The 142,852-nt window shown below is 44.5% G+C and overlaps 3 protein-coding genes across 5 annotated transcripts; 2 read left to right on the top strand and 1 right to left on the bottom strand.

Annotated features, from left to right (window-relative positions):
• Positions 1-48,057: 48,057 nt before the first annotated feature.
• PLS3 (plastin 3) lies at positions 48,058-99,465 on the top strand. Of its 3 annotated transcripts, none has more exons than XM_066182063.1 (16): positions 48,058-48,127; positions 78,157-78,243; positions 85,177-85,340; positions 87,720-87,849; positions 88,295-88,427; positions 89,719-89,800; positions 90,476-90,641; positions 92,115-92,257; positions 93,624-93,719; positions 94,216-94,411; positions 95,057-95,135; positions 95,298-95,412; positions 95,531-95,664; positions 96,512-96,635; positions 97,207-97,331; positions 98,151-99,465. In XM_066182063.1, exons 2-16 carry the CDS (start codon positions 78,177-78,179, stop codon positions 98,281-98,283), a joined length of 1,887 nt encoding a protein of 628 aa, XP_066038160.1. In that variant the 5' UTR covers positions 48,058-48,127; positions 78,157-78,176; the 3' UTR covers positions 98,284-99,465. The 3 variants fall into 3 exon arrangements, with proteins under 3 accessions (XP_066038160.1, XP_066038162.1, XP_066038161.1); XM_066182065.1 differs by lacking the exon at positions 48,058-48,127 and adding an exon at positions 67,347-67,397; XM_066182064.1 differs by lacking the exon at positions 48,058-48,127 and adding an exon at positions 70,278-70,357.
• A 2,876-nt stretch (positions 99,466-102,341) lies between these two features.
• LOC136288982 (nyctalopin-like) lies at positions 102,342-103,628 on the bottom strand. Its single transcript, XM_066182446.1, has one exon. The coding sequence runs from the start codon at positions 103,626-103,628 to the stop codon at positions 102,342-102,344; it is 1,287 nt and encodes a 428-aa protein (XP_066038543.1).
• A 9,232-nt stretch (positions 103,629-112,860) lies between these two features.
• On the top strand, positions 112,861-116,625 carry AGTR2 (angiotensin II receptor type 2). Its single transcript, XM_066182445.1, has 2 exons — positions 112,861-113,241; positions 114,962-116,625. Exon 2 carries the CDS (start codon positions 115,035-115,037, stop codon positions 116,151-116,153), a length of 1,119 nt encoding a protein of 372 aa, XP_066038542.1. The 5' UTR covers positions 112,861-113,241; positions 114,962-115,034; the 3' UTR covers positions 116,154-116,625.
• The last annotated feature ends 26,227 nt before the right edge of the window (positions 116,626-142,852 follow it).

Below are 142,852 nucleotides of genomic sequence, written 5' to 3'. Positions count from 1 at the left end.
AGCTCAGGGTTTTTTCAGGACGAATGATTTTTAGAAAAGAGGCTGATTGCTGGCCAGTCATTTACCAGCAGTAATACAAGAAATTTTTAACTGATGTGGGATCTTAACCAGGAACTCCTGATTCCTAGGCTACAGTTTTAATCTCTGAACCGGTCTCTCATCATGATTTAACTCCTTGTATTGAGTTTCTAAAACTTGATACACTAAGTACGGAACAAACAATGAGATTTGTTGTGGTACAACTTCTTTTTATGAAACATCCAAGAAAGATGGGATTTCTTCTTTCTTTAATTGTACGCTTGACAGTAATTTTGGTAACAGTTTTCCTTTGTTCAATTTAATTTAAGGCGTTCAGCTCCTTTATTAATTATATATTTATTAGGATATTAGTTGCAGTGAACTTCAGGTTCTTTCCAGAAAAATGGCAGTCACTTCGAGAATTAAGCATAAGAAGAAATAATCTCTGTATCTTGCCAGATGGTAAGTTACTAGTCTTTGTTTCTTTGATGTAAAAAATGAGGAAAACTGTTAAAAAAGAATGGGTTCTTTGTTGTTGCTGTCACTTCCCATCAGTCAGGACGTGGTTTCCAGCTGATTGAGTTGAGCTCTGGAATGCAGGTGCTGCGGTGGTTCTCCAAAGCAGCTCTTAGAAGGGGGGTCAGTACTGAGACATTATTTCTGCAGCCTACTGGTGGTGACAAACCTCCAGTTTTACCAGCCTTTTCCCGCTGGTATCTTTGCTTCCAAAAGTGTCTGGGAGAGGTGAATGGCTTGAACAGTGTATATATTGCCAGGAAAGTAGTTGCAGGACAGGCCAGTTTTAATGGCAAGTGAGTCAATTAAAATCTGGGCAGGTGATAAAAATAAACCTTGCAACTTATGCAGCAACATCACCAGGGCAAGGTAAAGTGACCCCCCGGAGATCACTGTGCCAGCAGGAAACCCCAAATGAGCAAATTTCTTGAAAACATGCAAGGAAATAATTCTTTGGATACACCAGATGAAACACTGTAAAAGGAATTATTGTTTCCAAGAGTTAATTCTTTAAGGTTTTTTAAAGTTTTTTTGTTGTAGTTGTTGTTTTGGGTTTTGGTGGGTTTGTGGTTTTTTTTTTTTTTTTTTTTTTTTTTTTTTTTTTTTTTTTTGTGTGTGTGTGTGTGTGTGTGTGTGTGTGTGTGTGTGTGTGTGTGTGTTTAAATTATTTTTTGGTTGGTTTGTTTGTTTGTTTGGGTTTGTTTTTTTTTTTAATATTTCACACCAGATGGATGCTCATAAGGAAGGGAAACCACCGAGGATGAGAAGACAATTGATGAACAAAGGCACTCTGCAAACGCAACGTGCTCTTTCACACTCCAATCAGACCTGGAGACATCTCTCTGTCTGGGCAAGTGACAAGTGAAACCCAACCCAGGAGCAATTCTGTGGTTAATCCCCAGCCTGTGGTTAATCCCCAGCCCGGCTAGAGTAGCACATAACTAAATGAGGTGATTTGGTAGGATGGGAGCCCTACAAAACCAATTGCAAAACCCTGTGTATTAGCAAGCTCATTCCAGCAGGTTGTTAAGTGTTTCAGACAAACTCGTTTTTCTGTTCAAATGAAACAACAGCTTGTATTTGTTCTGAAGTCTGCTCATTAAGTATAAAATTAGAAATTCATAGAAGAAAGTCTTAGGAAAAAGCTGAGTCTGTAGGGGCCTCTGGAAGTCATGCTGTCCCTGCTCTGTTCAGAGCAGGGAAAGATGTGATTGCAAGGGGCTTCCTTTTGAGCTCGGAGAACACACAGACCCCAGTAAGATAGGGACCAAGGCTGTGCCCAGCACTGGCAGCCTGCCTTTGTCACAGCTCCTGAGGTGCAGCACCTGCTCCTGCAGGCCCTCACTGTGCCACACTCCCTCTGCATATTGCTTGTCTGTAATTCTTGCATTTACAAAAATAAATGCTATTTCACCCTTCAAAAGTTTTCCCCAAAGTGACAGAGGAAAACTTCAATAAAAATAGGAAGGTCACATTTTTCTATGCCTTCTGAAATAAAATGGCATCTGTATTATCTGAATTATTTACTATGAGCATGATGTTGTTTTCTTTACAGGTGCTTTCCCAACCTACTCAGGGCTATTTTTCTCATGCTGCAGAAGCTTGTGGCTGTAGCCACTCACAGATGGCACCCGCCAAGAGAGGAACCCCAGGAGCTGCACAGGGAATTGCTGAAAAACAAAAAATCCCAGAGTTACAAAGGATTTAAACTTCTCCTTGGGCCATGGATGCTGACAGCTCTGAATCTCTTGGGGCCTGGACATGACTGTCACTGTCCCTCCTGCTGTCTGCTGCAGCTTTTGCACTGAGAGAGCAGTGAGGTCTCAGAACTTGCCACTGCTGCCACACTCTGGGACACAAACAGGAGCAAATGCAAGTGACAGCACAGAACTGTCCTTCTCTCTGCCGACTGCTGCATCCTGAAAAGCCAGACCATTTATTTTGTGTTTCCTTGGCTCTGTCCAGGTGGAGATTGCTGACCCTGCAGTGGTTCCCTCTCTGCTCTCAGATGTTTTCAGTGCCATTTGTGATTGCTTCAAAGGGGGTCAACCCTGTGCCGCGTGCTCTGCATTCCCTATGTTCTCATTCCCAATGGTTTTCCTTTTGCAACTTCTGCAGTTCTGCAGCAGAACTCTGCAAGTGCCATTGGGGTTTATTCCCTTCCCTTCCCTTCCCTTCCCTTCCCTTCCCTTCCCTTCCCTTCCCTTCCCTTCCCTTCCCTTCCCTTCCCTTCCCTTCCCTTCCCTTCCCTTCCCTTCCCTTCCCTTCCCTTCCCTTCCCTTCCCTTCCCTTCCCTTCCCTTCCCTTCCCTTCCCTTCCCTTCCCTTCCCTTCCCTTCCCTTCCCTTCCCTTCCCTTCCCTTCCCTTCCCTTCCCTTCCCTCCCTCACTAAATCTATTAAGCCCTGGTCCCTTCCATGGACTTTTGTATCTGCAGCTGAGATGTTTCCACCAAGCAATCCTGCTGTAGCCTCAGCATTTGGCTGTTAGCAATCAGTGTGCATGCCTCCATCCCCGGACATGAAAGTACCAGGAAGGATTAAAAACCCCCCCAATATTATAACTTTGCTCAGGTTTTTCTTTTTTTTTTTTTTTTACTCATTGGCTCTTTCTTGTGTGAGCAGGTACATTACCTGGTCCAAGCTCTAAAGCATGAAGCACATCAGGAGACCCCTCAGCCGTGTCTGTCCTCCTGCAGCTCCAGACACAAGGTGCTGCAGGCTCCAGCCTGTTTATTTCTGTGGGACAGCCACCATCACTTCCTACCCACTAACTGAGGTGTGCCCCCATGTTCAACTCCCTTGGTTTAAGTGGAAGCTACTGTAGAATTATGCCTCCCAGCAACTGCTTATTACTCTCTTAATACCCAGCCACACTCAAAACCTGAGTCATGCCAGTTTATTTTCAGGGGTAACCACACTGCATGCACATACGTGATCAGTTTAGGGCTCTCTTGTTTATGCCTCCAGGACAAAGCCACTAAATGTACCATCATGCTCACCACTTTGGTGGGGCTTTTTCAAGCGTCCAGAGCACACATGACCTGCTAATTGAATGGATTTTCATCAGTGTAGAAAATAATAACCACCTCTCACAGAGGCCCATCTGCCCGCTGGATTTCCACCTTCCACACCAAGCCAGTCTAGTATTAGCAACACTTGGAACAAAGCCCTAAGAGTTATTTTAATGGTGAACACATACATCCCTTCCCATCTCTCGAGTCTTAAACATAACTCAGAAGTTATTTTCAAAGGAAAATATTTCAAACTTTTTTTTTAATGTGTTAGTGAGCAGAGGCAAGACCTAAATATTTGAACTTGAAAAAGGGAAAGCTATGAATGAAAAAGAAAAGGCATTTTACACTGAAGAACATGAACAATTTGCTTCATGGCTGTCACAGTACTGGGAATTAGTGTCTCTGGGTATCCACTTGCTACTGAAAAGCGTGTCTCTGAACCACAGCCCCCTGACAAGTCCCCAACAGTCTCTTTTTTGACTTCACTGAGCCTTGGAAAATGCTCTGGTTGAAGGATAAATAGTGGTAATTTTTAATATGCCTCCCCTAAATGGTAATAGTAGTGTGAGATGACACGAAATTTTTTTAAAGGAAATAGTTGAAGATCTTCTAGGAACACATTTTGTAAAGATATTTTGTTGTAAAACCCCACAGGAGCTGATTCAGTAAAACCATGCCAAGTCTGAAGCTTATAAAAACAACTGGAAAAATGCTATTCCATATGTATGTATGCATGCCTGTACTCACCTGTGCATACAAGTCCTGTTCATATAAAAGATGCTGTATGTAAAATTTTTATGTAGATGGTTCTTTGAGGTGATCAAAGATCATAAAATTCAGCAGATTTCTATATGACACTTGGGAACAGCTGCACCTTCCTAATTCCTCCACCTCTTGAGCTGATGCCTGGTGATTTAAAGGGCTCACTCCACCAAATGTGGCAGCTGGTCCTCTCTTGCAAACAGGGATAGTATTCCGGAATTGTCTCCAATTTTATTGTTGTTGTCCAAACCCTCATTTAAACAGTTGTCCTACAAAAATAAACTCTTATTTTACCATTTTTCAAAACTTGATTTATGATTGCAGTGTTGCAAATTGATTGCAAGGTCAACTTAATACATTGTAAGAATATTTATATAAACAGTGATGCAAGAATCACATTAATTTATTCCAGAAAATGAAAGTATTTTTACATAATATTAAATCATTTATCTTTCCAATGTCTCACTAAAATTCTTACTCTGTGTAAGATTGACAAACACATTATTTGATTTGAAATAATGTAGAAGAGACAAACCTTCCACCAATCTGATTCTTTATAAAGGCAGCGACACTCATCAGGAAAGCTGTCAATCTGAGCTCACATTGCTGTGAATTAACTGCAAAATGGGAAAAGCCTTGTGATACAGACAGGCAAATGACTCAAACATTTGTAAGCCAGCCCCACCGCAACCTGGAACAACTCTAAGTGCCCACATTCTAGCACTTGGCAAGTGAAGACTGGACCATATTTTTTATTTGTTTGTTTGTTTATTCAATTTTAGCTTGACATATCCTTACTTACTGCCTGTACTGAAGAGGGCACCAGGGCATTCCTGCAGGAGGCAGCTCCCGAACAGCACATTGGGGTGCTTCACTCCTTACAATTGGAAGAGCTGGCTGGGAAAACGCACAAAACTACAATGCAGTTCACAGGCTCTGTGGGGTCAGCAGTTATTTTCTTTGCAAATGATGTCCCTTCACTGCAGAAGTGCTGTTGTGCAAATCTCCTGACAAGCACTGAATTTGGGTAACTGCTTCTTTTTGGCCAGACAAGGTTTCCCTGTGTTTAATGGCCCTTAGGTTTTTATTCCTGTTTCTGTCCCCTTCAGTTGTTTTTTCCCTGTCTTGTTCCCTTCAGCCACCACCTTGGGCCTGCCCCTCTCTCTTTCCTACTTGCCAGACCAGTCTCCCGTAGGTCAGCAAGCCTTGCAGCACAGCTCTCCTGCACCCTGGGGAGAGCATCTCTGCAGCAAGAGGCTGAGCTTAGCTCTTTGTTCTAGGTCTTCCATCAGGGCAATGGGAGGGACTGAGGCAAAAGGCAGCCCTGACTAGAAAATGGTGCCCCTGTCAGTCTGTCCCTGTTAGAGAGGCTCTGCTCGGCAGTGCCCTCAGGCAGGGCTCAGCCAACACAAATCCCTAATGACACAGCCGTCAGCCTCCAAGGGGAACGCCGTGTCACCCACTGGCTGGGGACCAAGGTTCACTTCTGACTCTCTGTGCCTCCAAAATGCGGTATTATCTGTGAATATTCTTTACTTTAAGCCCCATGCAACTTATAGACATGTGCTGTGTTCTCCCTTGCTCACCCCTGCTCTAGAAGAGCCTCTGTGTATCTCCTTGTCCTCTGCCTGGAAGCTGATCCGGCCCTCTCCTCACCTTTGTGGCTCTGCTAATTCTGCCGGAGACAGCAGGGCTGAAACGGACAAGATATTTGAGACAGATTTATAGGGAGCCTCTGCTTTGTTTTCTGTTCCCCTCCTAACAATTCCTAACATTCCAGTTGCTTTTAAACCCAGAATAGCCACTTGGAGTAGGAAATGGAAAGGCACAGTTCTATTGGTTTCATGCAACAAGTTTCCAGGGAACATTTTCTGCTGAAGCCAGCCTTGCAGCCCACGTATTGGTGGGAGAGAGGACTCCTAGGGAGGCTGGCTGCAAGAGGATGTGCCCAAGGGTCTGCTTCCCCAGCTAAGATGACATTTGGTATTTTCTGAGCTTTTCATGGGACGTCTGGTTTGATGCTGAAAGCCATGTGTAATGAGCTTCACAGATGGGAGAGAAGACCAGTGTTCCCTCAAAATTTCTCTGTTTGTCCATTCGGGATGATTTCAGGGTCATATTGAAACATTAATTTTGAAGAATTAAAGACTTTAACTAGATATTGCTGAAGTAAGACAGATAGACTTCCCTTTTGATAAGCAGAAGCCGGATTTAAGGAACTGATAAATCATGAGGCCTGTCAATTTATGTTTGTGTATTCTGACTAATCAATAGGCTTCAAGAAGCACAATGAATTCATAAATCAAATACTCCTGGGAAAACAGGATTCAGTTGTCACGCAACACTAAAAGGTTAAAAAGTCAAAGCGAAGAAGACTCACTTACTTCATCATTTTGAGACCCTGCCCCATAAAAAAGACCACCGACCCATTTCAAAGAACAAACCACGCATGCTTAACAGCTTTTGGCTAATTACCATACGAAGCGGGGAATGGGATGTACTAAAGTCATGAATATACATTTGTGTTTTGGGTATTCAATACTTCTGTACATAAAAAAGATCCTGTGATCTTCTGTGAGCGCACGTGTGTTTGGGAGCTATCCCGCATGCTGCCCGGCGTCATAATTAAACATACACTTTCTAACTTTAAACTGTTAGTCTTTTGTCCATCATAGTTGGATATCGGCATTAGGGTGATATTCATATTTTTTAATAATTCAATATTACCAGTAGATGTGCATCAGGTTACTCCCCAGAATTTTGGGGCACTTGCACTGCCAGACTAGCAGATGGCAGGGTCCCAAAATGATGCCCTTGGAGGGGCAGCATGGCAGGAGGAGCCTCAAGAATAATAGGTGTGGTTTGGAGCAGACCCATCAGCCCGCTCCATCCAAGGAATCCCTCCCAGGGGCTGGCATTCTGTCCCACATCGAAGGGGGTTCCTAGTGCTGATGTTTGCCAGATTGGCTGCAAAGCAGAGTCAGGCAGGGCAGGAGCTCATGGCCCAGACTTGAAGGTGCAGGGGGAAGTGTCAGTGGAGCCTGATGTCAGCAGCAGGAATTGTTAGTTTTAAGGGGTCCTTGGAGGCATTCAGACAGCCACAAACCACAGGCATGTATTAAACAGAAACCTGAGACCCAAACAGCATCTCAGGCACTGGAGTTTGTTCTCTCTGGAACTGGGACGGGCTGAGCTACAGGGAGAGCCTTTCCAGGTAGCAACCTAATAGAAAAGAGCCACATGAGGCTGAGAAGAGACAAGAAAGCCCCCAGACTGAAAAGTGAGAAGTAGCCTAAACTGGACTCCAGGCAGCAAAGCAGCCTGGAGAGGGCAAACAGGCTGTGGCAGGTCAAATGGTACTTTATCAAGTATCTAAGTTCCAGGCATCTCATACAATTTCTGAACAGGCCAGAAGCCTACCTCAGCACAGTGCTGGGTGAGAAGGGGATGTAGGAAAGGGCTGCAAGCCCAAAGGATTTACCACCATTTCCCATAGGACCAGACCAACAAACAGCACTCCCCCAGAGAGCACCAGTCAATCCCAATCCCTCCAGCTCAGGTGTTGCCATGGGCAGGATGGCCCATTTTCAGGGCCATAAAGCCCTGTTCCAAAACTGCATTATCTTTGTCAGGAACCAGTGCCCTGCACTAGATTCAGAAGGTTTGTACCTTAAAAAGGGATATCCTCTTCTAGAGCTCAGCTAATGGGCCTTGATCTTCCATGTGCAAGACAGTTTTGTTTTTTTTCCCATTCCAAATTTTGTTTGATGATGCAAACATTATTCCCACTGCTCATCTGGATCAACTCTGGGCACTTTTATAGGCAACATAAGGTGCTAACATGTGGAGGCAAGAGAAACAGAAAAAAAACAGTTCTGGAGAACCTTCAAGACCCAAAGTTTAGGATTTAGTATTAAGCCATATTCTAAAGCAGTTCCTTCCTGGTTGTGTCAGGTCTACTGCCAGCTTTTATGATTACACTGGAAGTCCCAAAGTGTTTAAGGGTACAGTTAAAACCCCAGTTTTTGGAGGCAGGTCAGGAGGTGAAAAATCTCAACTTTCCTGTGTTGAAAAGTCAATTTGCAGTGCTGTGGCTGTGCCATAACGGCCGTGGCCTAAGAGTAACTTAAAAGCTTGGACGTCAGATGCCAAAACCCAAGAATCTCAGTGCCACTGCCAGCATTTGGAGACTTTTGTCCCTACATCCCCTGTTTCAGCAGCACTTTGTTGCACTGCAGAAATATCCTCAGCTTGCTGCAGACGCCCATAAGTCTGAGCAACCTGAGATTTGCCCTTTCCATAGATCATGACTAGAGAAGACACCAGGCTGAAACTATTAACCCTCCTCTTGCTGGGCTCCAGGAAGAAGGTGTCAGAGTATGGGCTCCCCACCTTATGCCATCAAATGATCAAATGGCACTGTCACTCTCCAGTTACCCATCCCTGGAGACTGAGGATGTCCCTTACCCTCGCCATGGATTGAAAAGGTGTAGGATTGAAGATGGAATGTGGTGATTGGTAGAAATCTCGAGGGGAACCCGTGATAGATTCCAAAGCAATGCCAGGTGCTGAGGAGAGAGGAAGGGAAGGAGAGAGAGAGGCTGCCTTATGTTGTCTGTGAGTTATTTGCAGTTGGTAATGTCTGCCTCAGCTGCTCCAGGAGGAGAACTTCTGTCATTCTTGCCTGGAGTGTTCATAAACCTCATGGAGCCTACTGTCTTACTGCCAGTGGCAGGAACTGCGTGTGTCTTATCCTCCCATTGACTGTCATTGGAGAAATAAGGGGCTGCCAGAGCCGAGGTGTTTGGCAAGCCACAGGCACAGGACCGGGGGCAGACAGCTTCTTCCCACACTTCTGCTGGGGAACATCCAGCATCCGCTGCTCTGAAGATCTTTTTTAGCTTCAGTTTTCCAGCCCAAAGGAGTTTGTGGCCATCTCTGCCTGTCCCTGAGGCAGTTTTACCCTCTGCTGCAATGACTTTCCCCTCCCCACTCCCCTTTGTCCTGCAGGAGGGTCTGCTGACAGAAGTCCCTTCTCAGCCTGCATTTTGCTGAGCATTTGCAGTGGCCTCATTCCTGAACTGTCTTTCATGACAGTTCTCCAAGCCCTGTTAAAAGCCCTTTTTCAAACCCACAGATTCCCAATCCTGACATCTTATTCTCAAATGAATAAGTTTCCTTACCCATGAGACATGAGACAGGCTATTGCTATAGATGGACAGCCTTAATTTGAATTTTTCAGGCCTTCATGCCACTCCCTACTCCCTTCAGGATCACACCATGGAGCACAGCTCTGCTGGGAGAGAACCACATAGTGTCACCAGTCAAGGCTGCAATATTTAATATCAGCCCCTTTTGCACCTCCCTAAATCAGCTTTGCCAAGGGGGAATCTGCAGGAGCTCATGGATTTCACAAGTCCTCTGGGCCTGCAGAGAGCATGCATCCTAAATGCAGATTTCCCCCCTTCCCTAGACCTGGCACAATGATTCATCTGTGCATTTGCTTAAAGGATTTCACTGTCGACCAATCCAAGGTTTCTTTGTTGACCACAGTTAATTTTGGTATGCAGAAAATGCCTGGGTAAGGACAGGCGTTTAAGCTGCATTTTCAGTGTCTGTGAGCTCCCTGCTGTATATTAACAACAGACTAAACAGCTCCCACCAGCTGAGGCTCAGTTTCCATCACTACAGTTTTGTAATTACAACACTTCTGTGATATGAAAAATAACTTGTGAAAAACCTCACCTGAGGCAGGACTGAGCTGAAACATCTTTAGAGGTCTGGTCTACAGATATGTGGGATCCTGTGGGTTTCTTAGCCTGCATGGACTTTGGCTGGGGAAGAAAATACGGTCTGACATGCAACCAGCCTTGGCTGTAGGATACATGGCATTGCTGAGGGTTTTCTCCCTGTAGGATAGATTGAGGCCAAATATCTTTATTTGCATATTAGTGGTGATGGAATTTGCTTGTGTGCGATGAACAGAGAGCACACTCCAAACAGCTAGAAACTGATTTACTGTTGTTTTTTTTTCATAAGCCTATAAATTGTCCAGAACTTGCTCTTTTTTTTTTTTCTGAGAAACTGCTGTCATTTGAAAAAAATGTGACTAATTCCACCTCAACACTAGAAAGACGCAAGGGAGGCAGATTCCTCAGGGATCTCAGTTCTTAGAGAAGAAAACAGGCTTTTAAGAGTTCACCAGCTCTACACCATGGGGAAAAAACATACGTTTGTTTCTTTTGCTGACAGTGATGAAAAGGGGAAGGATCACTGGGAATGTGCCCTGCTTGGATCTTGGCATCAAATAGCTGACAAGGGCTAGGGAAGGTGAAGAGACTGCAAGAGGAAGGGAAAAAGACACAAAATCCTGTTGGAGCTGCAGAGGTCTCTTTTTTTGCTCGAGCCACAAAGTTTGCCTCTGTTTTGTATCTGTGCTCCCTGATCACCTCCTCCCAGGCTAGGAAACCCCAGCAGCAGAAAGGAACTGGTGAGACAAAGGCACTTGGCTTCCCTGCATGGCCATGAAATGCTGGAGGGTGCATCTGAGTGTTAGCAAGCACCAAAGAAACCTTTGGTCCCAGGGTCTCCTCAGGCAGGGAGGGGAACCCCAGCCCTGCCCAGGCATTTGGATGATCCTGCTTGCTGCAGCTTGTGCCTGCAAGCCCTGCCAAGCAATCCCAGTGGGGAAAAAAAGGAGCATTTTGGGTTGTGTTTCTACAGCAATCTAGAAACACACCAACAGGCCCAGGTACAGATACACCTGGGCTGATTCTAGAGATGCCCTGGATTTTACAATGGATCCAACATTGCATTTAGAAACACTTTCATTCATCCTGTTTAGTGTGCTTGGTCATGGATCTATGATGCAAATGAACACTACAGCACTTCTGAAGGGAAAAGGGACTTCTGTGTGCTGCATACAAGATGTTCTGGTATTTACATCAGCCTCAGCAGTCTTCATTAAAATAGACACTTATTGCAGAAGGTTGGAAACAGGATGGTAACAGAATGCAGCCACAAACAGAATGAAAATGGAGCAGCAATTTTCACCTAGCCTTAATGCAAGGTTCTATCTTCTAATTAGAGCTCCCAATCACATATTCCTATGTATGCTTGTCTTTGTTTGAAAATAGGCTAGGTGGTATGGTATTTAGAAAAGTGCATTTTTACATTAATTTGAAATTACAAGCTGATTCCTTGTTGAGCTGCTCCCTTACTAGGGCCAGCCAGGTAAAAGTATTCAAAATGTCGTTAATTGTGCTCTAACTGATACACTGGTGGGATAGGGCAGAATTTCACCAGGCAGCTGCACAAAGCCTAGGAAGAGACAAGACAGAGTTTTTCCTCTTTCTCAGCTCTCCTGCTATGGTCTGTGTTAGAAGTGAGCTCTGCACAGGCTGTAGTGTGCACACAGACCACAACTCACCTCCTTTGACGAGATCCCTGCCTGCTCCTTTGCTCTTGATCCACCCTGGTGTATGCTGTGAGGACCTTCACCTCTTTAGCTCCTGTACAGCAGCTCCTCATTCCTGGGCAGGGGCAATCCCTGCTGCAGCACAGTGCTTGCACAGTCCTGACAAAGGCAGAATCAAGCTCACAGCATAAATGCCCACGACTTCAGCCCACCTGGACTTGTTAGGACCACGCTCCACCAGCATGACTGCTGCCACAGAGGGGTTTACTGTGCTGGAGCCATCACAGCCCAACCCCATCCTGGATCCATGTGCAGAAAACGCTTGCATAAAACTCCAGGTAAGCACTCACTCCATCTCATCAGGTGTCTTTATCTGGTTGCTGATTTATAGCTGGATAATTTCCTGCTCCTCTGGGCTACTGAGGATTTTGGCCACCTCAAGGCCAGGGGCAGATCCTCTCTTTTCTCAGCTGCGGGTGTCCTGCTCTGCTCAGCCACACACACTGGCAATTTCCAATTTTTCCACAGAAATCTGGAGGGAGATAGAACCAAGAAAGAGCCTGGAGCTGCTCTTTCTTTAAAACTCTTAAAAAAGAGTTCACAGTTATCCACAATTCCTGAAGAGGTTTCCATGAGACACAGGAAGTGGAAGGGCTGTGGGAGGTTATTTCATCCCAGACTACATGACTTGATAGCTCACAATAAACTGGCAACAAAACACTGCTTTTCCTTGAATGCCCTCATTTGGTTCTCTGGATAGCACCCATCACCTATGAATAAAATTCTTACAGAAAACAGCTTGAATGAGGAATGAGAATTCTGAATTTCTTCCCATTTTGATCAGAGACATTTTCAGCTGCTCAGGTGAACTCTCCCCTTGCTCCTGAGGAGAACCAGAAATATTTTCCTGAAAATGATGCGTTTCGTCAAGAAGCCCTGCTGGGAATAAAGGAAGTAAACATTTCTACAGGGGTTATTTACTGTAAAGAACTGTACTGGCAAGATAGAGGATATTTAGTATTTTTTCAGTTTCTTTTGTATACATTAAATCAAGTCCCACAATCATTAAACAATTTATGGGCTCCTTTCCATCAGTTTCTGCAGGTGCCATCATAACAGGTCTCTCTTCCAAGAGCTACTATTGTCTGCGTCCATCTGTCCTCTCCTTCCCAATAACTACTGGAAATTGTAAGCTGTAACTCTGGGCACAGTGAAAGAAAATCTTTAAAGGGTTTTCAAAGAACGATCAACAAATTATAGGAGTTAATGTGACCTGTTTGACAGGGTCAGATGGGCTGAGAGAGGCCCTGCTCAGTGGTGCTGCATCGTTTTGCAGCAGCAATGAATTTCATCATGCCCAAACTAGGATGGACACCTTCAGAAGCCCAAAAATGACTGATATTTCTGCCCACAGCCATGTAGGTTTTACCTTTTCCACAATCCAGACCCAAAAATGCATCACTGAGTGGTGACTGGACTTGGGCCAAGCTGCTGCACTGCCATAGTGCAGTGAGGGCTCCCCTGGAGCAGGGGAAGGATTGGGGGGGGTACCACTTGAAGTAGAAAGTGAGTGACACATCACATTTACAGCATCACAGCCACCTGTCCCTGTGCCTGCTGCTCCTCAGGGTCACTTGGTACCTGATGCTGATGGATGAGGAGCACATTCAGTTCCTGTGTCTCACAGCAGGTGAAGTGACACCTGACGGGAGCCTATCCTTCATCCTGCCAGCAGCAGATCTGCCAAGGACTATGCAATTACACAGATGAGCAGGTAAAAGGGCACCTGCAGAACGTTTTTTGGGCCAGAGACTTCAATTTCAGACTGGTTTTTGCTCTGCATTCCTTAAAGCCCTCCAAAAGCTGTGTTGACTCTCTGTTTTTCTACTAGTCTTTTTTTAAAAGACATTAAAATAGATCTGGCCATAAGCCCAGATGTACGGACAACGAGAACTTTGAATGTGTCAGGGTTTCAAGAATAGGTCTAATATTCATGTCATTTTAAACCATGTTTGAACAAAGATGTTTCTGAATATCAACTGGTCAGTGAAAGGTCTTTGGTTCAGTCTTGCTGAGTCAGATTAATCATCTTTATTAAGCTACAGAAATGCCTGATAAGTTTTTTCTCCCTCTTCCCCCGTTCCTCTCCCCGTCCTTTTTTTTTTAAAACTCAGCATTCCCAGAAATTGCTGGTTGCTTTTTAAAACAACTGACTAAGTAAAACCCACACAACACAACACTGAAAGACAGTTCCATGTGTTATTTTGCTCAATTTGCTAAAATCACATTAGCACTGTCAATGAATTCTACTCCCTGACTTAAAAAGTTACAGCACCTCAGCTTTTGTGTTGTTCACTTGAGTTTTCTCTGCAAGAGGGACTCCACCTCGAAACTGATTGTGCCCAGTGCTGCCCTTTGCTGGACTTTATGCTGCCTTAGCACTGGATAGTTTAACAAGTGTGTGTTAAATGTTATCATAAGAGCTGAATTGTAAAGTGGTGAAATCATCTGAAAGTGCAACAGGCCTTAGAGGCACAGCACAGCTCATGTTCATTAGAGCAAGCTCAGTCACAAATATCCTCTTGATATTTGCCAAGAAAATCTGTTCTTTTCCAGCAAACACAAAAAGCTGAAAGCAAAGGGTATTTTTCATCATTAACTCCTGTCCTTTTGTTGCATGTTCTCTGTTCCAACCAGGCAGTGCAGAGTGAAAACTCCACAGAAGAATTAAAGCAAATGGGTTGAAAATATAATTCAGGCTTTTAAAATAGAAATACCCATTAAGGGCAGAGACCTCTCTGCCTCTGCAGAAGTCCAGGGCATTGGAGACAGCAGGAGGGGTCCGCTGGGTGCTGCAGTGCTTGAGTGACCTGTTTCTCCCCAGACTTCCCCTATCACTCTTTTCCCAGAGCTACAGTCAGCAGTCAGCTTTGCTGCTCGGTCTCATCTGCTCAGGAGCACAATTCACTGTGCAGGCTGGGCAAAGAAAGTCCCTTGTGTGCAGCCAAATAATTTGCAATTTCTTTTCAAATAATTTTTCTATCTTCAGCTGCCACTGTGTGCTATATTGGCAAATGCAATGCATTCATTCATGTTATCCTGATAAACATGTCAGCAGATTTGGGAAAGCAAATTTGTTTCCTCTCTGCCAAAGCCAACCAATGCATGCCTGTGTTTTTCTTTCGACACAGAAGTGTGGTTTGCTGGGATTTACCAACAGTTTCTGAGCAGGATTTCAGTCCCCATTCAAATTCTGTCTATTTTTGGATCTAGAATTTAATGGTAACATTTGGTCAGCTTTGAATGCCTGATTTCAGCTAAGAAATTTCTTGTCTTGTCAATTAGAAGCTTCATTTCTTGTGACTACCCCACAAACCAAGATATTTTACATTATTCGTATATAATTTACTGTGTATCAAAGTCTTAAGTTCTACAATGTATCTCTAACAGGCTGCACTAAACTGCCTTATCTACAGATACAGGTAAGATATCTATGGATAAGATATCTATATCTTATCTACCAAAGCTAATTCAGAATAAAACCTGCAGCTCTCTGTATTGCACTGCTTGTAGACTGAGAACTCTTCTCCTGCCCTCCCCTGCCAGCACAAGCTGCCTCCCTGAGCCAGAACTGTCACCAGTGCTATGAGAGCAAGAAAAAGTCTCTCCCCAGATGTGTCCTGGGAATGGTCATCCAACAGCCCGGGTCCTCCTGCCATGCACCAGCTCAAATCAGACCAGAATCACACACTCCCAAAATAACACCCAGACAGACATCTTCTGCTTTGTTCTGTAATATGATGCACCCAAGGCACTAATTAGGCATTGTTCAGACACTAATTGTTTGGCAGCCCTGTTTGCCTTCAGACACCTTGTTACAGCAGTGGCTTGAGTTTATTTGTTTCATCTAATCCATGGGAAGCAGTTGGGTAGCAGGCAGGTCTGCCGGGAGGTGTTTCACTACCCCTGTAGCATCCAGGGCAGAAGATAACCCACCAACTGCAGGTCTTTGAATACAAGGCATTTCTCCTGGCTTGCCAAAGGCATTTGGGATCCATGGAGCTACAGCTTATGGCATGGGAAATGCTAGACAGGGCTGGGTCCCTTGCCATAGGAAGGTTGTGCTGTTCAGGTGGAGCTGCAGAGCCCACAGGCTGCAGTCAGAGCACAGACAGCCTTGAAAGAATCTACTGTGGCATGAACAATAAGGAAACTCTGCATGAGTGGAGATGCACAGTATTAGCTGCATCATTAGTGTGGAAATTTTGTTCAAAGCCAGTAAGTCTTCCTCTAAACAGGAAGACTGGAAAGGCTGAAATGCCAAATTCCTGCGGGAGAGAAACCGTAACCTTCCTAACTCTGCTGTTATCTCTGTGTGAACTGTACCATGCAAAGTTTTGTTTTCCCAACATGTGGATCGATGTGTTTAAGGTTTCAGGGGCCAGAGAAATTTGGGCTTTCTGCTCTGCCTTGCAACCAACACAGAATAGAGCAGGCTCACTGCAGTGCTCCAGACAGTGTGTTCTTGCTGAAGTCCATGTCTCAAGCAAGCTTACTAAGGATGGCCTCTCATTAAACCCAGGCAACCAATTACTTGGGATCCAACAGGGGCTTCTGGGCAAGACCAAATAAAGACCACTACTTAAATTCTAGACCAGAAGCTCCTCTAGGGAAGCAGCTCCATCTCTGCACAGCATCTTGAAGACTTTGACTGTGCCATGTGTGTCTCTATTAAATGCATGTGTTTAGATCCACTTTTAATTTTTCTGCTGCTGCAAACTACAGAATAAATGTTAGCTGACATGTGCTGCAGAAGCCAAACAGGAAAGGGTAAATTTCCTGTGGCAATTACTTCTAATCAGAGTTTTATGCCAGCATCCTCCAGAATAATCTGAAATAATATTTTGAGGGCCTTTAATGATCAGAAGTGAGTTGCTCAGGATATTTGCCTCAGGGAAATCAAAGTGTCTCATAGCAACAAGACCTACCACCACTAATGCCTGAAGCTTACTGACCCCCTGCTTCCCCAAGACCTGCATCTGCCATCCAGCAACATTCATCTGGTGGAGAATGGTAATCTGGGTCAGGCCTTGGAAGTAAATTGCTGGAACTGAATGGGTTTAAAGAATTCAGGATAATAAATAAAAAATCACAGAGGCTGTATGTTATGCTGGATCAAGGACAATTGAAGCTGATTTATATTATATACACTACCAACTTCCAAATAAATAATAATTCTTAGTGGATTTGTCACTTTCTTGGCTAAACAGTGAATTATTGGAGTAAATCCAAATATTGATCCAGAACATTATTTGCCTCTATTGAAAAAACAGAAAACTATTTTGTTGGGAGGCCATGAATGAATTATCCTGTTATTTTTCTTAAAAAGTCCTTTCCCCCAGTCTTGGCTGGCATTTCTTTTCAAAAAGGAAGCTAAACTGATTGTTCTAAACAATAGACTTGCTAAACATCATCTTAGTATAGGAGTTTGAGATTCAAATTTTGTTGCTGAACTTTTTGGTCAGTCCAGGATTACTATTCTTGAACAAAACTGTAACTTCCATGCTTTTGTTTTGCTTTTTTTTCCCACTTGTGAATATGAAATTCTTCCACTTATCTGCACAAGGAAAATACAAGCTTTTCCTTAGTTGGTAAAAATGTCTTTTCTGTGTGTAATGGTATTTTCCACTTCTGCCATCAGGAAAGACAGAATCATGAAATGGGTTATGTTGGAAGGGACCTTAAAGCTCCTCTAGCTGCAGTGCCCCTTCCATGGGTGGGGACAATTTCCACTAGACCAGGTTGCTCGAAATTCCATCCAGTCTGGCCTTGGACCTTCCAGGGATGGGGCAGCCACAGCTCCTCTGGTGAGCAGCAGGCCCTGCTGCACGGGCAGGAGCTGCAAGGACAGAACTCAGCTGGCACCTGGGCTCCCAGAGCAGTTTAACTAGTTAAGATTGTACAAACACAGCTCTGCTCTGGAACTAGATTTAGATGTTTCCAAAGCCAAGCCAGGCCTCCAGCACATATTCCTCATGAATTTTTTGTTTTTATACATATGAGATTTCTTAGAGAATAGTCTCATCAAAGAGTTGTTACGAAACCCCTGAGCCATAACACCCCAAAACTGCAGGAAATGCTGGAACTTTAAACAATAACTATTTTCATAAAAACAGGCTGTGTGTTGTGCTGTCCCTCTGTCATCGACTACACACCTCACCTACAAGGTCTCTTTACAGCCTCTGGGATATTTTGCTGTTTGACAACTACAGACAAAGATCTGCAAGCAAGGGCAAAAGCTGAGGGGCAAGTGCCTGTGATGCCTTAAGTTTTAGCTTTCATGTTTTTCAGATTCTGTGCTGCCTAGGGGTGTAGTTCTGAGCCTCATATTAAGTGCTGGTAAGCTCTCTTCACAGAGCAGGCAGACAAAACAAATCCTTTTCCTGCTGAAGACCAAGGACAACTTTCAGGCCCAAAACCACAAACAACGGTGGGCTGAAGGGAGGAGCAAGAAGGATGGGACCTCACAACCTGGAGCTGTAATTGGACAATTAAACCCCAATATGCAAGTAGATCAAAACTTACAAAAGTGTGAGACCTCATGCCTGGTGGTCCATTTTATGACCATTTTGACTCCACCTTGGGTGTAGCTTTGGTCAGGCTCTTTTCTTGCCCAAGGTGCACCCTAAAGGAAAATATCTGCTTTATTCTGTCTCTGTCCAGTCTCTGTTCCAGGTCAGCCATCCCAGCTGGGCTATCCCAGCCCCAACAGCACAGCTGGGTGCCTGTGCTTGCTAGGAGGACACCAGTTTCTACAGGACCATAACATGTAACATCAACAGCCTGAAAAGGAGCAGAGAATTGAGGGAGGAACTAGAAAAAGAAAGTCAATACTAGCCTGTTCTGCTTTATAATGAGGTGTGTGAGGATGTAAACGAGGAGCAGGTTTTATAACTGAGAGCCACAGGTAACAACCAGCACTTTGTAGCTCCTCCTTCTTTGTGCCATTGCTGCCTGCAATAAGGGATGGAGTGGGGTGCTCAGCTATGGACTGTTGTTGAGCTCTGGACTTCTCCCATCTGGACCCAGAGCCCCCTGCAAAGCTGGGGAGGCTGAGGAACTGCTGGTGAAAAGAGCTGACTGAAGAAGTCCGTCCTGTTCCTCACATGGAGAGCATGGTGGGTGGGTCAGAAATGCTCCTGCAGGTCTCTGTGTTGCCTTGGCTCCGATGCAAAGCACCTCTCCTGGCTTGCAAATGGCACTGGGAGAGGTTCATCTCTATATAGAAGATGAAAGAACTGTTTTCAAAGAGGAAATGTGCAAATTAGAGCTGTAACTGGATTAGGCTGGGAGTACAACTTGCACTTTGATTATTTATGTCCCATGTGCTTAGTCTTGATCATACTCATTACAGCAAGTACAGCCCAGGATTGTTTAAACTTGGAGTCAGGGCAGCTGAAAGCAGTCTCTGGGCTGTGGGGTCTTGTGGCTGCTATGAGCAGGTTGGAGGGAGGTGTCAGTGGCTGTGGCTTTAGGCTTGCTTCTGAATCACACATGCTATTTCAGGATGATCACAGAACAAAAAGACACAAAGAAGTCACAATTCTGTATTTTTTTGTTGTTATTTTTAATTCATTCTTGACTGATATGTTGTGCCGTCTCTTAGTGTCTCTACCTTGCTCTGACTGAAGATCCACAGAGACTCCCAAAGGTTTTCCCTGGCAAAAGACTGCTACTTTTGCCTGGACTGTTACACAGAAAACAGACAGATATTGCTCTGACCTGCAGGTGCATGACACGCCAGGCCCAGCCACAGACAGATACCTGTCCCTTCTTCCTCCAGAGCAGCTGCTGGGTGCATCTCTGCTGACAAGGATGATGGAAGAGCAGCTGATCTTGTTGGAGCCTGTCCCTAAGCACCAAGGGAAAATAACCAATGGGTTTGACCCGTCCTGACTGTGGTGGACTCCTGTTGGGGAGCTGAAGTGTTTCTGGGTGTATGCCCTTTATTTGTCCAGATGAAAATACTTGGACACGTCTGGAAGCTTCTTGAGGTACTGCAGGTTCGTGGAGTTACAGCAAGAAACTGTGTGTAGCTCCCAGGAAACACAAGTTAAAACTCATGATGGTGCTTTGCTTGGCTGCTGGTCTTGAACACACAGAGCTTGCTACTGAGCCCTTTCCTGGCTGCTTTGCCACCATAAGCACTTTGGTTTCTGTTTGTTCAGGAGCCTGTGGGGAGGTCAGTGAGCATTGCCCTGTGCTCACCACCTCCCAGGGTACACTCCTTGCCCACCACTTTAAATAAAGTGATATTTGGGTTGGGGAGATCATTTCATTTTGTGGGGAAGCAGTTTGCACAGTAAACAAAGAGAAGAGAGAATAGATTTAGACTTAAGTGATGACATGGAAACTATAGATTACTATTCTGCTGTCTCACTGCTTGAAATGAGAGACTTTGGGGTATTTTCACATAGCAGACTCAAATGTAGGCTCCCGAGTCTGTATTTGGATATTTACTCAAGTTCTGGGAGTACCAAACACCCAGAATGTCACAATGATGTAAGACAGGATGTTTCTTGGGTGAAGAAAGGACCAAGGTGCTCAGGCTTTTTTATGAACAGACTAACTATAGAAGAGAATTCTAACTTTTGGCTTGCTAATTTTTGTAGCCAGAGTCTGGAAGCAGCTTCCTTTCTGAGCTGACCTTGAAAAATGTGTTAGGAGTGTTTTCTGCTTTCCATATCAGGAAATGTTATTTGCATCTTAGATTGTCTTATTTTTTTAACCTTTTTAAAAAGAGCAGAAAAGAGCTTTTTCCTGTGGCAACAATCTGCAAACTCAGTTCTGAAATAAACTTCAGAACTTTATTTCCTATTTTAAAACTAAACCACAGTTTTTATATCTGAACCCTCTTTTTTCAAGGTGGAGGCACTGTCCAATCGGTTCTGTGTTAACTGTTACAATTTGGTTAATTTAAGTCTATGTAATGCATGACACTAATATGCTTTTTGTGCCCTGGCCATTGCACATACCAAGACTGAGAATGTTAAAATACTTCTGCATTTTTTCAGGACTGGTCCCTCTGTGCTCTGGGAAGGTATCTCAGGGATCAGTGGAAACAAGCTGGCAGAGAAGCCAATGCCTTTGGACTGGCACTTGGAGTTTGGAGCCTGAACTGCCACATCAGCAATGGCAAGTCCTAGAGGAAAAGCTGTAGCTGTGGACGAATAGCAGTGACAGGAGGGTGTTGCTGAGCCTGGAGCTCAGGGTGATATCTCTCAGGGATGGCCATGGCTGTGACACACAGTTGAACATACCCTGAGCCATATCCAGAGCAGCCTCAGTTAGAGCAGCCCAGGGGGTCCTGCTGAGCCTGCCTGGCACTGACCTGACAGTGCTGCTGTGGATATCCCTGTGTGGGGAGGAGGAATAAGCCCTCAAGAGCTCCCTGTGCCACATCCCAGCCCTGATGCTCCATAAGCTTCTGTGGGTGCTGTGCTAAAGTGGGACCATATACCCTGGCTACCTTCTCCTGGTCCCACAAATGCCACTGTGAGGCCTGAACTGGCTCCGAGGCCAACCAGACAGCAGAGTGCTGTCTTATATCCTTTGGAACACCATCATCCCTGTGCTGCTTCAGTAAAAACATAGTTTTAAGAAGCTGGATTCTATAAAGAAGAATTGTATTAGCAAGATCTGAGACAGTCACCAGTTCCTGACGAGTGCTCTATCTTTGCCAAGACAGAGCAGCTCCTGCAAAGAATGTCACCAGAAACTAATACATTTTAATAGAGAGATTTTTCAGATAATGTGTAGTGGAGAAGCAGTTCAGGGCTGTATGGCAAAAGCACACGGCATCTTTGACAGAGGTGCTGCATCATTTTACAAAGGGTCAAGGACTTTTTTCTCCTGCTTGTATAATTTTATCCCAGAACTGCTGTGTCACTATCACACAGGTTTTTGTAACCAGGCCCTGGAAACTCTGAATGTGAAGAAAAATTCAGCTGACAACCATCTTGAAAAGGCTGCTGGAATAAATACCCTCTCTGTCTAGTAGAGTAACACTACTAACCTCCCCATGGTGAACTGGCTCCTAAGAAGTCCTATACAGAAAAATCTGTCATCAATGCTGCAGAATTCAAACAAGCACAGATCTTCCTTGTTCTTTGAGGAATATGAAGAAAAGTCTCATCAATGTTAATAGTAATAAATTATTCAATACTTACTGCTATTTAAAGCCAAATAGATGGCATCACTCACATCTGAGAATTCTACACATGGCTATATTCCGAGCAAAAATAAAGGATATGGGATGACATTTGTCTGGGAAGACAGACATGGGGTTTACATTCTCATTGAGCATCTCCTGCATTCAGCCTGTCACTGCTGATTGTACTGCATTTTTTTTTGTAGAAGGCCAACAGCCACTCTTTCTGTTGCTATTAATGTGATGGAAAAATTACCTTCTTTCTATCTTAATGATTATTTAGCTTCATTACTAGCTATTTGCACCTTAATTTCAATGTTACCATTTTAGGTCAATTTTAAAAGTGCTTGTTGTTAAAAATGCATCCTCATGTAGGCAGGCTGTGATGGAGCCACCCTCCTCTGTCCTCCTGGATAAACAGACTGCTCAGCTCCATGCTCTCATGCTGAAGGTATGTTCCTACATTGCAAGCAATTTTGGTGGCTCTCCCCTGAACTTCTTCCAAGCACTGAGCATCCTGGAATATATTTACATCAGAATGGAAGGTGCTGAGTTTTGTTTGCCTGTTTTTCCCTCTTCCACTCCCTCAGCCAGCAGACCCAACTTCTGGTTCATATGCACAAGTACCAGTCCTGCATGGATCTCAGGTTCAAGTTACCACAAATTATTTGTGTGAGAAAATCCGTCTGTCAGTTGTATGCCTAGCAGGGAACCATTTTGTTTTCTAAGGAGTTTCCACAGAAAAGGGGAAGAGCCTTTTAAAGGAGGACCTGAGGCTGACAGTGAGGTTTCAAGCTGTGCCAGCACAAGGTTTGGGTTCGCATCAGTCTAGACAGCGGCCACCACATCTTGTGAAGGTGGCTGGGAAGTACCAGTGCCCTCAAACCAGAGCAACTCAGCAGCCAACAATGTCACTGGGTTTGGGTTGTATTCCCCCCCCCCCCCTTTTTTTTTTTGTCTCACTACCCAATAAAAAAATTTGGAACAATGAAAATTACCCAAGTCTAACAAATCACCTGCCGTGAGCACCATTTGTGAGCTCCTCTGTCATTTTCCTGCTTTACTAACAATCTGTTCTCAGCCATGTGTGTGATGGATGGTCAGGGATGGGGTGAGCTCAGTTGCTCCAGTCAGAGCCCACCTGAAGGCCATGAGCAAGGAGCAACTGCCCCAAGCTGAATGGGGCTGATGACTCAATGCCCTCTGTTATTACACTTCCGAATTTCAGGAATTAGAAATGCTGATGGAGTAGTTTGTTAGCCTCCTTGTACTGCTTTTTTTTGCATTGCTGATGCAAATGACCGGCAGATGTAGAGGGTAAACTTACAGACAGTTCTAGGTGTTTCCAACAGCCCATATTATTTTTGAGGGAAAATGAAACTGGACAAGAGGTCGATAAGTTTTCAGAAAAAGGGCTCCACGTTGGTAATAAAAAAACCCCAAACGTAGCTACTTGACAAAATATTTTAAGGCTTTCCATCTTATTAGTGAGAAGATGACTGCAGTGGCATCTGCAGGATTAGTTAATACTGACTTTCCATTACTTTTAAATGTAATTTCATTTTACTTTTAAGCAAAAATCCATGGAAATTACTTGCAGTGGTACTATGGTACTTTTCCTACAGCCTTTTCATAGTCGTCTCCATTCTTCAGGATCTTTCATTTTGGTTTTAGGATGAATTCCAGTATGATAACATTTCTTCCTTTGCACTGCTGAGGTTGCAGAGATGAAACTTCAGGAATTCAGCAGTCTAATTCCAACCCTTATCAGACTTGTTCGTGGAGTAAATGAGGAGATTTTTCTTCAGAGAAAGTCTTTGTAGGTGCAGGAAACTGAGCATGCAGCGATGGGCAGAGGTGTGAGTGAATGTAAATTCAAAGCTTACATTCATCCTGCTGCACAACAATGATTTTTTCCCCCCTTGCAGAAATCAATTGTGAATTTGAATCAATTATTGAATACAACCTGGATTTGTGAAAAAAACTTAGTGTCTTGCTGAATTTACAGCAGCAGAGCAGAATTAGGAAGGTTGCAAAATCTCAAGTGTAGGCAATGGAAACTTGTACCTCCTTCTCTCTCTGCCTAAAAGCCTTAAACTTTTTCCTAAGTGAGGAGAAAAGTGTACAAAGACTTCTGCAAGGTAAAAAAACTGTGTGATTCCAAAAATCTGGTAAGAATAGGAAGAGCTGGAACACATTCATGACAGTAAGCTAAACCAAGACAGAAAGTTTGTGTTGCAAAGAGGACTTCTTATAATGAACATTTTTTTTATTCAACAGCATGACACACTTTGTTCTGGGCCCATCACTCCTCCACCTTGCTGGCTTTTGGTTGCTTCCAGTGATACAGGTGGATCTAGCAGCCACCACAGGCTGTATTTTCTTTATCTCCTGGAGCACAACAACCTCCTTGATGGGAAATGCTCTTTAAAGTAGACTGTATTCCAGCAACCAAGACTTATGACATGTCCATAAAAGAAACATAAAAGAAACTGGATGATGTTGTGTTATATGCTGGAAATGTTTCCCTGGTGTAAACGGATGCTGCTTCACTGCTTCACGCAAAGTTGTTTTGTTTTTTTGTGTTTTTTTTTTTTTTTTTTTTTTTTTTTTTTAACAATAGACAAATACAGAATTGCTTGTACTTCTCTACTACTAAGAGCCTCCAGACCCAATGACATGGTTAAATTTTGCTGAACCAGCACTGAAATTCATCTTAAAAATAAAAAATGCCACACTAGATGGGTAAACTGCTAGAAAAATGTGACACTTTGAGAAAATCTAGATGATTTGGTTACAGGTAAGGACTGTTCAAACTTGTAGAAGGTCTTAGTTCTGCCTTCACAGAACGACTGTGAATATCATACAATGAATCTGGGATTTTCATTTGACTGAAATCTCTCCTACAGCATAAATTGATGGTGGATGAGCAATTGACCTGACCTAGTGCTGCAAAATGTTCACTCGAGATGATATGTTCAACTATGTGTCACCTTTTCTTGTTCCATTTGTGCAAACATTTGTGGGTGCAGTGCTTTGCCTGCAATAATATTCACAGTGGCTGCTGCTCTGACAAATCAGGGCACTTGGGAGACAGAAGGGATGATGGTTACACTGTGTCTTCCAGTAAAAATGGGGTCAGACTGCTCCATGCCTGCCTGCTCCCTTCCCTTACCCAGAGGCAGGTCAGCCCAACCACATAGCAGCTCACAAACAACTCACAATCTGAAGTATTCACAGCCTTTTCACTGAGCAGTTACTGACAGCAAATACATCAATTAAAAAGTACCTGTTCTTTAGAGGATGACACAGGAAAAGAAAAGCTGGCTTTATGTGGCCTGGTAAATTATTTGCATGAATCATTCAACCAGTCAAAGTGCATTTGCTAATAAAAGAGAACGGGAAAGGAGATGTGCTAGCGGCAGCAATGTGTTTTCAAGCCAAGATAAAAATGAAAGCAAGAAGTAGGGCACTTTGCTGCCTTCTCTCTCCCCCTTGCATTAGTACTCAAGGAAGTTTAGACCCTTTGAAAGCCTAAGAGCTTTATACTCCAGCAGGAAACTCCAGAAATAAAAGAGAGGGCACTGTGTCACATGGTTCCTTCCTCGGGTCTCTGGAGTGTGCACAAGCACATCATTTCTGTTGTTGCACATTTCCATTGAGATGGTGCCCAAAGGCTCCAGTGGGGCAGGTTTGTGCCATGTGAGGGGCTGAACAGCATTTCCGAGGCCAGAGGGGCTGAGGGTGACCAGGGAACACGACAACTGTGCCCAGCAGCAACTGGTGAGACCTGTCCTCTCTTCAGCTGTCAAGCAGCAGGACTGTGCAAACAGTAGCTAATTCCAAACCTGCCACAGAGAAAATTAGGAGCAGCTGGTGATTAAGATGATGGAATTATCACAACAGGTCTCTTACTGCTCTGTGTGACATGATCAGCTGGATGCAACACACTGCCCACCAGATGAACTGGCCAATGCTGCCATTGGTATCAGGGAGGCTGCAGTTTTTTGACCTAGTGCTGGTCAAGATGTTGCTTCCATTTGGAAATGAAATATTACCAAAACTGACTGAGCATCTGCAGGACAGCATGCCTGGCCTCTGAAGAAAATAGTGTGAAGAGTCGACAGTTCTACAGAAAATATTTCAAGCTTTTCTTTTCCCTCTTTTCACCCTTCACTTGAGCTGTAATATTTAGGATGATCACATAACTCAGGGGATGTTTCAGTTAAATCAGAAGGGACATTTCTGTGTGCATGGTACATCTCAATCTCAAAAGCTGGGAAGAATAATCTCTGCGTATTCGGTGTGCTGCACTGTCACCTTCCTTGTGACAGCATGTCGTGGCTCATGATGCCAAGGGTGTGGCAGCCAGACTGTGGGAGCATTAGGAATATGTAACTGAGAAATGTTGCCGTTTTCATCACACTTTGGGCCATGTATGCTGAGAAGGAGGATTTTGCTACATGCAACTCTGCACTGGGGAGTGTGTGGCAGCAGAACTTGGTGTGGGACAGGAGCTCTCTGTGGCTGATAGCTGGATGTTTTTGCCCAGCTGAGCCTCAGTTGTATCTGGTTTTTGAGCATAAGCGATATTAAACTCATTGGTAAAGTGTTTGAGACTCATTGGGGAAATCCCTTTGATAAGATGAAGGTTGTTATTAAAACATTTTAAATTCCTCCAGTTTCCACTGACTGTTTTCAGTGCCTGCTTTACAACATAGTGGGGAAAAAATGTTTCTTAGTACCTTTTTCTTCTCTTAGCTGCTCTGCTGCAGCCCTGTGTCCTCCTTGCTTTAATACTCTGTCTCTCATGCTCCAGTCTCCTTCTGTAGCCTACCACCACAGTTCACTGTTACCTAAAAAATCCATGGTTCACCTAACCATACTAATCATTTTTCCTAGATGATCCTTGCTCCTGGGGCCACTAGAACAAAATATCACTTGGGAAAAGACCTTGTCTCCTGCAGTTCTCATCCTGATACCTGGAAATGTGAGGAGCCTTCCCCAGGGCAGGGAGTCTTTGCTGTGCTCCCAGTGCCCTACTCCCCAGGGCAGCAGCTCCTGGTGTGTATCAGCATATGTGACCTCAGCTGGGTGCTAATATTGCCTACTGACAGAAGATGTATATATGTCTGCCCAATATTCACTGTGTGCACACCAGGGTGCATTAATTCCTTATTTTATGAGACCTGCCCGTGTTTGCTGACTTCCTCTTCCAAGGAGATTAGAGTGGAGGAACCATGCCCCCTCACCAGAGCCAGCCTCCGACTGTGGCTGCTGTTTGTTATTCACACACCAGAGACCACGACTAACACTGGCTATTACATACATTATTCAAGGCAAGGAGACAGCAATTGCATTAAACAGTGCGTGATGAAACAGTTCAACAAAGGGCAGCTTTCCTCAAATGCATCTTAAACATCTTAGTGCACTGCTGGGATGCCTAAAACGCTTCCGAATTTACCGTATGTATTTCTTTGTTACGGGAGACAGCGTTTTTCCTAGCAAGGCACACGGATTGAAAGCACTTAAGAGCAACAAAAGGAGGCCAGTTCACTTGATGACTGAATACAGGTTGGTCCTGTGAGAATCAGAAATAAAAGAGCACTTTTGAAACAGAATTGCAGCAGAATTTCAGAGACAAGGTAAGGGATATCAACCCTGTGTGCTACACAAGGACGTCTGTTCAACTGCCTCCAGGAGAGGGGCATTCTTCTCATCAGCCCCATTTGGGGTCACCTCTGAGTTTGTGGTAAAGGACATGGTACCCAGCCCAGGGGACTGGGCTGCCCAGCTCCCTCCACCCGTGGCATCCCATTTCCCCCGCTGCCTTTCCGCGCTGCTGGTGCTCCTTGCAGACAGATGGGGGTCAAGGTGATCTGCCAGAGAAAGATTTCAAACCTTATTATGATGCACTTGTTCTCGGTCAGAATTTACATGCCCACCATGCTCCCTGCTTGGGCCTCTGCTTTCTCTGTAACCATCAAAATTAAAGGACTTCTCAGGGTGACAGCAAAGCAGAGAGCATTCAGCATTTAGGGCTAAGGGAGAAAGCTGTGTCAGGACAGCATAGTCCCTCCAGGCCTGCAAGTTATCTCTCTTTGCCTTTGAGAAAGCCCAAGGAAGGAAACACTTCTGAGCATGTGAAAACATCTTGCCCCAAACTCACATTTCAGAAGAAGCCGCTGGCCTGAGCCTCTTCCCTAACCTAATCCTGAGGGTGAGGCTGCTGTGGAGAGGCTGGCTTGCACCAGGAACCAGGAGGCCCAGTGCAGCACCCCGACATTCAGCACCCCGACCATGCAGAGCTTCCCCCAGCTGCGCGTCCATGGGAAGCAGGGCAGCATTCCCCTGAGTGGCGTGGGCTGTGGGGCTGATGTCCCACGGGTGAGCCTGCCACAGCCATGTGCCAGCACTGCCTGCAAGGACACGGTGTTCCAAGACACCACCTCTGCTCTGCTACTTCCTTCAATTGACCCCACGGCAATTTCCCAGCTGGAAGCAGCTCCCTCACACCCAGTCCTGACAAAGTTATCGCTGAGTTCAGGGCCATTAGCACCTGATTTTTTTCCCCTCTGAAGTTTCACAGCTTTGCAGCTGATCAGGTCTGAACAAGGATGCATTTTGCAGAGATGCCCTCATTCTCCCATCCGCGGGGCCCTGCCCCCAGGCTGAAGAGGGGCAGTGCACTTTGGGGGAGCTGCGTGGCACTGGAGGGCTTATGAGCTGGATGGAAAAAATGTTGTGCTGTGGGAAGCAATGATCTTTCAATAAGCATTGAAAAGTGTACAGTCAGACATTTAAGAGCAGCCCTGGCAGAAAAACAAAGAGAAACTCTGGGTGAGCTAATCCAAAAACAACAAAAGAAATTTTCCTTTGCCCCTCCTGGGTTAGAGCTCTGCCTTTCCACAACTTCAGTCTGTATTGCTGCCTCTCGCACGCACCCATCTACTCCTGCCCAAAAAGGGTCCAGAAAAGAAACCAGCTCTGCTGGGGGAACACTGATTTGCAGATCTTGCAAGAATGGAAGAGGAGAAAGAAGTGGGGAGGAAAGACATGAGATGGCACCCAGCATGGGGTAGGCCAGCCTGCGAAGGCTGCCTGCACTGCTGGGGCTGTCTGTCTCCCGCTCCCCACCTTGCATACCTCTGGAAGTGTGAAGGGAAAAGGCTGTGCAGGGAATGGGAAAAGGAAAGGTGTCTGGGGAACTGTTAGTTGAGCCTAGTCTAGTTAGTCAGTTGAGCTTAGTTTAGTAACTTGTAATCATAACATATCATGAATAACACAGGGTATCACCTCAGGAACAGCTTGGCTTGTGCTCCACCCCAGACTGGACAGGGTTTTGTGTCCTAAATATATATATTTGGTAAGGAAGAAAAGCTCACCTCCTGCCATCCTTTCACAGAGACCTGAAAATGAGGGTCCTATTTCCTTTTGGGGTATGAAAGGTTTTCCAGAGCAGGTTCCAAGTTCCAGGAGGGCTGTGATGACTCCATCCCTAAGCATGGCTCCACAATTGGACCCTGAGCCTGCATCCTTGGTCTGGGTGTTGTTGTCACATGCTTCTTATCACACCAAGTGGGCATTTCCAGGCAAACTCTGCCTGACTTGAGAAGTTCCTGCCTGCCTGGAGGTTATTATTTGCAACAGCACTGGCTGCTGCAGAGACCTGGATGTGAAAGGCAGTGCCCCAGGGATCATCCTGCCTCCAGACAGCTGCTTTCTGCTCTGGGCTGCACACAACACCACCACTTCTACACACCGAGGGAAAAACCTATGGAGATGTCTGGTGACACCTGCATGGAAATACCCTGTTCCTCCTGCATTTAGGTGCCTGAATGCAGCAGTCAGAGCTGCTTTTGGGCTCACATAGTGACAGCATTCCTGGGGAATTTCTGACTCCCTTCCATATATCCCTGCATCCCTCTGCTCCCAGTTTGGCAGGTCATCTACACCCTGCTGCCTGGAGCAGGCAGGATACAGGAGCACAGTCTGCCTCTCAGCTTATCCCTCATTTGTCCAGCAAAGAACAAGATTTTTCTTTTTTTTTTTTTTTTTTTTGGGGGGGGGGTGAGGGGGTGAGGGGGTGGGGGGGTGTTTGTTTGCTTGGTTGTTTTTTGGGGTTTTTTTGCGGTTTAAACAGACAAAATTCATGAGAAGTGCAGGATTAGGGAAATATTTTGGTGTCTGGCAAAATGAGAATGGTTGTGTTTGAGCAAATCTGAAGATCTAGAGAAAATAGACTAACATTTTTAACATCCTTTGCAATTTCACTTCTGATTTTGAAAAATGCTGAGCATTTTAATCAAATTCTAAAAAAGCAAATAATAATTATGTATGAAAGAATAACTTTCCTGGAATATTTCAAATCACTGTGGAAGACAACTTTTTGGTTTCAAGAGCTTTGAAAGAGACAAATTCCTTTGCCCTTCACAGCGGCGAGTGTGATTCATGGCTGGGGAGCTGTAGCGAGAGCAGGATTTGTCCTTCAGGACAGCCAGCAGCACAGCTGAACTCCACAGCCAGGAGTGCATGGAGCTTCTTGGCTCAACAGCAGATCCGTAACCAACGAATAATTATTTCTACATTAGTATATGATGGCTATTTATATTATTTTCATTGTACGTTTCTCTTTTACAGTCAGCAATGCCAACATATAAATGAAAACTTCTCTTCTGTTGGAGAAAGGATGGTGGTGTCCAGTGTCTCAGCACGTTTATCTGCCACTGCCTCGTCCCCAGCTTCTTTCATGGTCGTTATTTCTGTGAGTTATCTTCTTGCGCCATTTGTCAGCAGGGAAGGTTGCAGGGTTTCCCTGCTGGGTGGGACCATGTGTGGACTCCTGCAAACCCCTTCCCTGGTGTCCACATATCTTATGAAGGAGTACAAAAATAGTCAGCAGACAACTCTTATAACACCCTGGTCTCTTTCCAGAAAAACTCAAGACACTTTTGAGATGAAGAGATCCTCCTGTGAACCTCCTCCCTTCGCAAAAACTGTTCCTTTGAACGACTTCCTGAAACATCCACGTGGCTCCAGGGAAAGTTCCATAATTCTGAATTAGAGAGGCTTTGCTCTGCAATCAAGACTTCAAACACTGTCATTTAGCAGCCTTCTGAAATAGAGTATTTCAGTGTCTTTTGCTCTTCTCGCAATAGCAGTAATGTGAGGAAATCTCACCAGCACAGCTGGTCTAAATAGTGACATGTACAAAATAAAACAGAGATCTTGGGCCTGATACATACATCCTGCTGCTCTAGATGAATTCTAAACACAGGACACAATGAGCATGAATTGACAACTCATAAACTATTGAAAAGGGATGCTGGGCTATTTTTGTATCCTGGTAGTGTGCACTGTCTGAAGAAAATGAGAAGGAATTTAGTAGTTTTAGTTGAACTACTAAATTTTAAGCTAATAGTTCTAGTTTTGAGCTTACACCTAGCAGAAGGATTTAGACAGTTAAATACATTTAAAAATACCTTGGAGGTATTTTCTTTTCTTTTTCTGGAATACTTGCTTAGTAACAACTTAACCCTGTGTTAATGCAAACATACAAACAGCCCAAGCTCAGAAAGGCTCAGTGAATTCATTGACTGGGAGAAAAAGGAGACAATCTATGAATCTGGGGGAGGGTTCACTCTCTGCTCTTTCTTCACCCTCCACGGACCCCCTTTCCTGTGCAATATCTGTAGATGGCTGTAGAGTCTGCAGAGCCAGACTGTGTGTGCTCCAGGCCCTGGACTTTGGTGTGACCCGTATGTGTAACCCCTAGAAATTAGAACATTATGCCCAGTGGATCAGCCCTGAGCCATTTCTGTCAGGAGTCAATAAATGGCACAAGATCTGCTTGGGGACAGAGGGCAACAGACTCATTTGTCAGCCTGTCCGAAGCAGTTGTCTTCTTTGTCTTCGGGACATATTTCAGCATCTCAAGTATTTTGCAAGCTGCTAGTCCAGGCAACTGTGCTAAATTCTTGCAGACATCATTGTGGTGACTTCACTCTGGGTCAAGAGGCCACATTATGCTGCCACATTGTAAATTTGGCACTGGGGCACATGCTGAAGGGTTTTTTCCACACAAGCAAGGGCAACATTAGAAATTCATTGATCTACTGAAATCAACAGATCTGCTGATACATTGGACACTATAAGTGGGAAATCAGCTATTCTTTTAGAAAAATAGACAGTATCAAGAAATAGAAGAGGCTGTGGAAGAATCTGATAAGGGAGAAACACTTGTTATAGTGCCAAAGTCCTGGTTAGAAGATCATCTGCATCCAGATACCAGAATCAGCAAAACCAAAGACAATATTGGAAGAGCATTTAATGATATTTTCTTGTGTAAGGATTCAAAATGACAGCACAGTGGAAAAATATGCATTTCCTTGAGATGTGCCAAGGAAATGCTGTGCATATTCCTGGTGTGACTGTGCACTGTGCCAAGTACATGGTGTGGCTACCTGCCTCAGGCACAGAGAGTCTTGGGGCACAAGCCAGGGCACATTCGATGAACAAATTGTCAGGAGGAGATTTCTCCATTCAGACCAAGAGTTCAGCGAGTTTTTTCAGTGTTTTGCCTCTCACCAGAATATTCCTGGCAGCAAAGTTGTTTATTTGGATATTTGTATAAGGTGAATCATAACAAAGGAATCACAGACGCAGCTGAAACAGGCTGCTGCTCAGTCCTCATTCTGCAGCTCATTTTCAGAGAATGCCACTGATTTACTGTGATTGACATCCAAAATCCTATGGATGAATCAGGCCTTTGCTTCTCAGGTACATGAGTTTGATTTTTTCTGGCTATGCAGAGTAACAGGAAGGTTATTATTTAAATGGAAACAGTACGAAGTAAAGAAAAGAAAGAAAAAAGGAGAGAGCATCATGACTGTTTTGAGACCTTCAGCATTGGCCGCACTAAAGTTGTGTGGCCTTTCTGCAGAGTATTAGGCCAAGCAGTGCTGCTGGACCTCCAGCTTTCTCTGTATTGCTGTGGGAGGCCTTTGCAGGGTTAGAGAGGAGAAGGCAGCACTCACCAGCTCTCACCCCCAGCCCATGATGGTCCCTATTGTGCTGTAGGACTGGTGCTGGCTGCTGGTGATACTCTGAGTAGGCTCTGTGTAGGTCCTTGGTACTGTGGCCCACATCTAAAAAACACAGCAGCATCAGGCTACAATTTCCTTGAACGTTGTATCTACACCTTCTGGCTGGCAGCATGATGAATGTGACATGGCAAAGACTGCAAAGAGCTTATCTGTTTTGGTGCTGGTGCTGTGAAGGGTGAAGCTCCTCTGTATTTCTAGTCCAAAACCCAAGCTGCATTATCAGAAAGATCCACCTTAAACAGCACAGAGTGCACCCTTATTTAGCTGCAGATGTATATTGTTTGGGGATCAGATGCTTTGTTTACTACGGAAGCCATGGTCATCACAGAGTGCCTTCTGTAGAGTGAAGGAGGGACACGGCAGGAAAAGCTTCTCAGACTGCACTGGGGGAAGCTGTGTGGCAGTGCTTGGTTTGTGTCACAGGCTTGTGCATGTATTGGATTTTGAGGGCGAGGTGTCCAACAGCACTACAGGGTTGTGGGGGCTCTCCAGTGCATGGGAGCTGGCCCGTGGGTTGTGCTCCTAGGATTGCTGTGTCAGACGGGGGGCAGAGACCGAAGTTATTTCTCCTCTCTGTCACTTCACTACCATGCAGGAGTTTGCCCTCCCATGGAATGGTGTTGTTGAAACTGAAAGATAATGGTTCAAGGAACTTCTGGCATTTAGCTTATGGTGACCTAAAATCTTATCAGGATCAAAACTCCTCTGATACAAAAAGCCATTATGAAGTTGTTTTTGAGGCTTGACTTCCTTTGCCCTGCAGTGGATACAGTCCAAGGTAAAGTCCAAATTGAAACTAGCTGAGGGACACGTTTTTCTTAATGTTGACACTGCTTTTCTAACACATCTGAAGCTTTGCTGTGGGGGTAGAGGTTATCTCTGAAAGCTGCCAGTGCAGGGTGGGACACCTTTCCTGAGTGTTTCCCACCAGGCACCATGATCCTTAGGATGCCTGGCTATCATGGGTGATGGCCCTGGGAAGGGAAAGAGAAAAAGCCATCAATTTATACCAGGATCTGCTGTGCTGGAGCCCTGTACACACTCATGCTTGCTCTTCTCACCCATACTCTATATAATCAAGTCATGAATCTAAAATTGCTCTCCAAAACTCTTACCAACCAAAGATCCCTCTTAATTCAGTTGTTTGCTTCATGCTTTAGCTGTTGAAAAAGTTATGACTTTTTTTCAGAACAGGGGGCAAAGTGCTATACAATGAGTTCTAAATGCTCCTACACAAAGAACCTGAAAAACACTGCTGAAAAACACAAAGTCTGCAGGTTAGGAAGCGTCCTGGCAGGGAGAAGGGAAGGCAAGGAAAAGTGCCACATATCACACCCTTTGCCCCTCGCTGCACCAGTGTCCTCAGGCTGAGCTGCCCCTCACTTTGCAAGTGCTAAAGGTCAAGTCCCACATAAACACTCAAAATGAGATTAGGCTCAGGTGTGTTTGGCACCATCCTACCCTAAAAAACACAGAAAACCCCAGGTGCCCTTGCTTGGTCCATCCTTGGCTCCCCCTGGTACCAGCAGCCTCTGAGCTGCTGAGCCTATCTTGCTCCATGGCAAAGAGGCTCTGCTTTCTCAACACTGTCTCCAGCACTGGATAGTCCAAAAACTAACCCAGAGGGGTTTATGGGGTATGAGCCCTTGCCAGATGCAAATGTTAATGAACTCTGGCACCCCCTGCTATTTTCAAGTGGGTGATTATATGTTCATAACAAATATGCCATCAGTTCAGGACGGTCAGGAACCTGTTTCATCACGTGCACACTAGGGCACAGGTACAGGCTTGAGCTGCCTCCTTCTTCTTAAAATCTTTAATGATTTTTTTCTTCACCTAGGTAGTCTTGGAGCTGCTGCCCATGAGTAGTTCTCACAACTCCTCTTCACAGAATGAGTGCACAAAGGCATTTGGGGAGAACAAAAAGTACTCTAGATTTTGACAACTCCAGCTGAAAAACATGTTTGATTCAACATCTTCTGTTTTTTCCCTTCGTTTCACCTGGGGACCTCTGTAACTATTTGAATTTCCAATGAAAGATTTTTAAATGCATTTTTTCCATTACAAGGAACCTTAAGTATAAGGGGAGTTAAATATAGAGTTAGGAAACACAGGAATGTTCAGGTTGAACGAAATGCTTCTGATTCCTCAAGATTAAATATTTTTCTCCTCCCTGTCTTGCTAACCCAGACATGTTCTCTTTCTGGTTTGTTTTGACAAATGCTCCCTCCTTTTGCCTGCTCAAGGGCACAGAGGTGCACCTGAAGTAAGTTTCTTGTTCCACGGCCCCCCCCCCCCCCCCGGCATTCCCATTTGCCTTGAGCTCTTTGAATCTGAAACCTTTATCTCTGCTTTCCAGCACATTCTCTCCCTTGCCAGCTGAGAAAGGGAATGTTCAGCACTGTGATGGTGGAGACAGCCACGCTGAGCCCCGTGGGCAAGCTGGGCTGTGGCAGAGCAGGCTGACTGAGCTGAGGAAACCTGTGGTCTCCCTGTATGCCAGCACTGAGGTTTCTTTTAGGAGAAAAGAAGGACATTTATACTTTCCCTTCACAGATTTTTTTTTCCTTGTAAAAGAGCCAATTTGACCTTAGCAGGTCTTCTTGCACATCTCACCTTGGGCAGAGCCAAGGCCATTGACCTACATTACCCTTTATACCTTTCTTGTAAGTACTCACACTGTAGATGGGGGTCACAGTCCTCCCTTATCATGAGTTTTATATCCCCTACTAATTTGCGGGGTCAGAGAACCTATTCTGTCAGCCTCACTGGCTGGGCAGCAGAGGAAGAGACCCCATGCCCATCCTCCCACACAGAGGGTGAAATGGAAGCAGCTCCATCTCTCATTCCCAGCGAGTAGGTGGCTGCTTTACTGCACCAGTGGTGCCTGATTGCATGGGTGTCCCTTGCCACATTGCAGATCAACTCTCACTCCTGAAAGTATCCTCACTTTGAAAGACATCAGGATTCAGAGGATTTTGAGCTCAGCAAAGAATTTTGGAGATACATTGTGACACAACAAGATTCCTTGCTTTGTGATCCCCTTCCTACCCTTTGATGGAGTCCTGACACCGTTCACTTTAGGACAGGTGGTTATCACACTTTTAAAGCCTCTCTCCAGATCATCAGGGACAGCCAAAAGTGGCAGCATAAAGATACAAGCCAGCAGACTGATGTGTGGAAGTTTTAACATCTACATTAGTGGCTTGTCTAATTCTTCCTCTCAATCCCTCACCATGGAGTATTGCCATTCCTGATCCTCCTGCCAATGCCTCCTTAGGGTACAGAAATGTCATGGAAGAGTCCTCATTGGCAAAACCATAAACACAGGCAGTTTTACAGGAGAACTGCTGTATTATACATACAACAGATTACTGTGCTGCTAGGAGAGAGATAGCACAGGCAATAAAAAGTAAACAGAGAGTGTTTGCCCAGCAGCTGGTGGACTCACAGTAGGCTGCTGGAGGAAACAGGGAGGAGCTCACATCAACTACTTAATGGTCAAGGCCAGAGAAGCAGTAAAGGAGATCCTGGGGAGGATCTGCTGACAGCTGGGACCTTGTTGGGTAGATCTGTGTTTGTGTTCCCTCACAGGCAACTGCAGCCTCTACTCTCAACCATTCTGCTAAAATAGGCTGTGGACTGACCACGTGGGACTTCTCCCACTGCTTGTTTTCTTCCACACTGAGCACTGTGTGGAGGAAAAGTGGAGAGAAGGCTGGTGCAGGTGCAAGCAGTAATATGGACTGTCCCCAGCTGAATCATGATTTTCATACAGCAAGTACTACACTCTTGCATGAATAAATTATGCTTTTAGTAATAGCAATGAAAAATCAGTTGTGCACACACATGGGTGTATAAGAGGGCTGAGGGGAGCAGCACCCCATGCAACAGGTGATTCCTGGCTGGCCACACCACAGGCAGCTGCCTGTACCCAGGGTCAGCCTACCCAGCTGTTATTCCAACAGTTGTGTCATCCTAATCCCCTACCACGTGTTAGCATTCCCTTGGCATGCCCAGAACTGCCAGCAATGGCTGCAGCTCCACTTGGCCAGAGCAGCTGGGGAAGGGTGGCCTCCTAGCAGTCTTTATTTTCATGCTGATGAAGATCAAAATTTTTTTCTCCAGGGTTTCACAGCAGTTCCCACTGTAAAGGAGGGCTGTCTTGGGAACTGAGAGATCTTTCCTGGGTGGAGGCAGTGGCCACACCGAAAAAGCAGAGCTGCATGTGATGCCAAGGGCAAAATGCAAAGGGTTGTTTGGAACAGAGGCACTGTCAGCCCCTGGCAAATCCATGGCCAGAAGGAAAACTGTCATTAAGGGCCACCCGGATCACAGCATACATGTCACCCAGGGGCTTGTCTGCAGAAAACATGGATTTGCCTTGCCATGACCTTTCACAGTCCATCACCCTCCTGTGGCCCTCAGTGATGTCACTACTGCCTCCATAATCATGGCTCTGAGAATCTGCCTGTGTGGATCAGCACTCACTGTGTCAGATGGCATTGTGATTTGGATTATGATCATCATAATCCCAAATTATCTGAGTACTCTGAATAAACAGTGAAAAGTGGCAGGCATACACACAGTGGTGGATTCAAGGAGGTGGCACTGTTTGAGAGGAGTTCAAATTTTTAAAAATCATGCAAAATTTTGCAAGTCTTAACAAAAAATGTTGGGCTTTGCCAAGAAGAATATCCAGCCCAGGGTTGTGAGGATTAAGAAGCTGGGTGGCATTAGCTAGGGTGGGACTTGAGAGGGGAAAAACTCAGTAATTCTGTTTTGCTCACTTGGAGATTACTATCATGATGAGAAGAAGATACCAGGGTCTCAAGCTGACATTTAAACCTGAGGAATTGTGTATGCACCAGAAAGCTGCAGGGATGCAGAAAAACCTTCCTCCCAGCTAGGGATGTAAAACCATTACAGGCTTGTTAGAATTGCAGGCAAGAGTTTTATTTAGTGTGTGCTGCATAGAACAACTCCCAGCTCCCAGGTCTGTGAGGCTGGCCCCCAGTGGGGAAATTAGATTCTTTTTCCCAGTTACAGGATGGGAAAATCACAGTTTGGCTGGCAAAACAAAACTGGAAAAGGATAAATTGTGGCTGGAGTGAAAATAAATAACTCATTTTGCATCAGCTTCAGGATTTTCAACACCTGCAATCTCCTTTAAGTGTTCAACCTCACGTTCAAAAAGAAGTGTCAAGTGATTGCGCTTTGAAATATTGCGCTTTGAAATATTGCGCTTGAATCTGTGGTTAGAATTTGTATTCCCCAGATTTGGGGTGATGTGCTGAGCTTGACCTGACTCCACACTTTCTGTCATTCGCCTGGAGCAGCCTCTCCCTGGAGGACTGACCCTACAGAAGGGACCCACACCAGAGCAGTTTTTGATGAGCTGCAGTCCATCAGGACCTCTCATAATGTGTGATTTCCAGCTCTTTGTAAAACAGCTCTTTCAAGATAATCCTTAAGTAGTTGCACTAATACAGGAATGAAATCCACAGGGAACACAAACCTTTACAATCACTTGCAAACAAGGTCAGGTTTTTCAAGCTGCCTTCATGGCTAGCTGGCCTGACAAATCCATCAGTGTTGATGTCATCACCACCAAAAATGGTGTGTTTCAAAAGATAAAGCAAATGAGAGCCACTGAGCAGCTATGTGACAGAGAAAGCTACCTCAGATTTTCTTCCAGTACCAATTTGATGGGCCATAAGTCCATAATGATGGAGAAAAAACTCTTTTCACAGATAAGGGGTGGATATTTAGTGGCTGAAAAATGTTTTTGTGTGCTAATGCCTTTGGCAGTGTTTCATTCTCAAATTTCTTATGAGATACATGTGTGAACACAAAAACTAAGTCAATTGTAAAAGTGTTTGGGACAAAATCAAAACTAAAGCCAAATGTTGCTTGTTGCTTGCCCTACTTCTAGAAGAAAGCCTTTTATTCATAGCTGTCACAGCAGTTGATACCAACATCAACTGGATGGAACATCAAAAATATGAAAAGTGAGGACAGATAATGCTAAAACAACAACAAAAAGCAGGAAGAGTTTAAAACTATTCCCACTGCCAAGTCAAAAATTAGATGAGATCTCTGTGGGACAGATATATGTTACTTTGTCCACCAGAGGAGTGCCCTGCTCTCTCTGGGTACTTGGTGCTGGCAGCTCTTAACCTTGTTTTGTCTTCATGTGGAGCACAGGAGGTGCTGAGGTTGGGAGACACCACCCTGCAAAACAGCTCCTGGGGACTGGAGTGGGGTGCACATGGCCACCTCTCCTGCAAGTGTGGCCCTTGGAGAAGTCTTGGACCATAGAGCCCTTCTCAGAAAGCTGCATTTCTAAAGAAATAGAGCTTTGGACTCTTTTGCTGGAGTGGCTGCTGAGGCAGGGACCCAAAAGAGGTTGGTACCCTTTAACACTGAGGTGATAAAATGCCTGGGGCAGACAGTTTGGGGAATATCCTTGGCTTGGCACGGCTGAAAGCAGGGGGCCACAGTGCCCTTCTTAGAACCAATTTGTTCTTTTCCTACAGGTCAGTATGGCCAGGGTCTGGTCATTTCAGGAATCCTCCACACACGGGAGTCGAGGACCTCACACTGCTCTCACCTGCCACTCTTAAAAAGACTGTCAGTGCCTGCTGCAGAAGCAGGAGGACATAGAATGCCCTTGCTTGAGGACAACACAGCCTGTTTTCTAATTCTGCCTGGTCCCAGCCCACTAGAGAACCATTTTTTTCCCCACAAGAGTATTATTTTCTTCTGTTTTTAAGGCACATCGCAGCTATGAATTCCCTTTGATGCAGCATGCCCCGATCAGCTGTAACAAAGGGAGCAAGAGGGACTTGTGGGAGGAATTCCTGTCTGCAGCTGATGCAGAGAAACATTTTTTATGAGCTGTTTACTGTCCTTTTCCAGTAAATTACTTTTTTTTATAGGGCACATTGGTCAAAACCTGCAGACTGCTCTTGGGCTGGAATGTGAAAGCCCAGGACCGTGTCCAGTTAAAAGTCCTGTGATGCAAATTATGTGAATGCAGAAGATGAAGTTTGTGCTCATCCATCTCATTTGGCACAAATGTCCTTCAATGCAGTGAAAGCAAATATCCATGCAAATTTTGTTTCATTATGAATTCAGAAAAAAAATATGTTAAATGAATTTTTAACTTCATGCATCTTCTTCATTGCTGAGCCCTCTCCCCTCAGCCAGGATGAGGTACAATGTTGCTCGGGCCAAAGAGGGTTTTTTGGGACACAGAAGCTTTCTGTGAGCTCCTTTTACAGGCTGTCCCAAGGCTACACACTCCTCAGAGGGGTTGAAGCACTCCTTGCAGGACTGGGTTTGCTTTCAGAGATGGGGACTGCTTTTGGAGAAAGGTTTTATGTTTTCTACAGTTGTTGTCATCACAGTAGAGCTGTTGGTTTGTCCTCGTCTCCTCCTGCCTAGGAGACATTAAACACTAGCTACAGACTACTGGCTGAAGTGGAGACATATGGAAAAGACTTTCTGCACTACTGGAAATAAGTGTGGTAATGATTCCAGAATGCAGAGCAGAGGGAAATTGAGCTGAGCTCTTGACACATTAAGGCCAATCATTTTACAACATGGAAATACATTTTTTTTTTTTCTCGCTTTGAATAAAATACTCCTTGTTTTTAAAATGAAGCTTGCAGGAGTTTTGATGCTGGTGAGTCATCAAAAGTGGGTATTTAGTGGGTTACCAACTCACAACCCAATGCAAATGATTTCAGCAGCTGACAGTCACAGACTGCAGTGGCCCAGCTATTTAATAACCTTGCCTAGAGTCAGGCACCAAGAGAAAAATTAACTTTAACATGTCTAGATCAGCAAAAACTAGAACAGCAAGAGCTAAGCACGGAGTAGAGTGGTGGGGTCAGGAAGGCGAAAGCATTGCTGCCAGCTGGATGCAATACTCTGCATGCTGCTGCCTGGAGGATTGATCCATGCTCCAGTGCCAGGGGGATGGAGCAAAGCACCATTTATGGGGCTGTAAATGAAGTTAATTCCACTGCACACACAGCTTGCATCTGCTCCATGCATTGTGACTGCACCCTTTGTGCTTTGGGATCCTGCACAGATGGATGGGAAAGGAGAGAAATCCCAGTGTGACCAGCACTAAAATTTGCTTTTCTGCCACAAACAGGAATGACAATAACAGGAGACAAGGCTGGAAGTTCCTTGGAGAGGGTAACCAGCCATGTCCTACAGCAGTAGACATGAACCTGAACCACCCTAGGCTGATTTTTGTTTGCCCTGTCTCTGTAATTCCTAATGTTCTTCTTGTCTATTACAAGGAATTCTGCTTTCTGCCCCATCCCACACACAATTACCACAAAAGTCACATTACTTTCAAGCAGTTCTCTCTTTCCTGCTGTGTCCTTGACAATAAAGTTTAGGGAATGCATAGCATGGATATGTAAATGTCGGCTAATGCACCAGGACCAGTCCACGCACCCACATATCCTGAGGAGGCTGGTACCCACCAGAGCCTTCTGGTTTTGATCAGCAGGATCAGCCCTGCCCCAGCAGCATTCAGCTACCTGGAGACGAAACTCAGGGCAAGCAGCTTCCTTGGATCTGCTCAGATCAGGGCATGTGGCCTGATCTCTGCTCCGCAGAGCACAGGAGAAGGAAACAAAACCTTGCAGTTGCTGGACCTGTTAAAGAAACTGCTCCACTAAGTTTGTCCAAGCCACTGCATTAGGTTTCATGTGTCCTGGGCCCGAGTGGAGCCACACGGGCTGTTTGGTTTGGCAGGTGTGGTGCAGCCTGGCCTCAGAGCTGGGAACAGTCACAGCCTGGGCTGTGAGTCTGCAAAGCAACTTCTGTGCTAGGCAGGGTGTGAGGGAGTCAGTGTGTCACAGCTACACCTCCACACAGGGTCCTGATCCTGTCACACGCAGCGCAGCACAAACACACACATGGCTGGAGAGAGAGCATTGCTTTTAAGGATAACTTTGTTTTCCCCCTGAGTAAATATCCTTATCCAAAACCAGCGTAAGAGAATTCTGTGAGTCTTATCTTGTTCTGCAATTTTCCTGCCTTACACAGTCACCAGTAGTTCCCTATTTATTAGCACTGGCACACATCCACACCATCTCCCAAGCCCTGGGCTTGCAGGAATGTAGACAACCCTGCTTCACTTCCGCTCACCATAGATTTTGGAAGCTGTGGGATGACTGAGTTTTGTAGGAGCTGAAGGAACTTTGTGCCAGCATGAGTCAAGGAAGGAGGAGGCAAAAATGAGAGCAGCAAACCAGTAAGAAATCAAGGAGAAAGTCCAGTGAAAATGAGAACAAAATAGTCACAAATATTTTACAGACTAGAAGGACTAAAAAGTCCAGACTAGTTAGAATCACAGAATAATTTAGGTTGTAAAAGACTTTTAAGATCATCAGGTTTAACTATGAACCCAGTGCTGGCAAGCCCACAACTAAACCATGTCCCTCAGTGCCACATCTACAAGACTTTCAAATTTCTCCAGGGATAGTGACTCAACCGCTTCCCTGGGCAGCCTGTTTGAGTGTTTTTGGTGAAGATATGAACAAATTAGTAAGTATAAGGAACATAAGAAAAAGTGTTCTTGAACAGCAAGAACACTTCCTCAGTTATCAAGCACAGCCTCCAGCTCTCAGCCTGCAGCAGGAGAATATAATTCATTAGCTGCCATGCATCTCTGTGTACCTCATTCTGACTTGAGCCAAAGAAAGGCAGAGTGGGGAGCAAAATGAAAGCAAGGCCATTGCTGAAAGCCTGACCCTCACGAAGGTCAGCACTGTGCACTCAAGACTCCTACAGGAGGCCCTGTACATGTCCCTGTTCATCCCATCCCAAGCTCTTTATACCATACAGAATTGCCTGCATAAGTAGCTGTCGTGTTTCCTGCTTCTAATCTTGCCCCAGTGCAACACCAACTGCATGAAGTATTGACCCACACCTATCTTGCCAAACCACCAGGCTTTTCCCCTTCAAACCCCTCCTAACAACCTCATTCCAGGGTAATGCTGTCTAGCTCTGAACAGGTTGCCAGGATTTAATAAGAAGAAGCTGCATGCAGAACACCAGACCCTGGTAATAACCACGTTACTGCACACCAGAGTGTCACCTGAGATAAAAAAAAAATGACCAACTGTCAGCTACAGGGCAGAGACTGTATTTTCCACAGTTTGCAGCTAACTCTGCTTGATTCTTCTGCCCAAAACTGCCTGTGTCTGACCTTCTGCACCTCATGTTCTCTGGAAACATGATTTTCATTGTAAACAGTTGCTTGTACCTTAGCTAGGAGAAAGGAAACGTGGATTCAGTAATTTTTTGGGATCTGGTCTTGATGGGTTGATAAATCAAGTAAAGAGAATAGAAAACCATTTTTTTCATTGTCATGCTTTTTTTTTTTGGTTTTTGGTCCACAAGGGTGTAGGAGGGGTGTTCACCCTGTTGATATGAACTGCAAATAAAATCTTAAGTCACCCACTCTCCCATGTGCTTTGAAGGTCAGTGAGTCCTCTACAAACTCAACCCATAAAAAGCCTGTAGTTGAGGGCTGTACAAAGGCATCACATGTGTAACTCTGACTTGCCACTGATGAGTTGGAACTGAAGAGCTCTTGTAATGCTGCATGGGCGATGCCTGAAAAACTCTCCTTGACAAGAAAGAATACAATTTACATTGCAAGATGGAGACAACGTGAGACTTGGGGCAGTTCCTTTGCCAAAGCAAGAGCAAATGAAATAGGAGTCACTGGTGGTTTCACAACACAATCTAGAATCCCATGAGGTGGTGTGTTATCTGGCAGCCAGGACACTGAGAGGGAAGGCTGCCTGCCCACAGCCTGGCAGACTGTTAACTTTGGTGGGTAATCTGCACTCACATGGGGATCCCAGAGACTTCTGTAGACTTTTAATTTGGATTCCCTGCACTGGACAAAGTTGATGGATAAGCTTACTGATACTTATCTCCCAAAAGTTGCTTTTAAGTAAAGAAGTGCACAGAATTATTTGAGTAAATGTTTCTAGTGGGAGGTAAATTCAATTTTCTGTAGTTCAAAATATTATGCAGATTCCCATCTGCTTTCTTGCAATGGAAAAAAAAATAGTTCCAGATTATTAAATCTCTTCACAGTACCACTCGGTTGTTCTGTTTGATTGATGGTGAGTGTTCTTGACATTATTATCCTAGTTCTTATATTCTGTAAATGTTGTGGGTAAGTATTTCTGGAAAACAAAACAAAAGTCTAGTTGAGAACAGATGCCCTAATTCTAATGGAAGAATTTCACACCAGCTCCTTAAAGGCCTCTTTGGAACCCATGTGAACTCCTACAGCATGTTTTGCAGTTTCTCTCTCTTTCTGGCACACTGTGCCTCAGAGACACACGTTTTTAATTGCCCTGTCAATTAAATAGTTTTTTATTGTCCTTTCCTTCTTCCTGATTGTCACCACCCCTCACTTTTGGTGACCTGTGATGATCTTTTTCTGTCTGTGAGGATCTTTATCTTAGGGCAGCTCTGTCTGTGATGATCTTTATCTTAGGGCAGCTATATTAGCCATGGGATATCAGCACTGTTCGATAACCCAGCCAAGAGCAAAGATTTGACTTTTATACAATGGAAAAGCAGTACAGGAGAAGCATTGCTAAGTGACCAGATAAGAAGCTTACATTTCAACAGAGATAGTAAAAATTCATTTCAGTTCTCTAGGCACAGAGTCCCACTAACATTAACCTTGCAGTGGCAAAGTCTCTTAAGGGCCCATTCAGCTTCCACTGAAATCAACAACAGTCATACTGGATGCAGGGCCAACCCTCCATTTGCCTGGTGATTATTATGGCAATCAATTGCATTTATGGAAATCCATATCCTTACAAATTAAAAAAACCCAACAGTCAGTCTCCTTCCATTGTGGATCTGTAGCCAGGGCATTTTCTAACACCTATTAAATACACTGTACACTGCTGAAGAAGAGAATTAATGAAGCACTGTTTAAACAAGTCTTCAAAAAGCATGTACTATTTCCTTTCTCTTAAGTTCCTATGTTCTAGTAGTTTGTGAAGTCAGAATCCTCTGTCTGCATGTTTTCTACAAGAATATTTCACTGTAACCTCATTTAAAAGTCATACTAAATAACACTAGTCCTGTTGGAAGTCAGGTTGGAAATACCTGTCTCCTGTCTGGCCCTAAGTCCTCTGTTCTCATGGCACTGTGTGGAAAGTCCCTCTGGGCAAACAGTGCTCTTTGTAATTTTCTGCATAGAAACCTTTTTGAAAGGGCTTTAAAAATGTCCCAAATACAATTTCAGGAACTGGCAAACATTGATATTCCAGATCTACCCTGTGCTTCAGTCTCTGTTTAAAATCTCCATGGGACATTTCTCAAGGGGACTGGTTTTCCCCTGTGACCTTTGGCAAAATTTCACCTTTCACCAGTTACATCCCCTGTGGATGCAATGAAATAAGAATCCAGCTGCCTGCAGCCAGGTGATCTTGAAAAAGTCTGTCCACTCTTTCGCAAAGCCCTAAAAGGGGAAACCAACATCTGTGTTAGAGTGTTTTTAATCATAAATAATCACCCAAGAATGTGCAGTTGTGTGTTTTCGCAAACACGGTGTTCACTAGTTATGTGCAAATAAAACTCCACTTTTGACTCTTAATCAGAATATGGTAATTAACTGAGTACATAATAAAAATATTAAACTGAGCTTGATGACTATATCAGGGTACTAAGGCATGGTTGTAGTTGAATGAATGGATGTGTCTACTATAGCTCAACTTTCTTTGTGCAAGAAGTTGTGGGGAAATCCTAATAAGGAGGCAACTAGTAAATGTTCAATATGTTTAATACTTTATTCCCTCATTTAGAGAACAAAGAGTTGCCTGTTTCACACTACTGGTTTGGACAAAAGCAGGGCATGGAAATGTGTAATCTGCATTTTCTGAATAGTCAAGATTCACAAAGATGATTTCATGTCTCCTGTTGTTTTATGTTGGCCTGCTGGCAGAGGAGGACAAGAAGTAATCTAATGTATAATATTTTTTTGCTAAAATCCAGAATCAGAATCAGAAATATTCTGATTCTGTTGTGTTGTGCAATGCAGTGTGAAGCATTGTCTAATCTAAACACAGGACTACCACCACAGAGCGTAAAATTGAACTAATCTTTTAAAACAGTCTAAAATTACCACTGCTATCTCCAAGACTCAGCCTAATAAACTGATGAATATGTAAGAGTTTCTGATACCCAATGAGCAATCCAACTGTATAAAAGGCATGAAAGGATGATGGGAAGAGAGTCTGATTCTTCTCAGGAAGCTGCTCTTGCTAATGTGATGAGGAAACTCCCACTGTGAGCCATGTCACTTCCATCATGTGGGACAACTTTATGAGACCATGTCATTTTGTAGCTTTGGAAAAGCACTGCAAAAGGAATTTTCCTGGCAGTTTTGACAACAAAATGTGTTTTACCTTATGTTATAATGATCAGACTGACAGCCTTCCCGTAAATAATTCATAGAAAAATTCATAACATTCATATGCAATTCAGATCCAGAAAAGTGCACCTGTAACATTGCCAACACAGAGAACTAAGTACTCATTGCAATCAGATTCACTGGGCAGTTCCAGTTAAAAATGCCCTACATTTATTCAAGTTTGAAAGAGAAAAGAAAGAATGATCTAATGCTGGTGTGTGCCTTATCTATTAATAGTCTGTTAGGTAACTGTCACATTTTGGCAAGTTTAATTATTCTGACACTGGTGAAAAATAGTTAAACAGCAAAATATGAGATGTGCTTTTACCTTATATGAAAGCTAGCACCTTCCATTAGTGTTCCTGGTTGTTATATGAATTTATTACACTGTGCTGTTCTCACCCCCAGGCATCGGAATATCTCATCTTTCTGGCCTGGAAAGGTTTTTTTGTGTTTAAGTGCATATTTGCTTTTCTATTAAAACCAGAAGAAAACATTAATATCCAAACCCATGTTCTCTCCTGGTGGATGTGCCAGCATCAGCCAGGAGTGTGAAGTTTCCCATTTGGGGAAACAACTTTTCCTTTTTCTGGCCCAGGTCTGAAGTACAGCTCTGGCCCCATCTTCTTCTCTCTGTTCACCTCCTTCCCACAGCAGGTGTTTGCTTTTTCTTTCTCTGTTCAAGGCCTATTTGGATTAATTTCTGTCCTCCACCACTTTTACGCAAAAAGTGTCCCTAAGGCCCTTGATTTCCTGAACCCTTCCAGCAATTTTCGGTGTGAATATCTGTGTAGCAAATGTAGAAATTAGGACAGTTATGAGGTCACCAATCCCAAATTGGACAGCTGGAAGCTGTGTGGAGAAAGGCCACGGCAATGCTCTCTGTCCAGAAGCACAGAATAACCGGGTGCAAGGGATAGGCACCCGCACTCCACTTTCTCCTTGCGGGAGCCAGGTCCTGAGCCTGCCCCTGGCTCTGCTCTCTGGGGGGCTCCTCACCCAGTGCGTCCACCAGCGTCAGCTTTCCCTGGACATCCCCACCATCAACCCGCAGGAAGAGACAAGGGTTATTTGCAAGTGGAGCCCACAGCTCCTCTGTCTGCGTGGCAGGGCTGAGGCAGCCAGGGCTGCCTGTGCATGGGAGACAGGACACAGTCCTGCAGGGGAGGAGGGATGCGAGCACAGAGGGAAGGGATGCCTGCAGAGAAGAAAGGATGCCTGCTCGGAGGAGAGCTGCAGACAAGAGACGAATGAGGGATGCTTGCCGGGCAGGAGCGAGGCATATACGCAGAACTGGGGGATACACGCAGGACGTGAGGACGAACACATGCGGGACGGGACGAGAGCGATGAAGGCAGGGAACAGCGGGAGAAGCCACAGCAGAGCAGCCCGACGGCGGCAGCGAGGAGGACGGGGCGTGCCCCGGCTGCCGGCTGGGCTCTGCCCTGCCCTGAGTGGCTCGGCGGCCGCCCACTGGCAGCGCGGGGCGCGGTGATGTGCGGGCGGGCGGCCCAATGGGGCCGGGGCGGCGGGGCCGGGGCGCGCCGAGCGCGGGCCGCGGGCGGGGCTGGCGCGGCGGGACGGCTCGGAGCGGCACGGACGGTGAGTGCTCCCGGGGCTCCTCCGGCGCGCCTTCAACTCGGGGAAAGTTGCGGGCGCTCTCCGTGCCGCTGGATGTGATGCAGTTCGCATCCCGGCCTCGGCGGTGGCAGCGGGGAGGCGCCGACCGGCCCCGGCGCGGCTCCGCCGGGCCCGGCCCGGCCCTCGCTGCCACCCGGCTCCGCTGCCGACCAGGCGTGTCCCCGGGGTGTCCTGGGGCCGTGGGGCGGGCGCGGAGCCCGGAGCGCGTCGGTGCTGGCGGGACGCGGGAGACGTGTCCGCCGGGCGCGCTCCTGCCGCCGCTCCCAGCTCCCCGCGGCGATGAAAAGGCACTTGTCTGATTCATCCCCATGGAAAACTTCACCCCCGGGCTGAGCCGGGCCCGGCCCAGGGGATGCGCTGCCCGCGGCCGCTGCCGGGGCTCGGCGCTGGGATGGAGCCGCGGCTGCGGCGGGCTCGGGGCTTTGTGCGAGTTGGTAGAAGCAGAACCCGGCCGAGGGGCGGGGAGGTGCCGCTTCCCGCTGTGGGTTCCCGCAGAGCGGCACTGAAAAGGGGTTCGGTTTGTATTTCGTTTTTATCTTTTGTGCAGCGTAGTAGTATTCCCAAAGCAGAGTGTGTGAGGAAATGGGAACGACTTCTCATCTAATTGAAGCGGGGTGAAATAAAGTGAAGTCGTGCGACAGCTGTGTGGGTTTATTTTTATACGTCTCTAATTTGGACTGGGAGAGGAAGTGTCACCCTACTCTCCCTAACAATGGCTTCTTGTTTGGGAGCCTGGGAAGGGAAGGAGAAGAGCAGGGAATTTTTCAGGACTTAAAGCCTCAAACTTCCCTTTGTTGGGCCACCCTGATGCTGTGTGGAAGTCTTGTAATGGGTGACATCAAGTCTCAGTGCTCACAGAGGTAACAACTCTGCAGGCATGACTGTGCTCCAGTTGTAAGTTTTTGTAAGTCGAAATAGTGGTGAAACGTGTGGATGGGAACCGACCTCCAGTTAATGCTTCCTTGGGTCAGGCTGCATGTGCCTGCTCTGTAAGAGCATCCATACCTTCAAGCAGGGCATGTATCACTTGGACTCACTGATTTCTTTTCAGCAGAGCTGCTGGTATAGATCTGAGCAAATGCCGTTGAATCAGCCTTTGAGGTTGTTACTGCTGTTACACAATTCCAGTGGAATGTCAGAGTTGGGCTTCCTGTTTTTGGTCAATCTGTAGAAGCGACTATAAAAGATAATAGATATCTCAAGTAAATTGCTTTTGCATGACAACTTGGAGCCATTGTTCAGCCAGGAACACTTGTGACTTCTCCAGTGAGCTTGGTAACCTGAGAAGCAAAACTCTTAATGCTGGGAGACTTGCTCAGAGTAACTTTAAAGACAGCAGCTGGAACCTGGATATAAAGAGGGAATAGTTACCGAGATCAGCATGTACTAGTGCTGTTCGTAATGATGTATAGAAATTCAATCTGTTTTGGAAAGAAATCTTGTGCAAAGAGGAGCTGCTGGTAGTTTGTGAGTGGAGAGCAGTGATTCAGGGGGATTAGTGGACACAAGGCAAGTCCCCTGGGTGCAGTATTCTGCAGCTGATTCCGCCCTGGGGGTGTTTGATGGCCTTATGTGGGGTGTGTGCACACTTAAAATTTCAGATCTGTTTGTTTACATCTCAATAACACTTGAAAAAAAAATAGGTAATAAAATAATTTGTTAAATGAAACCTTTTCCAAACACTGTTGTTATCATAGCCTGTTAGTCTTGCCAACGGTTTAACAATTTGAGGATGTTGCTTGGTTGAAACCGAGCTCCTTTGAAGGAATTTTTTGCTTGTGAAAGATGAATTAATCATTCTTTGTCTGGGTTAAGAGATCATAATGTGATTATTAAACTGAGTTACTCAGTGCTAGATGTAAAGAATTGTGTTTAACCAGGGTCTTTGTTCTCTTATCAAAGTTAATCTGATGAAGTTTCCCTCTCTCGTAAAATATGCAAACATCTCTCCCAAATTAAGAATGCCCCAAACTCCAGAAACCTATTTACCAGTTTTGGCTAGGTGAGCTTTGCTGTGGACCGGGCTCTGGGGACTGATGTCTTCATTAGATATTTGGATAAATGCAGAGGAAGCCCTTCCCCGGGGGCTCCCTTACTGTCTTCTCTGCTCAGTAAGGTTTCAATTGTTGTGAGATTATGATGGTGAGTGAAGGAATTGCAGCCTCGTTAAATTAGTTTGTGCTGAATCCCCTCACGGCGGGATCTTCTAGTAACTCTTCCCTGTGTTTACTTGGCTTTCTAATGCAGTGACTTAAATGGCTTTGGAGAAGAGGAAATACAACAGTTCTGACTTTATGGAAGCAAAGGAGAGTGCTGCTCAGTGATTGATTGGAAGGGATGTTAGGGACAGTTAATTCAGTAGCTGTGCTTAAGCAGCCTCTGGTGATCTAAGTGATCTGTGTGCCTCGTGAACCACTTTATCTGCACTTTTTGTGTAGTAAAATTGCAAGTGCTCCACTTGGAGCTTCAGTATGGCAGTTGCATTTTTGACAATGTATAACAGTGCATTGGAAGAAGATAAATACTTTTCTTTTACATGATTGGCAGTGAGTTTAGGGAGGGTGTGCCCATCATAGATACTGTAATGCACTTCCTTATCTAAGTAGATGATGTGATCAGTAGCTCATTTCACGCCTGATGTTGTCTTGGTGGTGATATTTTAAGCGGTGGTAATTTATTTGGTGATGTGTCTCAACACACAGATAATGTTCTTGGTAGTCTATTTTACACAGCACTAAATAATAGATGGTGAAACACAAAGGGGTTGTATTTTCAGCAGAGCCAAAGACCAAGTATGTTCTGCTTTATATCAGTATGGGATAGTTCTTGTTTGTGGTTGAGGTTTGTTTGTGTTTTTAAGTCACAATGTTTTGCATCTCTTTGTTTCATAAAACTGAGAAATGAGAGATGTGGATTGGAATACTCTGGTTATATTTGTCCCTCTGTAGATACAGGTCTGTTAGCTTGATTTTCTTGCACATGAATTGCCTGTGGCAGAGGAGGTGATGGCAAAGCAGCATCAAGCCTGCTTGTATTATTCCAGCGCAGGTTTTGTACATATCCATCAGCACCCTGCAAAGCACAGTCCTGGCTCTCTAATGGTGTTCAGAGGGCAACTCTTGACCTGCCACGTTGGGAGGCAGTTTAACCCTGTGCCGGGATGTGCTGATGATCTGATGGCAAAGAGAGCCGAAAGCAGATGTGGGGTAGGAAGGAAAGGAGGGAGATGTAACCAGCTGCTACAGTGTTGCTGTGCCGTTTGCACAGCGTTGGACCAGCGAAATTTATGCGGCTGCTACTTGGTTTTTATGTGTGTACCACCAAGTAGCACTAAGCAGCAAAAAAACCAGTTATGGTTTAAGTTGGTGTATGTTCAGGCTTTGAATATTACTCTGCCTGCCTCCCCATATATTTGAGCAGTAATTCAGCATGCAAAAAGCAAATTCTCATCTCTCCAGGCCTGCTGTTTAAACAGGTGACTGACAAGCTATCAACCTGCCTGGTGCAATAACACTTATTAATTTTTAACTTTCTTGTCAAATTGGAAATAGCCACAACATGATATGTTAATATTTATTAACCAATTACTGGTCTTTACATGCTCATCACTTTTTCGACTGAGTACTAGTGTGCATTTAGTAATCTGTGTATCTTTTTGGACATTGAGCTCATGAAATAATTAGAGTTGCTAATTACATCGAAAAAGCCAAACATGTATCCAGAAACCCTACCAGCAGATTTATGAAAGGTGGATATTGAACTTTAAAAGTTTGCCAAATAGCCTTAATGCATACACAAAGCAAAGCATTCCTCAATATCTTTTCTTTTCAAGCATATAACAAAACTGAGATCAGCTCTTGTAATGAGGGTGATGCAAGGTTGAATTAAACCAGTGTTTGTTGGGTTACTGTAATAAATGTCACAGCATCACCTATCCCTGGCCCCCAAGCCCCTTGATAAGCATCTGTTGATATCTTTGCGCATACATTCCTGTTGGCACTTTGGGAATTGGATTATTGCACAAGCAGCAGTGGTTGTTTTTGTGGTGGGTAATGCCTTGGCAGAGCTCTGCCCGCAGCACTGCTGGTAGGAGAGGAAATGAAAGGACTGTTGCCCCTGTGACCATCCCAGAGAGTTGCTCGGGCTCTTATGCAGAATCAGCTGTCCCTGCTTGCACCGTTAAAGCTCTTTTCTAACCCAGAAGTACCTGCTGCTCTTGTTGCTGCTGGGTAAGTAGGTGGAAAGTGTGAAAGCTGAAGGCAACTGAGCAATGGTCCAACATCTGGACCATGGTGCTGTGGCTGTGAGAAATGATGCTCAGGCAGCATCCTGGAGGTCCTCTGAGCAGCAGCAGCTCAGCTGACAGTGACTGGGGTGCTGTAATCACTTTCAGCCATGTGACTGCTGGTCATGAATGAACTACTGTTGTGTCCCCTGCTCCGTACACAGGGGTTTGGGTGTTCCTGTGGGTGTACTGGGTCTCTTGGATTTATTGAATTAAAAATAGGTATCTCCAGTGTGGTCTGTGCTGGGAGTAAGTATGAGGTGGATGGTGTTTAGACACGGCAGCATTAGTTCAGCTTCAGTCTTAGCAGCTGCCTACTTTGTGCTCTTCAATGCTGAGGTTGTAGGTGGTGGGTCAAGCCTGTCCTGTCCTTGCTAATGTTTCCTGCCCTGGATATCCTTCCTGCTTCTAGGTCAAGTTTCTCTTAAGTGGAGACTTGGATAGCACCTTTCCATGTGTTGTGAGATCCACTTGGAACACTGCAGAATGGTCTGTGAAAAGTCTTCTGGTTTGTGCAAATACTTCCAATGTGAAGGGCTGAAGGTGTAGATTTCCTCTGCTTTACCTGGGTGGCATGACCACACTGAGCCATCAGCATGGGGACAGGGGATCCTGGCTGTCAGACATCATCCTTCCTCATCTTACTGTGCTGCAGCCCCCAGTCCACCCCATCTCCACTGACAAATGGCACTGGCATATCTGGGGTGGATGTGCTGGTACACTGGGGACATGCTGCCTGGGGAGGGTGATGCAGGCCCAGTCTTTCAGCTGTTGATTGAAGAGATGATTTGATTATAACCAAAGATGGGACTTATGTGTTTGTGGCTGCAGAGCCCAGTCGGGGCAGCAGCTGAATTTGAGATTTCAGGTGTTTGGTGTGTTCCTGTGTGATCTTGCCAGCCATGCAAAGAGCAACCTGTACCAGCTAAACAAGAAAATGTGGTTAATTGATGGAGCTGAAGAGAGAAGACCCCCTCTAATAGGGTTGGAGAGTGGGGTGGGAGAAGACATGCACACCTACACTCTGCTGGTGCCATGCTGTTTGATCTGGGGGTGGTGGCATTTGAGTTGATAGAGCTCTTCCCTGTGGTGGGCACAGCTGACATCAGTGCTGACCACGACTGACATCAGTGCTGACCAGCAGCTGCCCTGTCATCAGGACCGTTTGCTTGGCTGCTCTACCTTCTCCCAGCAGTTCTGTTCCCATCAGGGGTGTGGACTTCCCTGGGCAGGGTGCTGAGGTGTGGTGGCCAGCCAGTCCACTCAGTTACTGTGGCATCCACTGGTCTCCTGGGTATCTATAATATGTTGGCTTTTTTTGGTAATAGACAAAAAATGCCAAGCATGGATAAGCAAGTCCTGTCTGGCTTGTTTGAAAAAATTATATCACATGTGCTCCTCTAACAGCTAGTGTTTCCTGTCTGGGTTTGTGGGTTCATGCCTGGGCTACTTAAAGCTAGTTTTGCACTGGGTTTGTGAGTGACATGATGATGAAAAGGGGGCTTCCATGCCCCCAGGAGAGCTGCTATCAGCAGAGATAGAGCTATCCAGAGTCATTCTTTCCCTTTTGTTTGTTTTGCCAGCTGATTCCTGTTAGTTTGTCTCTTTCAGCAGCTGAGCCATGAGGGTGACCACTGCCCATGAAGTGCAGCATCCTTGGCAGGTGGGCTGCTTGCCTTAGGTCCCCTTCCTTATTTCTCCCTGTGCTGGCTTGTCTGCCCACTCCAACACCCTGTGCTGCTGGGCAATGTGCACTTTCCTGGGGGCAAATTGACTCCTACAACATCCAGGCTGTCCCCATTGGCTGTGGTGGCCTGTGCACTACTAACATTTGGGAATTAATGTGGAAGAAATAAAGTAATGATTGATTTGACATGCATCTGAGGATGAGGGGAGCAGGATCACTGTCTGAAATGGGAAGTTCTGGTTAGGATTGCTGCCGATTGCTCATGTCAATCCGTATGGGCCATATGCTTCTAACCAGTCTCCTTGTCTCATTTCCTTCTCTGAAATGCTTACAGCTGTTTTTCCTGCTGCTTCAGTAGGTTTTTTGTTCCTGTAAAAAGAGTGACAGCTCACAGATGCTTCTGGGAGTCCCCACTGAATAGCTGGGAAGAGAGACTATTACTGTGATCTTCAAGAGAAGATAAAGTGTAGTGTCTCTGTGGGAGGCCTAATTACTGATGTTTTAAGTAATCTTTTTTGTTTTTTCTTTTTAAAGCTGACAGTAAAGTTAACTGTCTCATTCACTGTTTCCTCATCACATACTGCCCTTAGTGATGTACAAGGGAGAGGAGGTAGTTAATGAGGTCACTTATGTGTAGAATAAGGAGGGATGAAGTGAAGTTGTCGGTAATCATATGTTGAGGTGTCCAACAGCCAGTTTTGCTACTGTGCATATAACATTTGCTATGCTTATAACTTCACAATGTTGCTTAGATGTTGGCTCTTTTTCATTAAAAAGTCTCTGACCAAAGTGATAGCAGTGCTTGAGGTTCACCATTGTTGGTCCTCCACTTGTCCCAGCATACCACCTCTTCATCCTGCCCTTCCTGGATTCTGCCAAGAGAAGTGACTGCAGGCTTCTGTAGTTGGGTTAATGATCCAGCCCTGGCCAGGTGAAGAAGGAGCTGTGGAGATGCTGACACCTATGCAAGTGTTTCACAGTTTATGGATGGGTGGTAAAAGGGCACCTGAAGACAGTGAGAGAGGCTGTTTGTATCTGCTTTTAGATAAATGACCTGTGCACTGCAAGGAATGTGGGGCTAATGTGACAAAGTAAATGTCTGTGTTGAATTGGCTGGAATGCCAAGCTGAGACAGGGTCTGTAACGAGTAAAAACTAGTGATATGTTATGTCTGAAGTCCATGTGATCTTAGATTCATTTAGGGCTGAGAGTGCAAAACATCTCTGCTTTTAGTGGATTGGTTGCCTCTTGGCCACAAGCCTTAAATAAGCAAAACTTGTCCTCTTTTCCAATCCTCTGCTTTGCCTTTTTCACAGTCTCAATGCACAAAACAGTGAAATGTCCCAACAGCTGTTGTACTGGTGTCTGAGATCGGAAACCTTGTGTGGGATCAATCCTCGTGGTATGTCTATGGCTGGTGACTATTTTCCTGCCTCATCCTCAAAGGGTCTCACCACTGTGCAAGGAGCCACGGATTGGCTCGTCCTCCTGTAAAAAATATGCTGGGGCTGTACTCTCCTCAGCCCATGTTATAAATTATAAACTGCTCTGGGAAGTGGAAAATAGAGTAATTCTGATTTGTGTTCTTTTAGAGCCCTGTTCTTTAGACCAAAATACACAGGATAAGTCTGGCCCTTCCCTCTATTCACTTTTCATAGCCTCCTTTGTTTTTAATTTATATATCTTTTTATTCTGAATTCCTCCCATCCCCAAAATAGAACAGACATCAGCCTGCAAGCAAAGATTGCCAGGCATTGGTCTTGTGGATTATAGTGGCTTTTTGGCCTGGTTGAAGACTGAGCCCCACCCTACGTAGGCTTGGATTAAAAATAGTCTTCCTTTTCATCAGGCTGAAAACTGTACACAACACATCTATGTCTTGGTTTCTGGGGTATTGGCAGCCACAGGAAGCCCTTCAGCTATAAAATACCTCAGAAAAATCTGTTTGCTGCTAATTAATCCAAAAGTACTAAGGTGACCACTGTTGGAAGGGTATAGAGCCACATGTCTGACTGTCAGCCACATAGTTATCATAGATGTTGATCAAAGTTTAGCTATGCTTCTTGAAGGACCTGAAAAAATGGAAAACTTTAGTCCACAGCCTATGCTTTAGGCTGCCACCTTAAGAATGTCTCAGCTCAGGTGCTGCAGGGTTGTTCAGTGGCCAGGAGACTGCCCCACAGCCTCCTGCTCTGTCCTGTCTGTCCAGACCCCAGCTGCACACTTCTCCCTCTTTGTATAAAACAGAAAAAACATTGAGGGCAGGAGGCTGGCTGGTGTCTGGTGTGGTGATCTCACTCCCCCACTGCCTCTTGGAAAAGCCAGGCCTCAAACCCTCAAACCTAAAAGCTTCTTAGGCAAGTCTGAGTGGTTGGCCATGACATAGCAGAGGGAAGATCTGAGTGTCTCCTTGCCTTTGGCATCTGTTCTCTGCCTCATGAACCTCAAGTGTTGACTTCTTGTGCTGTTTAATTTGTTTTCCACTGTCCTTGGCCATGCTTGGTGGCGCAGCAAGTCCTTTTGCAGGGTGGTAGGAAATGCTGCTGGCAGGCTCCACCCCACTCCGTGGGGAAAGGCAGGATGCAGCTGACCCAGGATCTGGAAGCAGGCAGTGCTGCCTGGCAATTCCTCCAGCTTAGCCACAGCCTTTATGGTTGTTTAGGGCAGGGTTGGGAGTAAATGAGCAGGGGAGTGTGAAGGGTGGAGGGCAGGGAGACTCTGCCCAGTGCCCGTTCCATGGCTGTTAATGACTAGCATGCTCTGCGCACCTGGTTTACATGACCTTGGTGATCAAAGGTCTTCAGTAATCAGAGAAAATGCTGCCCTCTCCTCAGTTTTTGTAGATTCTGCCTTGGCCTGTTCTGTTTCTGTGAATTCCATTCTGGAGCAGACTGTAGAAACCTTAAAAATCTGAAATATTGTATTGTCTCATAAAACTTTTGCAAACAGATAATGAAACTGTCTGTAGAAGGACATTAGAAGGATTTTATTTCCCCCAAAGCCTAGGGATGAGCTTTTAGTCTTTGTCTAACCCAGCTGCATGTTTTTTACTTTGAGAGTCAAGGGGCTATTTATTTGTATCTCAAATTCTTAAAATGGAAAAATTGACTCATACAGTTAGGTCTTTACTAGAAGCCTTTTTTTTTTTTTTTTTTTTTTTTTTTTTTTTTTTTTTTTTTTTTTCCTAGAGGAAACCAAATTTTTCTTGAAAATATGCGAGCCAGGGTCTTTTAAAAATTGTATAAATACAGGAACTTACACAAGGCAAAATGAGTTGCTGCCCACTGCAGGGGCAGGTCAAGACAAGGAAAAATATGCAAAACACCAGCTTGGGGAAAAGCCTAAAGAAGAAGATCTGATAATCTGGTAGATGAGACAGGCTGAGTAACATTAGAAATGGTGCTAGCTTATATCAGTGTGTCCCATACCAGCTGCAGAATGAGTCTGTGGCTCAGAAGGATGCTGTAGGTAATCCTGCCCCTGGCCTATGTCCTGTTAGTGCAGCTTCTGCTGGAGTTTTGTGTGCTAGAACTGCTTCTTCTGCCTTGTGTCCAAATGATGGGGAGACTGTCTTGCTTGGGGGAAAATAGAAAGAATTGATTGCAGAGTTCTGGGGACATCCTCTTGGATTGTACTACTGAAATTGTTGTCTCTTTTAGGAGGTGGGGAAGGAAACTTTAGAAAGATCCCCTCTGTTTTCCCTTGCTTTTTTTTTTTCTTTCTTTTTTTTTTTTTTTTTTTTCCCCTGAAGGTGGACATATGAAAAGTATTTCTATACTAGAGAGCAAATAGGAAGGCATGTGATTCTGCATTATATCTATGTGGCTTATTTTTTGCCAATATATTAGATTAAATTAGGGGCTCTCCAGAGCTGTACGCACAAGATGTTTGAAATTCAGATTGAAGACCCTGGATAACAGAAGCTTGTATCCTGCCTGGATTAGATGGAAGGTGATGTGCAGTGAGTTGTTCCTGAAACAAGTTTGCACAGCCACTTATGTGCCACTTTAGTGTTCTTCCTTGCCTGTTGTGTTATCTGAAAACTATAGCTGCAGTCCATTTTTTCTGTGTGCTCATTCCTTCAAAGTACCTTTTTTGATCAGATTTGGGGTTTTTTGATATTTGTATTGATCTTTGCCTCAGTGATGTTGTTGGTGCATGTAGTACTGTCCCAGCCCTGGTTGCAGAAGCTCACGTACCAGGTCTTCTGCTCCATGGATTCTGCTCAAAATAACAGGGAAGGGGGTATTGCTGATCTGCCTTTTCTGCTCTCTCTTCTGTACTATAAGGTTGAAGAGTGTCTTGCTCTACTTTCACAAACAGTAAGACTGAACTTGTTGCCTTTGACTCTGCCCTGCTGGGGAAGGTCAGGAACTGGAGGAGGTCCCATGGGTTTTCACAGTCTCTGTCCCTGTTTTCATGGAAGATCTCTGTGCAGCCCTTCTCAGCAGATGAAACTGCTGGGCAAGCACCAAAGTTCTCAGTCTGTCCAGTGCAGTGCTAGCCAAGTGGAAACTTGAATTCAAGCTACCCATCCCTGTAATTGGTATTCATATTTTGTGAAGCAGTGCTTCAGCTGGGTCTGAAAGATCATAAATTCTGGGTCCTTGTTTATGCTACCATCACAGTCTTGTGCTCCTTCCTGCTAATCAGCCAGGAAGGAGCCAGGTTTGTGGAGTGTTGTTTGGGTTTGGAACAGGGCTGTGGTTTTGGGATTCCAGGATGCTGAGTCTTGTCCCAAGGACTGACTTGGATGCTCTCCTGCCTTGGAGCCTCTGCAGCAAGATGTTAGCGAGCAGGCTGATATTCCAGCCCATCCCTGTTTTCCTTGGGCTAAACCAGTGTTTGCCTTCTGCTATAACTGTTGAGCAGCTGCAGTGCTGTGGTGATATATACACATATATATTCTGCTATAAATCCTGTAGTTAAACATTTCCTTGACCCAGCAAAGAACAAGGTGCTTGTCTCCAGCTGGTCACAGAAATAAAGGAAGTAGGTTCTGAAACAACGTTACAATTAAGTTGTTTTTTCCTGAATTTTGCACAAAATGTTTTGCCTCCAAGAATGGATTGTGAGGAATTTATTTTAGGGAGTACATAGGGTGTTGTGGGTGTATATAAAGGTGTCCTGTTGTGATTAGTATTGGGCAGGCATTCAGGTAGAAAGTTGGCCCTTGCTTTTAAGAACCCTTTCTGAGATAGCAACATTCTGAAGGTCAGTAGAGAACAGTAGAGAAATGGAAATACATTTGTGGAAGCATTCATGTTTCTCAGTGCTCCTGGTAATAATGGGTGTCACCATTGACCTTGTTTCAGGGAGATGAGGCACACTCTTTCAAGGAGTGAAAAAAGTTAAAGTTATTGTATACATCCCTTTACATAGAATTTTATAGACCTTCTTGTATCCTTCCCCCATGTCCTTGGTAACTAGCTGTCACCCGGTAGTAATTGGTCAATTTTGGACAAGGGATCTACGTGCAAGAGAGGATTGTTTGTAAGATGTTTTAATTCTTTGCCTAGAGGTCGGGATTGTTGGAACAGGGGCAAGAAGACAGTCTTAACCTGTAGAATTCTTTTGCTGGGAAATAAGTTGTTTTTCGCCACTACAGGCCCCTGTTTTCATGAAGTGCTGTTAGGTTTCTCACAGCTATGTTGGTCTAATTCGGGATTCAGCCTGTAAGGCCTATCCAGACCTACTGTCAGCCACCACTAACAAGCAAGTTTCCAAATCCTCACTTAGATAGAATTCATTTTTCCATAAGGAGAGAGGAGAAACTGGGCCTTCTGAAGACTGAAAATATTTTGAATAAGCAGCCTGATTGCCTGACCTAAACTTTAGCCTGTTCCTTTCTGCGCTGTTTGGCTGAGGCCGGGACTAAGCTTTCCTTGGGGACATGGATGGGAGGTTCCTGTGCAATCCTGCTCCCGCCCTTCTTTTGCCCACCCCTTTGTAATGTTCTCATTGATTTGATTTCCAGCTGGGCTCTTGCCACTGTATTATATAAACCAAATGCTCAAGCAAAGGCAGCATAGTCAGACTTCTTGCTGAAAACTTGAAAAACTGACGTTGCTTCTGCCCAGCTCAGAAGCCCCTGGAAGTTACTGAGTCTGTGCTGGATGGATGGTAATGGCAGTGCCCAGCCTACATTAGTTAGATCCATCACTAATGGCAACAACTTTTATTCCTTCCTCCCCTTTCTCTAAGTAGTATATACACTTGTTCTGGGTTATGTGGGGTTGTTTTAGTTGGTCCCTTTGCTCCCTGTGTTCTGAAGGTCTCCGTGAAGTGTTTTGAAAGTAATGAAATGGGGGTAAGATTCGGCCCTGTACAGTCCTTGAAACCTGCTGATAGGCACGAGCCTCACAGCCAGTACCAGTCAATGATTCACTTTAGCAATTAAAGCTCTGTCCATTGGTTTGATACGAACTTGGCACACAGCAAGGCATTGCACTTTGTTTAGTGCATTGCCCTTTCAGGTGTAACACTCCTAGCTGATAGTCTTGCTCAGCATTTTGACCTTTTTGGTGTAATCCATGTTGAACTTTGTGGTGTCGTTGCTCCCAGCAATAGATCTACCTCTTCTACCTGAGCTCCAAAGTTGCTTCATGCCTTCTATGAAATACCATGCCTTGTTTGGCTTTGTGTTGGATTTGTAGATGTTTTGCTTTTGGTTTTGTTTTGTTGACTTCTAGGATGAGGGTTTCTTCAATACTAATTCATAAAGCATTAAAACTCAACAGCAACAACATACTAGAGGATATAGGAATTCTCCTGTCAAAGCAAAGACCGGCTTCACAGCACAGAGATCAGTCTGCTACTAGTAGCTGTTTTTTATGGTCTGGAAAATGTGAGATGGCTTCCTAATTAGCAGTGTAATGAGCTGTGTGGTGAAGATTGCAGTCTAGGGACCTGGAGGCTATGGGTGACAACTTAGAGTGTGTGTGTGAGTTGTAATCCAGCTCTACCCCACCTTTCTACATATTTGAAAAGAGTGCTGTAGTTGTGGAAGCCCGGGAATTACCCTGTCCAGCAGGTCCATCCTACAGGAGATTTTCTGTTGGAATCTGAGATAAAGAGAGCAGTTGGAAGGAATCCAACAAGTGCATGAGCTAAATACCAGAAAAAGCTTCAACGTCCCTTGAGATGAGATTTTGGACTGGTTCAACGCAGATGAATTTGCAGGCCGCCTTGCACAATATGATGAGCCACGTGCCTCTGGCCAGGATGTCCGGATGAGATACCAGTCCTTTCCTGGTGATCCTCCCTGGCTGGGCTGGGTCTGTGTGCTGCTGCCCAGGCTGGTCAGTACCTGAAACCTTTCTGATAGTGGGAGCTCACCTGCAGGTGGGTTGTGTGGGACCGAGGAGCCGCCCAGTGGCAATCTCCCACAGCCTCCCACTGGCCAGGAGTGGGTGCAGCAAACTGGTCTGCACAGTGGTCAGCAGTTGGCCAAATGTCCATTTGGTGGCTGGAATGGGCTGTGACTCCAGAGGTGTAATCTCTTCTTGCATATAGGTGGAAGGTATTAAGCAGTCCCTGACCTCTGGTTCTGCATAATTGCCAGTCTTGCTACAGTACAGGGATATATTTTTCAAATGACATCTTTTTTTACTGTTGTAATTTTATTTTGAAGATTACACTTTATTTTATTAGTAATTTTATAGGGTGCTCCTGTAGGCAAGTCCCTGGTGGTGTTTGGCATTAGAGAGAGCTCTTGTTTTCAGCTGACTTTTTTAAGTCGAAATGAGGTGCAATGTTTGGCTTTGGTAGTAGTATTTATTTATGTTTTAGTATTTAGAAGGTGAATCTTTTCAGGGCAGAAATCTGGCCCAAGTAGCTGAAAACTTTGCAAAGGTGTTGCTGCTGCTTAGGCTGCAGAGTATTTATCACTGATAGAAAGTTAAAAGGCTTATGACAGACTTGTATGAAAATATGAACCGCTTCTAAACAAATCTGTACTCCTGTAATTTGCATTGTGCAGCCATTTGCATTACAATTGTTTTTTTGGTGCTTCTTAAAACTTTCTTGAGTGTATGTCAAAGGACCTTAGTTCAAAGAACTACATTCCTATTAAATGGCAACTTTTCCTTATTAATACATTCTATGAGGATGCAGTCCATATGAATGACGTACATACTTTTCAATTGTAGATGTGTCTAAACTGAGTTTTGCCAAAAATGGGTCAGAATAGTTTCGATGTTCAGAAATATTGTGTGAACCATCACTTGTGTTCTGCAATAGTGCAGTTCTACTGTAAAATACTATTTTCTGAAGTAGTGACTGAAGGTGGGTAGTCATCTAGAGCATGTCCTCCAATAGAGCAGGGGATTGCCTATGTCTTGTCAAGGACAGGCTTGGGTGATGAACAGAGCTGGCAGCTGAGAAGAAAGATGTAAAGGTATGTTTGTGCCTTGAAGACCCTCCTACCAGACCCAGTCCCACTCTTTTTTCAGTGTCCTGGTCTGTGGGTTGGCTGAGCTCGTTCTAACTGGGATGCTGTGCTAACAGTGGGCCCTCTGCCCACTGCCTCATCTTCCTTGTGCTGATGTCCATTGACCCTCCAGCCAGCCAGGATGGGAGGACTTGAAATGCTGAGGAGAAGGAAAGGGACAGGGTGGCCTTTGGATGATGTCAGCCCTGCTGGGGTGCAGTTTTACTGTATCAGGGCAGTTCCTCTTCCCATGCTTCGGTGACAGCCATGAGGCTTCATCTGATGCTGTTGTAATCACCCAAAGTGTTTTCTTTGGGGTGTGATTGTTGCAAGGTGCGCTTCATGATTGGTTAGGTGGAGCTGCAAAACTGGCTTAAAAATATTCCCTACTCCAAGTTCCTTCCAGTGGCTTCTCCTTTGGCTCAAATATGTAGCAGAAAGGATGGGAAAGTGCCTCAGAAGTGGTGATGCCCTGCTCAGGCCTGCAGGACTGGCTGGAGAGATCCTGGAGGCACTGCAGACTCCTGCAGTGTTTTCAGTGCTGGCTTCTGCCCTGGGAAGTGCAGCTCATCTGGCAACTGCTTTTCCAGTGGCTGTGCAGAAAGGGTTTCCAGGTAATCTCTTAATTTCTCTCTCCTTTTACAAAAAAACCCCCATCCAACCCTAGACTCCCCATTGCCCATAATCTCCAGAGAATACCTTGGTCACTTTTTTCCCCACTTACCCCCTTTCCACGCCCACCTTTTTTGTCTTTTGAATTTAATAAAGTGGGTGACTCAGTACTAAATATAAAGCCTCCTGCTTCCGGCATCATCTGCCTGTGGCTCATTTCCTGAAGTTGACATCAGTTGAAGCCTCCCAATTTCCTTATGAAATAGCAAGACATGAAATGTCCTTGGCGCGGTGATCTGGGCATACTTGTGGACTTCTTTGGTGACTGCTTGGCTCCCTGATCTAAGCCATGAATAATTAGCTGGTTAATTGCTAAGCTGAGGACTGGTGGAGCACAGGGTAAATCGGGCAAGTCCTCAGATTTGTTTTGCACTGCAAAATCATACTCAAGTTTGCAGGCGTTTTTTAAATAAAGACCAACTTTCAGTCCCTCCTGCACATGCAAGGTTTTTATTAAATAAGCATGAGCCTGACTAATGTCTTGGTTTCTTCCAGATGACAGGCTCGCTGACAGAGCAGCTCAAGAAGCTTTTACGGGGGAAATCTAGCATAGATGGTCCTGTTTTTTCTTTAAAAAGACTGATAAACTGAGGAGTTAAGGTCAAATGCTTGCTCCTCGGTTGTTACATCTTTCCATAGCTGTTTACATTGATTGGATTTACACTGCCATTGATTGGCACTGAGGGAGAAAGCAAAAAGTGCATAAATTCAATTTGTATCAAAAAGCACAGGTGAGTCTTTCTATCTGTTCATAATTTCATTAAAATCCTTACATTTAAAAGAGAATGTGGACAGAAGTGAAGGAGGGGAACATCTTGCACATGGTAAATGGTCATTGATGTCAGTCCAAAAAGGGGTGGTGGCTGGCCATTCAGCTGTGCTCTCTAAAACTCTGGATCATAGACCATGGCGTTTTTTCTCTGGTGAAGTAGACTATTTAAGTTACCTGGTTTTGTCTTTCAGTTAGATACTCTTTTGAACTTTTCCCCCTTCTCTCTCTCTCCCTCTCTTTGTTTTAGTTTTTTAATTTTTTTTTTTTTTGTAAGGAGACGAGATGTTCCTGAAAACATTTGATTTGCAGCACCAGGGCAGGCAGAGGCAGGAGACTGAGCCAGTTTTGCTGCTCCTGAAGGCTTGCCAAGGTCTGCTGATGCTCTCTTGGCTCTGGGACCTCCCAAGGCTGCTGTGGCCCAGCCCTCTTGCCATGGAGGTTTCTCTAGCATGGAGATGCTGGAATGGACCTGCATGTCCTATACCCCCATGGCTGGTTGACAGTGGGAGCTGGCTGTGTACCAGCAAACAGATATTATAGGCAGGAGTTAGAAGTGCCAGCAGTTAAAACCCATCCCAAAAATCACTGAGACAGCATGCCCATGTTCATCACCATGGATTTCATCGGTTATCTCAAACAGCTTCCAATATTAGCATGGTACTTCTTGGCCTTAGTGAGGAAAACACTACTTCTGGAGTGGGCAGGAAAACTTGGTGTCTGGAAGCAGATGGTTGTCCTCTTCTGGACTCACTGGGGAGGGCATTAGGGCTGCACAGCCCACTGTAGCCAAAGGCCAGTGCACTGGATGAGCTCCCTTCCTCCCCCAGAACTTTGCCGAAGGGTCTGTTCTTGGGGGATTGTGGTGAAGGACGACTCCTGAATATACCCTTTCTGCCACAGTGTCATGGGGAAGACAGCAGCTGCTGCTCCCACAGCCATCGTTGAGTACCTTCTGGAGGGCAGATAGGTATTAGTGGCCTCCCAGTGAAACTTGGCAGCTGTGGAGATGTGTCCCCTTGCGCAATGATGTGCTGGAGGAATCCTGCCAGTGCTGGAAGTTCTCTTTGTGCATAAACCTACATCACAATGTTCTGTGCCGGGGAGTGGATGTGTCACCTGAGCACCTCAGGCCCCTTCTTTCTTCCCTAAAAGGCTTTTCTTAAAGCAGGAAGAGGAGGAAAACACACTGGTACACAGGCTCTACCAAAAAAAAATTCCTATTTTGGAAGAGTGTGGGGAGTGGTGTGAGACCAGGCGTGTTGAGGAAGTCTGCTGGGAGTGCCCGGGGAACTGTGCGTTCGCTGCCTGCCATCACCACACCCTGGTGTGCCGAGTCTCGGGACATGACGTGGGGATGAGTGGTGCTGGCACCGCCGAGGTGCTATTTTAGGTTTGACTGTAATTGCAGGTTGGACCGCCAGGACTGGATTTTGAGTATTCACAGAGCAGAGTGCTCTTAAAGCTCTGGAAAAACTGGCTATCTCTGATCCTGTGCAAATGTGGAAGATGGGGCATTTCACGTGCACTGCGCGTGTATTGAGCTCCTTGTGGTGGAGCCACTGAGGACTTGTGCTACCTGGTGATGGGGCAAGGATGTCCTTTCCCTCTCATCAGATGGAATGATTATACCTTGAAGCCCTGTAGGATGCTTTACACTTACCTGAAAAAAGCAAAGTGAGTAAGCAGATGTCTGAAGACCCATGGGTTGGTGGCTTTTAGGCATCAGTGCTAGTCTGTCACCTGCACACCTGCAGGTGCTGAGTTGTTCTTCCAGGAACACAGATGACAGAGACAAGGAGAGGAGGCTTTTCCCCCTCCAAAAGCAGATATTGTTTGTACAATGGCTCTGCCACTGATACAAAGTCACAACCCAGTTTGAGAGCTGGGCTCTGGCATGCTCTCCCAGGACCTGTCAAGCCCCGAAGCCTCGCTAACGTTACAGGATGAATTTATGCTGTGCAATACGCTCACGTGTAGGATGGAAATTGGAGACGCTAAGCTTCATGAGATGAGTTTCTTCATTTTTGTTGCATGTTTGCCCCTAGACTTCACAGGCTGGATGCAGTCCCTGGTGATGGTCAGAGCAGCTGGTCAGGCTCCCTGCGACCAGAGACTGATTCGATGCTGAAGCTGCTTGCTGGTGCAAGTCAGAGCAGAGTTGAAGTTGCTCTTCCCTAAAGCCTGTCTGATGTGCACTCAGCCTGGTCTCCATGCACTGCAGAAGTGTTTTTTTCAATCCAGGGTCTTACCTTTTAAGTTGCAGCTGCAGTTCTGAGCATAAAACCCTCTATTTTGGTTTCCATGATGCTTACGATCCTGAGGAAGCTGGCAGGCTGTGGGTTCGGGGTTAGGTTTTTTGTTTTGCTTTTTGGGCTGTGTTTTATACCTCTTTTGAAACTTTACAGCTGGAAGTGAAATTTTCAGGTGATACCCAAGAAATGGTAGGAGGCAGTGACTCACTTTTTTAGCAGATGCAATTTTTAAAGAGAAACAACAAAAAAACCACCCAGTGACCATAATTTTTAGAACAGTCATGAGTTCTTCAAATTTTTTACTAATTCAGATATTGTGTTTATTAGTAAATGACATAATTTCCTTTTAGCTATGGAAATGCTCAAACATTATGGACTTAACAGGAATGGGAGTCTCTGAAATATATTATTATAATTTGGAAAGCTGACTTTTCTGGTGATTGATTCTGCTCCTGTGCATTGCATCAGCAACACACAGTACATGATGTTTCTGTTGCTTATGTCTTCCTGGCTAGCAGCAGATGTCTGTCCCTGTTTCATCTAGATAGAGCAGACAAGGATTAATTTCTGAGGTAATGCAATATATTACAGTATGAGCCAGCTCTGTAGTCTGTATTTAATTTAATCTAATCTATTCAGACAATTTTAGATTTTTTAAAAAAATTTTGATTTTTGAGGAACTATTTGCTGAGAACTAGCAAATCAAAATGCTTTCATTTGAAAGAGTAAAGTGCAGAAGAGTGTGGAGTTGGTTTTTTTTTTTTTTTTGTTCTGTTTTGTTTGCGGTTTGTGTTTTTGTTTTTCATTAATTAAAAAAGTATCTTGCTTACCTAAAAGCTCTGTATCTTACCGCTTCCTGACCCCAAGTGCCAAGCAATAAAAGACCAGGAGCTGTTTTGTTGGGAAGAATCCTTGCCGGGTGCCCGGCGCTCTCGGGATGCTCGGGCCGCTGTAGAGCATCCCTTGGCGGCATGACCGCATCCCTGGGAAGCGACCTCCCATCGCTGGGCGGGGAGCGAGGCAGGAAGGAATGCTGGCTGCCCAGCTCCGGGCTGGGGGCGTGGGAGACGCTTCGGCGCTCGGGCAGGGCGAGGGAGCGATTCGCTTTCCCTGGGAGGAGAGAGGAGGAGAGGTAAGGAAGGCTGAGGAGGGTGTCCCGGGCGGGCTGGCGTGTGGCGCTGCCCGGCGCTGCGGATGGCAAGCCCGTGCCGGAGCTCGTCCTGCAGCGACTTGTTTTGCTTTGCTTTTCTCTGCAAAAAAGTCCTGTGATTGCTGTAGTAGATATAGGAAAACAGCTGAGGGCAGAACGGATTTCAGGTTTTGATGTGTCTAAGTTTGGAATTTATCAGTGCACCTGTGAGGGCTGCCACCGACTGTGCATCACCGAGGGTTCAAGGTTTCAGGCGAGGCCTGAGGGTGTGTCCTCTCAGAACTCTGGGACGCAGTCTTGTTCAGTCTCAGTCTGCAGCAGGCTTTTACAGAGCAGAACTGCTTAAACTTGCGTGTTAAAGTGTTAAATGTTTAAACCTCTGCCTTGCAGAAAGTGCGAGGAGCTCTGAGTGCTTTTGGGAAATGGCTGTAGGCTGCTGGCTGTGGTGAACTTTCTGGGGTCTCTCACCTGGAGAGGTTGGGCTCTGAATGCCGCCATGTCATTCCAGCTGGAATGGCATGAGGCATTACAGCCTGGCAGGATTTAGTTTCCTAACAGAGGAGTTTATCTTGCTTGCTGTGGTTTCTTTCTATACCTGATGCTGGAAGCCAATGAAGAGCCTCTCTAAACACTTGAGTAGTTGCTACTGGCTTAAAACACTTGCATACCAGTACCTTCAAGTATTGAACTGAAATGCTGAATTTTTTGTGCTAAAAACTTCACTTGTCTGCAAACTTGCAAAACACTTCTAGTATAGCTTCTTCATGTCCTAATTTTGTTTGTACTGGATGTATTGCTCTGTGGTTTTGCTAAGTTATGTTTTATTAAACTGGTAATATACTTGCTCTTAGCTGAAAGGCTGAGAAGAGATATTATACGCTGCATTTATGCTGCAAAGCATCTGTCTCTAAAGAATGATTTCCACAGCTGGAGGACTCTCACACTCTCCTGAAATTCAAAGTAGTGGTGAGGTTGCATGCTCTTTACAGTGCATATGTCTGTTTAACCACAACATCTGTCCTAGGGGTATTGGGCACTGGCTGGGCTGCAAAACGGAGGGAGAAGGAGGAGGAGGAGGCAAGGCAGCTTGAAGGGACCTGACTAGAAGTTAGTGATGCATTTTCCTAACATTGATGCTGGGTGCATTTACCTAACCTTGAAACCTGCTAATTAGAGTGCATTTTGTGGAGGTTATTGATGCTTCTCCAAAATTCAAGCGTCACGAAGTAGAGCTTGCTTGATCCTGAACTGGTGACTGCTGTCTTTGGCTCCCTATCGCTCCTCCCCATATTAAGTTAAATTATAGAGAAGTGTGGGGAACACCCTGCAGTTAGACTAAATGTGATTTCACTGTCATTGCAACCTCCTGGGAGACAAAACCAACAGCTTTCCTTCACTTCTGACCATTTCGCGTTTATTTTTGAGGTTAATGTTTCTGATTTTGCGGAGAGTAGATGGGATCTACACCATCTATTCTACAGTAAATAAGTGGTGAATTTACAGAGATTTTTCCTACTTCATAAGCCACTAGGACAGCTATGCAGTGACACTGATTTATTGCAGCCTAATATTGCTTTCTTGCTCTGAAACAAATTAATTTGACTTCTTTCCCTTTTTCCTAAGTACTTTCTAAACAAGATTACAGGCAGCAGGGGAAGGATGGCAAATGGTTTTTCTTTTATGAGAAGCTTTTTCTAGTTGGAGATCTGTTACTGAAATGGGGTTTAAGACATTTTTGAAACATAATTACAAGACATAGGATACAGTTTGTAGTTTCTAGTGCTTTGTTTCTTATTTAAGAAGACATAAATTGACACGTTTCTCTGAATGTTTATCATCTGGGCAGCCAGAATTTCAACCTTGGCTGTGCCTTTCCGGACAGTTCTGTTTACCTTCAACTGATAAAACAGTTTGCAAACTGCTTGACCACAGCTGCACCTTCTAAAGGTTGAACAGTGCCCACCCTCACAAAATTAATAGCTGAAACTCCCTATTGTCCAGCTTGCCAGGGATCAGCACCATCATGCAGGGTGTTTGGCTTGCAGGAGCTTGTTTGCTGGTGTTGAATAAGCAGTGACTGTACTGTGATTTAATTTAGGGATCTGGTTGATTCCCTCTGCCTGGGCGGAGGGGAGGAAGTTTAACAGACTGAGTAATGCTTCTTGCTTTATCGTGGCACACTGGATATCAGTCCCTTTGCCTGCCAAAGGTGCTACCTGAGAGCAGAGCTGGAGGTACTGGGGGGATGAAGAGTTTTCTGGGTTCATGGGCTTTGCAGGGCTTTATCCAGCTGCTCCTGAACCAGGGTGTGGGCTCAGGTCTGCAGTCCACCTTGTAAGGGGCTGGGCTTCTTTGGGGCTGAATAGTGGGAAATCAAGAGACATACGCTTAAAGCATGTTGAAGGTAACTGCAGGTCTCAGCAAGCAGGTCCCAATCACTTCCGGGGAAGAAAATTTGCCCTGTTTAAGCCTTGTGACCCTCATTCCTCCTTGCTTATGCTGGCAGGGAACCCATTGTCTTTCACACTATTGCTCTGAGAGTCCCCTCATAAAATGAGGGATGCTGAGTTTTTGCAAGGGATGGTAAGAGATGGGTCCTTTCTTGAAGACTTCTATGGTTAAGGTACAGAATAAGCAGAAGGAAGTGTTAATGCTGCTCTTTTTTTAGGGAACTACTCAAGAATAAGAATTACTATCAACATAAGAATTTCCTGAGAGGCTTGCATGACTTTTCTGTGCCTGAGCCAGGAATTTAAATGAAGCCTTCTGAGTTTCAGTCCTGACTCCTGACCTCAGCCCCCCTCTCTTTTACCTTCTTGCACTTAAGTTTAAATAAGCTCTGAGTGTTATTTGCTTTTGCAGGTTCCAGGTAGATGAGTGTTCAGCTCTTCCTTTCCTGAGACATCTTGAAAGGATCACCTGTTCCATGTTGTACTGGCTAGGTAATGAAAATATTGTTGTTCTATTTCCACTGACATGAACAAACTATTTCAAAAGTTAGTTAAGCCAATCCAGTGGGTTGTGATTTCAGATGTTCTCTCCCTGGAGTAGCTGCTCTACTAAAACTGGAGGTGTGTCAAAATGCAACACTTAGTAGGAGTAGTTGTTGAAGAGGCTTTTATGGATTGATTCATAGGTGCCTTGAGCAAGCAGTATTTTATCTGTTTTCTACTGTGCCCTGTAGATTATAAGTACTCTGTAGATTTGTGCAATAGATTTTGGGCAGGGTCTCTGTGCTGTAGCTGTGAGCCTGCAGGATGGTGGAGGTGTGTGAGTGCAGTTGGTCTCCTCTGTGACCATCCATCCAATCCACTTGGCTCTGGTCTTGCATGACGGGAGCCTTCAAAGGGTCTGTAAGATCTGCAGAAAGCTTTTAGTGCTTCTTCTTTCTGTTAGAGTCCCAAAGCAGTTTTATGTTTCTGTTCAGCCTTCTTCTGGTAGGTGAGAGTAACCAAGCATCCATCCACTCTGCTTCAGGATTGCATCTTACCCCTTAATGTGCATCAGAGGCAGGCCTGGCTCAGAGGACAGGGATGTGTTGGGGGAAATTTCATTGAGGGCTGGGGAAGCTTTATTTTTTTCTTTCCATGGGCAATTGGAGTGGAAGCATTTGTGTTCTTCTGACTTGTGCTTCCCTCCAGCCTCTGGGCAATTTGGTATCACGTGGCCAAGCATCCTCAGCTGCTTGCTCTCTGTCTGTTTTCTCTATCTTTGAGACAGAGTGATTTGCGTACTTGAATCCCTTTGAATTTCTCTTCATATCCCCAGCTTTCAGTGTTCTGGATGCTGCCATGGAGGACGTGGCTCTCCTGGGCTTTTATGACGGGGCTGATTCCTGTTTGATGCTGTGAGCAAGTTTGGTGCTGGTTTTGGGTTTTCTCTGGGTGCCAGCTACAGTTCAGTTCCGTGTCAGAGTTCTGATCATGCTAATCATTAGACAGGCCTGACCACACCCCAGAGAGCTTCCCTGGCTGTGCAGGGCTGTCAAAGGCATGTAAATTGGTTGATGGGTCAGCAGTTGCTTTTTTACTAAAGATTTAAGATGATTGAAGCTAGTGAATCTGGTTCTGTCACGAAGGGAGAAAAGACACTGACCAGAATGCAAAAGGGGAAGGATCAGGCGGGTCAGTGGATGCTGGGGTAGTGTCTAAAGTGTGGACAGAAGGCATAGGAATAGTGATTTGCTGCCTTTGTTCCCATACTGTTGGAGTGGCCCTGTCTCTCTGCAGCCCAGATCCCTGCTGGGCATCTACCCAAGTGCTGCTCAGAAAAATACCGGGCATTATTGTAACAGGTCTAGCTAGGGGAAATTGAGCTTCTAACCTGGATTTGCTGGAGGAACATACTTGTCCAGAGGTGGATACCCCATTGAGACTTGCTTCCAAATCCATAGAGAACCTCTGGCAAGCTAAGAGCAGTGACTAACACCAACATGTGTGTCTGCTCCTGATGGATTTGGCAGATTTTCCCCTGCAGCAGTGGTGAGTTGTGCAACAACTGGAGCAAAGTTTCACAGTCCACTCCCAGGTGAACATAAGCATAGCAGGGAACTTGCCTCTCCCAGCATGACAGTTTCAGGATTCTGAAAGAATATAAAGCAAAACCTGCTGATGGGACTTCTGCTCTTTTGGAGGTGCTTCAGAAACAGCAGCTGGAGGTAATCTCAGTGTGGAATTGGGATGAAGTGACTTGAAGGGTGCCTGTGTGCTGGGAATCCCTATGTGCCGTCTTGTGTCCTTTCCCTGTGATGCAGCTGGTGGGCTACACAGCCAGCATGGATCAGTCAAAGGGTGTACTGTGTGTAGAGGCAGAAGCTTCAGGAAGCTGAAGGACTGGATGGTGTGAGGTGGTCAATTCAAATAGCCAGGCAAACTTGAAGTAATTCAAAATTAAAATTGAATTTATGTAGTTGGTCTTGGCCTGTTGAGGTTTTTTAGTGTTTTGCATGGTCAAAAAAAGCTGAAATAAGAGTGAAATAAAGCTAAATTTGAGTAATGGCTTTGCAGGTGTTAGAGTACAGGGTTGTTCAATAGTTAAAGCATTGCAGACCTGACAGCAGAGCTGTAGATTCACTGCTCTTGAGCCTGATGTGTTTGGGGCTGGGAAGACTTTGCTGAAGGGGCGATCCACAAATGAGAGATGCAGCTACTCAACCAAATCTGTCACCACAAAGCAATGCCTGCTCAAAGAATTGTGCCCCTTTCTTCCTGAGGCAGGGGAAACAGCTCCCTGAGTGGATAGGAACACCACAGTGTTTGCGAGCACGAGAACCACAACTGTGCAAAGAGCAACACCAAAGTGATTTCAGAATCTGCATCATCATGCTGAGGGTATGGGGTTAGATGCCACCATGGTGGAGCCTCTCTTGATGGGGTAGCATCTCCTGATCACTGCTCTTACCAGGGTGACATCTGTCACCAAACTGTGGTGAATGTCTGGTTTCAGCCAGTACCTTTGACCAGTGGCTGTCTGGAAGGTAATTGCCAATTAAAAGTTTATGTGCCTCCATCAGCTTGGTGTTGCTAATAACCACATGCAAGGTGCAGGTGCTGTCTTGTAGGAATTTGATGAGCAAAACGCTGTGGTGAACATTTGATGAGCACACAAACTGATTATGAGCAGGAGAGGATGGATTTTATGATTGGTTTTCATTTACAGGCCATCAATCCCTCAGCTTTCCTGTCTCCCTGTAAAGCATTGGAAACTATTTACCTCAGAAGACTCATCAGACCAAGTCTGGGCCCCATAGTGTCCTCCTGTCGCTGTCAAGTTTGGGACTGCTCTCTGTAAGATCCCAAAGGCTTTGCTTGGACTGGACCAGTAAAAACAGTCATCAGAGCTGATGATGGAGGTGGGAGTGGGTGTATCTGTGCCCTCTCCTGCCTGCAAACCTTTCCAAAAGCAGCATGAGCCCAGGCCTGTGCCTGTGGAGGAAGATTCCTGCAGTTTCAGATCACTGCAGCATCCTGTGCAGCTTCCAGTCACCTGGGAAGGGATGCAAAGAAAACTTCTGCTTGTATCCTTTGCCAGTGTCTCTTCCCTCACTGTGCTGAGGGTGGCTGCTCTGGACTGTTGTGGCTGTTCTGGAGCCTGCAGAGCCCTTTTGGGAGGGTCACAGTGCTGCTGCTGCTTTCAGAAGGGGCTGGGGAGGGTGAAGAGGGGAGTGCAGGCAGCCACCCCACTCTGGGATGCTGCTCTTTGCAGGGACCAGCTCTACCTGCAGAACAGGGAGGAAGAGGAGGATTAGTTGAGCCACAGGAAGCCTGGGGGCTGGATCCTGTGTCAGCTGAATCACTGTGTTTCTTCCAAATTGGCCAGGCAGCTGCTTCAGTGCCCAAGCCTGGGGGCTCTGGCACTTGCTGTGGTTTTTGAGGGGACAGAGTGCCTGGCTGTCCCATTGCTTATTCTGAAAGATATGTGCTGGGTCAGTGGTCACAGGGATGTGGGTTTGAGTATTTTTAATTAGCTAATGCTAACTGACTTGCCTTCTGATGTCAGGAGCTTTTGTCATGAAAAAGGAGCAAAACCACAGGTTCCTCAGAAATGGGGAATGCAAATGGGGTGAGTCACTGCTCCAGACTAGGTCTGGCTCACTTGTTGTGTTGGATTTTTCTTTCCTTTTTTTTTTTTTCCCTTTAAATTGGGTGGAAATAGGACATGCTAATACCTTTTTGACACTTGTTGACACTTTAATGTGTCTCTGCATTGGCATGTTTGAGTAAACAAGTTGATATTGTTAATCAGTCGTTGTAGAGATATTAAAGTAAGGCAGGCCTGGAAGGGATGAAGCACTCAGTTTTCAGAGTAATACAGAGCTGCTAAAAAAGTAAATTCTTCCATTTGGATCAGCAGCAAATTCCAGCTCTGTTTCTGTTGGAAGTGTTCAAGTGGCTGTCAGGAAATATTTGGTTGTTATGTGCTTTCAAATTTGAATTAATCTGCCAACTTTCAAGACGTACAAATGTCTGAATATCCCCCCTTCATCAGTTTTCTACCAATCCTCTATGTAGGATGCAGCTTCCAGGGCTTCCCCTCATGGGAAAGTGACTTGAGAAGATTTTTCTCTGTGCTTGAGCACTTTTAAGTTGCTGTCTGAGCAGTTAATCCACCCAAATATCCTGGTTGGCTTCTGGCACTTGTTCTGGAAGTGCTGAGTGCCTCAGCAGAGGCATCCCTCCAGTGTCAGCCCCTGCGGTGGCCTGTCCCCAGGTGGCTCACAGCTGTCAAAACACACGCTGAGACAGCTTTCCTTGACCTGTCCCTATTGCAAATAAACTAACCCCAGTTTGGTGACTGGAGTGTGTTTAGAACCTGTAAAATTTGTTTGCACAGGAACTTTATATTGCCTGTCTCAGGGAAGGGTTTGGTATTCTATAACCTGAGAAGTACTTAGAGCAGCTCTGATCTGTATCACAGGCAGTCTTCAGAGGACAGGAACAGGCTGCACTGTCTGCCAGCCACGCTCTTCTAGGTAGGCAGGTGCCTCTGTGCATCCACGTGTTACAGAGCTGCCCTTGCTTTTCTTCGGTGGAGTGAGGGATGAAGGCAGGATGAGGGATCTGGAGCAGTGATTGCTTCCTTGTACACTTTTTTTATCTGTGTATTGAGTGATGTGCTTTCCGCCACCAGACTGAAACTTTTCTCTAGTTCTCTCTTCGTCCCTCTAAAGTGAGTGTTTAAATGTGAGCTCGTCTCTGCCTGCCACACCCTGGTAGAGACTTTTTTGCAGCAGGAGTGAGTGTGACATGGTCAGGCCTGAGCAGTGTGGTATCCCCAGAGGGCTTCCCGTGAGGCAGCTGATGTGTGATCCCTGTGCCAGTGTGATAAAAGGGCCTTTTATGTCCCACAAGACAAAGCCTCTTGTTTAAAAATGCAACTGAATGAAAAACACAATTCTGAATGCCCTAGACTCAGCTATTAAAAACAAACAAACATAAAACCCCCCACACAAAAAGAAAAGCTCCCCTGCCCCCCAGCCCAGTGTCCCAATGATGGTGTAATACCTCTTCATTGCAGAAAAGCTCTGTACAATTGCTTTGGGAGCTTGTAACTTTGTGGCCCACTAACCTTTCTATAGACTGTGTTGTTTTAACACCCTTTCCCCTTCCCAGACAGCCCTGACAAGGTCAGGTGTCTGCTTTTTCTCTGTTGAATTCTCCCTCCCTCCCTCCCTCCCTCCCTCCCTCCCTCCCTCCCTCCCTCCCTCCCTCCCTCCCTCCCTTCCTCCCTCCCTCCTCTCAAGTAGAGAAACAGAAGGAAGAAGTGATATTATAGAAACTGAGAGGGAAACCTGTTTTATGGACCAAGCTGTACAGTCTCGGGACTGGAAGTAATTTTTTTTTAAGTCAAGACTCATACAAACAACTGTAGGGCATATCCAGAGCATAGTATTTCCCTGATAAAGTCAAACAGAACAGCATTTTTAAAAGCTCTCAGCTTATGGTAGTGTTTGCTGCTTCATTTGGTGTTAAAGATGTTAGAGATAGTAAAGATGTTAGAGATAGCAGCAAATTAAATTCTAATTAAGTGGTTAGATAATGATGCTTTGGGAATCTGTTTTTAAGGGAAATCCTCATGGTTTGAAAATGAATTGGTGCAAATGAGAATTAGGAAGAAGGCAGAACTTGTGGAGGAGCTTTGGCAGGGTTTTCAGTCTGTAGCTCAGCTTCCCCTTCCTGGCAGCTCATGCCACCTGCCTGCATAGCCAAATCTGGCTCTGCTCTTGGTAGCGTTCCCCAAGTGTGTTTGCCATTTGTGAAATCTATCTCCTGTATCATGCAACAAGCTTGCTTAGAGCTGATTTTCTTGTTAAGCAACTCCTTTATCCGCTGGAAATAGCCAGGTTCTGGTGGCACTGAAGCTTGGCTGAGGCACCCATGGGTGTGCTACAGGGAAGGGGCTGCTCCAGGAATGGAGATAGATCCCAGACTGGACATCAAGCAAGACAGTCAGTGCTGCACACAGCATTCCTGCATCTTGCAGGGACTTGCATGGTGGCATTACCTTGGTCAAATAGCCTAACTTGTAGTCTGTGAAACGGTAAAAATTTACTTTTATAAAAAGTGTTGGTGGTTTTTTTTTTTTTTTTACCTCTGTCAGTCTGATGCACTTTGGCTATGATTCCTTCCTCTGCCCCATTTTTCCAGCTTGAGCCCAATGAAGTTTGTTGTCTTGCTCTTGGTGGCTTTTACTGACTCTTCAACATCTTGTTGTGCCTGATAATGCTGGGAAGTGGGGTCTGAAGTGCTTTCCTTCATGTGTCTGCAGTGATGCAACTTCTTGTTGACTTCTTTCTGCTGCGAGCACCTGTCTGAACTGCTTTCCCAGGCTGCCACACCTTCCCATTGCTCTCATCTCTAACAGCTTCATTCTTTCCAGACCGAGTGAAGTGTTACAGAAAATGAATATTTACAGCTACAGGCAAACTTCTGTTCTTAAGTTAACAAGTGCTTGTGAAGGCAGCTGAGAGTCTCAGACAAAGGAGGGTTGCTAATCAGAGCACAGGCATTCGTTAAACTGAGTCTCTTGTTGCTTGAGCCTTGAGCCAGAGCCAGCCTATTCAGGATCCTGCCTTCTGACAGTCTGTAAACCTCAATCCACCCCTCATCCTTTTGCTTACAAAGGAGGAGGCAACTGTTTCTGTTCCCATAGGCAGAGGAGGAACTTTTTATTTCTTGACTTCAGGATTGTATTGAACAGTGTGGGAGCTGGAAAATCTTGGGATGCAAATCTCATTTGAAGTCGCACCAAGCCTTCCTAAATCCCTATTACAGACCCTGAGCTAGAGCTAGCATTGATGTTAGAATGTGCTTATCAGGGCCTGTGTTTCTGTTCCTTGTTGCATCAATCACTGCTCTCTCATGGTCGTGTCAGCCAGAGTGCCACCAGGGCATCTGATGCCCTGTCATGAATGTCTGGGATGCAGATGTGTGTAGGTGTCTGACTTGCTCCCATCCCTGTGGTGATACCTCCTGTCCAGGGTGGCTGGGTGGCACCTAATCAGTGCTTGGAAAGGAGGATGATGGCAGATGGGTGGAGGAACTCTGTGCTTCATCCTCTGTGTTTCTTAAACACCAAGCAGATCTGATCCAAGTGGAGTTTCTGCAAACTCGGCGTTTCACTGTTTCTCATGCCTGCTGTTCTGTACTTGCTCATGGTTCTTCTGCCATTCAGGGAGACAGTGACTATGCAAACAGCCTGTTCCTTGCAGTTTTTTGGGAGTCTGACTCTGGGGAAACAAGCAGGTGTTGATTCAAACAGCTTTCTTGCAGAAGAGCAAACTATTTCCTTTTTGCAAACAGTACCAGGTATATTATTTCGTACCAAAGACCATCTTCACATACTGTTTAGAATCTTTTATTTGTATATTAAGTCTTTTATATGTGCTCTCCATTAATAGTTTAACTTTGGATTCTGATTTTGTTTGAAGTTGTGGAAAATCTCTGGAGATGTGAGTTCTGACCTACAGAATACATTGACAGCAGGTGCCTTAATGTGCAGAACAGCATAGTCATAAAATAATATACAAAACTAAATATTAACAAGGCTAATGGGCTTTTTGACTTGTTAAAGAGTGTGTTTCCCATCTCTGAGTCTGACACATCTGTTTTCTTAGTGGAAAGATAAATGTGGTTCCGGGAGCTGTGGTGACACTGGTACTGATTGTTGCTATGCTGCTGTTCGAAACTGCGTGTTGTTGAATGCAATCTGGTTTCAGCCAGTGTTCTTTTTCTCTCTTTAGGTACTCCTTAAATTCATGAGATGGCCAACACAATGCAAATCTCCAAAGATGAGCTGGAGGAACTCAAGGAGGCTTTTGCTAAAGTTGGTAAGTCACACCTTAGGAGGAGGGCACCTTGCTCCTGTCTGCTGCACATTTGAATTGGATTTATCCCACCCCTGTGATGAGCAGCAGTGCCAGCAGGATGTGTGCATTCTGCTGCTCTTGTGATTGTCTCTTGTGCCTTGGAAGCTTTGTTGCTTTTGGCTTGTCACTTTGGCCAAGGACCACAAAGGCAAGGACACGGGCAGTCTGGCTACCAGGGAGCACTGGCAGACAGCTTTGTGCCCTTGCTCCAGGGTGGGCTTTGTTGCTTCCTGATGGCAGAAGAACTATCCAAAGAGGTATTGCGTTGCTCTGACCTTGGCAGCACTTCAGGGCTTGCACAGTGTTTAGTTCTGGTGGCGCTGGCTTGGCAGATTGGCTGACCCATGTGCGTGGTCACTGTAGGTGCTGCTTTACTGGCTTGTGCAGGTGCATTTTTGGGCTTGTAAGCAAAACCGAATTTGTTTACCTGGCCATCATGGAGGGACTTGTGGTGATCACAGAATCACTAGGTTGGAAGAGACCTCCAAGATCATTGAGTCCAACCCATGCCCTAATACCTCAACTAGACTATGGCAATGAGTGCCACATCCAGTCTTTTTTTTAAACACATCCAGGGATGGTGACTCCACCACTTCCCCAGGCAGATCGTTCTAGTACTTTATTATTCTTTCCATGAAAAACTTTTTTCTCATATCCAACCTATATTTCCCTTGGTGCAGCTTGAGACTGTCCTCTCAGTCTGTCGGTTGTTGCCAGGAGGAAGAGACCAACCCCGTCTGACTACAACCACCTTTCAGGAGATTGTAGAGAGTGAGATCAATGCCCTGTGCTGAGCACACCTCCATTGCCCTCTGGTGGCTCCATCTCTGCTGATCTCCCTCACTCAGCCTGCTGTGCTCCAGCGGCTGCACAGCCTCCTCCAGGGACTGCTCCATCTTGCCTCCCAGCTTTCCCCCTGTGCTGGCATCACAGTAGCCTCTGACAGGCTGCTTCAGGAAGCTGAAATGGGAAAAACACTGACATAATGGAAAAAAAGTTGTTTTCTGTTGGTTTAGTTTCTTGATATGGCTTGCTGAAGGATCAGAGAACCAGCAGGGAGGGGTGGGATGGGCGCTGGAGCACAGCCCTGTGGACTGAGGTCAGTGTGTGCAGCTGGGGAACCGCACCCGGGACTGGCACTGGCCAGGATCAAGTTGCCCAAGTGGTGAGAAGCCAGCATTTTGTTTTCCTAACTGGACATGGGCATCACTGAGCACTGGTTATATATACAAAATCATAGTTGCCTCTTATCTGTATCAGGTGTTACCAGCCTCTAAGGCAGGGAGGGTGGCTGTGAAAACTCTCACTTGCTCAGAATTTCCAGTCTGCAGAGGGAAATGTGAATTTCAGAGGCAACTGATTCTCATGGAGCAGTATCCCCTATTGGAAATTAAAGCAAGTTGCATTTTAAGGAGTTCCCTCTCCTTTCTTGCTCCTCTCAAGACTTTTGTAGCAGGTAGAAGTGAGCTGCCACAGAGGCAGATGTTCCTTGGGAGGAAGCACAGTGTTTGTCTAATGTGCCTCTTAGTGCAGATCTCAATAAGGCTGGGATGTAGGCAGTCTGTTCTGTCCTTGGATACATTTAAAATTATTAACCTCTCTGGAATGTGGTGGCTTTTTGTCATTAGTGTGGGGGAAATTATCAAGATTAGGCTGGAAACATGGAGAAACACAAGTCAAACCCTGGTTTGTTGTAGGAAGCCAGCTCACCCTGCTCAGGATGTGGGTCCCTGTTTGGTTTTAAATTATAAAGGCAGTGTCAGAACTTAAATATTAATGAGAAATGTGCTAATTATCCTGGACATACCCACAAATGAGATAGGATCTGCTAGGTCTTTTCAACTGCCTTGTTTTGTGTGCTTTAGGCATGGTGGAGCCTGCAAGCATGTGGGACACACCTGTCAGGAGTGTCTTTAATGCTCTCATTCCCTTCATTCTTGCCTAAAGGAGCTGTGTTTGCCCTGGGATATAGAACTGGTCACTGGCTGGGTGACTGGCTTTCTTTGTGAACTTCTAATAGGATCTTCAGTGAATGTGAACAGAAGTTGGACTAAGACTGCTATGTAAAACGAAGCCTGTTTTTCATCTCCCAGCTATCTGGAAGGTTTGGAATGCAGCTGACAATCATGGTTATAGCAAAACTCAGCTGGTTGGTTGGCTTCTAGGATGTCATGAAGGAGATGCAGGGAGGAGGAAACGTTTCATGGGGTGATTTCTGCTTACCAAGTTGTGCCCTGCACCAATGCACAGCTGGTTTGGCTTTCTGGAGACCTCCTTGGGGGCAAGTTGCTGCTCTGAATGGGTAGGTTGATGGGGCTTTAAAGGTGTGTGCAGCTTTTTTGTCTGCAGCTGGACTGGATTGAGACATCTGGGGGTGCTGGAAGGTAGTGAGGTGTGCTACTATGTGCTCTGTCACCACTTGCCTTCCATGCCACTTGAAGGTATTTTCTCTCTCCCATGCAGCTGATGTGCTGTTCTCTGAGAGCCAGCAAAAGGCATGAGTCCCATGGACATGTTACTGGTTATTAAAACAATCCACAGGTGAGAAACCACTGTTTGAGGTTAGCACTAAAGCCAGCTCTAGCACAGACAAGCAGCTCCCACCATCCTACAAGCAGTTGTCTTGGAACTGATCCAAGTGGTAAAGAGCAGTGGGGGGAAAAAAGCTTTGTAATGTTTGAAAACAGTAATTAGTAGGACATTGGAACTGTCTAGGCTTTGAGTGACCCACAGGTTAGTGGGAGAAGAGCAGGTTGCTCCAGATCTGGTTGGATCTCTGAAGTTATTCTGTGGAACAGGTGCCTGTTTGTGTGTACTTGACCGAACAGGGGCACTTCAGAGGGGAGGCATGGCAGAGCAAAATCCGCAAACTTCCTCAGTTTATTTGTCTTCAATCTCCCTCCTTCTAAGATAAGCAGAGATAAGCATCTTTTCTGGAAACATGAAGCACTCAAAAATCATAACTCAGCTGAACACTTTGTTCAGCACTGCAAGGTGGTAAAACAACGCTCCAAAACATTGGCTTAGGGCAAATAGGGATCTGTGATCCTGCTAGTGTGTCCTGCTGAGCATATGTCCTTAAAAGGAAACGTGTGGGTTACTTTCCCCTCTTGCATCCTGTTATTTAAGCTATTTTAAGTACTTGTCCTCAGGAGGAAGCTGAGCCAGAGCTTGAAGCAGCTTTTGGGATTCATTGCGGCCTTGCTGCGCCACCTGCGTATGGCAGAGACCGGCGCCATGCGTGGCTGCTGTGACCTTTCCCAGGTTTAGCATGCTGGTGTGCATGCATCTTTCAGTAGAAATAGGAAACTTCAGATGTGCTGTAGTTTCCTTTCCATCAGGCAGACTATAATGAATCCAGGCTGTAAGCTTGTCTGTTAAAACAATTTTGCTTTCTTCCATTAGTAATTCTGGGCAGGCCGCCGAATTCATTTGGGATAGCTTCTATTTTGACAGCCTCTTCAGCTTCTGAGTACCATCTCAGATGTTGTTAGAGTTCTGTCTGAAGTCAGGGCCTGTTGCAGGACATCCAGCAAGGCACCATATGATGAGCCTGTAATGATGCTGGAAGTTTTGGAACTGGCTGGTACTGCAGAGGTGGAGTTTTTTGCCTTTTTTTTTTTTTTTTTTTTTTTTTTTTTTTAATGCTGCTTCTTTGTACATCTGATGCCAGAAGGGGAACAGAGACAGCAGGAGGGGAAGCAGCTGCCCTGTGGGATAGGGGTCTCAGGCCTATTTGTCATGTCTTGTTGACACGTTAAGAACAGGTCCATTTTCCATCTCATAGTCAATCACTACTTGACTCTGCTACCAAGCCAGAACCTCAGGCCAGCACCACTTCATGGTAAAACCAGCAGGCTTTAGCACTCAAATCTGCTCTTCTGTGGCCAAGAAGCTAAAACTTGAAATGAGAGCATCTTCAATGCAAAACCAGTAACTTGGTGTGTGGTCTTAGAGTTAAACAGACCTGATTTACTTGTAATTCCCACTCCCAAGTGTCTGGCACATAGATGCCCTTTTACTCTGTGAAGTAAATAGGTGATTAATTTTTTTTTGCCAGAATGCTATGGAAGTGTAACTCTTACAAGTGAGTGTTTGGGATATTGTTAAGAGCTGGTCCCAAGTCAAGAGCTTAGGTCCCAAGTCCTGAGAATCAAAGGTTTTGAGTGAGTTAAGGTGTGTCCTTACACTTGATTTTAACCTGTCTATCTGAGCCCAATGCAACCTTTCCTGATGGGCAAAGTCTTTTTTTGTGCCATTCTCCTGTGTGAGTGTGCATTTCAGATGGCTCTTTGTGTGGCAGAGCTCCTATTTTTTTTTTAGTGAACTAAGGTAAATCTTCTTTGACCTAAGCACACCTGGAGGACTGGGAAGATGCTGATTGCAGGAGTGAATGAAATCATCAAACTGGGCAGATGTTGACCCAGCTTGGAGTAAATTCCTCATACCTGCCCTGCAGGGCTTCATCTGTAGAACAAAGCTTTAAATAGGTTTCAGCATCCTTTTATCCATGTATCCCTTACTGGAGTTACAGACTCTGCAGCTCAATTTCCTGATGTCTCACCGAAGAGGCTTCTGCCTCATGAAATACCATATAAGGTTTTATCCCTTGCACATCTGAATAGGCTCAGACATAGCACATACAAGCCTGAATCAGAAACACTTTTGAATGCTTAACCGAGACACATCAAGAGGAAAACCTTTACCAAATCTAAATCAAAACTGGATCCTGTCAAGGATACAATATTTTGAAGTCTTAATTTTCTCTGTTCTTTGCCTGCTATTACATCTACTCTAACATTTGAGTAGATGTATAACATAGGTGGTGGATTGATAGGAAGAAGTGATGAACAGATGGTTTTGGATTTACCTGTTTAATTTGGCAGCGTGCTGAGGGATTTTGCTTGGTTCAGTCAGGCATGGGCAAAAGCAAGGGAATTGGATGCAGGCTGAAGGTGAAAGCAAAGTTTTGTTTTAGGTTCATGGGCCTTGGAGATTAGGAAATCCCTTCTTGACTTATTTTCCTCACTGTCTGTAAGGAGGGGAAAAGAGGCATATTGTAAAGTCAGATTCAGTTATAAAAATACTGTAATAGAAGAAGCTGTGATTTATCTAGAGGGGAAATAGTTTGCTCATGACATCTCAGGCTGGACTGTTAATAAATCTTTCCTTTATAAGCTTGTATTATTTCAGAATAAAATTCTAAAATTAAGGGCCAGACATCAGCATACTGGTATCATTAATCATTGCCCCAAACCACTTTATTTCCCCAGTACTATTGTAAACACTGACTTTTCATGAAGTAGTTTAATGTATTTATTAATCCACTGGAACTGATGCTCTTTCTTAGTCTGAGACACAGAGATTGGGGTGTAGGAGGGAGTACAGGTTTGCTCTGGTTACTTCGCATACTTGCCACTGAGCAAAGTTTCACTTTCTTGCTAACTGATAAAAACAATTTTAAAATCCCATATTCCCATATGGATTTGGAAAATGAGGATGGTTGGAGTGGTGGTGCAAACATACTGCTTGCTGGAACATTGCTCTGAAACAAAACTTAAAAACCACAGAATCCTCATTAAAAGTAAATTGACCTCTACAATTTGGTTTAAAAAAATTACCCTGGATCTTTGAGCTATCCTGATTGTTTTCTTTATTCTTCAAAGTATGTCCTTTTAAGCAGAAATACTAACCCCAGTGGCTGTGGTGAGATTCCCTCTTGAAGAAAACCAAATTCTGGTGCTGGTACAGGTCTTCAGGCACAAAATTAATTTCCCTGGGCTGTCTGTTGCACTTGCCTGCAGCAAAGGGATTTTAGCATGCTATTACTGAGCCAGTAACAGCACAACATGCCCTGAATACCTTCCTCTCCAAAGATGGGGCTGGAGGGCCATGCTTATGTCTTGAGGTGTGAATCCGAGCTGTACAACTGCTTCAAATGCTCTGTCTCCTTGTGGACTCAACTCTGCTGAAAGCTGGGTGCCGGCTCTGCTGTGAGCAGCACTCTGCTCGTCCTGGTTAGCCTGGGGAAGGAGGCGCCCAGCCCCTGCCTGTCCATAGTGGCAGGAAAGCCTCACTTGCCTGAAGAAAGTCTGGGGTTGCTGGATTTGCCATGTGTGGTCAATAGATGTGATGATGTCCCCAAAGAGGTTGGGGATCTGTTATGTGCAAAGCTCCAGTATCACACTAGATTCTTATTTTCTTCCTCAGTCTGGTAGGTGACACTGTCTCACTAAACATAAGGTGCTGCTGTGGCTTGGTGATAGGCTGTGAAATCAAATGTCCTTGCAGAGCATTCTTGGGCAGCAAAAAAATATCTGGTTGCAATTTGCTGTCAGTGTTAAATGGAGAACGTAACTGACAACATGGTAAAAATGAAACTGCAGAGCTGACTTGGTGCTTTTAGTTCAGAAAGAAAGAGGTGCTGTATTTCATTACCATCTATTTTTAACATGCAAGGGGCTGTGGTATTTAGATGTGAAAAAGAGACATTCTGGAGATTGTTTATGAAAATGCAGATGTTCTGTTGTGAAATCTTAACGCCAGACTTGTCACATGTGCCCAGAGTCCTTGTGGTCAGTCCTGCTTCAAAGCTGCTGCTGCCCAGAGCTGGAGGGTTCCCATGACTTGTGCTGGGACGTTCTCTGAGGATGTACTGTGTGCCTTTGGTTCCTACAGGTGTCCTTTGGACAATATACTCCTTGATATTTTTGGTGTGGCCATCCTGCTGTGTGCCCATGCCCTGGATGGATTCAGCAGGTCCCCACTGTGCAGGTTGCTCTCCATAAAGCTCTTAGATATGAGGGAGTTACTTTTTTGCCCCTCTGTTGGGGGTCAGTTGTGTCAGGTACAGGCACATATCTAAAACCTTCTGCTGCCTCTTCTCTTCCTCAGACCTCAACAGCAATGGGTTCATCTGTGACTACGAGTTGCATGAGCTGTTCAAGGAGGCCAGCCTGCCTCTCCCTGGGTACAAAGTGAGAGAGATCATCCAGAAGCTCATGATCGATGGCGACAAGAATAAAGATGGGAAGATCAGTTTTGAAGAGTTTGTCTATGTAAGTGATATTTCTGAATTGCCAGCAGCCTGGGTGGGACCCTTTTAGACAAAGCTAAGGAAGACCATAGAAGAGGTTGAACCTCATTTCTCAGCCACTTACCCTAATCCTAACTTTCTTCTGACAAACTGATCACTTCTGAGGGCTAGCCATGTAAAAATCAGTTCTTTGTACAGGTATCTGTGTATGATCAGTCTTCTGTGCTCTTACTGACAGCCTTTAGATTTGGACAGAGGAGGAATATTGGTTGGTTTTTATTCAAAACAAAAACAACCGAAAAGAATCCATGTGGTTTTCCTTTATGATAGTTTAATTGGAGGCCAAAATACTGTGTCCACATGAGGTGACAACTGGAAAAAAAGACTTGCAATGATCTGAGCTTACAGTATTTACTGGAAGCTATTCAGTTTTTCCAGACACAAAGATGAATGCTTGTTTTCTCCATGTATCAGTATAGTTTCCTTTCTCTGTTTAATGGGACTACAAGTATTTGCTGAAGAGCTGAAAGAACGTTTCAAGACATGCTTGGATTTGCATTAGATGCTGATGTAGAAAAATTCAAATCTCTTGCCTTGAAAGGGAAGAACAGGAGTAAGGTGATAGGACAAGTTGGAGGATCAGTCGTTTTTAGTAGAAATAGGCCAGAATTTGAAAATTCATTTGTTTTTACAAAAGCACAAGACTTCTGAGATAATGGTTCGATGTACGTTCTTCATCCTGTTGATGCTCTGATGGCCGAATGCTGAAGGAGTAATTAAAGTATGTGCAGTACATTGAGGAATCTCTTTTCATGTCAATTAGTTTTCTTGATATCTCTAAATTTATCTTTACTTTCTGTTCCTTAATTGTTTTCAGACCCTCTGAACTTTTTGAGTTCGGAGTCAACTAGTAAGTTGGAGTTTGCAGTTTGTAAGCACTTGCATGCTGGGTGCATGTTTCAGCTGCTGGTTTGAGCTGACCCCTAACTCTTAACTTTGCACTAGGAAGGAAGAAATAAATCTCTTCTGTCACATTTGAAAGGTACCAATGATTGAGTAAAGGCAAAATATCTTAGGGCAGCTGAGGTGTACATTAGCAGCCATGCTTAGCTGCAGGATTTTCACAAACTGAACTCCTGCTCTGAGCATTTTTGCTGGAGCTTATGGTACAAAGAAAGCCATGAACTGACTTTACTTTGGGACCAAGTGACTTAGAGGTATCTCAGCTTGAGAGCACATATTCTCAAGAAGATATGCAATACCACTAGTTAACCCAGAAAATTTTAAAATTAATGGATCTAAAATCCCTCTGGTTAAAGCCAACCAACCAAAAATCTCCCAATTTTTGGGCTATCAGATCTTCAGTCAGCTTTACCTGATCAACCTCTGCATGCCATCAGGAGATGATTGAACAGCACTGTATCATCATCTTCACTTGCCACCTTCCTTGTGTTTAAGAGATGGGGAAGGTAAGGTAGCCTGGCCCTGTGGTGACACCTCTGCAGCCTGGTGTCCTCTCCTTTTAGCAGAAGCATGTTGTACTTCTTTTACAGCGCTGTTTCATTGTCTTTTTCTGGGTGGTGTTTAGAGGTGTTTACAGAACAGGTGTTTAGAGAACCTGTACACATTTCATTTGTGTTTTCAGCTTGGTTGAAACTAATTTAGTTCAGTTTTGAGGGAGTTACAGTAGACTTTCCAGCCACTGAATCTTTTTTGCTAATAGCTGCACAGTTCTGTAGGGCCTTGGGGCCACTAACAGTAGCATCCAACCTGTGCAAATGGCATGTGCAGTCTTTCTGTGCTAAAGCATCTCTTCTGCCCTCCATCAAGAGGGTGTTTTGCCAGTTTTCTGAAAACTGCTGTTGAGGAAGGGGGAATCTTTACTTGGAGCACTCATTGTTACACTTCATTGCAGATTTGAGTCTTATATGCTCAAAGAGAATTGTTTCTTGCGTTGTGGACAAAGTCTTTTGTGTGAACTAAAGTCACAGTCTCACGAGCATCTGGCTTATGCAGAAAGGTTAAAATTGCACCACAGCTTTCTAAAGTTTGGCCCTGCAGGACCTGCTGCATGTGTTACCTGTGCTCAGACTGCGAAGGTTTCATGTTTTTTTTCTTGTGGTCTCTTGAAATCTACTTGTAAAGGTAAATATAAGCAAGGTACTTCATGCCTAATGTTTCTGTTTCAATAGGCACTTGCAGTGTGTGTTTGAGGCAGTGGGGTGACTCTGCCCACTATCCGTGTCAGATTTAATACCACCACACCCTTGCTGGGCCCTTCACATTTGCTGATTTTACTGTGAAGTTTGCTTTAAAGCTGAGAAAAAATAGTTCCTTCTGTGGTCCTTTTTGCTTTATGAAGATGAATTTTTCTTGTCTAACAGAGCACTTTAAATTGTAGATTTTCCAAGAGGTGAAAAGCAGCGATATCGCTAAAACGTTCCGAAGAGCCATTAACAGGAAGGAAGGAATCTGTGCCATCGGGGGCACCTCAGAACTCTCCAGCGAGGGCACCCAGCACTCCTACTCAGGTACCCACTGCTTCCCACTTTTCTCTTGTGCTTTTGGAGGTCCCGTGCTTAAACCAGCCCATTTCTACCACCATGCCATGTGCTGTGCTCTAGTTCTCTGAGAGCTGAGTGATGTCACATCAGGGTGAAAGCAGGACAGAGTTTATATGCTGCAAATTTAATAGTGTATAAGTTAAATGTGTTCTTATTTGCTTTGTTAACTGTGCTTGCTGAGGAAGTCCTTGTGTCACACTTGAGTATGGTAAAGTTGTTAAGTAACAAGTAAATAATGGGAATATTCTGCTAGTTGTAAGTGAGTCTTCTTTCTTTGAACTTTGTGTGACTAATAAAATGTGTGGTAATGATAGTGGGGCTGTTATTTCCCTGGGCTGTTGTAATCTGCTTCTTCTGGGAAAATCTTTGTTATGAAAATAACCTGTATTAAATTTACAATTGGTTATCTTAGAGGAAGAGAAATATGCCTTTGTAAACTGGATAAACAAAGCCCTGGAAAGTGATCTCGACTGTAGGCATGTTATTCCAATGAACCCAAATACAGATGACCTGTTCAATGCTGTGGGAGATGGGATTGTGCTATGGTAAGTCATGATAGCTCCTGAATTAAAAAAGAAGAAAAAAAATTGGCAAAATATCTGTGCAAAACTGTAGTTAGGAGAATTTTCATCGTATTCCAGACTGGTTTTGTGACTGGTGTGAGTGCATAACGTTTTGCACGTATGAAAAAAGAGCCTCAGTCTCTCAGGCTTTGATTGCCATTATGTGATGCCTCAGCTTTGGTGCCAGCTGATGTTTTCATCCAGTGCTTTTGTTTGGGCTTGAGACTGAGTTTGCTGAGGGGGCAGAAGGTGCTTTGTGTGGGAGCAGTTGTCCTGGTGCAAACAGCCTGGTGCAGGGCTTGGGAAGGGGCACATGTGATACATAGCCCAATCTCTTGGATGTTTAGGCAGACAGTGTCCTCTGTGGGAATGTTAGTGACCTTATTATACATTAACTCAAAAATGGATTTTCTGGGAATCTTCTTGTTCTTTTTAATAACTGCACTATGTAAATTAGGTGACTTATTCTGTTACATGCTGAGAACAGAAGGCATCCAGGGCTGCTAAATACCAGCAACCTTCTGTGTATGAGTTTTTTGTTGGCTCTATGGGTTAGGTTCATTTGTTTTATTGTAAGTGAAATAATATAGTTGAGAACTGGATCAAGCTGGAATTTCAATAACTGTATCAATACACAATGTAAGTTTAAATGAGTTACCTGTTCTCTTTAATTTCCTTAATTATTTAATTTTAGCTGGTGATGCATATTTTTAGTTTATTTCCCAAGTTTTAAGTAATTCATGGCTTTAGGCAAAGACTCAACTGAGTAGGAAGTAGTTCATAATATAAAGTTTAAATTTGCCATATTTTGTGTTGATTAAAAATTCATTGTGCTCACATGCTTCCCACTGAGCCCTCCAAGTGTTTGTTCTTTTTTGGGGCAGGTTTTCTTGCCAGCAGTAGTAAACCTTTACAATAGAAGGAAGTTTGTTGTCTTACTAGAATGTGCAGTGGATGTCAGCAGAGCAATGAGTCTTCACTAGTTCATGGACTGCACAGTGAATAATTCATGTGCTCTTTTTGCTTGAGCAGTTGAGATCAGTAGTGGCTGGGAACATGTTTAAAGTTTCAGGCTTAGCTATTAGTTACAAATACATTCTTGATAATGTAAATATTAACTTCTGATTTATGCGATCTTGATTTTTTTTTTTAAACTACACAAAAACAAGCAGGCTAAAGGAAGTGCTGTGGTGAATATTGTCACAGTGCATTGAGTTTTGTTTGGATTAAATACTAAGTGTTGTTCAAATATCACTGGTTTTCCTCCTAACAGCAAAATGATCAATCTTTCTGTTCCTGACACAATTGATGAACGAGCAATTAATAAGAAGAAACTCACACCATTCATAATTCAGGTATAAAGCATTTCTGTATTTTATTTTCTGAAATTCATATTAAGATGGAATTAATGAATGTAGCATGGTGGCTCGAGGCATTATTGTGGAATGCTGGAAAGGAGCAAATTTCATAGCTTCTGTTTAATTATTAAATGCAGTTTTGTACCATGCATAATTGACAGTTCTGTGGGCATGGTTCAAAAATGCTGAATTAATGACAAAATAGGTAAAGTGGCTGAAATCTTGTTCACACGTGATATTGCTGTGGTGATTATGTACACCACTGTCTTTTAAACAATGTGGTTATTGGTTTTGGCTATGAATCATTTCATACTGGGGCAGGTTGTTTTTGTGAGGATGCCTCTCTCTCTCTCTTTCTGTGTGTGTGTGTGTGTAAATTAGCACTTCTCTATCCTTATTCTTGTTGATGCCACTAGATGCAACTAACTCAGAGGCTGAAACTGAATACCAGAGGCTGAAATTAAACCCTGGTGCCTAGTTCAGTTCTTATTGATTCAGCTGCTGCTACCACAGCTCCCTTAAAACTTCAGCTGGAGAGTGGCTGAGAGGGTTTCCTCTGAGCTGTTGCTGTTGGAGCAAGGACAAAGGGGAAACCTCCACTCTGCTGGTACTGGATGAAAGGGAAAGCAGCATCTCCCTGGACCGTGTCTGACTGGGCTTTGCTGTTTGCAGGAGAACCTGAACCTGGCCTTGAATTCTGCATCTGCCATCGGCTGTCATGTTGTCAATATTGGTGCAGAGGACTTGAGGGAAGGGAAGCCCCACCTGGTCCTTGGGCTCCTCTGGCAGATCATTAAGATCGGCTTGTTCGCTGACATCGAGCTCAGCAGAAATGAAGGTAAATCAAATCCTGAGTGGTTACTTCTAAAGTGTGAACACAGCATTGTTTGTGCTGTCAGCCCCAGCCCTGCTACTGCCTCTTCCCTCCCCCCTCTCTGCTGGAAGAAGAATCATCAGGGCACGTGCCAAGCTGAGTGTTCTCTGGCCTGTTTGTAGCTGTGCAGCAGGTTCATGCAGGAGGGTTGTGCCATCCTGGTGATGTGTATCAGCCTTGGAGAGCTGGCTGAACACCAGCAAGTCAAGATGCAGCTTAGCTTGAGCCTGGCAGTGAGTGAGCACATTGCTTGGTGATGCCCATGGCTGCTCCAGCTGCAGGTTCCTAATGGTGTCAGGATGTGGCAAAAGCTGCTTGGATCCTTTTAGGATTAAAGACAACTGCATATCTTTTTCAAAAAAAAATTAAAAGGGGGGCTTCATCTCTGTGGTAGTTATTTGATTCTAAAATCCTCCTTGCTACTGTCAGTGGTGCAGCTCAAGATTTTGCTTTGTTCTTGGTGGTGAGAGCTGCACATCTCTCCCTGTGCTCACTCGGTCCTGCATGATAGCCTCCAAAATATAAACTTTTCAAATCATCTGAAGAGCTCTGATATTCCTGCATGTGCTATTGGAACATCCAGATGGATGGAGGAACCTTCAGTGTCTTTTATTTAAGCTTCCCCATCATGAAGTGTTGACATTGTTTGGCTTAGATTGAAAATTCATGGCAAAGGAAGCACTGGCCAGCTGAAAGGGTGCTTTTCTTGGCTCCTCTGGATTTTTTTAACTGTCCTTATGGAGCTGCTTGGAAGCATTTTTCATTGACATAGAACTGCATTTACTTTTAGCTTCCTGTCATCAGCTTAAAAGACTGCACATGAAGTCCAAAGAATTTTGTTATACAAGGAAAGGGAAAATACTTTCTTGCACGTATTTTCTTTAGATCTTTTATACTCCTCTATGTGTAACAACCAACTCAGGAAAACTCTGCTAGTACCTGGAATATTTTGATATAATCATTAGTTGGTACTGTACCCCCCCCCAATGTTGCTCTGATTAGGAATGGCAGTAGAAAACGACACACAGACTCTCAGGCTTGTTAGCAAGTGGGAACGATCTTTACTCTTTGAAATCTTCTTTTGTAGACAGTTCTGATGGAGTAAAACTTCCTTGGGCAGCAAACCGACACATCACTATCGTTAGACAGTTAGGAACAACACCCCTCAATCATTTCTTGCAAGTAAACAACAGGGAGACAAAAACACCTGCAAGGATTGTTTTACTTTCTCCAAGGACTGTTTAAATTCCTCCTTCCAGTTTCTCAGGCCACAGTATCTCAGGCCAGTATAAGAAATCTGCGTGACTTAGTTTCCCACAGACATTCTGCTGCTGCTGCCTGATTTCTCACATTCAGCATCCACACCCTGCAATCTTGCTGCAGCTTGAATTCAGGCGTGCAGGTTTGACTCTTCCCTCGTGAACGTTTTTCTTGTAGCACTGGCTGCCTTACTTCGTGACGGTGAAAATCTGGAGGACCTTATGAAGCTATCCCCAGAAGAGCTGCTCCTAAGATGGGCCAACTTCCACCTGGAAAACGCAGGCTGGCACAAAATCAGTAACTTCAGCTCAGATATCAAGGTAACAAAGCTCTCTTGATTTGCTATGCCTGGGAAAAGACTGGGAGCTGGACAGGGATGTGTTTGCTTGTGTAAATGAGGCCTTTTTTACTCAGACCGGACCTTTCTTGACTCTAATTTACTAAGTGGTCTCACTAGGGGGGTTTTGGATATTATATCTGAGGTCCTGCAGTGCTGTTCTCTCTTGCCATGAAGATGAGCCCCGTGTTGAACTGTCTGTTTCGTCCTGTGCTGCTGTTGTTTTAATCAACTCTGAAACTGGTGTCACTTATATGTTTTCAAATGTCCTTAATCCATATTTTGGCAAAGATAGTGGGGGAAAATGCTTCACCGGAGAGTGAGACTTCCACATACTCTTGGCAGGTGATGGCATTTCATCTAAAATGTCGTGGGCTGGAAAGAGGAAGGGAAACAAGACCTCTTTTTCTGTACACTGGATTTAGTAGGAATGGGAGTGGGGACTCTTAAAGCTGCTTTTCACATGTGAATGGGGGCACTGGTGAGAAATGGAGGATGGTGACTCTAGATCAGTGTGGGTCATCTGGACACTGGTCTCAGCAGTTTTGTGGAGCTTATTCACATGGCCAGCAGTTTCAAGGAGGAGAAAAGAGACTGAGATAGAAAAATATATATATGTAATTGAGGTTTATGGGGAGCATAGATCTGGCGTGTTGTGTGCATGTGTGCATGGTCACTCTTTTTTCCAACATCAGAATTACTCACAGTTTTGGTGGTAGCTGTTGGCTTCTCTGATGCCTCCCCTCGGCTGCCATGCTATGCTGAGGTCTTCCTTAGTGTCGAGGACTAAAAGGATCAATAATCACTACAGCTGTTGGCTCCTCCTGGTTTGTGACCATCCCTGGCCTTTCTCCTCTAAGCTGTTCTAGCTAATGTGCATGCACAGAAGCAAACATTCAGACAGCTTACAATCAGCTTTTTGCTTGGAATTTGTCTTCACTGAGCCATTTTCATCATTGCTGTGGCCGTAGGAATGGCTGCCTTGTTTAGAGGTTAAGGCTGCCTTGGAACCTCTGGGGGCCGTGAGTGTGAGCAGCATGGGGTCATTGCCTCCTCCAGCCACTGCAGAGGTGGCTGTGACACCAGAGCTTGTAGTAAAGGCAGCTTTAAAACAGTCAAACTGCATGATTGTCATCGTAAATATTTCTAACCTTTTCCCTTTGTTTCCTTTCCTGCTGCCTGGATTTCTACCATTGTGCTCTCTTTTAAGCTTACAGATTTTGGCAATTCAGTAAAGGTACATAAGCCAATTATGCACGGTGACTTGTTAAAAATGAGCTTGAAATGAATTGTTATGGTGTATTCACTGCTGTGCAGGAGAGCTGAATTTTCTTTTTCACTCATTTCAGGATTCCAGAGCCTATTTCCACCTCCTCAATCAAATTGCACCCAAAGGGCAGAAAGAAGGAGAGCCTCAGATTGATATTAACATGTCTGGTTTCAATGTAAGTATTCAGGCTGTTGTGTCCTCATCCTGTAGAATTATGAACTACCTGTACCCTATCATTCATCATCAGGGTAACCTGGTATCTTATTTTCTAGAGCGTGTACAGTGTCAGTGGCCATGTGCACACCTCAGGTGTGTACTTATATGAGTACTTGCTGCCAGCCTGGTCACTACCCTCCAATTAACAGAGATGATTGAGAAATCCTTAGTGCGCTTGCTCCATTCGGGAATGTATTGACTTCTTTTGAACCACCAAATTCCAAAAGCGTTAAAATTTTACAGCATGTGAGCTTGGAAAGAGGATAAGAAAAATAGCAAGACAAGCCATGACAATGGCACAGCCGCAGAGACTGGTGTGTGACCCTTCACTGGGTTAGTGACGGATGCCAAACATGGACTTGTGACATTGCTCCACGTAGTGGCCAGGAGCTTTCCCTCTGCTTTGCAGCCCCAGTCTGTCCCCTGACAGCTCTTGTGCATTGCATCCTTGGCAGGAGAAGGATGACTTGCGGAGGGCAGAGTACATGCTGCAGCAGGCAGATAGGCTCGGCTGCCGGCAGTTCGTCACACCGGCTGACGTCGTCAGTGGCAACCCCAAGCTGAACCTGGCCTTTGTTGCCAACCTGTTCAACAAGTACCCAGCACTTACCAAGCCTGAAAACCAGGACATCGACTGGACCCTTTTGGAAGGTGAGGGCCGTATCAGTCACAAAATTAGCAGAAGGGGACAATCTAAAGTAAACAGCTGTGTCACTGGAGGCTGTGCCCTGCACAGGTATCTCCATTGGAGTAACACCTATGATTTGAGGCTTCAGTGCTGCAGTCGTTGTTTACTCATTTGGGGCAGATGAGGAGGGCACTTGGCAGCCTGTTCAGCTGCTCTGACCCTGTTGTGGAGCCTGAACCTGTAGGCTCACTGCCAGCAGCCCGTCAATCACCATGCCAGGGAATTTGGTTTTGCCATTTCCTGTGATGGGCAGGAAAACCTCAGAATTGCAGTGAGATGTTCACGGGAGAGCTAATTGTTGACAAACCTGGGACTGGCTGTGACAGCAGTTAGCTAATACCTATGTGAAAGACCTTCCTGCTCCTTTTTCTTGCAGAAAGTGCAAAAGGCTCTTCTGAGGTCTGAGGAAATCAAAATTATATCCAAGATTAGATAGCAGGGTCGCCCTGTTCCTCTGAAAAAAAATTATAGTAGGAAAAAATACTCTTTCTCTGCTTAAAACCTCCTGGTGAGCTCTGCTGCTTGAGGCTCCCCGCCTTGCAAGGTGGAAATCCCTGCTCAACTTTGAACTTGCAGAATTTGCAGTGAACCTGTTTTCTGTCATGTAGGAGAAACGCGCGAGGAACGAACCTTCCGCAACTGGATGAATTCCCTTGGTGTGAGCCCCCACGTAAATCACCTCTATGGGTAAGCTTTAGGCTCTTGGGAGACCCAGATTTTCTTTTTCTTTTTAGGGTTGTTGTTGAAATTGCAAAAACCTGTAAAGAACAGTAATTATTCATGATGTGACAAAGTCAGAGGGCACTCAAATCTCGAAACATTAGACTTAATCCGTGTTTTCCACTTTAGTGATCTCCAAGATGCACTGGTAATACTGCAGTTATATGAAAAGATCAAAGTTCCTGTTGACTGGAATAAGGTTAACAAGCCTCCGTACCCTAAACTTGGAGCAAATATGAAAAAGGTAAACATGTCAAAAGACTTTAAGGGAAGCCATGGTCACTAAATTTCCTGTTCAAGGCTTCCAGTCAAGTGAGTGTGTCTGTGAGTGATTTTTCTGTTTAAACTCTTGTCCTGTGTAGCTGGAAAACTGTAACTATGCTGTAGACTTGGGAAAGCATCCAGCTAAATTCTCGTTGGTTGGCATTGGAGGGCAAGATCTGAATGATGGAAACCCAACGCTGACACTGGCCTTGGTTTGGCAGTTGATGAGAAGGTAGGACCCTTTTCAAACATGTGAAACTTGTGAATGGAGTACAGAATTTGGGAAGCTTCTTCCATGAGAGTGTTGCAGCACCTGGAACAGGTCACCCAGAATGATTGTAAAACCTGTGTCTGAGACAAACCTGGACAAAACTGTGACAGAGCTGCACATGAGAGGCTGGAGCAGGCACCTCTGGACAGCCTGTTGGTGGACCTGTGGTTATCCTATGAGAAGAATAACCTCTCTCTCACCTGCTCAAGTCTGGTCCACAAGCAGAGACCCTGAGCAGGAACATTACACAACTTTTATGTTCTGATTTTTAATTTTAAATTGGGAGGGAAACATTCTGGGGCTGCTTTATATCCCTCTTTTGTGTTGGAGTGGAAAGAAGAGACTTAATAACAGATAAAGTTGATCTTCCTGTTACCTAGTTCTGAAGAATTGTAAGATTATGCAAATATATATCTGGAAAAAAGGTGCGTGGTAGCTCCTAATTTGACATCAGAGGTCTGAATGCCAACTCCTGAGGTAATCCACACCTTTTAGGTAATATGTTACCCCCATTGGAGCAAATGCTCAGTGATCAAACAGTTTAACAAGTGTCCGGAGTCCAGGCAATTTTGTGAGCTCCTATTAAAGGACATGAAATGCTAGAGAGACTAAATGCTTTAACAGAAATCATACTTCAGATAAGATACATGGTTCTTTCTTTTTGCTAAAGGAGTTAAAAAAAACCTCACCAAGCCCAGTGCTGAGACTATGTAAAGACTTTCCAAGCTGTTGTGGTTCATGTTGCATCCTGGCTGCATGGCTTTGTCCAAGCTCTGTGCCTAATCTTGTTCTCTCTGCTGCTTCTCAGGTACACACTGAACGTCCTTGAGGACCTGGGTGATGGTCAGAAAGTCAATGATGACATTATAGTCAGCTGGGTAAATCAGACCCTGAAAGAAGCTGGCAAGTCCACCTCCATCCAGAACTTCAAGGTGCAGGTTTTCTTCTTGCTTACAAAAGCAGATGAGTACCCAAAAATTTTTTCCTCAGCTGGAGGAATAGCAGGGGCATCTTAGAAAGGAGTTTAAACAGGACAGCGTTCAGTCTGTGCTGGGAACAGAGTGGCTTCAAGCTGCAAGATAGGAGACTGTTTAGGACTGCCCATAGTGGGGAATAGTGTCATAGGAGGGGGGTGGTCAGGGTCTGGGGCAGAGATGGGAGTTGAGGTGCTGGCAAGCAAAGGGGCTGGAGCTGGTGTGCATGTGGAGGTGAGCATTGTGCCTTGGGCTGCAGGGCAGAGCTGCTGCCTGCACAATGATTACTTCTTTGGATTTTCAGAGCACTTGCAGTAAATTGAAGTAATAGTTTTGTATTATCATCAAAGGTGACGCAGCAGTTTGGTTTTCCCTCTGGTCCACCTGGGAATAGTCACTAACACTGCTGTTTGAAAAGGCTTGTTTAAAACTTCTTTGGTTGCACATTGCAGAGCAGCTGCATTGAGGTGAGAATTATGCTTTCAGGATTGGACACTCACCTTTGCTTCTGTGTCTGTCTATTCTCTAGGACAAGACTATCAGCACAAGCTTGGCGGTTGTGGATTTAATTGATGCCATCCAGCCTGGTTGTATCAACTATGACCTAGTAAAGACTGGTAACCTATTGGAAGATGACAAGCAAAGTAATGCTAAGTAAGTTTTCTCTTCTAAAGCTGTTTTGCATTCAAAGGGTGCACATTTAATGTGCTGGCCTCAAGCTACAGGTGTTTTGACCACTCTGTACTGCTGTGGTTTTCAGTCTCTTTTAGCACAGTACTTTCTACACAGGCAGCGCTTACTGAAATAGAGTTGCTGTCCTTGCCTGTGACGCTGGAGGGAGCAGTTGGCTGAGCTCTGGCTTGCTGAGAGAGATGGAGAGCAGCTCTGGCAGTTCTTGCCAGTAATACTCTATTTCTCACCTGTTTGTTCAGGCATTTGAAGCATTCAGCTGGTGGCTCAGAGTTTTGAAATGGAACCCTTGTATGTCTTATGTCTTGTTGAATCATCATAGATTGTCAAGTTTAAAGTATGCCTATTAAAACATGCCTTTGAAATGTGTGTTCTGTGACTGTTCTGCAGTGGCAGAATGACAGCAAATCTTCTGGCAGATAATAGTCTCACTTTGTTATTCATAAGGAGCAAAGAGAAGAGGAAATGTTACATGATTAATCCTTCATTATATATGCTATTAGCCCTAACAAATATTAATTAAGATTCTTTTTTATCTGTTGGTAAAGTGGACTTGACATTCAAAGGTCAATTTGCACATTATAAACACTTTACTGTGGAAAAGGAAAACTGTGAAAGATGAGAAGAACTTGTAAAACAAAAGGATGTGATGTGATGAAACTGTTCCACATCTTGAATCTTAATAAAGAATAGGTGAAATTGTGTTGGATGGGGCAGGATTTGACTTGTTATTTACTGGTAGCAGTCTTGGTGCTGACCACCTCCTCTTTCCATTGTGAATAGGTATGCTGTGTCTATGGCAAGAAGAATTGGTGCCAGGGTTTATGCTCTTCCAGAAGACCTTGTGGAGGTGAAGCCAAAGATGGTCATGACCGTGTTTGCCTGCTTGATGGGCAGAGGAATGAAGCGAGTATAAAAGGGATAATCCATGTAAAGAAAAAAAAAACCAAAACAAAATGCAACAAAAACCCAACCTGCCACCCTGGGTGCATGAGTAGCAGATCAGCTGTGACCACGTTGAAATGCTGTTGGCCCTGGAACTGTTGAAGTTCAAAGGACTTTGTTTTGCTTTGCAAGACAAATTTATCGAAATTCTCAGGGGGAGGAGTGTTAACCAATAGATGTGCTCTTTTCCCAAAGGAAAGTTTAACTTATCAAGAGCTCACAGAAATGCATTCATAGCAGACCTGCATCTTGCAATATTGCTCTGGAGCTGTTTTCATTCCATTGTTTCTCAGATACTTGATGTGTGATTTTTTTATCCTAGAGGGCTATAAGGTGGTTGGTATGAGTTGTAATGGAAACAAATCTAATTTCTATCTGCAGTCCACTTTAATTTCTATCATACAGTCCAAGCATATTTTAGGTTTGAACACATCCTTAATTTTGCAAATAAAGCTACAGTACAAGTTGGGACCTGAAGGCCAGCTCGCAATGCTAAATGAGAAATGTGTAATTAGGTAGATGTACTTCCTCTGGTATTCTTTGTACATGGTGCTTTTTTGTACATCTAACTATTTTGATTACTTTACAAATAAAGCATGGCAGTTTTTTCTCTTGCTGCTTATAAAAAGGGGTTTTTTTGTTTGTTAGTTTTTAAAGGTTATACCTTAGTATGATAATACCACCATCCTTGGACCTCTTGCAGTAACACGTGATCATGTTGCTGATGGCATGGTTACACCTGAGAATGGAAGTGAATGCATTTTTGTATGCATCTTGGTTCAGTTCTGTGCACCTAGAAAATAATTTTTACAAAAATCTGCATGAAAACTACAACTTTTTTATTTAAAAGGCTGTTAGATACAAAACCATACTACATTGTGGAGAGGTTTTGTGCAGGGAAGAAGCAAATGGTATAAACAGCAGGGTTCAATGAAGTGAACAGCAAGCGTACTGGAATATAAAATTATTTTTACAGATAAATGGAAGGAAGCATTGTTGCCAAAGAATGAAGATGCTGTATTCATAGGATTTAATATTCTCTTGCTTTGGCAAGCTGTTTGCTATATTTTGAGATCATATTGCTATTCCAAGCTATTCAAAGTGATGTAATATGGTGGCAAAACATTAGTTGAAATAAAAACATTTAAATACATGCTTCTCTCCTTATTTGCACGACCCAGCAGAGCAGCCTGTCTTCAGTTGCAGCTGATGCTTCTGGGCTGCAATGCCACACACACAGCCTTTCTTCATCTTTAATGGCCTGATGTAAATCTGATGCTAGGTACTGGTTCTTTCAGAGCATGTTGAGGGGTTGGTGCTGCTGGGAGCACAGCAGGGAAAGGTCCCTTAGAGGCAAAGTTCGTTTGAAGCAGCAGCTTCTGTATTGTTGTGCCTTGGGGGCTTCAGAGGTGAACATTTTGTTTGAGGGCCGATTGAGTGAAATCAATTACAAAATTAAAATTAATTAAAATTAATAATTAATTTTGGTGTGTGTAGGAGGTGAAAAAAGGGCAGGTGAAAAGGAGGAATTTGACAGGGAGCTGAAGAGGGGCTGGGGCCCCTGGGAGGGGGATGAGATGGAGACCTGCCTGCTACAAGGGTGAGGGCATGGGCTGTGATGGCACCAGCTGGGAATGCTCCCTGCTCCCAGTGTGGAGTGTCAGCAAACCACCCCAGTGATTCCCCACATGAAGCCTTGTGCAGAGCTGGCTGGAAACTTTCCACTGGTACAATTTTTTTCACAAGAAAAGTATGTTAACAAAGCTTCCCACAGGAAATTGCATGTTTTCACTCAAGATGGAGCGATATACCGTAAGTCGAGGCACAGCCATCTCACTGAAACAGTGTTCTGGTGATTTATGGCACTGGCTGGGGGCGTGGTGTAATTAAGGTCAAAATTCTTGGACTTTGGAAGTGGCCACGTGCATCTGTCCTGTCTTGCCTCTTTTGCCTCCTGGTACCAGGTTAAAGGGGGAGAAATGGTTACTTTGACAATTACAGAATGGGAAAGCATCTCCTTGTGCTGGATGTATTTAAGAAAGAAAAGTTTGGGTCGAAGCAAAGTGGATCTTTCACACTGGAGGTCAAGTGCAGAGCAATCAGGACAAACCCAGTGCCTTCTCTCCTTAACAAGCAGGTTTTCAAATAGTTTGTTTTGTCAAACACACCTAAAATTTCCAACAAGCAATGCAAACTTTAGCATATTTCCTTTTTCCTGCAACTCTTCTTGCTCTTTAATATTAAATTACTTGTTGGTATTTATACTTCGTTTTGCTTCTTCAATTACATGCTTTTTGTTTCCAAGCTTTTTTTAGCCATGTCAACTTTGTTCATACTGATTTTTTTTTTTAAGCAGTTGGATGTGGTGCTTCCCATGTTGGGTGCATATTGTCCTTACCCTTAATCTTAAGGTCCTCCTTCAAATGTCTCTGCAAGCCCGGACTGCCTTCTCAAGGCCTGTGTTTTCTGGCCTTTTTCTTGTATTCCTTGCAAGTTTCATTTTTTGTGGATTAAAAATGTAGCCACATGTTCTACCTGAGCATACTGTGTGTGACTTGTTAAATGTTTCTATGACTTTTTATCATAGCACAGAGGAAGCAATTTAGTTGTGCTCCTGTTACTGTTTAATGAGGTGGTGGTGTAAAAGTGGAAGGAATATTTTCTCAAAGTGTTCAGAGAAGGCAAGGTTCTTGTCCATATACATTTTTCACCAATTTGTGTAATTCAATGGAAAAATTTGAATCTTTTAGGGACTTAAGAATTTGCTGAGGTGGGCTTTGCTCTCTTTTTTGCGTTTGCCTTTTTCTATTGCAACTTGATAGAGAGGAATGCAAAAGCAAGAAACCAGCTGCAGTTTTTCTACTACTTCTCGAAGTATGTGAAGCTGAAGAAAGTGAGGATGGTGAAACAGCAAAAAAATGTAAGGAAAAATTTATTGTATCGACCATTAAATACTTTGCACCAACCTAGTCACAGTTATAACGAGGACGCAGCATGTGTGGTTTTGTTGTGAAGCTGCACTTCGTCCCTTCCCTGGTGTAACAGCAAAGGTTGGTCCTGCTCTGCACTCCATGGCAGGTTTCCCATGTCAGATTGTGCTGGTTTGTTTGTTTTCAGCCCTAAACAAGGGTTTATTTCTCTCTTATCAGCTTGGGATAATTCCTCTAAGGACAGGGACAAATGTGGTGTGTCTGGGACACATTCCATTGCTTCCTTCTGTGAGCACCAAGTAAACATTGGATTAGGGTTTTTAATATACCTGCACAAATGGAAAATTCCATTTTGGAGGACAGAGAAGGCTGATCTGTGTCTCCCAGCAGCTGAAGGGAGGCAGACTTGGGGGTATGGCACTGGAATTGTGCTGTGACAGAGCTCCTTGGCAGCTTGCAGGGATACACAACTTGTACAGACCATCCCTGAGACAAATGACCTCTTTGTAGGGGTAAATGCAGAGCCACGTTAGCTGAGGTTCAGTGCTGTGAGGAACAGCTGAGTGATAAAATGTTTTCCTTGGTGGTGTTTTTGCCCACACCTCCAACACTGTTCCACATTCTGGCAGCAGAGATCCCTATGCACCCGCTGTGGGAAGGTCCCACATGCTCACAGCAGTGCTGATGGACTGGGCCTTTTCTAAGGACTCCAGATGTCCTGGAGCACGTGCAATTTATTCCTATTTCAGCAATACTCACAATATTCCCAGTATGGGCTGGGCAGTGGAAGGCAGCCCCTCCCAGGGAGCTCACACCTGGCTGTGGTCAGTTGGGAAACGGGGAGGACAAAGGGGAACATGCTTCCCAGCCCCACATCACCTGCACAAGCCCCAGCCCTGAACTTGCCAATGTGAGCATTTGCATTGAATTTTGACATTAGCATTTCAGGTAAGAATATTGCGCATGAACAAAATAATTTATTCCTACATAATAAAATCCCCATATTTCCATATAAAATCCCCCTGTCATGAAAACCGTTCTTCACAAACCAATTTCAAGAAAATAAATGAGTAGCCTCCTCTTTACAATTGAAACACCATTAAAACGTGGCCACCACGGTTCCCCATCCCCTCTCATTGTACCACGTGTGGCAGGCCAGTGCCAGCAGGATGAGCTGGCCAGGCAGGGCTGGGGGCCTGGGAGCCACGCTGGTACCAGCCACCCTGCACTTGTCTTCACTGGCCAGCTGCAGTGGCAGGGTGCAGTCCCCCAGGTCCCCGGGGCGGGGCTGCTGGGGTGCTGTTGTGTTGGGAGGGCCCGGGAAGGCGCAATCCAGCCCCTCGATGACGGCCCGACGTGCGGCTGTCCAGCGCCAGAACCAGAGCATGCTGCAGTCACACCTCCAGGGGTTGTGGGACAGGAACACGTACTTCAGCTTGGTCACCTCAGCGAACAAGCGCACGGGCAGGGAGCTGAGGTTGTTCCTGCTCAGGTGAAGGAAGTGCAGCTTGTTTAGGTACAAAAAGGCGGAGTCTGAGATCGAGGAGATCTGGTTGTTGTTCAGGTACAAGTTTCTCAGGTTGAGCAGCCCTCTGAAGGTGCAGTCGACAGCAGTGATTCTGTTGGCTTCGAGGTGCATGGTCTTGAGCTGGATCAATCCTTCAAAAAGCTGATTAGGCAAATCAGTGATGAAGTTGTGTCCTAAATTTAACATGCCCAATCTGAGAAGCTTTGCGAAAGCTCCGTTTTGAATGATCCATATCCGATTCTTCCTGAGATTCAGATCGTAGAGGGCTTCCAGGTCCTTCAGGGAATCTCTGCCGATGGCTTCTATGTGATTGCCCTCCAGGGACAGCCTCGTGAGGCTGGACAGGTTCCTAAAGGCTTGTGGGACATACCGCATGTTATTGGAGGCTAAATCAAGCCTTTCTAAAGAAGGCAAGTGTGAAAATAGAAGTGGGTGTATTTCAAAGATATTGCAGTGGGACAAATCCAGGCTGATGAGGTTTAATAGTCCTCTGAAAGTGTTTGCGTGCAGGTAGGTGAGGCGTGAGTTCCTGCTGAGGTGCAGCTCTTGCAGCCTGCTGAGAGCATGGAAAGTTCCTGGGGTCAGGAAAGTCAGATTGTTCCCATCTAGCCAGAGGCTGTGAAGGAAAGTCAGGTTTCTGAAGGTGTTGGTGTTGAGATTCCGCAAATAATTGTTGGAGAGGTTTAGAGAGATGGTGGATGCTGCTATTTCTCCAGGTAGGGTTTTCAGTCCAGCTCTGTTGCAGAGGATGGTCTCTTCAGGTGTACATTTGCACATGCTTGGGCATGGATTGGAGACATTCAGACTCAGCCCAGCCTTTGCTGCACAAGTAAATATAAATATAACGAGAAAGAACATGACCAGCCACACATCAGCCACAGCATCTAATATCTGATGGATAGTAGAGGAGGCAAGAAAAAGAGCATGTACCTTTTGGGCAGGTGAACCGCAGGCATGTCAGGGTCAGTTGCACTGTGCACTGTGGAAATAAATCAGCTGGTTCCTCCTGCTGCAGCCCTGCGGGGATTAAGTGTTTAGGCACGTCAAAGCTTATTAAGCACTGCCCTGAGAGGCAGGGAGACTTCTCAGCCCAGCATCATGCTCTGATAGTGGTTTTTTCTCACCTCCTGCCCTCTGCAAACAGCAACAGGTGGTGGACTTCCCCTGGCAGCTGTTTGGGAGAGGCTCCTGCTCATGGGTTATCACCATTCTCAGAGTCTACTTGGCAGTTGGCTCAAAAAAACTGTTCTGGGAGGAATTTTTGTGATTTTCTCCAGCTTCAGCAAAGGCAGCGGAAGGTGGCTCTGCCATTCAGGTGTGAGGTGAGGGCTCTCAGCCCAGTGTGGCTGCACACACTGACATCTGCCCCAGGCTCAGGGAAATGCGGCTGTGATCAAGCCCTGAGCACAGCCTTGGTGATGGCTGTGTTTCCTCTGCAGTAAGATGGGAGACTGCCGGGAGCTGTGTGAGCCTCATGCTCTTTGACAGCTGGGAAAGCACCGGGGAGAGCCGTGTCCTGGCAGTGCCTCTTCTTGGGATAAGCCCTGAGCCAGCTATGAGTGGTGAAAGATGAACCCTGTGGTTGAAACATGGAGCACCCCAAGGGCACAAATTCCTTCCCTATCTCCAGCAGGTCTGAAGATGACACTGAGCAACTGGAGCTGGACTTGGGTCCTTAAAACTCTGTGTCCTTGCCCCTGCCCTGTTTTGGTCCAAAGAGAAAGTGCATTTGGGAGCCTGATTGATGAACTCAACAGCCAGGGACCAGCAATCTCCAGACTGATCATTGTGCAGGAGGACCAGACTGAGGCCTTGCAGCTGATGTGTCATTAGACCAGCCAGTGACACAATTGCTGCTCTGTTTTTTTGTCACTATTTTAATTTTTCTTTTCCACTTCTCTCTGCTGGAGTTCTCATGTATTCTGATGTGCTTGAAACACCTTTTGTCAGGCCCCTGCCTTCCAGTGCATTTCCTTGCTCCTAATTTCTTGGTCTGTATCAGCTTTTTTCTTTTTTAAAATGTTTTACAGGATTGGGTTTTCTTTCTCTCCCCTGTTCCGCAAGCTCTGTCCAGACCCTGACTAACCTCCCAAATATATAGCATGCCCAACAGTAAGTGTGACCTGGACAAGTTTGCAGCTCTGTTGTTTTCTCAGCAGAAGCAGATTATGTTTCCTGTGCTGTTAAATCGCTATGTTGGCTTCAGCTAGTTCTGTTTTCCTCTTCATTTTTTCAAGCAGCAATCCCCTGGAGAACAGCTTCTCCCTGGAAGCTTGGCCAGGGTGATCATGTTGTGTAATGGAGACCATCTTCCAGCTGTAAACAACATCACATTTAGTTAGGCAGGCTTTGGTGCGGTGTGACTGGGGGCCAACATCTGGTCTCCACCAAGAGCAGCAGTGCTGGCACTGTGCCCAGGGGCTGGTCCTGGGAGCCCCAGAGGAAGGTGGAAACATGCACTGCTCACCCCATCCAGCTGATTGTTTCTGGGGTCAGGCCAAAGGTTTTGGTGGGTGAATCTTTGTTTTCTGTATTTCTGGCTCTGCTGGAACTGCTCCTTTGAGGACATCACCTTGGAGGGGTGTCCTACTGCTGGGATCTCCATGGCTTCTCTTGTCTCCTGATGCAGCACAGCTAGGAATATCCATCATTCTGTGACTTTGTCATGCTACCCTGTGAAGGAGGCAGGTTTCTGTGCAGGACAAGTGAGCTGCACTCTGTGCTTGAAATACTCTTGCCTTTGGCTGAAGTTTGTAGCTCAACCTGAAAAAATATGGATCTCTTGTTCTGGTGTCCCTTTCATTCTACACAGGTTTTATTTCTGGTTGTAATTCTGGCTGTAATTCCAGCAGTGTTACCATGTTCTAGCTCTTAGTTAAGCTTAATTACAGTGCTCTCTGTAGCTGTCTTTGATTTCATATTGGAACTTTTCAGACCAAAAGCATGCCACTCTCAGAACCTATTGTTGCCAGATGTTGCTTAACTGGTCTAAAACACTGTGGTGGAACAGGACCACACAGCTGCAGAACGTTTCCTTGCTTTAGAGCCTGTAGGGCCAAGGAAACCCGTAAGTATCAAAGTGACCAGATTTTCACACTTTGTTACAGGTTTGGCAGTTCCAGTTTCTCCTTGCAAAGATTCCACAAAGCACGGAGGTGGGGTGGCAGCTGCCTTGCCAGGGCCTTGGCTGTGGCTGCCTGAACTTGCTGACGGCAGCTCTGGTTGCAGCTGCCCTTGAGGTGGAAGCAGTGCAGTGGTATGCCAACACTCAGCATTGTGGAGAGCTAAACCTTTGCTGGAGGCTGAGTGCTTGTGCAAAAGTGGCCACAAGAATGTCCTGTGTGTGCTGCAGTGCCCAGTGCTCCTGTGCAGGAAATGCTGCATTGCCTGTCCAGTTGCAGCTTTCCGAGCATCTCTACTGCAGTCATTGCCAAGCCAAGTGCTGCAGAGACAAGGTAAGGACATGCTCCTTGAGAAGAACTGACACATGAGTTTTTTCTCTACCTACCTTTTCAACAAACTTTTCTCTTTATGGTCCATTCAAATATTAGCATCCTGCTCTTGGGTTCTCTTTTCCAGGCTCAGTTCTTTGTGCTCCACGTGCAGGGATTTTGATTGTCTCACTCCATCTGCTCGGAGAGTTTCTGGAGTGCATCATGTGTTTTGGCTGGGGTGGTTCATCCACCCGGCTTCTATGGAAAAGCTGAACCACTGCAGGTCTTCTGTTAAAATGTATTCCACCCATCACATGACCATCGTTGTGTTTTTGTCTTTTTGTCAGTCACTGATTTATTTATCTGCCATCTGGGATTTATAGACCAGCACATCCCCTTCAGAAATTGTTTGTAGCTGATGTCAAGAGCCTTGCCTAATACTGTAGATTTTAAGGAGATGAATTCTCTTTAGAAGATCGAGGCAGCAGTCAAAACATCTACTTTGGGATGGTCTTTCTGGTCTAATAAGTTTAAAGAGCAAGGTTTGCATTCTTTAAACTTTTTGTTGGGAAAGGATGGAATGAGTAGAATCACTTAATAGTTTTGTTGGTTAAAAGATTGATTAAATAAGGTGGAATATGCAAATATCAGAGGTCATGTGACACTTCCAAAGCTTTATCTCTTTGGTAAACTCTCATGTGTACCTTAGTATTCTTGGAACATAAGATAAATTTCTAGTAAAAACATTTAAAAAGTGGGAAAACTGTTTGCAGTGTTATAGTTCAAAATACCAAAGGGAAGAAGGTTTTTATTTTAAAAAGATCTCTGGAAAGAGACCCTGTAGGTGCTCTGTAACTCCACAAAACTTTTCACAGACTCCTAACTCTTCCTAAATATCACCTTGAGGCCCTAAAAAGAAATGTGAAGCATTCTCCCACCTCCGTTAAGTGCCAGGATATATACAACTATACTAGTACAAATAGAGCAGAAGTTAGACAGGAGGGATCTCTCCCACAAACTATGGGCACCAGCAACTGGTTTGAGAGAAGTGAGCAGGGGAAAATTACCTGTGATGATAAATTATGAAAGCTGACTGTGGGTTCCTGTTGTGATCTCAGCTGCTGAAATGCTGTGCTTTGCCACTGATGCTGCTATGGCCATTAGGGCTCTGTGCCTGTTTTTGGCAAGCCGTGGAGTCTGGTGGTTTATCTGTGTTGGGGGCATGGATGGGAGCTGTGCAGCACTCAGGGATGGAGTTTTGACCAAGTCCTGCTGCCTTCAGCAAGAGCAGGCATGGCCCAAGAAGAAGCAGTGGTGCCAGGGTGTGTGTGCACTCCCTGCCTTTAACAGCAACGGGTGCACCTTGTTCTCAAAATCACTTATGTGCTTGTTTTCTTTACTATTTTTAGTAGCTTCTAAAATGCTTACAGCCAATAATTGGAGCAAACAATGTCTTGGAGGATAACCTCAATCTTGGCAGTGCTACTGGCTGGACACAATCATCTCATAAAATAAATGCTTTGGCTAAATTTTCTGCATGCTGGAGGTAGAAAGGGTATCCCTCTTCCCTCCCAAATGCCTCTGTCACACTCACTGAACTGCTCCGAAACTGACATCTTCCAGAACAGAAGGTCTGTTCAATGGGTCAAAATACTCTGAGAGTATCTGATGGGCCCTGTCTGGGTAGCTTGCGGTCACTGCTGTGCTGCTGTGAAGTGAAAAAGCAGTGTCTTTTTTTTTTTTTTTTTTTTTTTCTGTGCAGGGAGTGCTCAGCATTGCCTGCCCAGCTCCAGCTTCCTGAGCATCTCTACTGCAGACATTGCCATGTGCTGCAGAGACAAGGTAAGGAAAAAGCTTAACAAAAAAACCCTGTCCTTCTCCAGGCCTGCTTAGTTCTTCCACATGAAATCATGGCTCCAGCAGGGAGAGTGGAACACTGACCAAGGTATTGCTTTTGAAAATGCTGGCAGTTCCCCTTTTGGCCAAAACACTGGGTTTGCAGACACCCACTGCCAGAACTGACAGTGCTTCAGAGGTACGTGAGACAGTGCTAAGACCCAGAACGGACCCAGCAAGAACCATGGATGCTGGATGGGAATAGGACTCACTGCCTCGGCCTTCAACATTCAAGGTCACTGCTCACAACTGCTCCCTTCCCTGAGTCCCCAGAAAGCAAGCAATCAGCTTTCTCTGACAGACTGCTCTGGGTTGGGGAAGGGTGAGGTAGAATCTCCAATCTTACTTGCAGGACTGAGCAATAAATCCCTGAAGAAACCCTTAAACAAACAAAGGCAGGAAGGAGGAATGCTTAGAAAAGTTTATGGAATGCTGGGGGAACCCAGCTGCAGGCAGGATGGTTTTGGAGAGTGTGTGCAGAAGGCCTATTGTTTGGCACAGCACTCCCCAGAGTCACAGAATGTTCTGAGTTGGAAGGGACCCACAAGGATCATCGAGTCCAGCTCTTCCGGCCCATGCAGGGATCAAACCTGCAATCCTGACATTAGTAGCACCATGCTCCATCCAACTGAGCTAATTCCAGGGTCTGGAATGATAAAAATCATTGCCCTGGCATGACATGCTGGATCCCCAGCTGCTGCTGCCAGACCTGGGACTAGGGAGTCAGGGGATCCTGCTGTAAACCAACACCAAGCACAGCCACAGTGATCTATTCTGGGTTAAGCATCCTGGGTAGCACATTTATAAAAGATTTTTTCCCCTCTTGCTTTCTCCAAAAGGAACAAATCAAGCTCATGAATACAGTTTGCATGCGGATCTCACATTACTTTGAGCCTTTGGCAGGCTGGCAAGGTTTAGCCTCAAGGGGTGACTCTGACAGCCTTCTGGCATAGTCAGATAGGCTGCTTATTTGGAATATTCCATCCCTGACACCAGCAGCGCTTCCCTGCAAAATCCAAGACCTAGGACTTGGAATGCATGGATTCTTTTTTTTTTTTTTTTTTTTTTTGTACAGTTGATCAGAAGGTGCTATATGAATTGTGTGTGGTGGTGGTTTGGGATTTTTTGGGTTTGATTTTTTTTTAGCTACTTCTGATGACCTCTTGACCTCTTTAGGTGTATAGGCTTGAGGATAAAAGGACTAAGGGCTGTGTGTAAGCTAGTAGAAATTTCTTGCTCCTCTTGAACTGCGAATTTTTTTGCCAGTGTAAAAGACATATTTAAAATCCTTCCCCAAATCCAACCCCCAGAAACCCCAAGCTTTGATAAATTTAAAATCAAACAGGTCTTGTGTTGAAAACTCGTAGCTTTTGTAACTTTGCAGCCAGATGAGTAATGAAAAAGCTCTGCCCTGTGCTGCTGGGCTCTCCTGCAGCAGACCCATATACTGGATTTACCAGCCTGGCTGTGGAAAACACATCCCATAAGCTCAGGGGACATTATCTCAACTGCAGCACTACATGGGACAAGGTTGTTTTGTGCATGGACAACTTGGGCATCTGTTTCACAGCCCTAGAAGATGCTCAGAAACGGTGAGAGGAAGAAAGAAATGGTGGGGGAAATAGAAGAGCGAGGGATTTGTACTTTAGTGACAGGAAGCTTTGCTGTGAGAACTTGGGATCAGGTAAGGAATCAGATGCACTGAACATTGGCAGGGGGAAGAATGGGAGCAGGACTTGTCAAAGGGCAGCCTGAGCTATGACCGTCATTGCACTGGGTGCATCAGGGCCATTTCTTCTCTGCTAAAGTCTCAGTTTTGTGGGCAAAAGAGAATAAACACAGTCAGTATCTGTAAGGATCAAAGTTGTGTGGAAAGGAAAACTTTATATGTAAGTCTAAACAACTACTGTTTGTTATTTTTGAAAAATAAACATTCCTGTGCATTTTTTCCTTCACTGGGTGTTTGCTGAGGAATGGAGGAAAACCTTCTACCGACTGTGTGCAACTAGCATCAAGGAATCCTGGTTGAGGGTGTCCTGGGAGGTCTGGTTACCAAAAAAATTAATAAATTCAGTTTAGAGTGAGTGCTAACATCATACAGGTCACTCACCAGTGGGCCAGCAATCCTGCAGACCCTAGGCAGGGTACACATAGGGGAAATTGGTGGAAAAAGATACTGAGTCTCATCATGCAGCACTTACAGGATGGCCAGGATATCAGACACAGCCAGCATGGGTTTAGAAGGGGTAGGCTGGGTTCGACCAACCTGGTCTCCTTTTATGACCAGGTGACCCTGATGGATGCAGGAAGGGCTGTGGATGTTGTCTGTTTGGCATGGTCTCCCACAGCACACTCCTGGAAAAGCTGGCAGCCCAGGGCTTGGACAGGAGCACTCTTTGCTGGGTTAGGAACAGGCTGCAAGGCCGGGCCCAGAGAGTGGTGGGGAATGCTGCTGCATCCAGCTGGGGACAGTCACCAGTGGTGTCCCTCAGGGAGGTCTGTGCTGGGGCCAGTTCTGTTCAATATTTCCATTGATGACATGGATGAGACAATTGAATCTTTCATTAGTAAATTTGTGGATGACACTAAGCTGGGAGCTTAGTAGGTAGGAGGGCTGCAGACAAATCTGGAATGGTTGGATGGATGGGCAGAGTCCAATAGGATGAAGTTAAACAAGTCCAAGTGCCGAATCCTGCACTTTGGCCACAATAACCCCCTGCAGCATTATAGGTGGGGGACAGTGTGACTGGGCAGTGCCCGGGAGGAAAGGGACCTGGGGGTTCTGGTCAGCAGCCAGCTGATCATGAGCCAGCAGTGTGCCCAGGTGGCCAAGAGGGCCAATGGCATCCTGGCCTGGATCAGGAATGGTGTGGCCAGCAGGAGCTGGGAGGTCATTCTGCCCCTGTACTCGGCACTGGTCAGGCCACACCTCGAGTGCTGTGTCTAGTTCTGGGCCCCTCAGTTTAAGAAGAACGCTGGGGCACTTGAACACGTCCAGAGGAGGCAACAAAGCTGGTGAGGGGCTTGGAAAACAAGCCATATGAAGAATGACTGAGGGAGCTGGGGTTGTTTAGCCTGGAGAAAAGGACACTCAGAGGTGACCTTATCACTCTGTATAACCTCCTGAAGGGTGGTTGTAGACAGCTGGGGGTTGGTCTCTTTCTGCAGGCAGCAACTGACAGAACAAGAGGATACAGTCTTTAGCTGTGCCAAGGGAAATATAGGTTGGACATTAGGAAAATTTTTCCATTGAAAGAGTGATAAAACACTGGAATGGCCTGCCGAGGAAGGTGGTGGAGTCACCATCTCTGGATGTGTTTCAAAAAACACTGGATATGGCACTTGGTGCCATGGTTTAGGTGAGGTGTTGGGGCATGGGTTGGACTCAATAATCTCTTCCAACCTAGTCATTCTGTGAATCTGTGAAAAAGGTGCAGCTCTTCTCCTCTGCAGGAGGAGTCATGACTTTCTCTCTCTTCCAGTGTTTTCTCCAAGAACAGACACTCTGTGCTTGCAGCCTGACAGTCCTGACCATCAACTGCTTTCTCATCATGTCCTTGAAGCGGTAAATTGCTGCACTGTGGTAAATAAAAATGCTGTGTGGAATTCCCTTTCTTTAAATAACTCAGTCTCCTTTTAGCACAGAAAATGCTAAGAACTGGACTTTGAATTATGAGGCAGATAAAAGCTGCCAAGGACTCCTCTGTCTGCCTTGAATGTAGCACTCACCTCCAGAGGATGGATGTATATGAGTGTGCTGATAAGCTTTTTCAACATTCTCTGAAGCTTTTTCTGGCCAAAGACACACCTGGGCTATGGTGAAACTGGTGAGACTCTTCTCCACAGCCTGCTCAGCCTTTGGTTCCCCTGAAGATGCTGTCAAGAGGCTGTTTTCCCCGTTCCTTCTCTCCTCTGGGTCACTCTGGTATAAACAGAGCTGGTGACAGCTGTTGTTTCTGGTGTGCTGCACAGCCCAGGAGCAACGGCAGGCACTGGGGTTGCTCCAAGGCTGTGCTGGTGTTCAAAGGATGGGATGTGCTTGAGCCTAGCACTGGCTATTATTGAGAGCCAGCCAGCAGCACCTGGCTGGGCCAAAGGGACACGTCACTGGCAGGGACCCCAGTGGTTGCTTTCTGTCTGGCACATGAAGCCTTGCTGGGGAGCACAGCACACGTGCCCCCACTAGATGGGCAGTTGTTGCAGAGGACATCACACTCAGGCATCAGGGGAAAAATTTTCAGCCTATGGGTGCTTCCTTTGCCCCTGTTCTGATCCTCCAGGAGGCTGGGCCCAGGCACAGCACATGATGCAAGGAAGGAGCAGATGTAAAAACTCCGTGTTGTGTGAATGGGAGTTGGCATGAGCTCATTTTGGTCATGTCCTACCCCAGTGCAGCCTAAGAACCAAGCCTGCTCTCAGCCACATGGATTTGTCCTGCTGCCCTCCTCTGTCCCAGCGGTGTACATGTCTTTGCAAGGAACAGGGCAGTGGCTTTCCCATTCTAACTGGGAGATGGGATCAGCCCCCTTATACAGGCAGTGCTGTTGTGAATGCAGTGATGTTCCTCTACTTTCTGTCTCTCCATGTTCACATTATAGTCAATTCTGCCAGGACTAATAGCCTATTTCATTCTCAAATGTGTTACCCAGTGCTAGGATCCCACGGACTGCATGGGAATCCCCCTGCCCTCAGAGATGCACAAACCTTTTCATGGAGGCTCCCACATGTTGTGTGTGCACGTGGAAGGCAGAAAGGGGCTGTGTGTGGGTGTATCCTCCTGGCCAAAGAGCTGCAGTAGAAAACCACAGGGATATTTTTGTGAATTTCCTTTTTCTTGCTTGCTTAATTTATTTTTTTTCTTTTTTTTTTTTCCTGGCTGTCGTGTTGCTCTCTCCTGATTTACTGCATGTGCTCACGTGGCCTTGGAAAGGGGGGTTCTCAAACTGTTTTGCTTCCAAAAGGAAAAGAAGCTGGCAGGCATTCATATTTCAGTTCTGGAGTTATGTAGGTTAAAGTCTCCCAGTAGGAAAAGGGAAGATATGAGAGAGCAGATTGCTGGTGGCAACACTCACCAGAAGGAAAAAGGAAAAAAGGAGCACGGAATTCTAGAGCCACATCCGGACAAATGTGAGGTTTGAGAGGTGGGTTTTCTGTCTGCTCTTAGAACATAATTTCCATTGATTCGATTCAATTTGTGCTGGAATGCCTTGTGCCTGCAGCAAGAGCAGAAATGAGTAGTTCAGAGCAGATCCTAAGGCACCAGTGGCTCATGATCAGAGGAGGGGAGTGTGTTTGTCCATGAAACTTTGTTCTCTGTAATGCAGTACCAGTAATTATGGTGTGGTCCCTCTGCTAGGGGTCAGTGAGGTGTGTAAGGTTTTGTGAGTAGTTCTGAGATTTCAGCTTCTATATGTTAAAGTGAAGGGCTCAGGATGTAAGAGTTAAGGGTGAAGTGGGACTCCAGACCCTCTGTGAATAATTGTGTTCCCCAAACAAAAAGATTTTGTTTGGTTTAGGACTTGTTTGAATACAGAACATGGGCTTATGACCAACTATTTGTGACTTTAAAACCAGCACTCTGCAGAAATTCCCCTGTTGAATTTTCATTGGTGAGACAATATATTTAAAATTAAATTTTTGTCAGTATATACAATGCATATTTTGCATTGAGCAAATGGTAAGCTACTGTATATTAAACTGCTGATATAGAAAAATATATTTGAAATGATCGGTTTCCTTCTGTTAAATGAGAGCTCGTTACCCAAATCTGTTGTCTTGGTGAAAATTTCTGTTAGTTTTAGGATTCCTTGAGAATTCTTAAATGCCTGACTGGTTCCACAAAAACTTAATTAAAAATTAAATGTCTCTTTCTAGTATGTAAAATAAAATACTTGGGTATGATATCTTCGTCATTGGATTAAAAAGTCTTAAAGTTGCAAAATGTCCTGCTCAGAGTGCAGACACAAACTGTTGAAATGCAACAGACAGATCTGCCAATTACCTCTCTTATTTTAGCTGTTTTATAGCTACATTTTTCCCTACTGAAATCCAGTCTTGATATTTCTAAATGAATGGCACATAGTACTGTTAAATCCAGTGTCTGCAAGGACTTACTTATTGTTTGTGTCTCATTAAAGTTATCTCTTTTACTGTTCTGATTAAAGCTGGCATGAGGGAAGGAGATGCAGATATGTTTCAGGGAATGGCAGTGAATGACATTTTGCAAGGACCCTTCAGTGCCTTTGTGTCCAACCCTGTGAATTGAAACCCACCCCCCCCCCCCCAAAAAAAAACCAAAAAAAAAACCCCAAAAAACCCCCCCAAAAACAAAAATAAAAAACCCAGCTTGCTCACCTAATAGTCATGTTAAAAGGCTGCTTTCATGCCTGTGGAGGCCCAGGAGACCCTCAGGTGTGATGTGCCTGATTTCCACTGTTGACTGCTGCCTTTTTATATTATTTTAACTGTTCAGAGTGCAGGAAATAGCATGAGAAAACTGAGAAAAGGATCATGAGGAGCTTCGGTGTGGCCTTTGGGTCACAGAAGTTCCCAAAGTGTCTCCAGCTCTTGAGTCCATAATCCTTCTGCTCTGCTGGCCACAGAAAGCACCATCTGTAATCACAGATAAACCCCAGCTGCTCTCTTCTCTGCCAGGCTAATTAAAAAGTGCTGTTGACCTCCCTGGGGCTAATTGTGTCCTGTCAGTGGGATGGAGGTAAGGAGTTCAGCAGGGCTGCCTGGTATTTCAACACTCAGCTTACTGATATAACTTCAAATGGGTTTTATTTTATTGTGTCTGTGTGATTTCAGAGCTAAGGCAGCCGTAGAGTGCACGTCTAATACACAGTTTCTGATCTGCAGGTGAGCGATGTGATAGGAAACTGTTGCCAGCCCATGAATTTCCTGAAGAAACTCCCTTCCCGCCAGGATCAACATGCAGAGCAACTACTCCTCGGTTGTCACCACCAGGGAAAGTCCCCAAGTCCTGTCTACAGCACTGACAAACTCATCAGCCATGTTGCTCTCATCCCCTCCCTGCCCTCTTACCTCTTCAGATTATCAGTTTTCACTGATTCCAGCCCTCTTCTCTGCAGTTTTTGCTCTTGGCTTGGTTGGCAACAGTGTGGTGGTTGTGGTGCTCTGTCGTCACACTGGCCCCAAGACAGTGGCTAATATCTACATTTTCAACCTGGCCATGGCAGACCTGCTGTGCCTGGCCACCCTCCCCTTCTGGGCCACCTACTATGCCCAGGGATACAACTGGCTCTTCGGGTCTCTCATGTGCAAGATCTCCAGTTCTGTCCTGTGCCTCAATATGTTTGCAAGTATTTTTTTCATTACGTGCATGAGCGTGGACCGGTACCACGCCATTGTCCACCCTATTCACTCCCAGAGGAGAACTCTACAACAAGCTTATTTTGTGGCACTGGTTGTGTGGGGCCTCGCCTGTTTGTCCTCCCTCCCAACTTTTTATTTCCGAGACACTTACTACGTTGAAAGCTTGGAGGTCAATGCTTGCATTATGGCCTTTCCTGATGAGAACTATGCAAAGTGGTCCGTGGCAACAGCCTTCCTCAAAAACACCCTTGGCTTCCTCATCCCCTTGGCAGTGATCACCACTTGCTACATCTGGATCAGGAGGCACTTGCTTAAAGCACAGGAGTTTGGGAAAAGCAGGCAGAAGAGGGACAAAGTCCTAAAGCTGGTGGCTGCTGTTGTCATGGCCTTCCTGATCTCCTGGCTGCCGTTCCACGCTTTGACGTTTTTGAACGCTCTGGCTCACATGGACATTATCAACAGCTGTGAGGTGGTGGGGGTCATCGACACAGCACTGCCCTTCAGCATCTGCATGGCCTTTGCCAACAGCTGCATCAACCCCCTGCTGTACTGCTTCATTGGCAACCAGTTCCAGGAGAAGCTCCACCGCCTCTTCAAGAGAAGGGTTTATCAGTTCAACAGCCATCGGGAGAGCTCCTCTGTGAGGAAGGGCAGCTGCCCCAGAGATGCTGAAACCCCCATGGGCAAAGAAGGGGACCCAGAGTCTTTCCTGTAGACACTGGGGTGTGTCAGTGCAGCTGGATGTCCCTGCAGTGGTGACATTCCTATCTCCTCTTCCCTTTGTTTTGTGCCCATTCAGTCACCAGCTGCTTGAAGGAGAATCTGTTTTTGTCATACATGGGGATATATTTCTCCTTCATTTTTACAACAAGAACACAAGTTTTACACAGAGGGAAGGTTCTGACAAATAACTATATTGATGGCATTTTAAATATCAGCTTTATGTGTGGCTGAGATCAGGCAAGTGTTAAGTGTAACACAAGAAGTCTAAATATACTGAAGAACCATTACAACACAGCTACAATTGCATAGGTGCTGAGTATTATACCCTAAACTGATTTCCTAAAAGAGATTCTCACTAGAGAATGTGTAAATAAAGCAGTGCAGATACTTCTGTACTTACCTGTAAGAAAATATTTTGACATTTATTTTGTAAATTTTAATTTTTTTTTAAATAAATGGCTAGAGATGTACATAAAATGCTTCTTATCTACATATACTTCCAGCTTGCTTCAGCCTGGTATCCTGAGAATGTGTGGAGACACGCTTCTGCAGACTGCTGAAGGTGGGAGGGTATTCTTGTGGGAAAGTAATACCACAAAGTGCACATTTTTGTACCTTTCTCATAGCAGGTAACATGTCCATAGGCCAGATGATCCTTTCTTTGATTCATTGTAGTCACTTGTGACAAAAATGCTGCAGGAAGTGAATATGAAGTGTTCCACTGCTGTGTGGCATACTGAGCCCCACACACTGTCCAGTATCTTTTGTGGCAAGGACTTGCTGGTTGTGTGGACCTTTTGCACTTTAAATGTCAATTACTAATGTAAATTTGGAGTACTGCATACAGAAATCCTGAGTGACTCTCTCTTGTCACCCAGAAGCTAAACCATGGTGTGAGTTTACCCATTTTAACTAAAGAAAGAATGTGAAAAAAAAAAAAAAAAAGTATTTGGGAAATACCGTTTCTATTTTGAGATTGTTTTTGATATTTATTTGCAATTTTATTCTGCTGGAGAGATACTGGTCCTCTTAGACCCTTTGATAGGCTCAGTCTAAAAGAGGGGTCTGTTAGGACTTTTTACCTGCAGGTTGCCTGTAGGTTTTCCCCAGGGTGAGTGACCAAAAGGCCATTAGTTTCAGGCAATTGTCTCTGATGAGTTACTCTTGAGGCTTGCATTCACAGTTTTGGTCCAGGGGTGAAGCCAGCCTCCCTGGAAGTCCCAACTGGCTGGAAACCATGTGAACCTGGTGCAGATTCATGTCTCTGGTAGGGTAGAGGTAAGTTTCTTCACTGGATTTTAAAGAAATATGCCAGTCTCAGGGTAATGTGAGATGAAGTTTGTGCAGAACTTGTCAGAACAGGGCCTGAGCATAAGTAACCCACTCTCCCTGTCCTAATCTGGTGTTCTGTAGTGGGGTATGTGGCTGGAGAGATGCTTATCCCTGAAAGTGGCAGAGCTGCTAATGCAGCTCCCCTGGAATGTTTTTGTTGAAAATGTTCCGAGGAGCTAATAGTGTCTGGGGCGTTGGATATTTCTGGAAGGACAAACTGTTAATTGCTTAGCAATGAGGACAGCAACCAGTTGTCCTACAGCAAAACAAACCAGCACACTTAGAAAATCAACAGGTGTTCCAGGCAGCAAACTCAGAGGGGTAATAAGGGGTTGTGGAGGATTTTCACCTTTGCTGCAATACAGGTCAGTAAGGAACACAAGGGGAACATTAAATGACGTCTTTGGAGTCTCAAAACAAAAGCTAACCTGCACCACCTGACCTCTGTGGTACCTGTGCTACAGCTGTACCTGTCCTGAGAGGAGGCACAGGCTGCACATTCTTTGCATGTCAGAGAAGTTGGACCTGCTAAAAAACAAGTGTTCAACAAGGACTGTGCCTTTTGCCTGGTGTGCAGACTTATGCTGATAGGGAAATACTAGAGGAATTTGAAATCCAGTTGCATTTACAGCTGTGAGAGGCTGGAGAAAATGAGAATAAAGCTTTCCCGAGGAGAGAGCAGCAGTGCAGCATCCCCCACTGTTGTGGGACAAATTCATGTTTGGCAGCTGGAGGGCAAGGATTGATAACCACTTGCAGGGGCTGAGGCAGCTGCACCCGGTGTTGCTTTCCTAGAAACAGGGAAACAAAAAAAGAGTATTAAATGTGAAGTGAACTGAGAGGGGAGGAAAATTCTTTCTTTCAAAAAGTTTCAAAAGAAATCTACCCTGAAGGTCATATTCTGCAAGAGTGACAAATTGAGTGACCCCAGTGTGACATTTTTGTTTGCTAGATCTGCCTTGTACCTCTAATAGGTCATGAATTTGAGCAGTGCGGTTAAACAAACATCCCAAAAACTCTGTCTCAAGAGGGGGGAAACAGGGGAGGTGCTGTATCAAGGATTTTGCTTTATTTTTAGAGTGAACTGATTAATGTTGAGCTTTAAGAATTTTTTCCATCATACTCAAGTTCTCATGAGATTTTTGAGGGACTTTTAACAGAAAATGTGTGTGTGGGAGGGGTATCACAGCTTCCGCATGTTGTGTTTATTTTTTCATGATTTTCAGCATGAGGATGGAAACTTAAGCAGGTCTTTCTCCTTGCACTTTAGAAGCTTCTTTTTTCTTCTCAAGAGAAAATTTTGCTGATGTTTGAAAATGATTCTAATTGTTGTGCAGGACTGCAACATCTGTCAGTCAGATCCCAATATATCTCCCACCCTGGTACTTTGCTATCCCTGTGCTGCCTTAGGGTCCCCTAAAAAAGTACAGACCCCTCTCCAAGGCAGTAGTCCTGCAGCCCTTTCATGGGGTGTGCAAGCCTGGGACCTGCTCAGGTCAGCCTGGCCATCCCACAGCACCCATCTGGACTTTGGGACCTTAGTGCCATTCACACAGTTTTGGCAGAGACTTTGGGACAGTGTGTGATCACTTCAGGTTGCCCACTCTGCAAGTGCGAAAAGATGAATTTATGAGCAACCACTGGGTTTTGACTCTGCCGTGGTGCAGCAGCATCACTGGAGAGGAAAGCCTGCTGTGGAAGGGGTGTTTTTTGATGTACCATATGGAAATTCTGATGGGTTTGAAGGGGGGAATGTCCTGGAGCACTTCTGGACCTGGCAGATAGTCTTTCCCCAAAGAGAGATGGAAGGGATGGTTTCCCACATGGGTCAGTCTGTCTCTGATGTATTTGTTCAGCAAAACCTGTTTGTGACTTCCTTTTTTAGCTCTAGTTGATTGCTCAGACCACTCTGAGCATCCTGTGTGTGTCCGTGAGCTGACTTGACTACACAACTTCAATGCACACAACAGAGAAAGCCACTGCCTTTTTTAATTATGAGCTAGTGCTGGGTGGTGAGCTAAATGTTTTGTTTATGCAAGATATACAATAAGAAATGTTTGGTACAGCATGTTCTCCCTGAGAAGTCAACACTGCCTGAATCTTGTGCTGGCACCCACTCAGCACACTTGTCCTTGTTCCTGCCAGATTCTGAGCCGGAATATCATCTTGCCACTCTGCAGCTAACTGCCAAAACTTGGCCTCCCTTCACAACACCTCCTCTTGTCCCGGCTGAAGGGCGAGGAGGTGCCATGGAGCAAATGAACTGCTCATGTTTCTCTATGAAAATGAGGCCTTTTGGAAATTTTGAGTGGTCCTGGCAGGAATGTGGGGAACTTGAAGACTGGGGATTGAGGTGGCCTGGAAGACTTTGCTCCAACTGGCAGCCTTGCTGATCTCACCTGAAATCTCCTTCCCATGGAGGAAAATGACTGCTGTTGTTGGGAAGGGCTGCTCCATTCCACAGAGTCCTGGGATGTGCTTTCCTCTCATCTGCCTGCTGCAGGATCCAGCTAGGTGCAACAGAGAGGGGCTTGCTCCTGTGGCTCAGGGGCTCTTCCAGGAAGGGTTTTGAGTTTCCCATGGCTTAGTCTTGCCAGATATTTGCCTTTAGAAGCAGGAGCCCAGGCTGCTGTCTTCAACATCCCATATCCTGTGGTTTGGGTGCAGTGGTCAGCCCATTGCTATGGTTGTGGCAGAGCATCCACTGAGGTACGTGTCTGAGAGAGGATGCTCCCTCCTGTTTGCCAGGTTTCATTAGAACCAAAATGGGAAAGAAAAAATGATAATAAAAAGGGGTAAAAATTGAGATTTGTTTATTGAAAACAGTAGGGTCCTGGAGTGGAGAGTCTCAGGATAGGGAGCAAGCCAACCTCTACCATTGCCTCTTTCAAATGTTTACTTTCCACTTCCTCTTCAGCTGAGGCAGAGCCTGGATTTGACGCTGTAAGCTCCGGATAGAACTCAGTTAATCCTCAAAGCACTTCACAGGCACAAAGCAGAGGGATATGGAAGTGGGCAAGCATCATGACATTAATTTCCCTGCCATGAGGTACATCTGAATTTGCACCCTATCCCCTTCTCACAACCAGTAGCTCTTCAGAGCAAGCAAATACAAAATCATAAAGTTCTGCTTCATCCCTGTAAGACAAGCAGTTATGGGAAGCCAGGATCTAGTGTGATTTTTGGCTTCCAGTACTATAAATTTAAATAAGAAAATCAACAACTGCAATAGTGCAAATGTGACTTATCCGACACAGCTGTCAAGTCTACACGACAGACAGCTAAAAGGGAAGAGAGACAAGGCTGTCTCTAGAAATCACACTTCCAACAACTGTAAGAAGAGTTTCTAACAGGAAGGGAAATGGTATGATCATTAAATGCATTTAGACAGAGATGTATTGGATATGTGAGATACAATTACTCTTGAACGATGTGTGGGGGAGCTTGTACGCCATGGAATAAAAATTTGATATATCCATGAGGACACATGTCGTCCTGGGTTGAAGTATATCCTATCACCATCTTCATGAACTGTTCAAACCAGGTGAGGCAGTGCTCCCTGCCTCCCCCACTCTGGACTATCTCCTGTTAATGGGCCCATCAGGCCTTATCACATGACCCACCATCCCATTGTGAGATGCTCTGCCCAGAGGGAGGAACCAAGCATTCCAGCCTGGATATAAGCTGAGACTCTGAACACCAGAGGGGCGCTTACCCACTGGATTCCCAGAGGACAAGAGCTACTGCTGGATCTTCAGACCCATTATTTCTACAGGATCACCGCTTCAACAGAACCACTCTGCTTGGACTGCTACCACCATAGGGTGTCAGGTTGTATTCTGTCTTTGTCAGTGTTCTTGTACTACTGCATTTATTTATTTCTTTTAATTTTTTCCCTATAAAATTATAATTCTGACTTATGATCTCCTACTGGTTTGATTTCAAACTAATACAGCACAGAACCAGCATTTAATTATTGCTGTTTAAACTTGGATTTTTCTGTGTCTTCTGCATTCCCTGGTGATGCTTCTGAGGTTGAGCTCTGAGTCTGTCTGCCCACACATATTGCTGCTCATTCATTGTGGAGGAAGTACATGCATGTAGAGGTCTTTGCTGTGCTGGAGGCATGGGACTGAAATCTCAAGTAATTCTCTGTGTCCTAAATTTGGCCCTTTGTGCCATCAGCCATCCCAGCCCCAGGCACTCCGGGATGCCCCTCTAGCCAGGATGCAGTGCCATATCCAAAGCACATCCTCCTTCAACAAGCACAGCAAAACATCTGCAGCAGCAGACAGGAAAGCATCCAAAGATGAGCTCTTTCACAATGACAGGAAAGTGAAAAGTATGAACACAGCGTGTGCTAGGCATGCAGCTGTGTACTGACAGGGTGGAAAATATGTAGCAAGTACCCAGTCTCTGGAGAAAATGGAGCACTCCAAGAGGTGATGTTTGTGTGACATACAACTATTTAGGGCCCTCTCTTGCAGGGGAGCATGGTACGTTTTCTCAGTAGATGCTAAGCAGCATTATTTTGTAGGTTTTGACTTGTTCCAGTGAGTGCTTTGAGGAGTTTTACAGTGAAATAGACCTTACGACACTCGTGCTCCATCTCACCTCCATTAATCACAGCCAGGTTTCTTCCAAGGGAAGGACTCTGCAATTTTTCTCTCTACACATATCTTTACTGTTGTGATTATGAATCCCTTTTTATCATGAAGTGCTGATTGTCCTTGTTTTACTGTATTAGCTGTCTGCTGTCATTAACGCTGCTCAGCATTTTGGCAGTTGGGAAATTCTAAAAGCCTGTTAGATAAATACAGTGTGCAGAATTTGTTCTTCAAAGTGATTGTGCTTCTTTGCCAGAGGATTCCTCCATGTGCACTTAGTGTGCAGTAAAAATGTTTGACAAAGGTCTGTATAAGAATGTACTTCTAGACCAAGACAGACTTCATAACGTAATCAACGTGCCTATAAGTGAGAAGATTGGTTTTTCTTTTAAACCTGTGCTAATAGACTGGTAGTTCAGTATATATGGGCTTTTACTAGGGAAATTATACAACCCAAGGGAGTTGTTTACAAGGACAAGTCTAAGTAAAAAAGACTTTGTAGTATTACAATAAATATGCTGTATTAACTGGGTAAAGCCCTGTGGACATCACTGGCACTCAGCCTGGGATCTCACAGTCTTTCATCTGATTTTATGTTGATCTTCCTCCCCTGCTGGAATGCAAAGAGATTTTCCTTTCACCCACTGGAACACCCAAAAAAGAAATTACCAATAGGAGCCAGGAATGTTTATTCCTTCAGCTCTGAGTCAAACATGAATCTGAACTATGACACAGCAATCTGCTTTTCTAGCTATTTTTATTCTGAGGTTTGATACTTTGCAGGTAACTTTAGGATGAATGAGGAACACAAACAGGGAATGAAAACAAAAAGTTGTTAATGTTGGACTACCCTGTAGCTAATTCAGCTGCAGTAGTACCCAGAGCAGTCTTCATGCTGAAGGCAGGAGCAGATTTTATCCATACCCAAGCTGGGTGGGAAATTATGTACTTGTTGATTGCAAAGACTGCACTTGGGTTAGGCAAGACTCTTGGAAGGCTTGTTGTCAAAAAAAATTAAAAAAAAAATCCACCTTTTAAAAAAATGTCAGAGATTCATGTGGAATGAACAGGGTGGATTCAGCATGAGGGTCTGTTGAAAGTCTCTGAATAATTACTGAGGAATGTTCACAGGTTTTCCTTGGGTCACAGGGCAGGTGACAGTGCTGAGGACTTGTTGCGACACTGGCAACAGGAGGCCAGGTGTCCTGAGTTAGATGTGGTTGGACACATGAAAAATTCAGAGGTTGATCCCAGAGCTCCCTCCTACAGTGGATCCTGTCGTAAATCTTTGATATGTTGATGATGCCAGCTGTGCCTGTCCTATAATCTTTGTTGTAACATTATTGCAAGTGTGCAGTAGTGCTCAGACCAGCTGAACTCATAATAAAGTAGGGCAATGCTAGCAGTTGACAGCTAAAGACGTCATACAGAGCATTTCCTTTGGCCTTGCTTCCTTTTTCTCTCGGACCAAATATTTAATGACAGTACATAGAAGGACTCTCTCTTCAACTTCACTGGGATCTTAAACCCTTCCTATTACTTGTGTGAGAAAAAAATACTCCAAAGGAGGAGAGGCATTAAGTCAGAGGCAGAGCAGCACATCAGGGACAGCCAGCCACATGTTCCCCTTCATGTGGTGTCCAAATGAGGCCACTACTTTCCTTTTCATGGAGATGTCCACAGAACTTCCCAGAGAAGCAGCCTTTCATAAATCACCCTTTTGCTGGCTCACATTTAGTAGCTCTACAGGCTCCAGTCCTCATTCTTTGCCTAGCAAGAAGCATTTACCTGCTCTGTAAACAAATTATCCCATTTCAACTGATGGAGGGAGTTGCTGTTCAGCCACACCATGGCAAAACATTTTTTATTTCCTCATATGATCACACCTAATCGCACATACTGCTACAAGAATTTGTTTAGCACAAAGCTTATCCTTCAGAAGCACAGTGATTTTGCAATGAAATGATTGTTCTTATGATGGTTGGGAAATTCTGACAGGCAAATTAAGAAACCCTTTCCTGAGGCCATTTTGCCAGAGTGCTCTCTTGCTGTAGGCAATGCTCATTTCCTTGTTAGCCTCTTCAAGAAAGCTAAATGCTCCAATTAAATAATTATGCTGGTCTCCGCATTAGAAACCTCAATCCCATTAGAACTTTTTAACCATCCACGAGTCTCTTAAATGCTCCATGATTCATCAGAGTTTTCTGCTTCTGCAGACCGCTTGGCAGAAAGAGCACATGCTGTTGGAGCGCATGGGCTTTGTTCAGAGCAGGGGAAGAGAAGCTCAGACTGCTATTTGGATCTCACCTGGCAAAACCTAAGCTGAGTAGAAAAGTGTAATTATTCTATCTTCATACTCTCTTTCTCTCTGTATGCTCCTGCATCTGTAAGTTGGATGAAGGCACATTATGTTTTTGAACTTTTTTCAGGAATAAAATACTACATGTACCTTCTAGGAAGCTGTGTGGATAAAACATTGCTCAAGGCTCAGGCTGCAAGCCAAGAGCCAAGTTACAGATAATCACTTCTGTATTCTGAGCCATAGTTAATGCATTCCAGTTAGGAAACAATGAGAAGTTTTGTGATATTTGTCTTAAAATCCTAATGAACAAAGTTCTTTAGATTTGCCAAAGGTTTTTTACTTTTGGTCAAGTCCTCAGGTGATATAATGATGCATCAGACCTTCTCTGAAAGAAGAAAGAGGCCACCTAGTGCTGAATTACGGACTGCTGTTAAAGGCTGCTTGGAAGGTATGAAAAAAGCTCCAATGCAATAATAATACAATTTGTGGAAAGTTTTTTAAAAAATAAAGATTGTCCGACACTAAAAATCAGATCTCAATTAGCCATACTTTAAAAATTCAGTGTTATCTGTTTTACAGGTGGATCTGCTTGTTGTAAAAACTGGCTTAAACTCCTGAAAGTTCAGTGTAGCACTCAGAAAACAGTCCCACTCTGGTAATTAAACAGACACATTTGTGAACACCCCATGAGCACCCCATAAACACCCCACTGCACCACAGGACTCTGTCACAGCTCAGCAGGGGGTGCAGGGCAGTAAAACAGATGTTCACGAACATTAAATGCTGGTGCCAGATCAGCTGCTGGAGCACCTCAGGAAAATCCCTGTGGGCTACAGAGATGCCACTGGCACTGCAGGGTCTCTGGCTAGCTTTATATTCAGTGTTGAAAAAGGTGCCCCCCGCCGTTTGTTATAAATCTGAATTACTTGCTGGCATTGCTCCTCCTCTTGCATTGACTTTTATGAGAGCATGGGGGTACTGGTATGCTTGGAGGAGGGGTTTTGACCTAAGGTCTCCTTGTTTTCTTCTGGAGATACCTGGCTTTTCATGTATTGTCTGCACAAGGAAATGTTCTTCCAGGAGCCTGTGCTTATCATACTTAGATAACTAAGGCAGATGGCATGAATAATCCCCCAAGGCATGTATCAGGCTCTGTTAAATACTGGTATTGCATGCTCTAGTGTTCACTCAGAGTTCCAGTGACATCCTTTGCTTTCAAAGGTGAATCTACTTGCATAGAGTTCAGGGTAACAGTAAATCCCTGCTTTTGTCTGAAATGAGTAATCTATGAAACACGAAACAACTTCCTTGAGAGGAGAAAAAACACTTATCCATGTCCTCTTCTGAGCCACGGAGTTGTCCAAAAAGATGACTGAAAACCAAAGTTCTTAAATTTTAGATTTGTCGCATTTCGATGCTGAGTTTCACTCATCAGTCACCGATGGCTGGAACCTCCTGTAAATTTTGAACTTTCCAGGTCAGGTCCTAAGTATCTTCTCTGAAACGTCCAGAAATGGAGGTGCCCAAAATCAAAGTCTCAGTGCACTTGAGCCCGTATCAGTTTATGCAAGCAGTATCATGAAGATGCCTCTTTCCTACAAATATTCACCAGGTGCACCAATGCTTTAGTAATTTCTGCAAGCATAGGGGAATGCTACGACGGGACTGCATAGGTCATCAGTGCATGCCCTGGTGACATGGAATTCCAGTAGATCAGTTTAATTTGTTGTGTACCTATAACAAGAATGGGGTTCTGTTGTACAAGCCTTCTCAAAGAAAAAAATTTACATATAAATAAAGGGTAAGTCAGAAGATAAGGTAAGATTACATGTAAGATTACATATTGATGAAATTATCTTTGTTCTGTGTTTGAGGCATTTTGCTGCAGGCATAAATTGCTGTGTACCAGATTAGAGGGGATAGCAATATAAGAGCAAAAATAGTAATACTTTTTTTAAGTTGCATAACTTCAGAGAAAAAGCCATATTTAGAGAACTCAATGTGACAAAATGCACAAATATGAATATGATTTTATTCCTAAGTGAATTATTTATTATGTTTGGAAAATGTGGCAGTTTCATGTGGCAATTCCAGCTCTTTTACCTATTTCAGTAGAAACTCTAACTCAGACAGGCGTCTATGTGGGTAATAAATAAATTCCAGAGCAAAACAGTTAGATTACAGCAAATAAAAAACAAAGCTAGTCAAAAGTTAATAGGGACAGAAGTCCTCAGAGCTGGGTTTTAATGCCTCCCAATTATCTGGCCCATGCTATCAAGTCTATACCAGGTGTGCTCTTGGACATGTGTTTTATTCTTGAAGAGGACAGTTTCCATAAGCTAGTGGGAGCTTCAGGGTTTTGCTATGTCTGTCTAACATCTGAAATTCCAAGATTTTAAGATAAGACGGATGTTTGTAGTGTTTATAATTGACTACTCTCATCTCCTGCGCAGTCCTACTTCATCCAGGTTGTGTTTTTCTAATTATTTGGATATAGGAGTCCTAAAAGAAAAAAAATCCTATGAAAGTACAAGACTGAGAGAGTACTCCAAGGCTGTTTTGTAATAGTTATTCTTTGTAGAAGTAGTCCACTGGTCTGCAGGGATCATTGGCAAGAGATGCCAAACTGCAGAGCCGTGTTTCCCATCAGATTGGAAAACCATGACGTGTGAGGTGGAACGTGATTTGAACACGCTGAAAACAAAAGCGCATGTGACGAGATCTGCACACGCAAACTCACACGCTCAGAAGGTGTCAAAAGTTGTCACAGGCACTCCTGCTGATCCTTCTACGTCTGCACAGCACTGCCTCCACCCATGAGCCACTGATATCAGTATTATTTACAAACCAGCTGGCTTGATCATGGAGAAGAAAAATATTCTTTACATGGAGGTTAATATACTTCAGGTAAACAAACCGTTTGCTGGTGATGATCTTTATCTGTTAGGAGATCTTGTTGGAGGTTTGTCAACTTTGAAGGGAGCAGCAGACTTTAACTTCATGTTCCCTTTCAAAACACAGCCCAGGAGTAATGCGCTGTAATCAGAGTCTACAAATGGTGTGTTTGACCCTGCAATGAGCACCTTTTGGGCTGCAAATGAACAGTGGTGTTCTCTTTCCCATACACATGGTCACAAGAAGCAAAATTGCCATTCCTCTCTCTGGTACCTTTACAAAAGCTGTTCTCTGTCCTATCTGAAGCAAAGTAATCACTTGAGTAAATAAATACCATGTGGTAGATTTATCAGCAGCTCTAATTTCTGCCTGCAGAATCCTCCAGTGTTTTCTGTCTTGTGCAACTGAGGAAACGTTCATAAACCCCTAAGACACAAGAACTGAAGGAATGCTCTAGAGCTTTTCTGATAAGCTTCAAAATTCCCTGGTACTAATGTCTTAACTTCCCAAAACTGAAGAAATAATACAGATAAAAATTGCACGTAGAAGGAACACACACAGACAAAAATGACATATTTCAGCCAAGAGAGAACATTCTTCTGTAAGATTCTGTTTAACACCATACTATCAGAATTCTTTTGCCATTTGCAACACAAAGTAAAGCTAATATTGAGAAATCTCATGCTGCCCGTTAGTATCTGGCACTGCAATAATTCCTGATGGCATACAGAAGCAGCCAAGTCTTCTCTGCACTCTCTTTTCTCCCTTTTGCTTCTGTGCAGCTTACCAAAGCTGTCAGGTCAGAGTTTCAGACCTGAACATGTTTGTCCTTGTTGGTTCTACTCCTCTTCTTTTGAGCTTACCTTCTGTGTTTTGCAAATCTCTGGCCATCTCTACTCATACATCTTCCTACTTGGTTCACAGCAATTACAGAGCTTTAAGTACTGCATTCCTCAGACCTGAAGTTAGATTTTCTGTCTGATTTTACTTGTCTTTTGTCTCCTGTGCTATGGTTACTTTCTTTTTCCTGGCTTTGCTTGGTTTCAGTAGAACCGGTCAGCTTTACTTTTGTTTCCCTTCTGATAAAAAACATGTTTTGCTGAGTGATTTTTAACTTTCTGTGCAGCAAGTTGCATGTGGTCAGACCTGAGAGTTGGTTGTTTACAGTGAGTTTCTTCCAAATTTGTTAACCTTATCCTCTTCCTTCCCTCAAACCCCATCACACAGATGATCAGAGAAGTGCTGGGATGGCGCATGTAACTTACAGGAATCCTGCCTTGTACTCCTTTAAATAGACAACTACATCACCTCCTTCACTTGCAGCAGTTTGCTGCTTGATTTATAAAGTGGGGAGCTATGGCTTCTTTCTTTCCTTCAGCTTCTTCTTCCATTTCAGCTTCAGAAAATGAACTTTCTTGAATTGGAATGCTTGATAATACCAGTAAAGCCTGTAGATCTTCTTTGAGAAGAAAGGGTGTGGTGGGCTGTCAAGGCACCACCTCTGACCTCCAGCATCACACCCTCTTTCTCTCCAACTTTCAACATGTAGTGAACGGCTTTATAAGACAAAATACTTGCAGTTAGAAGTATTTTAGAAGAATTTTCTTGCTTTTTAGCAAATACATTTCTTTACTGTGATGCCTTGAGAAGGCTAACCTGGAACCGAGATAGAGCTAAGAGAATAAAGTAGGTATGTATTAGAAGTGTTATTTACTAACACTTAATATGAGGCTCAGAACTACACACCTAGGCAGTACAGAATCTGAAAAACATGAAAGCTGAAACTTAAGGCATCAAGTGCACTAAGAAAAAATCCAAGGAAAACTCTAAATCAACCATCTAGTAGTTATGCCTGTTTCTAAATTTGCCCCAGGCTCTGTACTGGAGAAGAATACCTCTCCCCACAGGGTCTTTCTTTAGTTCACCCTAATTTTCTTTCTTTGTCTTGGTCTTTTTCTTAACCACTGCCTGATATAAGAAACATAGTGGTGTTTGTCCAAGTTTTTTGATCTAATAGCTTTCTATGGGTCAGGTCTCTTTTTGTTTTTTTTTTTTTAATATATACATATATATATATATACACATATATATAACCTTCTAAACTTTTCTGTGAGTCAGAAAAAACAACTACTTGTGTAGGTGTAACAGTCAATATTCCTCTGGGTCTCTGGACAGACTGCACAGGAAAATACCCTCCAAAATTTTGACATATTATAACCCTGTGTTATACTTCCAGAAGAACCGGTCAGGTATTATTTCAGTGTAATCCTCTAACCTCTTTGATGCAGGTCTTAATCCTCCAAACAGGTATTTCTCTAATTCTCAGTAATGTGCCTTGGGACTCCATTCAACAAAGTCAGTGACACTGCTTCCTCTTCTTTCTCCCATCAGGCAGCAGGTCAGAGGTTTTACTGTTATTTGTTTTTTGGATGGGACAGAAACTTGCTGGGAGCACGTGGGGGGTGTTGGGGTGGGGGAAAAGCCTGCTGCTGTATTTACCATTGAATGGAGGGAGAGGGACTGCTCAATGTTTGTTTTTAATCTGGCAACCAAAGCATTCCTGGTTTCCTTCCAATTTCTAGTAAGTTTAGTCTCATACACTCACAAAACTCTCCCTTATTGAGGAATATTGTTCCTTCTCTGAAGCAGGACTACCTTGGGAAGGTTCATCTGGAGCACAGAGTAACCACAAGGCAAGGACTTACAAATCCAACCTGTGCCATGAGCTGTTCCATGCTGGAGAGGGTGATCCTCTGCAGCCCATGCCAGGCTGGCAGCTCTCCAGCACCACTTGAGGAGTGGCGTTGGGAAATCAGGCACCGTTCTGGTCAGATTCCAGACCAGCCCCAGATGAGTGGGAACATTTCTTCCCAACTACATCCATGTAGGAGCCAAAGAAGCTCCCAGGGGTGTTTATCAGTTGATCAGTTTGAGGGGGGAAGCCTCTGAGGGATGCACTTTCCTACACAGGAGGAAAGTTGTCTGTGCTCTTCTCACTGCAGTGGGGAGGTGCCTCTGCCTTGGCATTCTGGGAATTCACTGGGCCAAATTTGTACCACAGGCACAAGACTTCAAATGCAGCCTGTATGGGTGGGCTCCACTCTGGCTGAAGCAGGCTTGGGGTTTTAACTTTCCTGAAATTCAGGGCTGTAGGGGAATCCTAGCAGGGGCCTGGAAGAAGGACAAAATATCAGTCTTGCCCTTACTTTTTACTACTGCAGGAACACCTCTACCTTTTGGTGAAGTCCTCCTCACTTTTCTTTCAGTGCGGTCAGTGGAGCTGAGGAATGTGTACATGAATTTTGGGAGGGAGAAAATCACCCCTCTCCCACACACAAGTATAGCCCTTAGAGCCTACACTGTCCTAAGACTTAATTGCACCCTCTGGTATCATGGTAATTTAGCAAAAGATTAAGCAGTTCCTTGTGTTGTTGGTACTCCTCCCCAGCCTATCTGTGTCTGCTATCAGCTCCTGAGAGGCTGCCTGAAGTTCAACCCCCAAATTCCAAGGCAGGTTGGCTGGTGGGTGAGGGAAGAAGGAAGGTTGAGGGGTTATAGATTTTGGTCATATGATGAACCTCTGCCTCTTTCTTCATTGCACTCAGCTTCTGGAAGGAACGTAGCAACAAGGGCTCAGGGCTCTGCCTCAACTGAAGCACATCAGCTGTCAGGACTGAGGAACACATGTCTATACACAGTTTTTTTGAATAATCACTCACAATCTTTAATCCTGTACTAGTCCTATTGATAAATCAAATAGGTCCGAGGTCTTGGGTTGGCCTGCACTACAAAATGCTGTGCAAGGATAATCTTAGGTTAGATTTATAGCTTAGTAGTTCTCCCAGTTCCCCAACAGGAGGAAAAAGAAGGATGAAACTCCCCACGTGTCTGCATTCCAGGCATATCCCAGCCTCCCACAGGCTCCCTGAGAGCTGTGGATGAGCAAGAAGATGGGAGGTGAGTAGCAGTGAGTCTGTGTCAGACTCAGGATGGATGTTTGCAGTTTCCAGCTCTCTGTTGTGTCTGGCAAGTTACATGGTCTATGATTTAAAATGTGTAAGAATGTACCATGAGCCATGAGAAAGTGAAACGATGCCAGTAATTCCATCTATCTCACCTGCTTTTACAATGTAATAACAAAATGAAATTTTTTTCTAAATAAAGGTTCTAAGAATTCTTTTCTTCAGAATAATTATGAAAAGCTGAGGTTTTGCTGATTTACTACAATTAATTTTTTCTGATACATTTTACTTCTAAATGATCAAGGTGAAGGATTTTTTTACTAGATCAAGGCCTTTCATGACATTTTCAGCAGCGTTATACCCAAGATTTTTAATTCTATTGGACTAAAAGAAAGACTAATTTTGAATTCTTTGACGTCAAACCAAAATACTACTGAAGAGAACAGATACAAATTAATATCGCCAAAACCCCTTACACAACACTACCAAGTTACTGCTCTTTTGGAGAATTGTTCTGTGGGTGAATTTCCAGCTAGATCTAACAGCAATTGAAAGAATGAGACTGGTGGACTTTTTTCTGTCATTCCTAAGACTCTGTGGCAAATAATTTTTATAGGAACTTAGAATTAGAGGCATCAAATGAGAAGTGCCACAGCTGTTCATAGCAATATGGTAGAAACAAACACACAGTTATGAAACAAATAGAACATTCAGAGCATTTAGTTTGGCAACTGCTAATTATTTTTAGAGTAGTTTCTGATTTCATCCTTGAAAACTGCTGTGGGCATGGCATTATTGGAAGCTATCTGTGCCCCTTACTGGAAGGGCAAATGATTGGTTTCTCTTCTGCAATTGCTTTGGGTCCAGTCATGTGCCTATAGGGCAAGGGAGATTGTTTTGGTATTTCCCCTGGGAAATTCTCAGACTGTCTTTTCCTAGATATGATGAAATCCTGATCCTGCAGTGCCAGTTCTGTTCAAAGCTCGCTGATGTGTGCTTTTGTTTGCCTTTCCCGACCTTGAAATAATTTCCATTGAATCAGGTCAGGTTATTACTATAGTGAGGAAATCCAATTCTCAAGATAATAAGTGGTTCTGACCTGACAGTTATTTCCAGTCTTTTCCTTCTTCCTTTCCCAGAATCCCTCCCCTTGCTCACTCCCCAAACTTCACAATCTGTGATAGTCTGTGATAACCTTTAGAAGTATTTCCTTGCCAAAAGCCAAACTAAATTCTCCCTACCAGTTAATATCGATGCAGCACTGTAAATAGTCAGCAGTGACCTTCAGTTTTGTTTAAGCTGCTTTCTGCTTAAGACTGTGTACATGGCTTCATACAAAAATCTTCATCAAATAGTATTCCCTACTGGATTTCTGATGTAATTGACCAGTTCTGTGAAAGGACATGGCATTTTACCTAAGGCAGTTTGAAATTCAGTCATAAGATCTGGGTTGCAGTTCAGAGCTCTGGTTCTGAATTTGTCTGGTGGCTCACTTCAGAGCTTGACCTTGTTTCCTAGTTGTCATTCAGACAAACCAGCCTTTCCATAACATTCAATCTCTTTAGAGAATGAGGAAGCTTATGATGTTTCCTTTTTGTGCAGTCCCAAGAAGAGTTCTGAAGTCCTGACAGCCATCCTAATGAATCTAGACATATGTTGGAGTGTTCTCAAGTTGAAAACGGAGCATTGTACATAAGCAATCATAAATTCTGTTCTCAGTAAACTTTGGAACACCGCTGGATTTCTTTTTTTACACATTATTTAATTCTGAAAACTGTACTGATGGTCTTTCAGATGATGTTTAAAGTATGGAAATACTGCTGTGTTAATAATGAGTACAAAATGTCTTCAGAAAATACAAATCATTATACCATCTTTACATGAACAGCAAGTACTCAGAGGCAAAGTACACTTCTGAGAGCTGAAGTATGGACAGAGGTCACTGTAATCAGCAGCCAAAAAATCTACATGCATATAAGACCTAGGCAGAAGCATGGATATTGCATCACAGGATGAAGGGCTTTTCATTAGTGTTTTGCACAATTTGTAAGAGTTTTCACAAATTGTAATTCCTTGCTTGAACATATTGTTCATTGTCTAGTGTCAGTGTCCACTCCCATTTCCTACTTTAGATTTCTGTAACTTCAGTCAAAGTGAAATATCACTCCGAAGTTTTACTGAATCTTTAGATTTTTCATCTGTCTTACATTTGATAGGTTTTACAAATAATATGAAGCAGTAACTTTGTATTAGAACAAAATATTAGAATTGAAGTTACCAGGAGCAGATGGAGTCTTTACCCTTTAAGCTGGTCACGATGCACAGGGAGGCTAACTGGGCTGACCTCCATTACCTTTTCTTACAGACAGGCACTTCTGTCTCAGAGGTTTCTGTATTGTGGTGTTGGCCTCAAAAGACTGCCTCAGTCAGAAAGCCTGGATCTTAAGAATCATATGGAATAAAATTTGGGAGGGTTATAATTAATATTGGAGGTAATGACTAACTAAGATTGACAACAATGAAAGCTTCCTGATTAAGAATGCTGTAGCAGCTTATACAAGACATTTCTTTTTGTTTACACGTTCTCTCAACAGTCTGTGTGTGATCTCATAAGGTTTTTTTAGTGCTTCAAACAAACTGCCTTTGTATTGCCATTGCCAATTGAGTTCATGTAATGTTATCCCTCCTATAAACAAAATCACAGTCCCAACAGATTCAATATCAGAAGCAGAAAGGGTACCGAAAAAACCCAAACAAACTCCTGCGGCTGGCTGATATTGCTACATCTAGTAAGGGGCGATTGAGGCGTGTGCTAACCTTGACCTGGATGCCAAGGTGATGGTGGTGAAAGATGGTACAGGAATGGGTGCCCCTCCCATACCAGCTGCCTGAACTCCGCCAGACAGCCCTACAGCCTCTGTTTCTGTGGTGGATCTGCTCCTGCTGCCCTGCTTCTGCAGCAGCACCAGCACAGAGCTGTCATGGAGCAGCATATGTGAACAGTAGGTTGGGGCAGCACTGTCACAGGGACTGTAGGAGAGGGCCCTGTGTGTACTTTTTGCCAGGAGATAAGTGGGGGTTGTTTATGAAAGAATAATAATAAGTGAGATTTGTGTTGCTCTGGCAAGGGAAGTGCACCATGTCAGTCTCAGCATGTGTATCTGTTAGCGCACGTTGTTTTGATTTCGATACTTTGGAAGATGATGATTCACATTCAGTTCTTGCTTCTCTGTTAGTCATGGCCTTGTGGTCCATTTCCTTCCAGGGATCCCTGCCATGGCCATGAGCTCTGTCTGGTGTGAGCAGCATTTTCATACACTCTCCACACGGTCTGTGTGCCACTCTGATATGGTCCAGGTTTACAGGTCAGTGTTTAGTACAATGCAGAAACATATGCATGGAAAGTTTTTATCTATGCAAATAAGAGGAGAGGAGTGACGGCTTCATGGGCAAGATAACAGAGTGTTTCATGCTGAATTTCCTCTAACAGGTGCCAACTCCTCAGCACTCACTGGCAGCAGCTGCTGGACACTCGCTGCCAAAGCAGCCAAATCCAGGCACCTGTAAATGAAAATTGGTAGCCCTGTGGTGTGTTTAGTCCAAATCACATGACTTCCAAGATTCTTTGTGTTCAATATGATTTTAGGCATGTTATTTTTGATACAGAGCCTCTTTCTAGCATCCATAGTTAAGCTAATATTGTTGGTCAGTTACTTACAAAAACAGATATGTTTTAAGTGTGGTAAATCCTAGGGACAGACCAGGTCATGGCAAGGGCAGTAAATGAAGGAGAGGCCAAAACAAGGTGAAAAATTGTGGAACCCTGCTGCTGACATTTATGGAAGAGCATTGCATATCTTTCAGGCCAGACTCAGTGGCAAGAGGAGGCTGCTGGAAGGAGCACAAGCTGTAGGACATAAATCCTTGTATGAAGAAATACAGGAGCTTCCTCTTACCTGAAGAGAAGGAAATTGCAAGAAAGATATACTCAAGCAGCAGGTGAAGTCCCATGTATGTGTGTGGTTTCCAGAAATGCACAGGATTTTCTAGGCTAAAGGAAAGTTAGGGAGTTTGATATTTATTTACCTTCAATCTTCAGAAAATACTAATGGGATGCTGTTTGAAAAAATGAAGTTGCTATTTCTGCAGCTCTTTCAGCATGTTCCTGTTGACTCTGTACACTTAAATTCAGCCAGTTGGCAGAGAGACAGCTGTAGAAAAATAATCAAGTTGTTAATTACGGTCATAATGTTGTCAAAATTTTATTTATTTGTGGGATTGTCTGCCTAGATTCTTCTAAGCAGAATCCAAAATGAAAACTGCCCAATTCTGACTCTTGTTTTCAGACTTGGAATGCTGATATGAGCTCCTGGTTACATAAACAAAGTTGAATCTAAATCTCAGCACTGTAATCTCTTTTGACCCAAATTAGGCATGAGTTTTTACACATTTTTTAAGAAAAGTTCAGCAAACATGGCATACAACTGAGCTACAGAGAACTAGCAGCAAGTTTGTACTGAAGTGCGAAATAGTCACAAAAGCAGCTATGAGGGGTTTATACACTTCCACATTTATTCCTACTTTATCCTTGTCATGGTGAGGTTATGTCTCTGAACAGATGAAATAGTGACCTTCTGCAGTAATTATAGTTGTTGTTTATGACACTGTTCTTTATTGCAGAAAGATACCCCATGACATCATGCTCAGTATATAAAGTAGGGGGAGGGAGGGAGGGAGGGAGGGAGGAAGGAAGGAAGGAAGGAAGGAAGGAAGGAAGGAAGGAAGGAAGGAAGGAAGGAAGGAAGGAAGGAAGGATGTTTGGAGTGATGGTGTTCATTCTCCAGGTCACTGTTATGTGTGATGGGGCCCTGCTCTCATGGATTTGGCTGAACTTCTGCCTGCCCATGGGAAACAGTGAATTAATTCCTTGTTTTGCTTTGCTTGTGTGCATGGCTTTTGCTTTCCCTACTAGACTGTCTTTTCCTCAGCCCCTGAGTTTTCTACCTTTTACCCTTCCAATTCTCTCCCTGATTCTGCTGGTGAGGGAGTGACTCGAGTGGCCTGTGGTACCTGGCTGCTGGCTGGGGTTAAACCACAACACACCCAGAGCTGCAGGAGAGGCTTGGGCAGGCAAAACTGAAGAGCCAAGAGCTGCCTCTTGTGCCAAGGATGGGGAGAGAACCAGCCCCCCCGATCCCCACTTGTGATTTTACTGGAAGTGGGAGTTACAATAAATCCCTGCAGTTTGCAACACAACACATTCCTCCTGACTGAGCTTGAGTGCTTCCCCTCCTTGTGGTGTCAGACTAAATCTTGTTTTCAGCTTTTTGTATCAAAGGCTGGGCCAGCCTCATGCTGTGCGTGTGTTTCACAACTGACCTGGTCCCCCGAACTTTGTGAGGTGACAATGTTGCCTACTTTCTTGAACTTTTCACTGTTTGGCCTTTACTCTGTGTCTGCTGCAGGTGGAACATGCACTAATCCCTTTATACCCCTTCCTGCTCCCAAGTCTGTGGGAGGAGAGGGTTCAATAAAGGCTTTCAGTAAATTCCTTTAGTGTAAAACAGAGGAGGGAACCTTATCTTGGGTCATGTTTGTGTCTAAACTCCAGCCCCTACTATGTAAATAAATTAACTTCCTCAATGCCAGATCAAGTAACTTTAAGGAAAGTTTAAAAAAATAAACCTCACACCTTTGAAACAAACCAGCCAGAACGGAGAAACAGCCAGACAATTGATAGTATCTGGGAGTCACCTCTTTACACAACTCCACGACAGCTTTGAAGCCTCCTACATTTGCATTTACATTTGCATTTACATTTATATCTAGCAGGGCTGCACAGCATGTGTGTGTTTCTGGGATTCTGTGAGCAAAGTGGGGTTGCTGCACTTAGGACCACACTTGCCTGTTGGTGGTCCCTCTTGTTACATGGAACAGTAAGCAGAACAAAATAGACCTTGTGGCACCTTGAAATGGGCGATTCTAACCAGGCATCCCTGTTCCTCAGGCCTTTCTGAGTATTTTAACTCATGAGAACTGTGCTCGGGGTTTGGGTTCATGGCAAGCTGAAAATGGCAGCCACGTCCTGTGGTGCATCAACCCCAGCAACAGCAGTCATTTGAGGAAGGGGATTGTCCTGCTCTGCTCTGTGCTGGTGCAGTCCCACCTTGAGTCCCATGTGAAGTTTTGATGCTTCTTTGTAAGAAAAACATCAAATTACAGAGCATGGCCAAAGGAGGGCAAGCAAGATGGTGAAAAGTCTCAAGGACAAGACCTGGAGGAGTGTCTGAGGTCACCTGGTTTGTCCAGCTTGGAGAAGAGAAGGCTGAGGGACGTCACCACAGCCTACAGGTTCTTTAGGGAGGGCAGTGGAGGGGGAGCTGCTCATCTCCTCTCTCTGGTGACCAGTAAAGTATGAGGAAATGGGATGAAGTTGTGTCAGGGGAAGTTCAGATTAGACATTAGGAGAACGTTCTTCACTGAAAAAGTGGTTGGTCACTGGAACATGATGGGATATGGTCATGGCACCAAGCCTGTCAGAGTTCAAGGAGTGTCTGGAGAACATTCTTGGTCATATGGGATAGCTTTAGATAGTGCTGTGAGGAGCAGGGAGTTGGACTCTGTCTTTATGGGTCCCTTCCAAATTGAGATCTTCTATAATTCTGTGATTCCTTTAGCTCAGCACAGACATGCAACACAGGAGGCTTTTAAGTTTTCCTCTGTTCAGGACTTGCTACCAGAGTCAGAGTTGGGAGAACAAGGAAAAGACATTGCAACTTAAAAGATTTAGCTTAGCTTGGCAGGAGGTTACTGCAATATTTAAAGCAATTAACATACCTTCATAGGGTCCATTTAGCAGGCTTTGTGAAAATAGATATAATCAAATGGAACCTAAGCTAAACTGGCAGCTTCTATGGGGACCTACTGTCTCCCACTTGGGAAATTAAAGGAATTTTATGTAGGCCTTTGGAATCCAGTTTTTTACCTGGTCTACAGTTACTCTCTTTGCTCATACAGAAGTCCTGTGATCTGAATATACTGCAAATTAAAAAAAAAAAAAAAGGCTATTACATTTGTTAGGCATCCACCTGACAGATAATGGTGTACTTTAACAAAGAATTAGAACAAGCCTGACATTTCTTTCATGGTCTAATTAGTCTAATCCAGAGAAAATATAGTAGGCACAGAAACATTAAATTATTTGAGTTTTTCAGAACAGAATCTAAGGAATACAATTCAGTGGAAAAAAAATAAAGTGCTCATAGAAGGAAATTGATAATTCCTCATTTTGAATAAATGCATGTATAAAACAATCACATTCTTTTACAGAAGCTGTAAAAGACCCTTTGACTACTAGCTTAAGCAAACTATGAATCCATTGGTATCCAACTTCTATCTTACCTCTAAAAACAAGAAGGAAAAGTTTATCTAAAAAGGAAGTTTTTTTCACTGTGTGAGACTACCTCTGATGGTATCCAAGTGTTTTGTCATAAAAAGAACTGAAGGGGGACATGAAGAACAAAATATATAGAAAGGTGTTTTGCTATGGATTGCTTCACATGATTATTAGGCTGTACTGGCATTTTATCTAGATGCTGACTTTGTCCAATAGACACAACTAAACTGGTGTACATGGGAGTTTGTCCCAGTTCTCAAATGTTGCTATTGAACAAACAGCTTTATTCTCCATAAATTCTCAATTCTTGGCTCTGAATTTGCCCCTCAGCAGAGCTAAGAGCCATCATTCCCAGCACTGAAGGGCTGCCCGTGTGCAGGTGTTTCCTCGGCAGACAGTACATTCATCAGGCCCCACTGAAAGGTGTTTCAAACTGCCTGTCCAAGAAGGTCCCAGATCATTGCTGGGGCTTGAAAACTTGGCCAAGGAGAAGGAGGAGGAGACTGGTGCTATCATCAGCAAAACCAGCCCTGTGGGTTTCAGTCCTCTTAACACATCTTGGTTTCTTCAGCAACTGTAAACCCAAGTGAGCCTCCTACAGAAAACAGTTGTCATGGAGCTTCTGGAAGAGGAAGAAGGAGGTATTTTTAGAAAGAGCTAGGAGGTCATCTGAGTGTCTTTGACCAATGTGGCCAACACAGGCTCCAAGGCTCATCTCAACTTTGCTTGTACACAGGCTAAACTCAGCATCTCTCCAGAGGGGTGAGGAATGGAGATAGTGATAGTAAACAAACAAGTTGTGCTTGCTATCCTTCTTCCACAATCAAGCTTGAACTTTGTCTCTTTCTCACAGTCCTGCTGTGAAATTGGAATTTCTGTTGTGGTTGCATGTGGCTTAGGTTTTGTGTATGTTGGTTAAAGTGTGTCTGGGTTATATATCGGTTGGTCCAAACTGGAAAAAACAAGAGCAGATGCAAAGGCATTTCTCTAAGAGAAAAGGAAATAGCCAACACACACCTCCCCCACATTTTATCTACTTCATTTGCAAATTCTTCTTCATTCACAACACAAAATAAGTGTGGCCAAAACCCTTAGAGCCTAGCAGATTTCAGTAATGTTGAGAAACCAGGTATTGTGACGTGATGAAACAGACTTAGAAATATGTTTCAGTCCAGTAAGGATAGATACAGCCAATTGACTCAGAGAGAGTTGCAGAAAGACAACTGAAGGGTCTGGATGACATCACAGTGTTATTATTTCATTATTATAAAGTTTCATAGCATCAACACGTAACATTTGTATATGTGATTAATCTACTATATTGTTTGAGCATGGGACACACAACAGTGACTCTGGAGCAATAGCAGCTGTGATTTCTTGTTCTGCTGCCTTCTCTCAAGTCTTCAGTTTCCCATGTCATACCAAATGTCATCTCAGCAGAAGAGCTGAAAGGGGAAATGCTTCAGGTCTTTACCAGGTTTGGGGGTTTTTGTCCTCAGAAGAAAAGTATCTTCTCTTTTCCTGGCATTAGTTGGGCAAGAGTTTCTGTTTCATGGGCCATGAGGAGATGACCTATGTTCTGCCTACTGCCTGCTGAGCCTGTGAAGTGCCATAATACATCCAGACTGCATCTCTGGGCTTCAGAAAGATTAATGACTTTTTTCTACCTTTTCCTGTTGAATTGCTTCTCTATGACTGTCAAAGCCCTGTTTTAATTTTTTTCCCCATAACTTTAAATGATTTTAGGGTGTTAGAAGCTTTTAGTTGTTCTATTTCACTATTTTTTTTCTTTCCCTCCCCTCCAGCAGTGTTTTGTTTTGGCACTGGTTTTTTAAGTATGGAAGTTTTCTCTTAATTTCTCTCTTCCAGAAATCTCATTTGCACTGCTACAGGTTCAGTAAAAGAGATCTCAGGATTTTTAGCAGAAATGTTTGATGTGACAATATTAAAATAGGTCACCTCTGATTGCCTCCCTTCACACTGAGAAAGGGATAAGCTATTCCTCCTGACTGTCTTCCAAAAATAAAAATAGTTTCAGTGTAAAGCAAAACCTGACTGCTTGCTTCGGACTAGATTTCCATCCTCTTTCCTTAATTTCATATAAAAAAGGCACAAACCTGTTCACCTGATAGGCAGGAGTCTGGACTGGAGGTACTTACCCGCCTGAGTTGTTCTGTTTCTGAGCCTGTTGACATCTGAATGCTCAGGTTAAGTTGAAAGCCAAAAAAAAAAAAAAAGGCAATTACACCAAAATTTAAAAGATATTTTGCAAATAAAAGTTTAAAAATGATGTTACGGTATTTCTCCCTTTTAATTTTTTTTCAATGCCTGAGCTTTTTGTTGAATTTAAGATGAGTTAGTTCTTTGGAAAGTCCATTCTATTGAGTTTGCCATTTTAAAAAAGACATCTCACCTCCAGTGACTTCCTCCTAGAAACTTTTTCTTTATGAAACAGACTAATATGATCTAATCCTCTGCAAATATAGTTGTTTGTTTTATTTCCAGTGGGAAACTACCTTCAAACAGTAACCAAAGAAACACCCTAATAAATAAATGTATTAAGCTGATAAAGACTTCAGACTTACTGGTTCTAGTTTATCATCCTGCTAGAATCAACAGCTTTTCAAAAGACTTGAGAATGTGCCTCTTCTGTTTGGGTTCTCATGTAAACAGGATGCTTAGGTTGTCTTGAAAATGTGCATCCTTGCTCTCCCTGCTCTTTGTCCCTGCCTGTGGTTACCCATGTTCAAAGGAGCTTAATCCAGACTAGATGTGCAGAGAAGGGGTGTCAGAATGACCAGAGGAACTGAGATGTGACTAGAGGAATTTGGTTTATTTACCTTAGAAATACCAGAGTGAGAAAAGGTATGACAGGTCTCAATAGAAAAGGGCAAAAGGAAAGAGGGAGGTAAGGGGAGAAGAGGGGAAAAGCAAAGGAGGAAAAGGAAGTTAATCGAGGACACGTACAGTTGTTGAAGGTACATTTTGCCTTCAGAGGTGTCAGACTGTGGAAGTGCTCTATCTGGAGCAGAGGGTGGAAAACTATAACAGGTTAAATAGAGGTATGATCATTTTGAGAAGAATGGAATGATGCTGTTGTCCACAGAATATTGGATTATACCACCTGGGTCTGCCTGTCTCCTAACTCCTGCCTTGTGCCTTCTGACACCACAGTGGCCCTTCCTGCTAAAGAAGCTGACTAGGATAAATCCTTGCAGATCATCCATTCTAACAATTATTTATAGAAATATTTACTTCTTTTTTTCCTGAGCCTCTAACGGGAATGCTTGATACCTTCTTTTGGTAAAGGAGATCCAGGTGCCAAGTTGGCAGATATCCTTTCTATTTCAGAGCAAAGCTAGCAAGTTAGCCATTTGCAGCCTGTTTTATCATTTGTGACCTTAGTGTGCCTGTGAATCTCCTGGCCTTGCTCAGGGTGCCATGTGGTGATTGTGTTCTTGTGTTTGCAATCATTATCTTTCTAAACGAAAGGCCTAAACCAATGCCATTATATATTGTGCTTGAAATATTGAAACTAGTAGAGGTGTTATCTGGCCTTGATTTAGACAAATAAGGAAGCACCTGACCTCAGTCTTTATATAAACAGCCAACAGCATAGCAGTAAATCTGTTTGCTAGCGTGGCAGCTGGAACTCTTTTCTAGGTGTCAGTTTCCCCTCCACCATCCACATCGACTTCATCAGCCAATGCATGCCAATGGAGAAAGAATATTAATTGTCAAGTGAACCCTGGAAAGCCTTAGGAAACAGTCAAGATAAATGTACCAGGATTTCTGATTGAACTCATATCACCAGTAGTCTTTTAGTCTTTGATGGGAAAATGTTTCTTTTAGAGCACCATCCACTTCCTTGTAATCTTGTTGAGGTGAACAAATAAAAATATCTATTTATTTAGTGTTTCAGGTATATTTATCCAGAGTAAGTGCCAAGTTCATGTAACTTGAATACAGAGGGGAAAAACATGATTGTCCTCTTAGTTAAGGATGGGAGTTAATGCAGCTCTCCTGTCTGGCTTTACTTTCTAACACAATGTTTCCTCCCGGGCTTCAACATTCACTTAGCTAGGAAGGACACTAAGAGGAAGGACACAAAGCTGTGTAATTTAGCCTGTAAATATGGGCAAAATATAAATATAATAATATTTAAATGGGCAAAAACCAAGACATGGGAAGCATTGA

Source organism: Chamaea fasciata, unplaced genomic scaffold, assembly GCF_029207755.1.
Source record: "Chamaea fasciata isolate MVZ Bird 193981 ecotype frontalis unplaced genomic scaffold, bChaFas1.0.hap1 SCAF_4, whole genome shotgun sequence".
Taxonomy (NCBI): Eukaryota; Metazoa; Chordata; class Aves; order Passeriformes; family Sylviidae; genus Chamaea; species Chamaea fasciata.
This window is presented reverse-complemented; position numbering and strand designations above follow the sequence as displayed.

What these genes read in the sequence shown, in the direction of transcription:
- PLS3 (XM_066182063.1), top strand. Translation starts at nt 78,177, where the DNA reads ATGGCCAACACAATGCAAATCTCCAAAGATGAGCTGGAGGAACTCAAG. An exon ending in CGAGCTCAGCAGAAATGAAG is followed by an intron (nt 90,642 to 92,114) that starts GTAAATCAAATC and finishes TTTTTCTTGTAG; the next exon opens with CACTGGCTGCCTTACTTCGT. An exon ending in CACGTAAATCACCTCTATGG is followed by an intron (nt 95,136 to 95,297) that starts GTAAGCTTTAGG and finishes TTTCCACTTTAG; the next exon opens with TGATCTCCAAGATGCACTGG.
- LOC136288982 (XM_066182446.1), bottom strand. Translation starts at nt 103,628, where the DNA reads ATGTTCTTTCTCGTTATATTTATATTTACTTGTGCAGCAAAGGCTGGG.
- AGTR2 (XM_066182445.1), top strand. Translation starts at nt 115,035, where the DNA reads ATGCAGAGCAACTACTCCTCGGTTGTCACCACCAGGGAAAGTCCCCAA.